General features: G+C 37.1%; 3 protein-coding genes and 2 pseudogenes across 11 annotated transcripts in view; 1 reads left to right on the forward strand and 4 right to left on the reverse strand.

Annotated features, from left to right (window-relative positions):
* Positions 1-19,281: 19,281 nt before the first annotated feature.
* On the reverse strand, positions 19,282-55,094 carry LOC104610170 (vacuolar cation/proton exchanger 5-like). 6 transcript variants are annotated; one of them, XM_088902666.1, is made up of 13 exons: positions 54,931-55,093; positions 51,731-51,822; positions 51,093-51,317; positions 50,931-50,998; positions 50,784-50,812; positions 36,325-36,521; positions 36,013-36,225; positions 35,302-35,439; positions 29,637-29,753; positions 29,497-29,550; positions 26,836-26,925; positions 23,300-23,396; positions 19,282-19,563 (listed from the first exon to the last, which is right to left on the reverse strand). In XM_088902666.1, the coding sequence occupies exons 3-13, from the start codon at positions 51,315-51,317 to the stop codon at positions 19,544-19,546; spliced, it is 1,248 nt and encodes a 415-aa protein (XP_088758792.1). In that variant the 5' UTR covers positions 51,731-51,822; positions 54,931-55,093; the 3' UTR covers positions 19,282-19,543. The 6 variants fall into 6 exon arrangements, with proteins under 6 accessions (XP_088758792.1, XP_088758791.1, XP_088758790.1 ...); XM_088902665.1 differs by having other exon boundaries at positions 19,282-19,566; XM_088902664.1 differs by having other exon boundaries at positions 26,809-26,925.
* On the reverse strand, positions 42,404-48,616 carry LOC109115673 (protein TUNICAMYCIN INDUCED 1-like; annotated as a pseudogene).
* A 24,187-nt stretch (positions 55,095-79,281) lies between the features above and the next one.
* LOC104591061 (putative pectate lyase 16) lies at positions 79,282-81,124 on the forward strand (annotated as a pseudogene). Its single transcript, XR_016068609.1, has 4 exons — positions 79,282-79,997; positions 80,120-80,475; positions 80,598-80,733; positions 80,908-81,124. The product of XR_016068609.1 is annotated as a putative pectate lyase 16 (transcript).
* Positions 81,125-81,216: 92 nt separating this feature from the next.
* On the reverse strand, positions 81,217-93,360 carry LOC104591008 (ankyrin repeat protein). 3 transcript variants are annotated; one of them, XM_088886524.1, is made up of 7 exons: positions 93,013-93,360; positions 92,550-92,620; positions 89,830-90,539; positions 82,621-82,708; positions 82,422-82,529; positions 81,749-81,830; positions 81,217-81,662 (listed from the first exon to the last, which is right to left on the reverse strand). In XM_088886524.1, exons 4-7 carry the CDS (start codon positions 82,667-82,669, stop codon positions 81,368-81,370), a joined length of 534 nt encoding a protein of 177 aa, XP_088742650.1. In that variant the 5' UTR covers positions 82,670-82,708; positions 89,830-90,539; positions 92,550-92,620; positions 93,013-93,360; the 3' UTR covers positions 81,217-81,367. The 3 variants fall into 3 exon arrangements, with proteins under 3 accessions (XP_088742650.1, XP_088742648.1, XP_088742649.1); XM_088886522.1 differs by lacking the exon at positions 89,830-90,539 and having other exon boundaries at positions 82,621-82,669; positions 93,013-93,359; XM_088886523.1 differs by lacking the exon at positions 89,830-90,539 and having other exon boundaries at positions 93,013-93,359.
* A 47,297-nt stretch (positions 93,361-140,657) lies between these two features.
* Positions 140,658-144,179, reverse strand: part of LOC104589910 (Cytochrome P450 superfamily protein) — a 7,337-nt gene continuing 3,815 nt past the window's right edge. The window contains exons 6-10 of the mRNA XM_010248382.2: positions 144,078-144,167; positions 142,870-142,948; positions 141,698-141,819; positions 141,109-141,236; positions 140,658-140,796 (exon numbers count right to left, since the gene is read on the reverse strand). Of these exons, the coding sequence (XP_010246684.1) occupies positions 140,682-140,796; positions 141,109-141,236; positions 141,698-141,819; positions 142,870-142,948; positions 144,078-144,167 (534 nt within the window). The 3' untranslated portion in view covers positions 140,658-140,681. The remainder of the gene's footprint in view (positions 140,797-141,108; positions 141,237-141,697; positions 141,820-142,869; positions 142,949-144,077; positions 144,168-144,179) is intronic.

Raw genomic sequence — 144,179 nt, forward strand, 5'->3', positions numbered from 1 at the left:
AGTGAGAGGTTGTGACTGTGAAAACTGAGAAGAGAGAATTGAGGTTTGGCGGCTAAGACTAAGAGAAAGAGATTATTGAGAAGAGAGGGGTTAGGATATTTAGGGCTAGGATTTTTGGTTTAACCTATAAGTCGGGTCGGGTTAGTCTTTTTTGACAAATCCCGAGCTCGGCCCGCAACATAGTCGGGCTCGAGCTTTTAGGCCCGAGGTCAAGCCTGCGGGCTCAAATGTGTGTTCAAGCCCGTCGGGCTACTCTGCCCATGAACAAGTCTAATTGGGAGGAGCCACACACTCTCCTTTTTCGTGAAGGTTTTGAGCATGGCTCCTTTTTTTGTAAGGCAAGAAGCCGCCTTCCTTTTTCGTGAGAGGAGGAACCACACACTCTCACGCCATTAGATTGGAATATATATTTAACTCCAATGGGCAATGGCCTTCCTTGTAGTGATCTTTTCCCGCCCTTTTCTTCTGTTGCGACCTACGAGTGATGACGGTCCTACTTCTCACTCTGTTTAATTGTTGGAGTGGAGACAAAGCAAGGTAGACGTAAGGCCAACTGGCTAGTAGCCATCCTACGGAGAGCTTGTAGTTTGGCGGTGAGGCCCCCACTGACCAACCCATGGAGAGGCTGCAATCTCGTGGGATGATTCCCCTACTTCCGCTACTCCAGGAGTGATGTGTCATGGATTGACCTTCCCAAATGGATGAGAAGGTTGGTGACTCTAGTTCTTAAGAAAAGGGAAATTGTCTAAAACTCACCATGATTTTTCAACATTTCTCTTAAAATCACAACTTTTCAAAATGTCTAAAATTCACCATGCCATTAAGTTTTTATTTTCCAAAACTCACTTTTTGTTAGTGCACCGTTAATGCTTCTTAACAGAGGTGTCCATGTCAGCATAAATAACAATTTTCATGACCAAATTACCCTTGAATGGTGAGTTAGAGAAAAAATGGTCTTTTTCAGTTTTCAATTTTCTTGTTTTCTTTGCATTTTTAATGTTTTGTTATAATTTCCAATGTTTTTTTTTTATATTTTTCTGTTTTCTACAATCTATAAATTTTTGGTGTTTTCTACAATTTTTACTTTCAGATTTTGTTTTTCAATTTCTATAGTTCCTATAATTTGAAAACAATTTTTTTATTTTGTTTGCAATTTCTATATTTTTTATATTTTTTGTAATTTCTATGTTTTTAAGTATTTTATATTTGAATTTTTTTTTTGAATTTTTTCTTTTTTTCATGTCTAAATATTAAAATGGTAATATATTAACACCCGTTAATTTATTTTGTATATATTTTATATTTTCTATGAAGATTAAAATGGTAATATATTAACACTCGTTAGTTTATTTAACATCAAGTTAGTGATATGGTGAGTTGATGACATTTTGAAAAGTTGTGGTGAGTTTAAGAGAAATGTTGAAAACTCATGGCAGAGTTTTAGACAATTTCCCTTAAGAAAATGAATAGTGTTTTGGAGGATATTTTAATATATACGGGTAAAATAGGCATTTTGAAAAAACAAATACATTAGGTAGGCTTTTTTGTCTAGGAAGGGAGGTAGTTGTATATTTTCTAAAATGTATAGGGGAGGTTTTTGTATTTTACCCTATTATTTATATATATTTATATATAATTATAATATATTATATAAATTATAATTATATAATAATATATAGTATATAATATATTAATAAAATAAACAATTGTTTTCAATTTTATTATACTAATTTACTTAATTATTGTATATATAAGCAATTGTATACATCAAAATTCATATAAAATTAAAATTCTAAGTTTTTTTTTTCAATTTTTTTTAAATAAATGGCTTTGGTCCAGTCCATGGCCTGGCCTGGCCCAAGGCTTGGCCTACAGACCAGCTCAATCCACGGCTCGACATAGGCCCAGACGGGCTTAGGTTGTGGGCCATCCCGGGCTAATCCCCCAAGTTATCCCAGGGGAGGGCGGCACAACCCATTTTACACCTTTACTACTGTTTTCTCCACTGTTGAAAGAACAAGATCACAATTTCAGCCACTAGCTTTTGGGTTTCTTTATTTTTATATGCTTTGTGGTTGTGTTTCATATGCTTTTTGATCTCTAAAGTATAGAATATCTCCTCTTTGATTGTGCTCAATAGATAGCTCTATTGAACAAGGCATTCAGGAAATCAGCATTAGCTCTAGCTTTTCTAACCAAGAACCTAAAAATCCATTATACTTTTTTGCCAAATTACCAAGCCATCTAATGTACATCTGTCAATGAGAGTTGGTGTATGGAGAAACTAAAAAAAAAGGTTGGTGTGTATATTGGAATCTAAATATTAATTCATATCTAGTGTTTTTTTTTTGAACAATAAACCATGGTTTTCGAATCGTCGTTGACCCAGACAATTGGACCATTTGGCCCGGGAACCATTTAGGCAACCGGTTCCATTTTACCCCAAACCTGGTTCTTGGCAAAAAACCATTAAATCAGTCAATGACCCGTTGACCTAGGCAGTCAAACCGTTGACCTATCAACCTGTTTAACGGTTTTTCGTTGTTTTTTATTTTTAATTATTTTTTATTTTTTTCTTAGAATAGACCGTCCATTCGAACCGGACGGTCGAATCATCAACCCGAAAACTGGTGGCCAGAATGGTTTCGCTTCCGGGTCATTTTTTAAAACCATGCAGTAAACAGAAAAGTTTAATGACATTGGAGTCATAGTAAACTCAAGGTCATCAAGAGCAATACTTTGGTTTTCTTAAAGAACAAATACCATTGTTCATTGTTAATCCCAATTCATCTCATGCCACAAGAATATTCAGTCAAGATTAGACGGGTGTTGATGATATATAAGCAGTAGAAGTTTGCAATTGACCATACCAAAATATAAACAATATATAACAAAAAGATTGTATAACTAATAAAACGCTAGTCCAAAATAGCTGGCTATTACACCAGAAAAAAGTTCGGCTTCTATCAGGGCAGGTCGGTGCTCGTACCCTTTGAGCAGCCCCTTGCAACCTTGCATTGGGAATATCGTCCATAAAATAAATCACATAACTACAGAAATATTTACAATACAAGGCTGTAAAGGTTGTTGGAACGGGCTTTCCCCTGACTGAAGCCGAACTCACCACCAGAAAATTGCATTGCTTGAAGAATTAGTACTCTGTACTTCATGCCAACATAGTTGTTGATCATTTTCTCATGGATTACTATACAATTGGGTTTTGACTGTTAATAAGGTCAATCTCCTGCTACTTTTTGCCTGATTTTGACTACCAAAGGGGTTGACATTACTTCTGATGAAACCAGCCCTTATGTATGTTAAACTTATGCTGATTTATTATTCTCCCTAGTTAACCACTATGGATTGTTAATTGCTATATATGGATATTAACTTCACAAGTTCCTTTACTAAGTCATCCTTTTAGAAATAACTACCAGGGACTTGTGTGATATACGGGCTTTATTAAGTGAAAGTGCAACAATAAAAACACACAAGAGTAGACAATTTTGTTTATATTTTAATTTTTAAATAATTTATAATAATTTATATTTTGTATACTACTTTTAATAATTTTTTATAATACGAAAATATTAATTAATTTTAGCTAAATTAATAGTCTAATCCCTAATAAATAACAATGGTTTAATCTCCAATAATTATTGAAAATTTATAGGGAAACACATAATTATTGAAAATAAATTTATAATGAAAATACAATAAGGGTCCATTTGGTTCATAAGAAAGGATGGAATCAGAATCACCTATTCTTGACGCCTATTTGATTCAGTTCAGAATAGGAATCAGATTCCAATTGTTGTTGTTTGATTCAAGTAGAAGTCATAATCAAAATCAACCAGAATATCCAATTTTGCCCCTATTAAAAGAACTTCAAAAAACAACAATCAAATAAAAATAACTTTTCATAGTTATAGATCATAAAAAAAAATATAAACATCTTTAGAGGGGAAAGGTGGTAACAAGAAGAGGGGCGAAGAAGAAGAAGAAGAAGAATGGTTGGCAGTGGTCTTAATTACCTCACTAGAGATGGGGTTGGTGGTAGTGGAAAGAAGAGGGGCAATTGAATTAGAAGGAGGAGGAGAGTGGTTGGTGGTGATCTTACCTTGTAAAAGATGGGGTTGGCGGCGATGGAAAGAATAGGAGTGGTTGATTAGGAAGAAGAAGAAGAAGATGATGAACGAGAAGGAGAGTGGTCGGGAATGGCCATTCCCCTATATGGGTAATCCCATTCTGCTTAGAATGGCACTCAACCAAATGGCAGGAATCAAAACGGGCCATTCCAATTCTTGATTCCATGCTTAAATTAATCAATAAATAGTGTTGTAGGCACCCCATTTTTGCACCCTTAAATCTCTCTATAGCACTTTAATCTTCAAGCTTCAACTAATCTCTTAGTCAAGCTAGGGGTATTTTAAGAATTTTTGCTTTGAACCACCAAATTAACCCAATGAAACCAATAGACATGTAGAGCTTGAAATTCTGAATTCAATGATACCAAAATTGCCTAAACCCAACACCTTTCACCCCTCTGTTTTATGACCCAGGGCCAGAATTGATCCTAACCCTCAATTTGAAATATTCTTTTATTGCAGGGTAGTTAATAGAGAATTTGATGTTGTTTATTTTGGTTTTAGTTAGTTAGCATCATTAGCCAATGAATTGATTTAGTTGTTTTCGTTTACTTTAATTTTCATTTGCATTGTGATACATGAGAGAGTGTTACATGCATTTTAGAAGTATGAAAGATTGTCAAGAGGAATCACAATAAATGTAGACGGTGTTGCATACATTTATCAAAATAAAATAATGTAGATGGTGGCCAAGGTCCAAATAGTTCTGGCTTGGACATTGTTTTGAGAAATCACAAAGGCGATTTGGTTTGTGCAAGAGCTGTAAGAACAAAGCCTTCAAATCCTAAGGTCACAGAAGCACATGCTTGTAGAGTAGGACTGCATGCAGTTTGCTTCGGATCTGAACCTGAACTATATTTGGCTTGAAGGAGATGCTCAAAAGGTTGATTACAATTATCGCTGATTGCAGGAACTTTTTGCAAAAAATTTTAAGTTGTCAATATCTTTGTACCACGTACAGGTAATAGAGTAGCACATACTCTCACTGGGAAAACCGGGAACCGGCTAGGTGAGCGGTTCTGTTTTTTCTCAAAACTGGATATTTGCAAAAAAAACATTGATTTGGTCAACAAACCGCTGACCCGAGCGGTTGAATCGTTTGAACCCTTCAGCTGTTTTGTCCATTTTTATTTTTTTTTAATTTTTAATTTTTTGTCAGAATGGGCTAAACCATTTGACCCGGGAACCGATCCCCTAACCGGTTCGTTCTCCAGGTTGGTTTTAAAAACCTTGGTTTGAACTTCTGTCAGGCCAAGAAATAAACTATGGAAGGTCTTTAGTGATGTTCATTAGGAATGTTCCTCACCATCACTAGGAAGTTTTTGTCTAATGTTCTTTGTAATAAAAATCCTCTATCAGGTTTTAAATATTTAGTGTCTAGGTTGGGCTCAAAGATGTAGTCAACACGTCCCACCAACCCTTAGTTGAAAAAAGTAAGCTCATGTATCAACTCATGGATTTCTAAACTCCTTTCTCAAGTGTGTGAATCCATCCCAATAAAGTCATCTCTTTAATTAATTCCAATGTATCCAATGTTAACCACAATTTCATCATCCCAAACACATAAAAAGATGGAGAAACTTGTAAGAGACTATTGGTGGCATGACAAGAATAGTGGCTCAAGGTACTCGACTGGATGGTCTAAGTTATGCTTGTCAAAGGACATGAGGGGGACTAGGATTCAGATATGGAACCCAAATGAATAAAGCAGTATTCAACAAATAGATTTGGAGACCGTTTACATGCAAGAGTTCATCATGGGTTTCAACGATTCAAGCTAAATACATTGCTAGAACCAGTGTATTTGGAGCTAGAAAAGGCTATAACAGTTCCTTATGGTGAAGATAGCTAGGTGCATGGGCTTCTACAAGAGCTAAAACCAAATGTGTTATGGCTAATGAAATATGGAACATCACTACAAGCTCCCCACAATCCATGGATGCCAACCATCTAGGGAGACTCACCCAAGTTAAACCCCTCAGCTAGCCTTCAAACCTTATTGGTGGTTGACCTCCTGACTAGTGATGACTCTTGGAACCTCCAAAAGTTACAACAACTGTTTGAACCAGTAATCAATCCAGAGCTTGACTCTAATCAATTAATTTGGAGACTATCACTGAGAGGCCAGTTAAAAGTTTCCTCAATTTAAAAATAGCTGATCAAGACTCTCAAAGAACCATTCAACCTAAAAGCTTAAGCTGTTAGGTGAGGTCCTCAAATAGGTTAATATTCTCTAACACGCCTCACCACACGAAAGTCCATTGGGCTTAAAACGTGAACAAGCACAAGCCCATCCATACCATGTGCTGAAACTTATTTAATTATAATGGAGAATCGAGGATCAAACACTAGGCCACTTGGTCAAAATCGCTCTGATACTATCTCAAAGAACCATTCAACCTAAAAGTTTAACCTGTTAGGTGAGGTCCTCGAATAGGTTAATATTCTCTAACAAAGACCTCCCCAACATCTTCAAACTCAAACTTTGACTAGAAACTTTTAAGGAAAACTAGTATTCCACCCAAATTTCAACTATTTGCATAAAAGCTTCTATGGGGAGGCATCCTTATGAAGGATAAATGCATAGCTTGGATCTCATAAGAAGATAAAAAATGTCGATTTTGTTATTCTGAGATGGAGACTGACAATCACTTATTCTTGTATGTTTTCTCGATGAATCTGGTGCTAGGACCAAGTAGGTTTTGACCTTGATAGGGTCACCTTGAAGCCTCTTCACACAATACTTACTGGCTGGTTAAATTCTTTGAAGGCCACAAGACGAAGATACATACCTTTTCTTGTTTGGAAAAGGCTGTGTTTTTACTTTATGTTATCTAGAAAGTGAGGAATAAACAAGTTTTTGAGCACATATCATTATTTCCCATGTCAATTCTGGAACAGGTAACACATTACACAAATTCAAGTCTCGAATCCAAGACACTCCACAAAGAGACACACCAACACGAACATGCATCATCTTTGCCTTTTAATACTTTAGAAATTAACTGATGTCTCTTTTGAACCCAATACAGGTCATGAAGGACGAGCATTCATCATCTAATGCATCACAGGAGAAACAATTGCTGAAGGAAAAGCTTGTTGGGTTGATTCCAGCTACAATGCAGAAATGAAGGTATTAAAGTCAATAATGACTCCATGAAGCTTGTAAATCTTCTAAATGGTGGTGATAAACTGAACGAGTGGGTGATATAGCTACATTGGAATCGACTTAACTCCTACTGTATAGTTATCTTTCTAAAGTAGTAATATGATGCTACTTCTTTATTTTGCAAAGAAAGAAAGAAAGTTATATGGGACCCACTAGAAATCGATTTGCCACATGGATAATGCATCTGGTCCTAGTTGTGTGGACTTTATTTAAGTCCATTAATAATTCTAATATTCATCTAATTTTTTTCCATCCACAAAGCTCATATCAATTGTTCTACATTTGAATGTATCCACCAAGTTATTAGGAATGAATATATACTCATAGTATACTCTCTATTCATAATTTCCATCACTGCAATATGGAAGGACTTGTTCCATAAACGTAGTCACAGTGACATGTCCTCTTTTAAGATGGGAATCCCTTGAAAACAAAGAAACATGAATTTTCAAAATAAATTATATTTTACATAATTCTTTCAAACAACATTTGAAACCATTAATTCTAGTCTCTTGCTTCTCATGATAAAGAACAACTACTAGGATGTTCTCTTTGTCTAATAAAGGAATAGATTCATCCACCCCTTAGATCCTTTCATTATTGTTCCAACACACCCAAGTATTGACTTTAAAAGGATCTCACTAGTTGGCATGTCAAAAGTAAATAATTTCAAAATCTAGTTAATTAAGTGCCAATCTCAGGTCTATATGCAAGAACTTAGATTCCCCACTGTCAATACCCAATTTTTGCTCGATTCCTTCACCTTACTTCTTTAACAGACCCTAAAGCTTAAAAGTATAACTAGATCAAACTAAAACTTGTTGAAACCCAAAATTTCCTCCTTTTGACGCAATCCACACATTAATAACCTTACTAATAAAATTAGCCTCTGATTGATGAGGACATTGAGATCAACATCTAACACTACATAGGATTTAGCACCCCGATTAGACATGACTCCTAGACTTAGGAAGCTATATCTTATCTACACATTAAATTTCATCACTAAACTCTAAAGATCCACTGTTCATCACATCAACTTCCTCTTTAATGGTCCCAATCTATGCAATGTTCAAACCTTGACTCCACAAAATCAAATCCGACACATTCATTGCTTCAAGGATACTAAGATACGATTAATTCCCAAATCCCACCTCAAATCTTCAATGATCAACCTAAAATATTCCAAGATTCTATTTTGGCGACCTTGGATGAATAGAGCTAGACAACTAAGATCAATAAATTCTTTATCAGATTTGAACTTTACACTTGACTCGACTCCTCATATCCATGCCATACGTTAAATTTCAATTTAAAATCCCCTTGTTTAATTGCCTGATCAACAAATATTTCAATTTAATATTTATTATTAAAGCGCATAAGATATCATAACCCAAACAACCAAGCACCTCTCATTAAGTCCAACATCCTCAAAATAATCCACTCATTCAATTTCAACCTTAAATTCCTCATTTTCCTTCCAAAATAAGCAAGATTTCATTTCAAGCCTTCTCATTGATTGATGAACCATATGCTAAAACCTTAATCTGAACCAAATCTTTTAATCCACATCTCTAATCACATATTCGTCTATTCCATCAAATTCAAGACGTCTAGAAATGCCTACCTACCAAATTTCATCCCAAAATTCCTCATTTAACCTATCATTGAGCCAAGATTCTATTTTAGCAAATTTATTAGTTAGAGATTTTTAGCCATAGATTTCCATTATCCAAGCTTTGTTTAACCAATTAGACCTCACCATAATCTTTAGAGGCCCAGAAACTTCAGTACGCCAAATTTCATGACTTAATTCTCCATTTAACCGTTAAAGAAGCAACATTCCATTTTAAGCCTCCTTATTGGTTAATAAACCATAAGCTAAAACCTTGATTTGAACCAAATTTTTCAAGTTACATCTCTGATCATAGATTCATCGACCGGATCATCATGGCATTAGCAAGTGCACTAGCCGTTCAAGTAATAAAGTAGTGAGTGAAGTATCGTTCCCACAAGGATTTAGGAAACAATTACCAATACTAAATTGGTCACTTCTTATCTGATCAACAACAAATCAAAACTTTATTCAAAAGCTAAAAATCCTAAACTAAAATCCATCTAAATTATTGCCCCAATTGCCTTCAATTCAGGTAAGAAGAGTAAGCAGTTAAAGTTAATCTCAGAATTCAGCAATCAATCAAATTGAATCATTCGAATAGATTGTGATTGAGACTTGGTTTGGTGAAACCCCAAGGTCATGAACAACCTCCTTCAAGTGCATGTTCATCCTATGCATGAGTTATGATCCCCATATCTCTATCAAGGATCTAATCCCATGCATGCATTTCTTCAAACACTTCTAAGGTATCAATTCAAATATAAATTGATCACCAACTGAATTGTGCAAGTTATCTCTAACATTGCATCCAATTCAATTCTTGAATAGTAGATCTGAATTCCTAGAGTCTTTCTCAAGCACTCTAAGAATTCCAAGCTTAGATCAATTTGGCCAATCTAAAAATTTAAAGATCTGAATTCTCTTTCAAGCAATTTAGATCTTGCAATCTTAGGTATGAGAATTCAGATATGAGTTTTGAAAGTTTAATTGGCTGAATTGATCTATAATTAACCCGTATTCAAGAAACTTCAAGAACAATTCACACCCATTCGAATAAAAGAATGGAAGAGGGAGGAGAAAAAAAATTACAACAAGGAAGCTGAATTCGAATCAAAGGAAAATGAAACTAGAATGAAATTATTACAATAGATATCTGAATAAAAAACCCCCAAATTTTGAACTCACCTTCTCTTCTTGCTAGCTTGACTTGAACTCCTTCAGCCCTTCTTCTTCTCCTCCTTGTGCCTAGCCCTTTTTCTCTTCTCTTCTCTTCAAGGTGTTCGAACCTCTAGGAGTGGGAGAGCTTTGATCTCAAGCAATTGAACACCTCTCCCCCCTTCTAGAGGTCTCCTTATATAGATTTTCAAGGGGGCTCTTGCCCATTCTTGAAGCCTCTAGAATGAGGTGTATTACACTCCCTTCTTGAACTTTTTAGAGTTCTCTCTTGAAAGCCTTCTAAGGGTTGTCACCCCTAGCTCTTTGGGCTGCTATTTGGGCTGCACTTTTGGGCTGAGAATGGGCCTTCTCTGCTAGGCCGAATTTTACTCTTTGCTAAGCTTTCTTTTCTTAGGTTTTCTCAAGGAATCAACTTGTACTTCTTGGGCCGAAGTGTGCTATCTTGCTTTCATAATCGGGCTGGGCTGAATTTGGTCTTTTGGGACCTTTTTTTCTTACCTTTTGCCTTATTTTTCTTGGATTAATTACCCCTAAAATCTTTTCTTAGCATTAAGCTAAATTAAGGCAAAATTAAATAAAACCGGCATAATAATTCATGCAAAGACCTCATAAATTATAGATAAATTGTATGTTCATCAAATACCCCCACACTTAAGCTTTTGCTTGTTCTCAAGCAAAGACATCAGCCATAAACTGAACATTCCCCCCTTCTATTCTCATCATTTACCTGGTAAACTTTTTTAAGAATGAAATGCATTGAGTGATTGGGGAATTTTTGTAAGTGTTCAGCTCCTATTTTTATAAATTACCATTTTAACACATGTATAAGATCTAGGGAAAGGAGAATATGAATTTCATCAAAGTCTAGCCTTCACTCCTAATCCATATATAAATTAGCTCCTTAATTGTCAAGGTTAACAATCAAATTTCACTAAGTTTCACATCTGTAACTATATCTCAATGAGAGTTCAACTTTAGTGTGTCCCTTTAAACCTCAGTTGTCACCACAATTACTTAATTCTAGGGGTGAGTGTATCTTATGCTCCATCTCACCCTTTTCTTCTCTTTCCGGTGTGAGTGCATTTTATGCTCCATCTCACACACTTTTCTTCTTCTCTCTCTCTTTCTCTCTCTTTTTTTTTTTTGGTGTGAGTGCATCTTATGCTCCATCTCACACTGGTCACATGCTTGAGGTAGATGACAAGACTCATGTTTTGAGCTGCTAGTTTTACTATTCAGCTCAAAATAACGGAGTCAATTTGGGCTCAATTATTGAACCTCATGTATTAGCACTTCAGATGTGCATTAGCTCTCTTGACCATTAACAATGAAATCCTGTGCTTTCATACATATGAAGGTAGTTAGGGCTAGTCATGCTGAAAGGCATATTTAGCTCCCATTTTCTCATGCATATATTAAATAGGGTCATTCACAAGAATAAGAACTTAACAAATACATCGGTCTCCCTCAACTCATTGAATTCCTCCTTAAAAATCACCAAATAGATAGCAATGAATCTTGAGGGATACCAGTCTTCTTGGTTATGTCATTGCTTGCATATGTGTGTTGGGGTGAATGAGGTGCATGGTTTCAACTCCCACACCCTAGCCTCAGGCTCACTCCCCCACGCTTAAGATGAACATTGTCCGCAATGTTCCTAGTGTTAGGGAATGACAATAAAACCAACAAAAGCAATAACAAGTAAAGAAAAGGGTGAATAGAGGACTCCCTAGATAATAAAATGGGCACTTTGGGGGGAAGCCTCTTCTGCTAAAAATGAATTGAAATTTTGAAAAAGAGATCTTTATTTTACTAACTAATATCCTAAAAAAATGAAGAAAAGATGCCTTAACCTGTTCATGAACAAGAAGATCATTGGTTGTCAAGATAAACAGTGGATGGAGGGGGTACAGTACCGCCCACTAAATATGGTTTCAGGTGCTGGCCATTTACTTTAAATGTGCCCTCAACCGGGTGGGTGATTTCTTTAGCCCCATGGGGAAAGATCTGAGTGATGGTGAAGGGTCTAGACCACCTAGATCTCAGCTTGCCTGGGAACCGGCGGAGACGGGAATTATATAACAATACCTGCTGCCCAACATAAAAGTCCCGCCTCAGCAAGTTCTTATCATGCCATCTTTTAATTCTTTCTTTATAGACCTTGGCATTTTCATAGGTGGCAAGTCTGAATTCATCAATCTCATTCAATTGCAGCCTCCTTTCAGCTCCTGTGGCCTCAATGTCAAAATTCAAGAATTTAAGAGCCCAATGGGCCTTGTGCTCTAATTCTACTGGTAAATCGCATGCTTTACCAAAGACCAACCTGTAGGGGGACATGCCAATGGGTATCTTATATGCAGTTCTGTATGCCAATAATGCATCATCTAACTTAATGGACCAATCTTTTCTAGCAGATGCTGCAGTCTTTTCCAGAATTCTTTTGAGCTCCCTGTTAGCCAACTCCACTTGGCCACTAGTTTGAGGGTGATAAGGGGTAGCCAATTTATGTGCAATTCCATATTTTTGCATTAACCGCTCAAATTGGCTATTGTAGAAGTGAGTTCCCCTATCACTAATTATAGCTCGCAGAGTGCTAAATCGGGAGAATAGCTTCTTCAAGAAGTGTACCACCCTCCTTGAGTCATTTGTGGGCAAAGCCATGGCTTCCACCCATTTAGATACATAATCAACAGCAACGAGGATGTACTTATTCCCAAAAGAATTCGGGAAGGGTCCCGTGAAGTCTATACCCCAAACATCAAAGATTTCGCAGATTAAAATATTGGAAATGGGCATTTCATTCTGTCGGGAAATGTTTCCCGACCTTTGACATTTGTCACATGAGGACACATACTTGTAGGCATCCTTGAATAATGTAGGCCAATAAAAACCTGATTGCAAAACCTTGGTTGCGGTGCGGCTAGGTCCAAAATGACATGCTTCTTTATCATGGCAAAATTGGAGTACCGACTCCATCTCCTCCTCAGGGATACATCTCCTTATGATTTGATCTACATACAATTTATACAAAAGGGTTCCTCCCACAAATAGTATTTTACATCAGAAAGGAATTTCTTCTTTTGTTGATATGATAGGTTAGGAGGAATGACTTGTGCAGCTAGATAATTTGTAAAATCAGCATACCAAGGAGATGAATATTCCTGAATTGAGTACAACTGTTCATCCGAAAATTCTTCTCGAATGTTGTTGGTTATTTCCTCTTTTGAGCTTACCTTGTCTAACTGGAAGAGATGATCAACAGCCAGGTTTGTAGCACCCTTCATGTCTCTAATCTCGATATCAAATTCTTGTAGTAGAAGGATCCACCTGATCAGTCTTGGTTTTGAATTTTTCTTGGTAAGCAAGTTCCTTAATGTCGAGTGATCTGTGTATTCAACAACTTTGGACAATATCAGATATGAACGAAAATTTTCAAGTGCAAAGATTACCGCTAGCAGCTCCTTTTCTGTGGTGGTGTAATTGAGTTGGGGTCCATTCAAGGTTCTGCTAGCATAGTAAATCGGCTGAAAATGTTTGTTCATTCTTTGTCCCAAAACAACTCTTACAACAGAATCACTCGCATCACACATTAATTCAAATGGGAGTGTCCAATCTGGTGCTACCATGATAGGTGCATGGATCAACTTTTCTTTCAAGGTGTTGAAAGCATGAAGGCATTCAGTTGAAAATTCAAAAGGTACTTCTTTCTGAAACAATGTAGATAGTGGCTTGGCAATTTTTGAGAAATCCTTAATGAACCTCCTATAGAATCCGACATGCCCTAAGAAACTTCTTACGGAACGGACAGATGATGGGGGTGGCAATTTTTCAATTGCCTCCACCTTGGCCTTGTCGACTTCTATACCTTTTTGAGAAATCTTGTGTCCAAGCACTATGCCTTCTTGCACCATAAAATGGCACTTTTCCCAATTCAACACAAGATGTGTTTCTTCGCATCTCCTAAGCACATGTTCTAGATTATTCAAGCATGCATCAAATGAAGAGCCGAAAACTGAAAAATCATCCATAAAGATCTCGATCAATTTTTCAACCATATCGGAAAATATAGACATCATACATCATTGAAAGGTTGTTGGGGCATTGCATAACCCAAAGGGCATCCTTCAGTATGCAAAGGTACCATATGGGCAAGTAAAAGTGCTCTTTTCTTAGTCTTCTGGTGCAATTGGGATCTGGCTATACCCTGAATATCCATCCAAGAAACAATAATACTCATGCCCGGCTAGCCTCTCTAACATTTGGTCCATAAATGGGAGAGGGAAATGGTCCTTCCAGGTGGCTTCATTTAATTTTCTATAGTCAATACATACACGCCATCCGGTGACAGTTCTAGTCGGGATGAGTTCATTTTTCTCATTTGGAACAACAGTCATACCCCCTTTCTTGGGCACGACTTGCACGGGGCTTGCCCAAGAACTGTCAGAAATAGGGTAAATGATCCCGACATCAAATAACTTAATTATTTCAGCCTTTACCACTTCTTTCATGTTAAGGTTCAGGCGTCTTTGGGGCTGAACGGAAGGCTTGCTGTCATCTTCTATCAAAATTCTGTGAGTGCAGATTGATGGATTAATGCCTTTGATATCCTCTACCTTCCAGGCTATAGAATTTTTGTGTTCCCGCAGCACTCTTAATAATTTTTCTTTTTGTAATGGATTCAGTGATGCGAAAATTATTATGGGGAGAGCTGATGGTTCCTTAAGGAAGGCATACTCTAAATGGGAAGGTAATTGCTTCAGTTCAAGGGTGGGGGGTTCTTGGGATGATGGCTTACCTGATGGTCCAGGAAATTTGCCTAAGTTCTCTAATTTGAGAAACCCATTTCCCTTGAATTGAGGCTTATCATTCAAATATGCTATCATGAGGTTTATATCTTCATTTTCTTCTTTTTCAAGTTCTCCATGTTGGAGGTAGAGTTCAAGAGGATCAACCATCCTACTTACTTGGAAGCATTCATCAATTGTCATATCAATGGCATCAATCATATAACAAGAATCATCACTAGAGGGTGCAAGTTTCATAGCATCAAACATTTTAAAAGTTATCTCCTCATCTTGTATCCTAAGGCTGAGTTGTCCTTGTTGGACATCAATCATCACTTTTCCGGTAGCCAGGAAGGGTCTCCCTAGGATAAGTGGGACCTCCACATCTTCTTGCATGTCTAACACAATGAAATCAACTGGAAAAATGAATTTGTCAACTTTAACTAACACATCTTCTATGATCCCCCTAGGATGTCTAATGGATCTATCAGCCAATTGTAATGCCACTCTAGTGGGTTGGGGTTCCCCCAATCCCAATTTCTTGAAGATAGAATATGCATTAAATTGATGCTAGCTCCCAGGTCACATAAAGCTTTTTCAATTTTTAAACTGCCTATGGTATAAGAAATAGTGAAACTAAATTGATCACCAACTGAATTGTGCAAGTTATCTCTAACATTGCATCCAATTCAGTTCTTAAATAGTAGATTTGAATTCCTAGAGTCTTTCTCAAGCACTCTAAGAATTCCAAGCTTAGATCAATTCGGTCAATTTGAAAATTTAAAGATCTGAATTCTCTTTCAAGCAATTTAGATCTTGCAATTTCAGATCTGAGTTTTGAAAGTTTAATTGGCTGAATTGATCTACAATTAACCCCTATTCAAGAAACTTCAAGAACAATTCACACCCATCCGAATGAATCAAAAAGAAATTGATTGCTGATATGAAATTTTACAAACTCAATTACATCAAGAAAGAATGGAAGAGGGAGGAGAAAAAAAATTACAACAAGGTAGCTGAATTCGAATCAAAGGAAAATGAAACTAGAATGGAATTATTACAATAGATCGCTGAATCAAAAACCCCCAAATTTCGAACTCACCTTCTCTTCTTGCTAGCTTGACTTGAACTCCTTTAGCCCTTCTTCTTCTCCTCCTTGCGCCTAGCCTTTCTTCTCTTCTCTTCTCTTTAAGGTGTTTAAACCTCTCGGAGTGGGAGAGCCTTGATCTCAAGAAATTGAACACCTCTCTCCCCTTCTAGAGGCCTCCTTATATAGATTTTCAAGGGGGCTCTTGCCCCTTCTTGAAGCCTCTAGAATGGGGTGTATTATACTCCCTTCTTGAACTTTTTAGAGTTCTCTCTTGAAAGCCTTCTAAGGGTTGCCGCCCCTAGCTCTTTGGGCTAAGAATGGGCTTTCTCTACTGGGCTGAATTTCACTCTTTGCTAGGCTTTCTTTTTTTTGGGTTTTCTCAAGGAATCAACTTGTACTTCTTGGACCGAAGTGTGCTCTCTTGCTTCCATAATCGGGCTGGGCTGAATTTGGTCTTTTTGGACCTTCTTTTTTTACCTTTTGCCTTCTTTTTCTTGGATTAATTATCCCTGAAATCTTTTCTTAGCATTAAGCTAAATTAGAGCAAAATTAAATAAAACTGGCATAATAATCCATATAAAGACCTCATAAATTATAGATAAATTGTATGTTCATCATTCATCTCTTCCATCATATTAAGGCTGCCCCAAAATGCCTATCCACCAAATTTCATACCAAAATTCTCCTGTTTGACCCACCATCAAACTAAGATTTTGTTTTAGTAAATCTTGTTAATTAAAGTATACCATCCTTAGATTTCCATCATCCAAACATCAATTGAACAATCAGACCTAACCACCATGCTTAAAGACCCAAAAAACCATTGTATGTCAAAATTCAAGACCTAATTCACCCGTTTGGCCATTAAACTAAAAAAAATTATTTTGATGCACTAGATTAAATTGCCTCTTCATCTATCCTAACATGAGACTTCAAGAGGGTGGGGGTAGACGTCAACCCTATGCTTGACATATTAAAACACATGGACAAATAAAATTGACTCTAATAGACTTAAAAAACCTAAAAACCCAAAAATACCCCCACTTAAAGTTAAGAAAAGGCAATATAACATTTATTGGTGAGTTAAATTTATATTTTATGCCATAGGGAGTCCCAAATACGAGACTACAATGACAAACACACCTTAGACTCTCATTGGATGCACAAAAGTTAATAAGTTTTAAACATGTTTTTCCTTCATTTTTCTATAAATTAAATACCAAACTCGAGCCTAGGGGGAAGGAGGAGAGTCCCTAAAAGCATTCATAGCCTTTATAAAAATCCCATTTGCCAATAATCTTTAAGTATTTGATCCTTAAACTTCAAATCCGCCCATTGTGTTTTAGATCGGAGATTTGTAAAAACTCTTCAAACTTTAATAGTTTTAGATTTTTCTTGACATTAATGGCAAACTAGAAGCACCCTCCAGATTAAAAGCTCACTCAAACATCATTTCAACCCATTTCAGCTGTTGAAAAATCCTTACCAAGGTTACACATGAGAGATAAGCCTCTCACTTTATTGTTTAGCTCAAGTTTGTAATTCCTGTTTTAGTTTAGTTTTGGGTTGCTTAATGTTATAAAGCTTTGGGAACTTACATTCTTAGCTTCGTCTAGACTAGGATAAAGAGGTAGAGAAGCAAGAGTCTTAGGGAAATTAGTACCTAAGGCCCAATAATGTCTCGTCAAACCAGTTTTAGGAGAAGTTGGAAGCATTTTTCATAAGATTTCAAAACTCTATGAAATAATTTTATTGGTTCAGCAACTTGGAGAGAGGGGTGCTTAATACCTTCCCTTTCCTAATCCATTTGAATCCCAAAATCTCTTTTATGAGTGCTTTTCCCATGGAAAAGTATATTCACTATTTTGAAAGTAAATCAAAATTTCAAAACTGAAATGAGGGTCAATTTCCTCTAAAAGATGGGTGGTGACTCCTATGAGCTGACCATGAGCTTCCTAGAGCTCACACCTACCAATCACAATGTCCAAGGTTTATCTAGAAATTGTCCAGTTTAGTGTTTCTTAAACACCCATACCTTGTACCTAGGATCTAATCCTGGCAATGGAGACACTCTTTGTCCCTTTTGGACAGCACAAGTATGTCAATCTTTTCAAAATAGAATGCCTATGTTTGGTTTGTATACTGAAGAAGGCGTCTCAGATCATAATCCTATATTTATAGAATAAGGGTTTTTTTTTCATGGAAACATATTCAATGATACAAGTAGCCAATATATAAACTATCATTTTATTCATAATAAAGCATTATACAACTCACGTTGCACATTGAAGAATTCAGATAGAAAGGATACTTAAAGTTGGGGGTTGACTATCTATAAGGCAAGAGTGATTCCCCATAAAATTAGAAGCTTCATTTGATTAGGTGATTCAAGGCTAGAAATAGTATATATATATATTATTAAGTATTTAAATATTTAAAACCATCCTTTTCTTTCTTATTCTATTAGGATACACAATGGGAATAGCCCATCCCCAAACGCATAACCCTCCACCATGAAAGTGAGATTCAATCCCAAGTCTCTTCAACCAACCAAAGACCCTACCAACTAAGTGAATCGGCACCTTTAAATATTTAGCCATAATTTGGTCCTTCATAGGTCTATCAGTTGTGAAGACCCTTTAGGCTATGTTTGGTTTGAAGGAAAAAGTAGGGAAACCTATACAAAGTACCAAACACAGCCTTAAATATAGCCCTCTTGAATGTATAGGGTCACGCTACCCCTTGTATTTATCCCTTTTCTTTCTTTTATATTCAAAAGCAATCAACTCTTTATTAATTAAATTTCAATAAAATTCTCTCTCTCAAAAAAAAAAAACTAATCAAATAAGTGATGCTTAAAAGTCTCTTTCCATGTTTACCCGATTAATGCTACTAATTGCTCTCTTACTAGTTAAGTATCCCAAAAACTTACTTTTTTCTTCATTTTTGACTAAAAAATAATCATAATTTGGAATGACATTGGCGTGGCATTTCGTAAATGTTCTTAAATCACCAATTTTTTTTTTTTTTGGTATTTGGTTCTTAAATTACCTTAAGCCATTGTACTATTTAAACAACAATCTTTCTTTCTGATTTACATCTTAAAATTTTTAAATCTCTGTGATAAACAAGAACTCATAATGCTGGGTGTCTAAGATTTGCATTTGCAATACCAAATAATTAATGTAAGGTATTGACATTAAAAATGTGTTAATTTTTATGGTTTAGTGTGAAAACATTGATTTGTTCAAAAGGAATACTCTTAAATAATCTATACATAAATGAAAGGAAAGGCATTATAAAGTAAAAACATGCTTTCACATTAATTTGTACTACAATAAATTTACATTTCCTCCCTCCCTATGGAAATAGAATATTTTCTAACCCTTTTCTATTTACCAATGAGCTTAAGGACCAAAAAACAAATAGGCTACATCTTAAGAAATAAACTAAAAACCAACAAAATTTAGAGAAAAGAGTCAATAGTAGACACATATACAACAAAATAATGGACCAAGACTTAGATCTTCAACTTGTGAATCCATTTCTTTTAATGTACTACGTTTTGGGAGAGTTCTCTGCTGCAACACAATTCAAGTTATTAGTTCAAAAAATATATTATTTAACATTAAAATAATGTATAAAACATATAGGAAATATTTTATCAAAATAATTTACAATGAAAGAAAAAGATCTTAAAGATATTTTCCACACAAAAAGGTTTATGGATTTTACATCATGTGCATATGTATTATATGTTTATGCACATGTGTAGTAATGTCAATCTAAATACATAACAAGTAAGCTTTATAAATTTATAAATCATTAAGTTACATTTAAATGATTTTTCCAATTCAAATTCATTTTAGTTGGAAGATGGAAACTAAAATGTCTATGTAACAATGGGGTTTAAATATCATTAAATTAATTATTTGCCTAAGAGGTATTATATAGGTAATTGATTCATTTGACTGATTTATAAGAACATGATGAATGTAACCTAGTATAAGTAACAACATTGTTTCATCCTTCTATAAGTTATAGAAAAATAATTGGAGAAATGTAGAGTAAAATATGGAAAATAAACCATTCATGTAGTCTTGCATAAGATAGTGAAATTAGAAATACCTAGGGCACTTGAATGGGACAAAAAACACCTTTTGTAGCAAATTGTTTGATATTATTTACAAAATAAACATAAAGTAATAGTGGTACGAAATGAATGAGAAATATGATTTTTCACCATCAATATTTTCATTAAGTTTAATTTATGACATCTTTATTAGTTCCATTCAAATAATATTTTAGACTAGGAAGATATCATATCAAAATGACTCAACTTGAAATTTTACATGGATTGGACTTAGCGTGATTGGGCTTAGAACTATATCATTTATTTTCTAATTTAGGCCCAAACCAAGCCCTTGGATAACCTAGGCTTGGACTAAGCTTGGACCAATTTATACCAAAACTTGACCCATTTAAAACTAACTAATAATTAATTAACCAAATATGTATGGCTTAGGTTACTTTTTTATAAATTCCTATGTAATGTTTTAAATTCTATATATCATCATAATCATCTAAACTTTGTCCTTTGTGGGTAGGGCTAAGTGAATCTTGGTTTGCCATCCTATATATATTTATTGCGGTTTAGATTCTATATGTAGGTTAATAATATGGAGCCCATATCAACTAGTTTTTTTAATGTATAGCCCTAAGGCTGCGTTTGGAAATAATGCGATTAAGTGTGGATGCAAATATGTAGAGTGTAAAGTGGTCCATATAAATTACAAAGTTGGGTTAGTTTTGCATTGACAAATTTACCTTCTTACCAAACAAACTTTTAGCTGTAATGGATGCAAACACGAATTCCAATAAAGCATATGTTTTTTTTTTTTTTTTATCAAAAGCTCACTTGAATGAAAATTTATTTCTTTTACATCTTATTATCAATGTAAATATGCATTGGTTTGTCATTTGTCAATGCATAAATGTAATGTTGCCAAAAACAAGCAAAAGTGAATCAGAGTGCAAATTTACCCTGAACCGGGATTTACACTCCATTTGCATCATTTTCAAACACAACCTAAATCACTAATTCCTAAATACAATTAACCTTACCATCATCGTTGAATGCTACTGGTACTTTGTATGAGGTATTTATTATTCTATTGTTTCTTTTCTTCCTCTTGTAAAACAAAGGGAAGTTAACTTGTGGATTGAGTCATTAGTTAAGAATAGAAGGAGAGCAACATATGAATGTGCGAATGTTGGTTGCTGAGTTGAGTTAAAAAGTTTGCATCTGTCTTTTTAATTACTACTTAAAATTTTGTTGCATTTGCATTGTTAAGTAGTTAAAGCTTTAAAACAAGTATATAAAAAAATATTGAGAATTAATATAATCATAATTGAGGCTAAGTTTATGTTACATGAAATCTTTTAAACCCTAAAATAACTACAAGTTAGTATGTTCATATATAAATTTTAACTATATATTCTTTGGGATGTGCTAAATTTATAGAATGTAATTGTATATTTGTATTAATAGGATAAATCTAAAAATCACTCAATTAATAAAATAGTACATAATCAAAATAATAAGCCCTTTTTATGGATTGATAGAGTTTAACTCCTTGTACACATTTTAAATTCCTTCACTTATATAACATATGTTATGAGGTTAAGTTTTAGTTTTATTTATTTATTTATTTTGGTAGATGAATGGACTACAGTACAAAGAGGGGTTGGCCCCTTCCTCCAACCCCATGAGGTGGGATCGAGGTTCGAAATATCGATACAATACAATCGATATGAGACATATCATATCATATCTTTGAGCCCCAATAAATCTTTTTATAGGTGTTTTTTTACAAAATCTTTTTAATGTAGAATAATATATTCAAAATTAAAATTTAAAAATAAAAAACTAAAAAAATACATGTATTGGTCAAAGTATCGATACACCTTCGAGGTTAAGGTAGTATTAAGAATATGAAGATAAATCACATAGAGTTAAAGGGTGTAATAATTTTCAAATTTATTTGCATTTCATAACAATAAAAAGCATAAACTTAGAAATTAAGGATGCAATAATTAATCCAATTACATAGTATATATTTTAAACCCAAATAGCTAATTAACATGATGCTAACATTTTTTGGGGGGTTTTTGATGATAAGCTAACTTTTAGATTAAGAGGTAAAGCACATAACAAGTAACTTGAATTATGAGATTTTCAAACCCACATTGCTAATGCAAAACTAAGTTATTTGCAGTAAATAAAGTTAACCACTAAAAATATAAATTATAAGTAGTAAAAATTAGTAACAAAAATAAAAGAATTTTACCTCATCTATTGTGTTTATATTAGTTAATTATTTGTTTGAAAGGTAAATGAAGATTTATAAGAAAAGGATATACAAACCCCCCCCCCCCCCCCCCCCCGCACGAGAAGAGGAAGCTCTATACATTCTTATAGAGGCTAAAACAACATAGAACAAAAACTAATTAAGCCAGCCCAACCAAATGACTCCTCCCCACCTATCATGGAAATCCCTCTTTCGAGATGCCTTCCCCTTCAACCCATAAAATCTATCTCACCAGAGAAGCCAACAACCACAAAATGTTGCCTCCCTTTTCTCAAATCAGCATTTGGCCACTGACATGAGGAACCAACCATTGAATTCCAAACAACTGAAGAATGGTTTAGAAGATAGTTCCCCAACTCATGGTCATTCTGGCATAAAAGGGCATTGATTGACTAACACCATTCCTTTTGAATTGAAACGGTCCATGTTTACATTTTGTCCTTAACAACAGTCTAGTAGAAGAAAATCACATTTGAATGTGCAGATGACCACCAAATCCATTTCCATGGTTACATCTCCAACTTCTGAAGGCATCAAGCACTTAAAAATGGAGCTAGGAAACAATCCTTCAAGAATTGCAACCCACAACACCTACCACCCCCCTAAATCTCATAACAATCTTTTACAACAAACGCTTAAAACAAGGAGAAATGTATATTAGTTAATTATTCAAGTTATACTTTTTAATTGTGAAGTCACTGAAAAAGGAATAACAGGAATATCGTTCACTTATAATTTTGCAAAATTAATCATTAAAGAAATATAAATTTTATGAATTTCATGTATAAAAATATTATAATAGAACACAAGAATAAAAATTAATATTTAAAAATAACAATATTGACATGTGTTCAAACATATAGAATTTAACTAAAGCCTATGTTATAAATAAAACATATACAGGGCCACTGATTTTTATAGTGGTAAGGTAGAATTAACTTACCAATTGATTTAGGATCTACATGTACAAAGAAACTTGCTGCAACTATCAGGTAGCAAAGGATGAGCATAAGTCCTTTAAAATAGTTAGAGGTTCCTTCCTGTAAATAATACACAATAGTCCCAATTCATCAATCTAATTAAGAGACATTATCTTCAGAAAAAGAATATACAAATGCATATGTTTAGACATTACATATCAAATCAGGGTTCGACTATGATGCTAGAGAGGCATGAAATTTGAGAAACTTATAAACAATCAACCAGTGTCATAAAAGTGGTTACTAATCAATTGGTAATCCCAAAATTCAAAAGAGAGGGTTTTGATTTGTCAACATTCTTCTAGAATCATATGTATTCGCATGATCCCATCAAATCAATCTGAATTAAAGCTTACAATATATTTTTCTTCTCAATTTGGCATTTTAAAAATAAGTTCTCTCATGTTTCTTGAACCTATTGGTTAAGTTATTTTTTTTCTTTTCCTAATTAGAGTATTACACCCTCTATGACTAGCTCAAAAATTTTTAGGGCAAACATCACATATCCCCCAATAGTTTGGGAGTCTTTAATTAACTCCCTAAAATAGTTGCATTACATTCCCTCCAGACTTTCACCTATTTATTGCATAAACCATCAGTATTTTAAAAGCCGACTTGTAGATTGAACTATTTTTGCCTTTGGGTCAAAAGTTAGTAGTTCAACTGTACATTTCAGATAGGTAAAACCATGATACATCATCAATATATGTATGTATGTATTATTTTATGCCTAATTTATATTTATATTTTGGTTTTTAGTTTTTTATTTATAAAGAAAGCTAAAAATTGGATCTTAGGTAGAAAAATAGCTATTTTGGAAAAGTTGTTGGGCAAAGTGCCTTAGAATGCATAGACCTCAGAAAGTTACCCATAGTTAAAGAAAAAAAGATCACTTCAATCGAACAATTGACCACAAAGTTATGGCATCCAAAAGTTTCAGTACATTTTAGTATGTAACCCATGAGTCAATGACCTGGTCAACATCTTTTAACCAATTTGCCAATTTTAAGAAAACTGGACTTGGAAAATGGGTTGGGTGAAAGTTCAGATGATTCAATCGTCCAGGTCAGTGCTATGCAAAGGTTTTAACTAATCTAGGCTAGGGAAATGCAATGGCAAATGAAACTAAATATATTGGTCCATCAATGTGGTGTCTTAATATCAATTAAGGTTATGTTCAGTTTGAATGAAAAGGTAGGGAAAGGAAGGGAAAGGTGGGGAAACCTATACAAGGTTTGTAAAGGTTTCCCCACCTTTCCCTTCTTTCCTCACCTTTTCCTTCAAACCAAACACAGCTTAAGTGATCCTTGTCCTTCAGGTCAAGGATGTACCAAATAAACCTAAGATCTAGGCTGTTATCAAAGTCATCTCTCAAGATCAGAGAGTTGATCTCAACCATCCAAGTGATGCACTAGGAATTGAATCAATCTGAGCCATCCAAATAAATCAACCCAAGAATCTATGCTATAAAAGTGGCCTCTTGAAAGTGATGAATCAATCATGGCCATCTAAGCATGTACTTACATCTCAACTGATCTTAGCCCTTCTTTTCTTTTATATTTTTCAGTTTTGCCATTTAATTAATGCATGAATTTATCTTAAAAACCAGGTTATGTAAATGATGTATAGGAAAAAGCATAAAATATATCATTAAAATCCAAATTATATGATACATTTGATAATGCATTTTACCAAAAAAACAAAAGCTCATGACTAAAACATAAGCACATCACTCGCATGATATTAATCTACTACTCTAGGAGATCACTTTAATGACCAGAATTTTTTGTGTTTATTTCATTCATTAATAGGCCCAAACCTGACCAAGCACCCTTGATCCAAAACCTATTATATTTTTCCTCACAATAACCCAAACTTGTTAAACCTGACTCACCTAATTATCATTTAATCAGGTGGGTTTAAGATAGGTCAGATAAGTACATGAAAAAATTCTTCAAAGTTCATAATCAACCAACAACATTCCACAATAACCTAGAGTTTTGGGTGAACAAATACCCATACATACACTTTTAGTCGGGGACAAGGTTATGGTCGGGTGGACAAATACCCATCCCCACCTCGTCCCCTGGTCACTAAAGTTTTGGGTTTCCCCAAAAGCCGTCCAAACCCGATCAATGGTCATAAACCCCACCCTGACTAGGGTGGGGCAGGTCAGAGCCCCACTGGGGACGAGTCAAATTTCCATCTCTACCCACATTTAAATACAATTAGGTTCAAGTATCAAGTACCCTAAGTTCGAAACCCAAATCTTTTAGGTTTTGATAAACGGGTCCCATTAGGGTCAAGACAATTTATGTACTAAAAATTTCTTGTGAAATTACTAGCTTCCAATAGGTAAAAAATGAGAAAAAGTAGACCAACATGGTTTGGTCACATGCATAGTAGACTATTGGTAACATTCATAAGAAGCAATCTTTTGTAAGTTGAAGGGGCTAAAAGGTCTAGGGGCAGAAAAATTTGTGATGATTGTATGAATTGTTTGGATGGGCCAAATTGGATGAAATCTTTATAAACTATTTGAATGGTTGAAATTAATAATTGAACCTAGGGTGCTATTTTGATGGGCTAGACTACTATTTTGTTGGAATTGGTCCCTCACACATATAAACATTAATTAAATGGTAAGTTTATAATTACCCACACATTGTTAACACCATTAGGGTGTGCAAAGTGTTGGGGGAGGGGGGAGAGGGGAGGTTAACACTCTAACATAAAAAATAGTTTAGGGAGTCAAGTGATAGGGCCCCATACTACAAAGGGCTATATGGAGTTCACTCATTTTTTTTTTAAATATTACATTGAGACTGGTAAAATTATAAAAATTCTTTTAACCTTATTTTATATTTTTATTAGTTTATTTTTTTTTGTAAATATATTTATTGACAATCAAGGTTCATTATTCATATTCTCTCATTACAAAAATAAAAAATTTACCATTATTATATAATAACCAAAGAACCAAATTTTCTTATTTTCTTTTGGACCAACCTAAAAGTTATATATGACATATACAATACTATCAAATGTTTTTGGGAATCTATGTATAAGAAATCTTAGAGATTCTAAATTTAAGTCTTAAAAAGAAATTTCACTTTATTAAAATTATTAAGAAATAGAAGGGACATCACTCAATGTTAGTCTTAATTATCTAGGTTCTTGAGAGTAGTGAAATAAATACAAACCAAACCTTTGGCACTTTTTACACAAATTAGCTACTTTTAGACTCAAAACATTCTCATCGTTGTTTGTTTGAAACTTTATCCCATTGCACTAAGCAATGGCTCCTAAAAATTATTGCAAATATGTAAAAACAAATATTAGTATAATAAAAATATATTAGCAAATAGTAGTTTTTAAGGTTTAATTATCCCTAAAGGAAATAAAAAACATTGTTGATGTTTTTCAAGAATAACAACTACGAATTTAAATAAACTTATTAAATAATACATACCTGTAACAAGAAAGCTACAACTATTACCGTAACAAAAAGAGTGGCAGTCTCAAAAAGTTGAAAGTTTAAGTCCATTGGTTGCCCCATAATCCATCCCACAACGACACAAAAGGGAATCTAGCCAGAAAAAATAGCAAATGATATTTTAAAAGGTAAGTAGATCTCAAAAGTAAAAAAACAAAAGTTTATACAATTGCATATGTTATATTAGGAGAATATGATGAAAATATAGTAAAATTAGCAACAATGAAATATTATTGATGAATAGAACAACTCATATTAATTATTTAGAAGAATATCAATTATTATAATGTAGACATGACATAAATATTACAACTTACATAATTGTTTTACTTACACCAATTCTAACAACAAAGCTAGAATTTTTTTGTGGTTATACATGACAATTTTCAAATTCGTATCTTATAGTTTCATGAATAAATTTTAATTAATAGATAATTTTTAAATAAAAGATTTGAATATAATACTACAAACATTTTTAATATTTTTCTCTTTATTATAATTTACATTTATAAAAGTTATAAATATTTTATATCTAATTTAACATGATCATTTATTCATTTTCAAGGATAATTTATTCAAAAATGTTTCGTCTATATGAAAAGTAGAATTTTTTATATTTTAAATTTAAAAATAAATTAAGACATAATATTTAGATGGAAACATATATTCACTTAAGAAATAATAGCAAAATATATATATATATATATATATATATATATATATATGTTATATTTATAATAACTTTAAACATGATTGTTAGTTAGAATATGGAAAAGATAAATGTTAAAAGGTTTTTCTTCTTCATTTCATGAAAGTAATAAGAAATAATATTAAATTATGAGAAAGATTCATGATATTCAAATTTGTCATAACTGCTATACTCATAAGAGTTATATTAACTTTATAAAAAGTTATTACTATCAATATAATATAAATTAGGATAAAAGACTTAAGCCTCCTTTGATGTTTTTCCTAAATACTAGAACTTCCCCTCTCTTTTTAAAATAAACTAAGACCTCTCTTGCTAGCTGATGTCATCAAATAAATAAAGATCTTGCTTCTAATAGTAATTCATTAAGATTTGTTTGTTTGTGGAAGATAAGCTTTCACTAGCCTCCCTCAATATTCTAACAACCCCATTAATGAAGCTTGCCTTTCACTTCCCATAAATTGCCATTTTAAGCTCTACTCCAACTTCTCTTTCTTTGGCAGCAGTAAAGACATTAGAAATCACAAACAAGTTGCACTTGATCCCATTGCAGCCAATACAAAAAGTTGGATCAATATTACAAATATGTTGGTGTTGGTGTATAGTCTGGTTTCAACCCAAACTATACACTAGTTATCCTATTATAGTCATAACAGAGACTTGGTCTCAATGTTTAACATTGAAGAGGAGGACCAGGTAACTAGTTGTAGTGGTAGAATTCTCCCAAACTCAAAACTAACCTCCTTACCTTTGTTACAAGATTACAAACAATTTACATGGACAACCTTTTCTCTTCATCATTTCTACAAGGATATATTAGATCTGTTCACTTTTTTGATAGATATAATGGCAAATGTATCTAAAAGGGGAGGTCTAAATCCATTTGGAAAAGATAAAGAAGGTTTTAATATTTAGGAGAAACATCAAGTTTATCCTATAAATTATTAATTATAATATCACTTTTATATTTAAATCAGGATGGATGACTATATTAGCTAAAAAAATTTTTGGGAAAATTCCTGAACAGTACCCTGAACTTTGGGGGTTGTATCAAGTCAGTCTCTAAACTACAAAACATGTCTTTGCAGTACCCTGAACTTTCAAATTGTGTCTAATAGGTCCCTACTGTTAGTTGAACATCAATCACCACTGTCCATGACATCAGGTGCGCATTAAATAATTTCAAAATGGAAAAGTTACTCTTTATGATATTTTTTTACCATTTTACCCATTTTGTCTGAGTGTTAAAAGAAGAAAAGGGGAAGAAGAGTTATGAAACCGGACAGGTGATCATCCGGTTGTAGTTGATTGTTGAATAGGGGATCTTGAAAAGGGGAGCAAGAGCTTCAACAATTTATTGATGTCCAGTTTCATAACCCTTCTTTCCTTTTCCTTCTTCTAACACTTGGACGAAAATGGGTAAAATGGTCAAAAAATATCATAAAGGGTAATTTTTCCATTTGAAATTATTTAATGCACACTTGATGTCACATGACGGCATTGACTAATGGTCAACTAATGGTAGGGACCTATTAGACACAATTTGAAAGTTCAAGCTACTGCAGAGACATGTCTTAAAGTTTGGGGACTGACTTGACACGACCCCCAAAGTTTAGGGTACTGTTCAGGATTTTTCCCTAAATTTTTAATAAATCAACTTCTCAATTAAAATTTTATGATGTATGGTGATAACAATTAAATAATAACCAGTGACAATGAAATTTGTTTTATAGTTTCTCAATGTTTTTAAATTATATTTAAGTTATAACATAAGTCTTCTTATAGAAATTGCAAAAAAAAAAAAAAACCTCTTGTTGTTATATATTTAATGTTAATTTGTTTATTGGTTTTAAGTGACATGATTATATATTTATCCTAAATAAAAAAGGAGAACAAGTTACCCAAATGATATTGACTTTTTTTGGTAGTATATCCAGATAATATTGATTACATACCCCAAACATGGATATCTGAGTTGATGACCCTATTGCAACTCCCAAAGAAATGTCCTATGAAGAAATTCGGAAAAATATATAATACCATAGCAATAAAAATAAAACAAAATCTTAATCATTCTAGTTTCATAAAAACTTACAAGTTTATCTTTCATGGCAAACATGATTGCACTTGCATGTTCTGCTGCATTGCCTACAATTGGAAGTAGTATAACACTAATAAAGGCAACTGGAATTTTCCACACAATTGAAGCCCCCTATAAAAGTAGTTCAATGATCATACAATAATAAATATAATATTAAGTTGGTAAATATAAAGTTGAAATAAAACATAAGTGTAACATTATTACTAATGTATATTCTTTATGTTAATAATATCATGAATATCCATAAGGAATATATTAATGCATACTTGGGTTTGTCTATACCAGATTTTTGTTGGTTAATTAACTCTTATAGTGAGGTCTCACCCTTTGATCATTTGAAATACATCTAAAACCTTTAACAAGACCTCTATAAACACTTTCAAAACATTTTCTAAAGATGTCCCTTCAGATAGACATTTTACACCCTAGAGCCAATAGAACTATATATTGCTTGGTTTAGTTGGGCCCAATTTAAAAATTTAGAGCATGATTAGGCCTTACAAATGGTTACGAACAACCCATTAAACACTTCCTCAACAAACAACACTCATTAAAAAACTCTTTTTTTCTTAGATCCATTTAACATTAGACTAAGTAACACAATCTAATCCCACTATAATAATTTTTGCCTTTAATAACCCCAAATTGATTAAATCAAAATTGTAACAAACCCCTTTGAACTACATCAAATGCAATTTGAGTTTGTTGACTTTTAATCTAATTTAACCTGGAAATAACTTTTGATGGTATTGGATGCAAAGCAACCTTGATCACATTATTCAACATCTCAAAGTTATGGGAGATACCAAAGTTACCCATCATATCATTAATGCCAATCATACTAGACATATAATAAGTGTACAAGATTACACTACAAAAACTTTACCCTTTTTGAAAACCCCCAAAGAATTAGAGAAATATAATATTTATCCCTAATTAAAAAAATTAAATTTCTTATTTATAATAAAATTACTTTAATAGCTCATAAATAAGACTTTTCCCCTCTTAAATCCTATCCATGTTCTACCTTTGAGACCTATCACTCTTCCTACCATTTCTCATTAATCTCTACTCTCTTGGACTTAATGCGTTTTCATCAATTTTTGTCATAATTCTCTCACATTTATATTAGATTTTTTAAGCACAATAGAATCCCATCATCTTCAAGTGGAATTTAAGTAGGAAGATTGCTACTTGAAGCTTCTTCACCAAACTCATCTCTTTAAATTGATTTCTCCTTTTATTTAAATATCTCTTTGGCATCAACACCTTAATGTCTCAAGCAACACCACATTGGAAGGTATGCACCTTACCCATCTTACAAATGAATCAACTGCCCAAACCTTTCAATTAGTAAACCTCAAATGGAGCCATTTCAACCCTTCTTAAGATTTGAACTTCCCCATTTCTCAATTCATTAAGACTTTCTTTCTTTTCTCCTTTGTCAATGTATGACAAAGGCTCAAGTTTATAACTCTAATCACTATATTGGGGATTGGGATGATTAAACCTTTATATTTTGAAAATTTTATAAGCTTCTAAATTCTTCACAAAGAAGCTTCGTTCTGTGGTTACTTCTTTCATTACCTCTTTGTATGTTTTAATTGTAAATTCCTTACTCATTACCAAGACTTTTGATTAACTTAGGATGCTTTCCATGTTTCCCAAATTGCTTTTCACATAAAATCACTATTTAGATTGAAAAACAAATAAATATATAAGTTTTCATATGTCATTCTAACCTCCAAGTTAAGCTATTCCTTACACCATATCCTTTGTCAAATACAACTATAATAATTTCCTCCTACTTTCTTATAAATCCCCTTAACCATAAGTTTTATGATTACCTATATAATATCAATAAACATTTAATATTGATCTGAAAAGCATGTAGTTTTATCCAATTTATTAATATCCCATGCAATGCAAAGAATTTTCTTCATTCCATTTCTTTCAATTCCTCCCTCTTTGTTATTGTATGCTAACTTTTTGATTCTTTATATTTCATGGATCTTCATTTGTCAAAGTAACTGTCAAATATATGAGATTAAAGGATTATTTATGAATAATCCAAATAGTCCTACCCATGTTAGAAAGAAGTCAATGTGGAGATTCATGGTTTTAAAATTTGTAATGAATCAATTACTATAACTTCTCTTCCCCTCCCCCTCCTTTGGTCTTGAAGTTTTAAGTAAATTAATAGAGCTTAGTCTTAAACCCCCCAAAAAGAAAAGGTCGGGGGTCATGAACCTTAGCCCTCAAAGAGAATATATATAATAAAGCAAGAACTCTTAAAACTTATACAATATATAATAAAAAGTACATTATGGTGTGTAAACTTTTGTTTGGTCTCGAGGGCTAATAAATTGAAAAAGAAAGTTCCACAATATTCATATTTTTAATAGTAGTGAAAATATACAATTATAGATGTATTCAATTTTTTCTTTTTCTTTTTTGTATTTCTGTGTGTAAAAATAATTTTGATACATCACACTTACTTTTTGCTTAATATGATAACTATATGATATTACATATGACTGATTTTTTTTGCAAAATTTATTATTTTTTCAATTTTTGTTTTATTAATTTTTAATATTTATTTATGAAATTAAATGTTAACACATTTGACCCGAAAGTTGAATTATTGATCTTTGTCAAACAGTAAAATAATTTCATTTTTGTTCAATTCTAAATTATGTATTTAATTTTCATTATTAATAAAAATAATTGTTGTTTATTACACTAATTTTATAATTTGATTAATAAAAATATCATAAATATGTCTATTTTTTTATATTTTTATAATTTTCTATTTTTATTTCTATTTTTTAAATTTTATTACCTAACTATGACTTCATAGGTTGATCAATTTGATTCGGATGGTTGAATTGCATAGCCACCACTTGGATAAAGAATGATTTTGTTTTGGAGTCAGTTTTGAAATATATGGGTTTATATTGTTAAAAATATTGACATAGATCTAATTAGTAGCATTTATTATTGAAAAATAACTTAAATATAGAATTTAATAAGAGAAAATAGGAGTTAATACCTTAGCTTTAAGACTTAACGAGAGGGGATTGAATGAGGTGGAAAGTAATAATTGAAGTTACATTTTCAACCCTTACAATTAGAGATGGAATAAATAAACAAATATGAGAATTTTAGTAGCCATTAAAGCTGGCATTAAAGTTGTCATAAATGACTTTTATACCCTTTCTCAAACAAAAAAATAGAGGGTAATTTTGGTCCAAAAAACTTTCACTTTGCATCCACACTTTTATATATAGTATAAATAGGTATAGCTTGATAAATGTTTATCTTTCTCTTTTTCTATTAAATATTGAGATCATATCTTTTATTTTGAAACATTTTAATTTTTTAGTAAATTTGACTTAAAACACAATTTGATAAGGTTTTCTCACTTCCACCACATAAGTTATAGTTGGCCTTTTAAAGGTTGGTCCATGTGGAGTTTGTAGGTGAAAACCACGCTACCTTACATTTAGTAGGATGTCCATACCAAGGCTGGTGATCCTTATAAAAGGACCCATTTTCATCCTTTCTCCTTGATACTCCAAACTTTCTCTACTTTGATTCCCATCCGTTTGCTACTTTTTTTTTGTTTCTTTTAATATATATATATATACTTACTTTTAACATAAGTTTTTCCTATGAATTTCATAATGTCAAATGCTTGTATGTTTAAGTATTTAAAATCCCCTTTTTAATTAATCCTAATTTAAGGATGGGTCATTGTGTTTAAACTTATCCCATAAATGAATAGCTTTCTCTAAACCTACTTTTTGATTATAAACATGCATGAATAAAATTTCTCTTGGAGTTAATCAATATCTCTACTACTATTAAAAGAACAAATGAGAGTGTGGTGCTTTTGTTTGATTAAAATACTTGTACTTTTGAATTTGGCCCCTCTTTGATTGTAAAGGCAAAAAAAGTGTAATTTAAACTATTGCTTTTTACCTTGTTTAATTTTCTCTCATTAAATTGGGTCAACCCATGATGTCATAGTTAATAATAAACTTTTAAAATAAAAATAAATATAATAATTACAAAAAGATAAAAAATTGTACAAAACATAAGGCACATTTCTAATATCTTATATTATTCATATTAAATAAAATTAAGTATGATAAATAAAAATTGTTTTATTGATGTTGGAAGAAATGAAAATTTTAAAAACTGACATTTGTTTTCCTATTTGGTGGTAGCAATAATTCAATATTCCTGATCAAATTTGTTAGCCTTTGATATCATAATTAAATAATAAAAAATAAAGAAAATAAAAGAAAAATAAAAAAATATAGAAATATTGCAAAAAACATTTGGGTGAATCTATAATATTTTATATTAGCCATGTTAAAGAAAAATAAATATGATAGACAAGAATTGTTTCTATTGACGATGTAAATGAAAGACAAATTTCAAAACTAACCTAAAAGTGTTGTTTTCCTATTTGGTGAAAAGTCAATAGTTCAACCTTTCAAGTCAGATGTATCAACCTTTGATGTCATAATTAAATAAAAAATTTAAAAGATAAAAATAAAAAATGTAAAGTTTTATCAAAAACATTTAGGCACTCTCTAATATCATATACTCATCATATTAAACAAAAATAAGTGTATTAACTAAGAATAATTTCTATATGCAAAGAAATACAAAAAAAATGAAGAAAATTTAGAAACATACTTTTACTATCATCATCATCATCGTCATCATCATCATCATCTTAAATTGGCATGTGCACATTTGCTAGTCTTACTAAATTTCATTTAAATCTCACTAAAGAAAATCATAAGATAGTATTTTGGGTAAATTATATCATTACCCTATACTTTGAGGATAATGGAAATTACCCCCTGAACTTTCAGATTACAACAAAGACACTCCTTTAATAGCACTTCGTTAGTTAACCATGAAAAAGCTTCTAATTTAATTGTTTAAACATTTCCAAATCCCCAAATTACCCTTTTTCCAACAATTTTCTACAAGTGATGGGATTTATTCCATTTGTTGTCAGTCTAGTTGATATTAACTACATATTGTGTTTGTTGAAATTCCTGGTCCTTATAGAAGTTTCTTGGTTTTTATTTTGTTGTAATTAACTTCCATTTTACAGAAGTTTCTTGAGTGGGTATTTTGGTAAATTAACTTCTTTTACTAAACTAAATGTCAATGGGGCATTTTTATAATCTGAAAGTTTGGGGAGGGAAGGGGGGGGGGGGGGGGGGTAATTGCCACTACTCCCAAAATATAGGATAGTAATGTGTCATTTCAAGTATGTTATATGAAAAACAAAGTAATTCAAAGTTATATTTTATTAGGAACTTCTTTCTTTAAAGTATATTATTTAAAAAATAGAACAAAATATATTTCATTAGATAATGGAGAAAAGGTATAATAGCTTAAAGTTATATGTTATTTTCTAAAACCATTTATATGACAAATTTGAGTTTAAAAGAAACATTACATCTATAGCAAATATCATGGTACATATTTTTAATTCTATTGGCTAAACAATGCAAAAATAATTGATTTTTCAATCAAGAGGCAATTGATTTTTAGTGTAGTAAAGATATTGATTCATGTTATAAGATCTATTTATTCAATGGTCTAAGAAGGTTAAGAAACAACTTACCTCTATGGCATCAACCAAGTACCCTGATAGAAATGAAATCCAAGCTGTTAAAACTAAAAGCCATATTATTGATTCCCATTTAGAGATCTCAGGAACTTCATCCTCATCTAAGACCTCCTCTTCGACTTTATTTTCATCCTAAGTTTAGAAAATGTATGCCTATTAATTCATCAAAAAGCTAAATAGATAGAGTTAATAAAAAAATAAAAGAAATGTTAGCAAATAATTACAATAAAACAAATGTATTATAGAATAGGACAATTTGTATAATATTAATATGGTTTAATTTATACACACACACATATACATACTAAGGATTTAAATTATTGCATTTAAATAAAATTTAGACTCAAAACACTTAGGATCACTTTTATTCTAGTTCTGGAATATTAATATTTATCTTTAATTGCTTTTATAAAGAATATGCATTGTATTATGTGTGAAATTAAAGAATATAAAAATGGGAAATAAAGAATAGTATACTATCCCAATAGTAGAACAAGATTCTATCAACATAAATGGGCTTTATAATTCCTTGTTAGAGTAATATGCTTTTTTTAAACTAAGTTAAAGGTTATAGAATCATTATATTTAAAATATTATTTTTATTTTATTTTGTTGACATATTTTTAAATTCAAACCTTTCTAAATAAAATCATATATGTCAAATAAAAAAATTATATTTCACTTTAAATCATTTGAGATACTAACCTCATTGATAGGAGTGTAAAGATTTTTTTGATTCTTCAATTGGAAAACAAGATAGGCACCATATGCTATAAGCATTATACAACTGCTAAACCTTGAAAGTGCCAATTCTGATTTTCCAAAATGCAATTCAGTGTGTGTGTAGTAGAGGACAGCTGGAAATGTTATACCCATAACTGCCATCAAGAGTAACCCTGAATTTACCATAGCAGTTGCCTATCCATAAAGACAATTATTTTTATAGTCATTAATGGCATTATGAAATATTTAAAAGAAAAAGTACTATTAATATAAAATAGAATATGATGTGTGTACCTTGTTAAACACTTGTTCTTTCTTGTGAAAAACAATTCCACCACTAAAAAATGCACAACCAAGTACCAATAACATGTTTGACAAAATTGAACCCAGTAATGATTGTTGAACAACACGAATCATTCCATTTTTAAGTGCATAAATTGATATTATCAATTCGGTTGCATTACCAAAAGTTGCATTTAAGAGACCTCCAACTGCAAATTCAAATTTTAATATAATGCAAATAAGTCTAGTTATAATTATAAATGTCATAGACAAATAATTAAAATATGATAACATTGAATACTATTTTTGGCTTATCAAATAAAATGAACCAAGAAAATAAATTATGATATGATTTTTTTAAAGCCTTAAGGTTGATTAAGTTCACTAATAATTTATATCTCCCTTAAAATAATATCTTTGATAAATGATGGGATAGAAGACCAAAAAAATAGTACGATTACAAGAAACAACAAATTTGGTGAAAAAGCTAACCTAACTATTACAATTTCTTGGAATATAATTGATTAAATAGGAACTGATGCCATGATAGAGATTTTTACAAGATACAATCAGTTTTTTGACGCACCAAGATTCAACACTCTCCATTGATAGAAGATTGACAATAATAAAACTTATAACTAAAAACTGAAAAGATAGAATAGGGAGAAGAGAGAAATACAACAATCCACTACATTATTATATCTTTACCATTACTTGAACACATATGTATACTTTTAGGCTTCTCTTTTAGATGTAAACAAAAAGTGGCTTTGGATGTTTTTCATTACATTTTTTATAGTGGTTTTGCTTTTTATATAAAGATATATAATAAATACAATAATTGCAACCACAACTTTGGAATTGTCGAATTTTAATTTGTATTTTATTATTATTTAATTTTTAATTTCTTTTCCAATGCTCATATCTATGCTAAAGATCATACAGAATCTATAATACAATATTGCAAATACTTCCCTTAGTTTTAGTGTAGGTTATAAAAGTTAAAACAGAGTATAATGTCATATAATGCTAACATCTATATCTTTGCACCTTCATCATTAGTTCGACACGTGCATAGCAATATCTTTTACACTAGTTTTATGTAAAAGAAGATGGATCCACTTGTTTTTTTTTTTTTTGATAGAAATACCTAGTTATGGAATATGCCATGTGACATGTACATATCAATATTAATTTTAGGGTGTTAAGATTGCTTGTTTGCTTAATGGAAATTTAAATAGTTTATGTTTTTTCATTGGTTAATATTTCAAGTTGATTCGAGTTAATTATCTTAAGATTAGTTTGTTATTTCTTGATATCTTTAAGTTATGTAGTTAATTGTATGCTTTATAGCTGTATCTATACTCAATCATTTTACCAATCACAATTTCATATTTTAGTTTATTAAGTCACCCTTCTTTTGTTTGACTATTGATTTAGTTATATTCTCAATTTTGTTGCTTATTTTTTTTCTGTAGTATAATGCTATTTTTTTTGAAAGTTCCCATACATTGAATCTCATTTAATCCCTTTAGGTTAAGAGTTACCTAAAATTTTCTTTTAGTTTAAAATCTATTGTTTTGTAAGTCTCATTTCTAAAACTTTTTTGTAGTAAAAAATTATAAAAGGAATAAAATAAGAAAGAATGAGAGAGGAGAATACAAGAGATGGGGTGGTCCAAGCAAAAGAAAAGTAGGCCACACTCCATGCAAATGCAATACCAAAGAACAAAGAAACTAATCATCAACTTAGGTGAGCTTTTGCATTGACTTCCTCTCCCCAACCTCTTAACACTCTTGACACCTCTACCTCTCGCTTGAACTAGGCTATTAACATAGAAGTCTCTATTCTACAAGTTTTCTTCTAGGTTTTAAAAACTGACCCAGAAATGGAACCGTTCTGGACACTCTTGACACCTCTACCTCTCGCTTGAACTAGACTATTAACATAGAAGTCTCTACTCTACAAGTTTTCTTCTAGGTTTTAAAAACTGACCCAGAAATGGAACCGTTCTGGCCACCGGTTTTTGGGTCAGCGGTTTGACCATTTGGGTCAAACAGTTCGAACAATTTAAATATTATAAATGGTGATATGTAGTCTTACCCATTAGATTGGAATATTAGGGTAAGATGCATATAAATCGAAGAGAAAAGGGTTTGACTATTTGAGAATGAGAGAGATGTGAGAAGTTGTCGATGACTGAAAGAGTTTAGAAGAGAGAGAAGAGAGAAGAGAGAAGGAGGAGGAGGAGGAGGAGGAGGAGGTCGGCTGCAATGGCGACGATGATGGCAACTTATAGTTGCAATAGTGACGACGACGGCAAACCGCAAATGAGATCCAAGAGATTTCTCTTTTCATTCTTGAATCTTGCTCTTATTTAATAAAATGCAAACCATTCTCTAGGTCGAACGACTCAATGGTCAAACTGTCCAAGTCAACAGTTCATTGACTAATTCAACGGTTTTTGGCCAAAGACCAGGTTTGGGGTAAAACGGAACCGGTCGCTTGGACAGTTTCCAGTCCAAATGGTCCGACTGTCCGAGTCAACGATGGTTCGAAAACATTGGTTTTCTTAACTTTTTGCCTCCTAGTAATCCTCTAAAACTATAACTCTCAACATCCTCCTCTTCACAAGATTTCTTCTCCAAACAACACCACAAGCTGTTGGATTTTCTTTCCATAGCTTCCTCCTGATCTACATGTTTTTTAAATGTTTCTAGGATCAATTCTTCAGCCCTTAGAATAGACCTATCTCCTCACCAACTTGGACATCCTCCTATGAGCTTCAATTAGCTAAATCCACTTCACCTTCTTTGCTAGCCAAAGGAGACTCATCTAAGGTGGATTCAATTAAACCACTAGCCAAAAATCTAGCCTCATTGACTCAACATGGATGCTCAACCTCTTCAATAGTTCTCCCTTTGATTTTCATGTTACCAGAGCTCTTTGGAGACTCATAGTCACCCTCAAGAATCAGCTTCTCACACTCAGTACCAAGGACAAAATTCACCACCTCCACCAAGGTTTCTTAATCCCATTAGGAGTAGGCTTGTAGACTACCTATCCATATTTGGTATTTTCCTTCTGAAAGCCTAGTTCCAATAAGAGACAACTCAAGGAATGGTGGAGTCCTATTAGAACTATATGTATTCACTCTCCTTGATGGGTACGAGTGTGAAGAACTTTATGTAGGGGGCTCTCAAGGTCCCTCCCATTACTTGTATGAATTGAGAGTGAGTTAATATCAATTCATCCATAAAGAGAGTAAGGAGAGGGGAGAAAAGCAGGGAGGAGAAATAATGCTCATAGGTAGCAGCCCAGGTTATCTTAAGTGGAGCAAAATTTACTAAATTGATATTGCTATGAGTATGTTTTAGTTTTTGTTCTTGTAAACCAGTACTGTTGTGCATAGTAAAGGGACTAAAGGCTTTTTAGGGTGTATTACATGTGATATCACAGCTGTGGTATATGGTTTGCAAGAAATTATAAAACTTCTTTTTAACACTCTTTGAAGTCTCAAAAGTTATCCTGAGAGTTAAAGTTGCTCCTCAAAAGCCTAGTTTATTTTTTGGGTTACCTAAACATTTAGACAATTTTAGCAATTTGCCTTTTGTTTTCGACCACTCTTATGCCACCAATTGGTGGCCCTTGGGATCAACGTGTATCCCAATACACACTCACATGGTAATCTAGAGTCTCACCCTAATGGTTGAGATCATACCTCTATTTTATGGAACTTATCAATATGCTAATCTTATGAGCAAGTTACTCTTACTCAAACTTACCCTTAGTTAGGGTCTTTTAGGCCTATAAGGAATTGAATCATTTTGATCTCCCATGATAAGTCTTACTTAAAATAAACAAATATAATTGTATTTGGATGCTCAACAATATTACAGGGGACATGACAATCATAAACAAATACAATTGTAGACAAAATGCCTCTAAAGGAAAAGTCTCATTTTATTATCCAAGACAATACAATATACATTTGACTTTGGCTGTACACACGGAAATTTCCACACCCAAACTGATGTAACTAGAACTACTACATGAGTAGATCCTCCTAAATGTGCCTAGACAAGGCCCAAGCCCATTAAACATTTTAGAAATCTAATATATATATATTAAAGGAAGGCTTTCAAGCTACAGCCCCCCACTATTCAGACATGTGGCTTTTCCAAATTTAGACACATGGCATTTTTTAAGAAGTTGCTATTAAAGCCCATAACCCACTACCACCATTCAAACAAATGGCCTTCTCATTTTCTATAAAGTTAAATATATGGCAACTTTTGAGAAATTCCTGCTAAAACCCACAACTCACTACCAGGCTACAACTCCCCATCATTCACACACATGTCCATCTCATTTTTCTAGAAAGCTAGACACGTGGCATTTTCTGAGAAGCTGCTGCTAAGGCCCACAACCCACTACCACAATTTTCAATCCATTCATAAAAAAATGCAAAAAATACAAAAGTGGTTATTCACAACCACTTCTGCCTACATTCTATCAATCATCTCAGTTAATCATTAATCTTCTACGTATCATAACAAAAGAAAACTATTCATATTCTAATAATTATTTTAAAAGCTATTTTTTGAAATAAATATTTCTTGAAATTTTAATAATTATTTAAAATATTAATAAATATAAATTTAATAGAATTGATTCCATAATATAAATTTAACATTACTGATTCCCCATACTTAGTACGGGGTCATTCACTAGTTTGGCTATTAGGAGAAGCGCTTGAGTTGAAAATTGAGTAGCAATTTGAATATAAATATAAATATAAATTTTGGAGTAGAGAAATAAATTATTGCCAAGAACTCCTCTTCCTAAGAAGCAGCCACCGGAATCACCGCTAGCTTACCACGAGGACCCACTATCACCATTGGAGATCTAGCAACCAGCTCATCTCCCTCATTCTCCTTTTCAAGGATGGGACAAAAGCAGTCAAGACTCATCCTATTTTTTATTCAACATCTCTGATTGGTCTCCTTCGGTGTCCCTCCTCTCCATGTGAAACAAGGACTCCGGTCCTTAAATTAGAACATGAACTTGGTATACCCTTCCTAGGGTCTAATTCACCATGTTACCAAGCAATCTAATTCATAGGTTTTGCCTCTTTTGAGCAATCTTATAATTCTCATTAGTGTTAATTCTCTTTTGTAATAAAGAAAAATAATTTTAAATAAAATGTCATTAACCATGTGGTTAATTGAAATAATGTAATAATTATAAAATTTAAGATATTATTGTACTAAACACATATGTATTTAATTTCCCTTAATAAAGAAAACTAAGTTATATTTATTGATAATCATATTATCTTAAAATGCATAATGCATCGCTTGTTCCAATATTAGCTATAATATAAACAAATTAGTTAGACAAAATTAAATGTTCATTAAATGTCTACATCCTATTAATTCATTATTTTGATGATTTAAATATTTAGAATTTGGTTGATTTGCAAGCAAGAAATTATTAAATGGAACCTTTGACATTTACAATCACAGTTTGATAATTTTCAACTTACTGCCAATTTGGCTACTTCTAATGATTCAATGGGTGAGAACTTCAACACTCATAATATTAAGACTAAGGTTGTGTTTGGTACCATTGCCACTTCTACCCTTATTGTTTTGTTAGTTGACTAACTCTACCTTTACTGTTTACATATTATTTAAGTTTTCTAACAATTGTCTAAAACATCTCTTACCATTAATTTTCCATCACATTCCGCCACATGTGAGACATCATGCAATTGATATATTTTCCAAAAATTCCTAAAATACCTTTCATCTAGTCCACCTCATCTCCATCTCCGTCTCCGTCTCCCTCACCAGCGAAGATCCCAGAATGACTTCATCTTGGAGTTGGTGTGGAGCACTATCTCCGTCACCGGTCTCCATGGATGATCCTCACAAAAGAAGGTAATTTCATCATCTACATTGCCACCCTAAACCAGAAAACATAAGCCAAAAAATAACTATTTTTTTAATAACGTTTCTTTATTTGCATTTTTTGGTTTTCTCCTTAAAAGCTAAAAGCTGAAACCTTAGACTCCAAGCAAAAGATCTCACAAGGTAAAGGGATTCAGAGAAGGGTGTAAGACATGGGTCTTCGACATGGTCATGTTACCAGTGAGGATGTGAGGCACAACGTTGTCTTCCATAATCACGGGATTAACCTGCACCACCCTCTCTAGCACAACTTTCTCTCCTTCCACCTTCACTAACACCTCGAAGTGCAATCCTCACCGATTCTGGCTTCCTCCTCCATTCAAGATACCCCTCCCAGTTCATCCCTTCGTCCCCTCCTTCCTTCAACGCCTTCTCCACTCTAAACCCTATCTTCAAGAACGTTTGTGCTGATGCCTCCATCTTCAACAACCTAAACGACCTCTCTTGATTTGCCTTCTCACCCAACATAGAGAATAGCAGTGCCTCAAACCCCACCAGGTTTTGGTTTGACCTATTCACCGATGCCAATGGCCACATTGTTGTGAATCGTTCAGGTGTCAAAAGCATCATCACCTCACCTGCTTCAACATCTTTGATTGTCTTGCCTCTGGATAGTGATGAAAACTCCATGAGTCCTGGTGCGGGGCATGTCAACTTGAGCTTGCCATCCGATTTGGACGATGAGGAGGAGGAAGTGAGGGATGATGGACCGACTATCCTCAAGGATACTAGCAGAACCCCTTCAGCTTGGGTGCGTGAAGCATCAAAAAGGGGCTCCACTAGTCTCCTTGAGGATAGCCAGTCCGTCATCCCTCACTTCCTCCTCCTCATCGACCAAATCGGATGGAAAGCTCAAGCTGACGTGCTTTGCACTAGGACTCATGGGCAAGACTTGTAAGAGCAGAAGCAAAGCTCCCAAGGGTTCCATTCAAGGGGAGTGGGAGATCGAGCGGATGGCACGGGCTGACGGGCCTGGCACCCTTAACCGTCACCACAATGCCTTTCGCTAGAATGACCTTCTTCAACACACCGGCGTCTATGTCACGCTGTAGAACAAGGAAAATTCAAAACAAATTCTACATGAACAAACAAAATCCGAATCAGGAACTGATCAAGAAAGTAAACGAAAGGAAGGGAAGCTCATAGGTAACGAAAGCCTCATGTCCTTGGCATCTTGGATCTAGAGCTCCATGGGGCCAGCCAACTGAAAGGGGGACAAAACAGGGGAAACATGATCCTACGACCTGCGAGTATTGACCAAGCTAGTCTTCTAAACAAAAACCAAGGGATCCTCGTTCCAAATGATAGGAAGATGCACGTGTTCCCATCGGTTGGCATCTTTGAGAAGCTTAAAAGGGAGAACTTTCTTGTCAATCTCAATGTCGAACTCATAAGCAACAAAATGCCCAACCAAGGCATCCTTGATGTCAAAACCAAAAGTCTTGAAGCCATCAGCTTGAAACCATAATCCCTATTCCCTTAACCCCTCTTGGTCTCCATGGGATCCCTCTGTCTCCTCACGATTGGGGTTGAAATCTAATCCCTTGACGATCGTGCTCCGGTCTCCATGCCTCTACCCTCCCCTGTTTCATCATTCACTAGTGATGGTTATGCCACTGGTACACACCCCCTCCCTCTCTCTCGATCTGTACTCTCTCTCTCTCTCTCCCCCCCCCCCCCCTTGTTCTTGTTTTATTTTGACAAATTGAAGAAGAATAATGGGTAAAATAGTCTTTTTCTTCTTTCCATTATCAGAATTTAATGGCAAGGAGGTTTTAGATAATTGGTAGAAAACTTAGTGGGTACTATTATAAGGGTATTAACTAAACCATAAGGGTAGTTTAAGAAATTTGCCCTATGTTTTTTTTTTCTATGACAAATGCTTTGAGTTATCAATACAACATTTGGTACCATTGTTGTTTCTTGAGGAAACACAAAATTTGGTGTTTCTAGTATAAATGCCAATACTTAATCTGATGCATATATTATTTGGTGGGAGTGGTTATTTGATGTGACGTGACAAGAAAATTTCTCAAAAATTTGTATTGACCAACATAAAACATTGCAAATAGAAGTAGCAATGGTATCAAATACAACCTAAGCCTTAGAAATTTGATAATAACAAAGGCAAAAAGCCTAACCAATCAGATTTGGAGAACCTCTAGCTCCTAACTATGAAGCACCTAACCAAATAACAATAAGTAATGGGACAAGTCTTCCCATAAAAAGAATTATTGTCTATTGCTAAATTCACTCAGGATAATAATTGCTACTTTGAGTTTAATTATTCTGAATTTCTTATGAAGGATGAATATTAGACAAACAAGTTGTTGTTATGGGGAGTGAATAATGAAGGATGATTCTATTAGTTTCACATTAGTGGCATGAAGAGACCAAGCACTACTTTATGGAGACAGTCAACTTTTTTTTTTGGTGAATGAACATCTACCAATAAATGGCATGAACGGTTGGGAACCCCACTCCCAAAATTGTTCATAGTATTATTTTTTTCTAATAATTTTCCATTACTTCTAGTAGGCATATGGATATTTTTAAGAGTTGTCCTTTGAGCAAGGCTCATAAATTACCATTTGGTTATAGTAATACAATTTATGGTTCTCCTTTGCAACTTGTTAGTTTTGATGTAGGGGGAACAACCTAAGTAATGACCTCCTCCAACGGTTTTCATTATTATAACATATGTTGATGCATATGGCATATTTTAGTGAATCGACACACCTTGAAACTCAAATCTGATGTATTAGTAAGTAGGGGTGGATTCGAGCCAGGTCGAGCTGAATATTTGGTTATTTGAGCTCAGCTCTTGCCAAAACAATGTTAGGCTCAAGCTTGAGTTGAAGCTCAATTCAAGCTAGAGACTTGAGCTCGAATTTGGTTCGGATCAAGAGCTTGCATGTTTGAGCTCAACTCGAATGTGAGCCAAGCTTCCAATAAAAATATTTTTTTTATTTTATATACAAAAATTATTTATTATCATACATATAAAAATAAAATTATTATATATAATATTTATTATTATACATATAATAAAAATTATATATATGTATGTATGTATCATGAATGTACTAGGCTCAATTAGGCTTGCAAGACTCATAAGCCAAGCTTCATTGGGCTTGAGCTTTGATCGATTAGTAATTAAGTCTATATATTTTGCTTGAGTTTGACTCATAGCTCAGTTTAAATTGAGCCAAATTAAGATTTTACAAACCAAGATCCAATATCTCATGAAAAGCTTAATTCATTTCCACCCCTATTAGTAAGTTTAAGTCTTACATTGAGAAAATTCTTTGTACAATTATCAAGTTCTTCTAATATGATGGTGTTAGTGAATTCAAAGCCTTCAAATCATAACTTTAATCTAATGGAATCACTCATAGATTTCATGTCATCACATACAAGAGCAAATTGTCAAGAAAATTCTCTACTAAAGCACTAGAAAGCTAAAGCCATAGCCATCTACTATGATAAGGATTTAAATACTCCAAAATTAGATGAACTACTAAGAACTATTCTTACACATGAGATGAAGTTGAAAGAAGATGAGGAAGAACCAATCAACAAAAGAAGGAATATTGCATTAAAATGTTTATCTAGAGTTGATCAAGTGAAGGAGACTGATGATAAATGTGAAACTGATAAAGACTTGACACTTTTATCAAGGAAACTTGTCAAATTTATGAGAAAATAAGTAGTTAGGAAAGAAGAAGTATACAAAAAGGATCAAATCACCTAATTTGAATACAACAAACTAGGCCATGTAAGAGCTAAGTGTCCCACTTTAGAGGAAATTGCGAGAACAACCAAAAAGCACCACAAGCCACATGGGAGGACTCAAGTACAAGTGAAGAAGAATTTTTAGACAATGAATATGCCATGTTGGCAGAAGATGGTGTAAGTTCAACCTTCAATAAAGAAAATGAATTTGAACTAAAATTTTCTTTTGATGAGATGTTGTGCGCATTCCAAGAATTAAACAAGGAAATTAATGATATGAAATTAAAGAATAAAAATATCAATACTAAAAATATGATCTTAATTAAACAAATTGAAAGCCTAAGAAGGAAGAATATTGCTCTTGTCTTATCAAACCAAGCGATTGGAGCATCTCTACAACAACTGGTTCAATTGAACCAATCTATATTCCCCACTTGTTTGAGAATGAGGATACAAAGTTTTAGTTACTCCTTAAACAACAACTAGAATAAAATGCTTGTGACCAATGATTGTTTATTGGTTGAATGTGTTTTGATTATTCTTTTTGGTGAGTGCTTAGTTTATATATGCATCAACAGGACCATGAAAAAATGAAAATTGTTATATTTTTTGCCTTGATTGTTGTTAGGACAGTTCTCTAACCCAACTCAATGGTCTAATTTAAAAAGGTTATAAAAAGGGAGAGAAAACCTAGTCATGGTTATTTTATAAATCACTCCTCTTCTTTAGAATAAAGGTATTATACAACATGAAGGACTATAATAAGTAAGACATATTTTCAAGGAAATTAAAAAAAAAAAGGAAGGAAACCTAAGTTTCCTAATTATGTAATTTGAAAGGTATCACAAAAAATTACAAAGGTCCATGTTGTGAATTTGCATGCTCTTAGTTAAATGATTTCCTTTGATATTATATGTTGTCAATGCATACTCTCAATAATTTTCTTTATGCTTAAGAGTTTATATGTTTATAAATTAGCATATATCCTTCTAGCTAGATACTTTTTTGTACGTTAATAAAAAGTTCATAATTGTAAATTTCTTCAACAAGAAAATGAAGGCATGGTTAAGGCAACAAAGGGAAAGAAATACATATTTTATGTTATTCATTAATTTGTAACTCATGAGGCATGAATCATCCCCTAGATTATTGCCAATACAAGTTGTGAGATGTTTTTCTTTCCTTTTCCTATTATGTCTTAGTTATGAAATTAAAAGGCTGAACCGGTCTCCCGTAAGGGAGAGAGAAACATGGTTGACTATTTGAAAAATTATTTCATTTCCCATCAATAAGAAAAATAAGTTATAACGGGGTATATATCAAATAGTGTGAATATGTGATTTAATTTGTGTTATTGATTATCAATCATATATGATGATTTAACTGTGCTTGACATATAGATGCTCTATAAATAATGTAATGTGAAAGATTATTTTTGAGAATATGAATGTGCCTAATATCTGATCAACTAAGTTAGAATATGAGCATAATTTTAAGGAGAAATTTGGTATCAATAAAATACTTATTTTATGAGTCATATCAAGTTGAGATGTGTTCAATCTTTGTAGTGGGTGTGACTTTTCTAAGTTAATATCTATCATGAGACTTGATGATAATCTTAATTAGGAGAAAATTTAGTGATTACGATTAAGGCTTGCAAAGGAAAAGTCATATTTGTTTATTCTCTCAAATATGCTTGTCATGGAAATATGCTTATCTTTAGGGGAAGTATAAATACGCTTCCCCTCCTCTGATTATGTCAAACGGGGAGAAGAGAACATATATTGCAAAAACAGTGTATAATAAAAGGGAAAACAACAAAAGTTTAAAAGTTTATACTTAAGATAAATTTTTGGAAAAATTATTCTTTGATCCATAGGGAGCAAAAGTAAAGTTTGCTGAAAATGAGTTTTGAAGGAATTATAAGGGGGAGTGTTTTCAATAATATGATTTTTTTGGTGAATCTTTACTCCACTTCTCATTTTTGCAATATGATGGTTTGCCATCATCAAAACTAGGGAGATTGTTTGCTGAAAGCCAAATGTGTTACAATGATAGCAAATGTTTGAGTCTTGTAGCCACAAATGTGCTTAAGTTAAAAGCTTACAAAAAGTTGTAAGCATGGTTTTATCTTTTCAATAGAGATTTTCAAGAGGAAATACGTTAAGAAGGTTGTGTAGCTCAAGCTTTAATTGTCATTAGTTCAAGAAATCAACCACTAGGAAAGAAGACAATAAGCTGCTTAAATTTTGGATTACATAAAAAATCAAAGTAGTTGGAGCCCGAAGAAAGTTGTGTTGTTCATATGCTGAAAAAATCAAATCTAGAAATGAAGCGTCCCATCTAAGTTGAGTTTAAAGTGTCATATCTGCTTTTTAGAATTTGTATGTAAATCAAGTTGATAAATAGTAAATCAGATATAAAATATTTTACATATAATGTTGGACCTTAGGAGGATGGATCAATCTTTTGCATTGAACTCCAAGACTTGATGGTTTAGGAATCCTTCTTAAAATCCTTTTTGGTAAAAACAAATATGCATGAATTTCTTCTAGGTATTGGGAGTCAACCCTTACCTTGGAAAGATGGCTCATGGTTTAAATCAAGTAGAAATGGATGCTCAAAGTTGACCCATGGATATTAGAAGTCGACCTATGAGATAAGGAATCATCCCCAAGTTTGAATTTTTCAAGGTAATAAGGAGTGGACCCCAATTCATCAAGAGATGACTCTTGAGTGGAACTCTATTATTTAATTATTGTCCCACATTTAATGCTCTAAGTTGAAAGAGTAAAATGGGCATTTAACTCTCGACCCATTGAGTAATGATAAAGCACCCATTATGTACTTAAACTTCAGAACTCTACTTGAATCAATGATGAAAAAGAAAATGTGAAAATCACAATTTTGAAATGAGCTAATTAAAAAGGGGAAACTTTGAGCTAATTGATATACTAATTAATGAGTTGAAGAAAAAGGGAAATTTGTTTAAAGCTCATTTTATGTATCTAGTAAGCTGAGTAATTTCAAAGTGTAAAGGTGCAATCAACTCTTAGGAGAGTTGAACCACTATAAATCTTGCATTGACTTGTTTTTTTATCTTTTTGCACTCTTCATTCTCAAATTCATCATCAACATTCAAGTCATGCCATTAAGGAGGCTTAAAGTTAGCAATAGTTTTATCAACAACATTCTTTAAGCAACATGTCTATTAGCTTCAATAAACACATTCAATAACAATTACAACTCAGTAACAAAACTAACTATTTATACTTCTATAAATTGAAGCTAAGCATGTTCATTTATTGTCCAAAGATACTTTTCATTTATAATATATTTTGTTTGATTATGTTGAATAATTAAGTTAGACTGTAGCTATTTAATAATATAATAAAAATGAAAAGAAGTTAGGGGTGAAGGAAAATTTTTATTGCAACCCAATTCGCCCCCTCCCTCTTAGGGTAGCCACCTAGGAAACTACCACCCATTATAAGGTTCCTAGGCCACTTCTAATAGTAATAAGTTAACAAAACTCAAGCACTACTACTGGGAAACACTAAACTAGGTATAACCAAAGGTGTTTACACACGAAACGTAAATAGGTTAAATTGAAATTAGGTTAATAATACATCCTCGCTAAAACCACTAATTTAGATATATTATTTAGGTTCTCATGATCTTGAAAAGGAAGATTCTCAAGAAATATATTTAGCAGCACTACTATCAATCTCCTTAAACCATCCACAACTTATCTTCCAAACAAATCACTAGCTTGGTCACACAACGAGAAAAGAATAAAAAGGGATCTCTTCTATGTGTGATCAATCCTAAAATGCTCCACTTACCATCTTTGATCAATGAAATCTTATCTTGAGAAAGGAAAAAAAGAAATAAATGTGAACAGAAAGATTGATTCTAAGGCAAAATATGCTTTGATACCATGATATTTACCATAGGATCAAGAGAGAAGATAGAGATGAATGAAAAAGAATTTAGGGTGCCAAATCAATTGGTGGCTTCCCTATTCTATTATTATTTATAGGGTACCAATTGTAATGGTATAAAATTACACTTATACCCCTATTTTAACAATATCTTAAAATTTCTATAGTTTCCTCTAATACTTTGTATTTTCGATTTCTCCTCATTAAGCTGGGCATCTCACTTAATGAACCATTTATAATATGGTATGATAATTTGTCACCTATCTCGCTATTACAAGTTCTCAAGAAAACTTAGGTTTAATTTAGTAAGACCGAACTGATTGTTGGTATCGTACCCACTAGTTTGTGGGGGTTGTTCAAGATAAGGTGGTTATCCTACCATTAAGCACATTAGTGAATTGTATATATCTCTTAAATTATACATACAATTTTTTTTTGGGAAAAATTATACGTACATGCAAATTCTAGAGTGAAAGTATGCATACCTACATATAATATAAATATATATCTTCTTTCTTTCCTCACTTCTTCATTGAACAGGACTTGAACTTGCTTTCTTATACTAATATTTAGGGATTATATTATTTATAATCTAAACCTAAAATCACTTTTTTAGAACATCTATATTTCTTCTTAAAGAAACATCACTAATTTAAAAGAGCATGAAATGTAAAATGTAGAGTTTATCACATTAAGAAAAATGAAAATAATGATAACAATTATAATGATGATAACAACAAAGGGTCATTGGCTTCAAAGAAAGAAAAAAATTTTATTATTCAAAAGAAACCTATAGATATAGTACTCAAAAATTTACCCGTTTCTCCAGTATAAAAAGCCAATTGCCTATAATAAAAAGAAAGTAAATTATTATTATTAAGTGTTAATAAAATTGATCGTACAATTACAAAATAATACTAATGAAAAATGCTGAATCACACAGGGGAACTATATGAATTCTTACTCTGTGGCATAACCTAAACGTTCAGCCAAGGGTGCAATACCCAATAAGCTAAAAATGAAGACCCAACCCTACAAGCCACTTTAAGAAATCAATAAACTTAAAACGATGAGTCTTTTGATATATATATATATATATATATATATATAGGTGTATATAACTTACATGATGGCCTGACAAATTATTGACCAAGATTGCGAGAGGACCAAACGGCATAAGTAAATTAATTTTGGTTGTAAAGATTACAACCTTTATGCTTTTAATCAAATTATTCTTCATATAGGTACGTTGAGATGCATCCAAAGTCAGTGGCTTTCTAAAAAATGGAATTGGAGTATTAAAGCTCTGTTCTTCAAGATCAAGAATAGTCCTTTCATTGAATGATTTCATCTGTGCATCAACATCCTTTTTGTTAATAAATATTATGAAAGAATAGTAGATCTATTTCGTATATGTTTAAAATAAAAATCCTATTTATACTTTATTAATATCTATTATAAGTGGAATTAAAGGATAAAGTTTAAAATATTTAAATATATAATAAAAAATTATGTGAAGCTTATTAGTGAGTTTACATAATAATACAATATTCTAAAATATTTAAAGGAATGATTCACCCCACATTTGGCTTTCCTCGTAATTATATTTTCTATAATAAATGTATAAATTCTAACCACCTAAAATACGAGCCCACAAAATAAAAAATATATATAGTTTTGAGATGATTATTCTAATTTATATTATATGAATGAAGCTACCATAGGCTTACATCAAAATGAAATATAAATAAAATAGAAACTTACTTCAAGATGACAATCGATTCCATCCAATTTGGATTGATTATGTATCTTCTATACAATAATAATAAGTAATCCATCGTTAACCACAAGCATCACTGCAAAACACATTTAAATATTTTATAAAAAAAATGAAAGATCTCCAATAAATAATTATCATTTTTTATAATTATTTAAGAGAAAGAAAAGTTTAAATAATGTAAGTATTTACCTTATGGTTCTTGTCTTAAAATGTTAAAACCTACAAGTATAGTTATTATTTTATACTTGTAAGACTACATGCTATGCATGTGCATAAGTATTAACCATATATATGATATATGGTATTTGGATTTAACTTTTGTGACCTTTGTTTAAGCTTACTTTCCTTTATGTTAATTAGACAAACAAAAGGAAAAGAATATTAAGAATATGATCATTAAGAATTTATTTTTTATTTATCCATGAGATTTTAGTAGTTGGTGTTTTATTAAGACTAGCTTAATCAAATAGGTCTATTAGGCCTCTTAAAAAATTCTTTAAATAGACCCATTAGAATTTAAATCTATTCAAATTGGTATCCTCGCAAACTCATTGGGCAAAAGAGATGTGGAGACTTCCTCTAACTTCATTATACCTTCTCTATACAAAAATGTTCTTACCAAATTTTCATATGAATTAAGAAGTGTGATAAGAAGCAAAAGGCATTATCTTCTTTCTCTATATTGACATAAACTTCTCCTAGTTGATCCAAGGTACGGTTAAACATGTTTAGGTGTTCTAGGAGATTTCTACCTTCTTACGTTTCAACCCTATATAATCATCATTTTAGATATAATTTTATGATCAAGTTTATCCCTAAATAATGATTTTTTATATCTTTTCCCACAATTTTCGCATAGAATGTTCCTTTGTAATATTAAATTTAATATCATTATTTAAGAGTAATTGAATCATACTATTACACCTCAACTCCATGTCCTCTCAATTAGCATTCTTTATGGCTTCTAGTTTCACATTTTTTGTTTCCATTTTCTTTATCATAAAACATTTCAATTTGGAATTAAGAAATCATACCTTTTGTTTCCATTTTCCCTCATGAAATTTCAAAAATACCTTACATACACCAACCTAGAAACTCTTATAAGACTATTGGAATCATAACAACCACATGAAACTATAAAGTATTTGAAATGAAACAACAACTAAGAAAATTCAATAGCAACAAAAAAATAAAGAAATCTAAATGGAGAAATATAACCACATATGTAGTTTGGCTTTACCATCTACTCTATGAGCGAGATGAAACCATTCCTCACTATGAGAGAAAGGCAAAAAAAATACACAATACATTGTAATTCACAATCCAAATCAATTCTTAACCCTTATACACCCATTCTCCCTTTCCACTCTTAAACCCAAAGAACTTGTTTAGAGAGAAAAACCTACTCTTATACCAAAAGCACCCTTTTTCTCTCAACCTTTTATTACTTCCATAAAAGATATCTCTTCTTCTCTTACCCCACCACATAAAAAAGAAAATTATTATATGTAAACCCCTTCTTAACATAAAAAGGGACCATACCTACTATGAGATTACAACATTAATCCAATGGGTAAAAAAATAAGACACAAACCCAACATTTTTCAAATTCAATTTGCTCAATGGATTTTAATATTTAACAATCTCTCCTATATAATTTTCAAAATGTTAATGAATAATTATTAAATGTTAGTGGACTTCTCATTTACACTCCTTTGAAAAGCATAGATGTAACTTTAAATATATTTAGGACTTTTGTAATCAAAGTACACAAATTTGTAAGGGATAAATCATAATTGGAAGGATTTTCTCTTTACCTTTAATGAAACAAGAAGAGGTTCCTAGTTTGATCATGTATTTTTTATGCACTATAAGTAATAATTAATATGAAATGTGTTGACAATATTTTAGTTGTTTATGTTATAGAGTTAATCCTATTTGGTAATTTATCCTCATTATATGGTAAGAGAAAAATCTTAATTAGCCTAGGTTTCATTGAAGGAAATTATCTTATCTTTCTTTATAGATCTCTGTTGGTTTGATTTTCAATTTTGACCAAAATGACTAAACTTTCTATTATTTAAAACATATTTTTTTAACAAGTTACTTATTAAATAGGTTACAATACCTATTGGCCTCTCAAACTTCTATATATGGATATTCTTCAAGTGGCATTAAACCATTGAAATTCAAGGCTAAAAGAAGAACATTGCTAGATCCACCAATTTAAGTCATTGAGAATAACCAATGTAAGCCAGTCTATATATTCCAATCTTTTTAACTTTTTGAAAAGCCTTACTGCAAATACTTTTTAATTGATGTAACTTTTAATAGGATTGTTTAATAATGTGTCTTTTAAACTAAATTTGTGTAAAGAATTTTAATTATTCTATTTATATTTTCCCAATTTGATTTGTCTCTTTACATATAACATTAAAATCTAAACAATCATGATGAAACCTCTTTAGTTAACAAGAACATTTACATTTGCTAATAATTTTGTGTTAGAACTACTCACATTAATGTAAAAGCTAATGTAGTGAAAAAGAAATTGGTTTTAGTTTTAGTAGTTTCTTAGTGCCACAAATGATCTGGATTAGATTCTAGATGGGTCATTATGGAATAAAACAAATAAAATGTTATCCTTCAAAAGACCACATTTTTCTAGTTATTAAATCATTTTTGTCATTGTTGTTTTTGTTATTTTGAAATAGTGACATGCAATGCATGCATATGACCTTTTACTAGTTTCTTAAATGTTGTTCACTTGAAATAATTTTAGAAAACAATACTTTGTACAACTCTCCTTTTCTATGTCTCGCAAATATAGACATGGAAATGCCATGAAAAAGGCTAAAACACAAAAGTAAAAAAAGAAAAAAAAGTTGCACATATCTTTCTACAGGTCCCATCTTGGCTATGTTTGAGGTGTATTGCTGGTTAACAATGCGTCATCATAATTGATGAATACATATTCAACTCAAAAGGAAAAAAAGAGAAGAAGTCATGTAAAATCCAAAATTTAGACTACCATTTAAACATTGAAAATTAAGAACCAACTTAATATTATTCTTCTATGGTTGGATGATAAGTAAACTTCTCTCCTACTTCCTCAATGATTGAGGAAAGTAATAAAGCTTAGAGAAATTTAAGGTTTTCTTCTTAAAAAGGGAAAAGAAGGTACCTTGCAAACACAAAACAAAAATATAATCAATGTTGTTCTTCAATGGCTAACTGATCCATAATAGATTCGGTTCTCCGCTTCCCCATTCAAATAAAGTTCATTGCAAGGTTAAAAACATGAAGGGAGGGAAGCAGAAAATGGAGATAAAGTGAGATGAAAAGTTTAGATAGAATGTTTAGGTAAAGGTATATACAAAGAGGGGAGAGAGAGACAGAGAGGAGAGAGTGAGTGGTCAAGAGAGATGTACTCAAAAATTAAGGCTAATATTTCATTTGAGTAATCAAGACAGAGAATAAAGGGGAGAAAATATAGAAAGGGGAGAGAGAGAAACTTGAAAAAGAGACTTTTGACAAGCATCTAATAATAATAGTGATAATGGAAACAATTTACTAACAAATAGACTTAGTCAAAAGCCTCCCATGATGCCATCTACAAAATCATTTTACCGTACAAATGTACTGATAGCTATGGGACCCACCTACACCAATAATAGTTAATTTTGTGACCCACTTTAAACGACTTAATGTTTCAAATGTAGATTGTGCGATAATTTGTAAGATGTAACATATAAGGAGTTAATGAAAGAAAAAAATAAACAATAGATTTTGCAAGCTTTCAAGGTTATGTTTGGTTTGAAAGAAAATGTAGGTAAAGGAAGGGAAACTTATACAAACCTTGTACAAGTTTTCATACCTTTTCTTTCAAACCAAACATAGCCTAAAGGAGAGTTTAACAAAATTCAAAATATATTACTCTTAATTTAAACATTGAAATTTTACCAGATGATAAGTTCATTTGGAATTGCAACTATGGAGAGCTCTCTTTCATTGGCTTGGAATTTTATAAAAAATTATGATGCTAAAATTGAACGGAAGAACCAGTTTTGTATATTCAATCTTCCCACAATTCTTACTTGGAAGTAGTTAAATGGTACTTTACCTATTGTTAATATGATAAGCAAATGTGGAGTTCAATTAGATTCTAAGTGCAATTGGTGTTGTCAGCATTGCATTGAGACTTTAATCATGTCTTTGTGAATGGTGCCATCACTAATAAAATTTGGTCTCATTTCAGTATATCTTATTCGATTTTCCTATCATTTTGGTATGGAATGTGGTAAATAGTGTTAGACAGTGTATGTCCTTACCTCCAATTAGATTGATGTACATATATATTTATTGTAAATGAATAAAAGTATATTATTGTTTCATGTTGATATTGGTATGTTTTTGTATTATTACCCCTTAAAATGGATAGTTATAAGACTTGTATTAGTTTAGAATGTTATCAGCCATTGATAGACTTTGGGAGTTTCTCCTGCCAAAGCTAACACTGATGTGCTACCAAAGAAGTTGGGGCAACTTGTCTCAATTGCTAGGGTTAGACCCAAAGCACATGTAAATGTGTGTTTGGATGAAACACTGAACCTAGACCATTTTCTAGTTATGCCCTGGATCTTGGAGATTGATGGAAAAAACAGGAAAATTACACATAACCCCTAGACTTGATTATGGTACTATACTAGGTGTTGGATTGCTTTGTCTTTGATATTCCAATCAATAAGATTCATCAAGTGTCAAAACCTGGGTATGTTAGGACAATCTAAGAATTCAATTGAGTGGCTAATCATAGTGATAGGATCGTCTCCTTTGTCAGACAAAGTGAATGATATGGCTTACACTCTCTCTGATGGAAACTTGAACTGCTAGTAGTGTATTTCAATTGTGTTTGAGATTTGGTTTTGAAAAATATATTAATGTTTTATGAAAAATGTTTGCAAAAGGTTTTAATTCCTATGATCCATCCGAGCAGAGAGTGTGACATTGTATCTTCTAACCAAGGGAGAGGTCCTTCCCTGTCAGATAGTGTTGTGATCATTATGGGCCAAGAGGTTAAGTGTAAGAGACCATTACATAGTTGATTACCTGATGGGTTTTATCTTACTTAAGTCCATTATCCTTGGGTCTTCATATGATGACTGAATTCAATAATCATTTAGGTGTAAATGTTGGGCCCATATTGAGCCCATAGTGATGTGCTTAGGGGTTCGTTGTGCTTAGTAGTAAATTCAACTAAGCCTTTTCATAGAGGCTAGGCCGAACCCATGTGGATTTATGTGAGGTCATTATGGGGTCCCATGCCATACAAATCAGGCTTAAGTTGGCCATGCAACGTCTTGGGTCATGAGCCTTTGAAAGAAATGGGCTTAAAGCCCATAATTAATAAGATTAAGTAAATTGTCACATGACAACTTAATATAGGTCAAATTTGGGTTTGGAAATGGGTATGGAGCACCCATCCTCTTAAGAGGCTATGGCTTATCTCTTAATAGAGTCCAGATTCAAATTAAATTTGAATAATCTATTAATTTGATTAAGAAGTGCTCCATAAGGAGATGAAAGAAGAAGAGGGCGAACTAGACTAGAAGATCACTCTCTCTTGTTCTCTCTTCTTCTCTTTTGCCTTCCAAGAAACCCTATCACGACCTAGGATTTCAAGGATTAATAAAGATCAGTTTTCTTATGATTTTTGCAAGAAAAATTCAGAGGAATTTTAAGCTCACCTTCCTCAATTTGATCAAAGCAGTTGGGTTGTAGTTTTGCTGAAAATTATACTATTGAATCAATTTCACCTATACACTGCACCATCTTTAGTGGAGGCTGGTTTTAGGACTGATTTGGGCATGGATTTCCACATTGGATCTGTTTTTGTGGTATCCATATCAGGTGTAAATCTCCCTCTTTGTTTGATTTCAAATCTGGTCTAGTTTAGTGCAAGACCAATCCTAAAAAATGCAGTTTTTCAAAACATAGGGAATTTGATTCTCAAAAGGATTAGGAAATTTTTGAAATTCCACCCAACCATCTAGCATGTTTGGCCATCCATATGATGGATCTTAACTCTTCCAACAGTGGTATCAGAGCACTAAGTTCATCCCTTTGACTAAACCAAACCGGATTTGAGGTCTTGTCAATTTGAGTAGTTTGTAGAAACCTTTGAGAATTCGGTTCTTAGAGTGGGCCAATGACCTGAAATATATATATATATATATATATATATATTAATTTGATTATATTTACTTTTTCTTTTCTAGAAAGAATGTATTAGGTTTTTTTATGTAAGCAATAGAATTAGGGTTTTCTATTTTTTGTACATCAGGGAAATAGCTAGAGCTTGTAGAGAAGACAAAGATTACAGATGGAAAAAAATGGACTAAATTGATAAAGATGCACCATAAAATTGGGTTATCCATTTCACTAAGATAGTAAGTGGGGTTGCTTCATGAGATGATAGGGGCGTCATAGACTAGTGGGAGGGGCCTATCCTAAAATGGAAGACTCTTCCATGGTGCCTTAGGGCTCCTGATATGATACTGCATTTACCAGTTAAAAAGGTTTAACCTGAAATGAAAATGAACCTTTTATGATGGAGGCCAAAGGGATAGCTCATTGAATGGGTAGATATGTGATCCTTCACAGAAAGTGATGGGGCTATGCAGCTGAAAACAGTTGGCCCCATGCACCTATGTGATTTCCCACATTTCCAGGGACATGAACTATGCCCTCATCACTAAAATAGGAGAGAAATCTCATAGATGAACAAATGGAGATGGAACATAGATAAAAATTCATTTTATGAAAGATAACATGAAACAATATTAAGGTCATGGACTAATTAATCGTATCTTTTATCAGAAATGGCATACGAACAGATCGCTAAATTGTTAGACGACAACAAATTGAAAGGAGCCAACTATGCAAACTGGTTTTGTAACTTAAACCTGGTGCTCACATCCGAGAATGTGGACAAGGTTGCCAAAAACCCAGCACTAGAACGTCTGGGTGATAGGGCTTCTGAAGCAAGGAGGGAATATCAAGAATAGGAAGAGAAAAATTCTCTTGCTCGGTGTTATGTCATAGCCTCCTTGGATAATTCTATCCAAAGACAGTTTGATAAAATTGAAAACTACAAAGATATCCTAGATAGTTTAAAAACCATGTATGAGAAGCAGAATCGTTCTACAAGACAAAAGGTCCTCAAATTGTTGATGACGACAAGGATGACCGAGAGCCAACCAGTTCATGACCATGTCATGCGGATGATAGGTTATATAAATGAATTTGAGGTTCTTGACTCCCAACTTGATGATAACACCATGATTGATGTTATCCTAAAGTCTCTACCATCATCCTCCAATCAGTTTGTCATCATGAATTACAACATAAATAAGTTAGTAGTTAGCTTGCAGGAGCTCAGTAATATGTTTTAAAGAGCTAAAGAATTGATTAAGAAGGATAAGCCAGTAACCATGTTTGTTCAAGGTGACAAATTTGGCAGGAAGAAAAGAAAGGGTAAGAGAAAGCCTCAGAAAAAGGAGGCAAACCAAAGCAGAAGAAGTACAAGTCATCTAATGAATGTCACTTCTACAAGCAAACTATGAACTAAAAGAGGAATTGTCCTTAGTATCTGGAATCTTGCAAGAACAAAGAAGGTAATTTCAAATCTCTTGTCATAAAGACCAATATGTTGGTCACTTCTACGTCCTGGTGTATTGACTTTAGGGCTTCCACTCATGTATGTAATACATTGTAGGGGTTCAAGGAAAGTAGAAGGCTAATTGATGACAATATTGTGCTTTACTTGGAAACGACTATAACTACTGTAGTTATTTTTATTAGAACACATCCCCAAGAAAAGAACACATGATACAATTAATCCCATATGCTTGTGGCATTACCGGCTTAGCCATATTGATATAAAACATATCACAAGATTGGTAAAGGATAGTCCTCAAGATTTTCTCACTATGGAAGATCTACCAACTTGTGAGCCTTGCCTCTAAGGCAAGATGGCAAAAAGGCAATTTATAGGTAAGCCTAAAAGAACTACAGGCACACTTGACCTTATACATATTGATGCATGTGGTCTAATGAATGTTAGGACATAGAACCAATACTATTATTTCAGAACTTTCACTGATGATTATTCTCAGTATAGTTACGTTTACCTAATGATACATAAGTCTGAATTCTTTGAAAAGTTCTAAGAGTTTGGACAAGAAGTGAAGAAACAGTTGGGGAGACAGATCAAAGCACTTCGATCAGATTAATGAGATCAATATCTCTCTGACAAATTCAATGACTACTTAAAGGACAATGGGATTATATCACAATTGTCTCCTCCTTTTATACCACAATTAAACGGTGTATCAGAGAGAAGAAATCAGACTCTATTAGATATGGTTCGATTGCTCCTCGTCCATTCAGAGTTACCCATATCCTTTTGGGGGCATGCATTGGAGACTACAATTTATGTGTTGAACTAGGTTCCAACCAAGTCAATTCCTAAGACTCCTTTCAAGTTATGGGCCAGAAGGAAACTAAGTGTAAGACACTTAAAAATATGGGGTTGTCCAACACACGTCAAAAAGACAAGTGTGGACAAATTGGAATCCAAAACTAGCCATTTCCTATTTGTAGGCTACCCTAAGGATTTCATAGGGTATCTCTTGAATGACCCACGAGAACAAAAAGTGCTTCTTAGTCGACATGCCTACTTGTTTGAGGATGACTACATCTTGAACAACCGCCATCAAGAAGTTGATGAAGAGAGCTCAGGAGTAGTGGGGGATAACTCACAGATTTTAGATAATAATATCCAAATTAGAAGATCTACCTAGGTTTCTAGACATCCAATACGTTACGACTATGATAAAAAAAAGTTACTTGATGAAAGCTACAAACAATGAAGAAGATTCCATGAATTATATGGAAACTATGTTGGACATAGACTCCCTGAAGTGGGTAGATGCCATGAAAGTCAAGATGGACTCGATAAAAACCAATAGAGTCTAAACTCTCGTTGGCCTACCCCTAGGGTGAAAGCAATCGGTTACAAATGGATCTACAAGAGGAAAAAGGGCCCTGATGGAAAATTTGAAACATATAAAGCTCAATTTGTAGCAAAAGGGTACACTCATAAAAAAGGAGTCGATTATGAGGAGACCTTTTAACAAGTGGTCATGCTTAAATCCATAAGGATATTATTAGCTATAACTACACACTACTACTAAGATATTTGGCATATGGATGTCAAAACCACGTTCCTGAATGGAGATCTTACTGAAAATATTTATATACAGTAGCCACAAGGCTTTGTTGCTAAGGGAAAGGAACATATGGTGTGTAAGCTTAATAGATCCATTTATGGGTTAAAGCAAGCTTCCAGAAGCTGGAACATCCAATTTGACTCAATAATCAAATAGTTTGGTTTTGAGCAGAATTTGGATGAACCCTATGTTTACAAAAAGACAGTGTGAGATAAAGTTGCATTTATGATTTTGTACGTAAACGACATTTTCCACATTGGGAATGATGTAGGAATGTTAACTACGGTGAAGGTATGGCTTTTGTAGCAATTCTCCATGAAAGATCTTGGAGAAGCCTCTTATATCTTGGGATTTTGACTAGATAGATCGAAGAAGATAATTAGATTATCCCAATCTATTTATGTTTATAAAATCATCAACAAATATAGCATGCAGAACTCCAAGAAGGGATCCATTCCTTTCAGGCATCGAATCACTCTCTCTGAAGGAATGTCACCTAAGACATGTGAGGAGATTGAGGGCATGAGAGAGGTTCCCTATGCCGTAGCCATAGGGAGCACCATGTATGCTACGTTGTGTACTTAGCCAGACATTGCTCAGGTCGTTAGTGTTGTAAGTAGATATCAATCATACCCAAGACAAGAGAATTGGATTGTTGTGAAAAACATACTAAAGTACCTATGGAGGACTAAAGAATATTTTCTTCTCTTCAATGGTAGTTCACTATAGATGGTCGGTTATACTGATGTCGACTTCTAGCCTGACCTAGATGATAGAAAGTTTATATTTGGATACTTTGGGACCCTGTATAATAAGAAAAATAGTCCATGACCAAAGCCAAGCACATTGCTATAAGTGAGGCTACCTAATAAGTAGTATGGATGAAGAAATACATCATAAATTTGGAATCCTACCATATCACCCATTCCACTACTGTGTGACAACACTGGAGCTACGAAAATTGTTAGTTTATGGAGGATGATTTGACCCGACCTACTGAGACGATGACACGTGGATCTGACTCAGCACGAGCAACAGCTCAGCGTCATGGCCTGACTCCAGCTAAGTAATGAGACTGTAGAGCAGCTCGCTACGTCATAGCTCGCTATAGCGGGAGCTTGCTACAACGCGAGCTCCAGGTCCCCCGAGCTACTGAGAAGAAGGGAATACTCCAAGACTATTTCAACTCGCGAGCTAGGGAAACTAGCTCGCTCCAGCAAGAACTGCCCCAAAGACCAACCTTGATGAGGATCACCTTGAAATACTCCTAAGAGCTTGCCACAAAGTAGTTCGCTGCGCGACAGGGTAGCTCGCTATAAAGTAACTCGCGACTAAGCAATGCGACGCTCTCAAGAAGCTTCTATTTGACAAGACCGTACTCGTCAGACTGCACCATGTCTCTCGACTGACGGCGCAGTCCCTGCCCATTTGACAGTCAGCACCCACGTCTTTCGACAGATGGTGGTGTGCCTGTCCCTTTAAAACGTGTCACTCATCCAAGCGGGTAGTACATTGTAACGATCACCTGCGCAGCCTTGGCAGGTAACGATTGCGGCAGGAGCCCAGTGGCGGTTACGCCCGATTTGACAAGAACGCCCCTATAAAAGCCCTTTTATCGAAGAGGAGAACTCTCTCTCGGATTAGATCGGAACTTGGACTCTTGCTTGCTCACAAACTAATCTTGAAACATAGTGATCTAGCGCGACCTACACTCTTAACCTTTTACACTCTTTTCTTCCTCCCCAGCGTTCTAACTTAAGCTTCGGAGTATTCCCACCAGTCAAATCCCCCGGGGATCCTTCATCTTCCTCTTCTTAGGTGTCATTTGTTGCCAACAAGGAGCCAGTCAGCAGCCAGCTAGGAGTGCCCGAATCGTGCTGCATCATTTGGCGTCGTCTGTGGGAAACGCTTCTAAAAGCCCTCCTCTAAGCTTTTGCGGTTTCTCTTCCAAAAAATTCAACATTCATGGCTTCTTCCAGCAATGCCAAAAGTGGCACCAGCCAGATCGCTTCTGGGGAGCATCCCCAGCTTCCTACTGTCTGTATTGGACAGTTCACTGTCCCCCTCTCCGTGAACGGAGTCCCCAATTTGAGCGTGCCTCTTACAGTGGCACCTGCGGTCGCTCCACTCCCTTCCATAGTTGGAGCAACCTTTGTTGAACCCTCAGTTGTACCCCTAGCGACCACCCCGAACCAGTTGAAGGACTTAATGCAATGCATGCAGACCATGCAGGCTCAAATGCAACAATTTCAACAATTCCAACTCTACCAACAACAAGTGTTGCACCAGGTCTCCCAGTACCAATACCAGCAGCAGTTCCCCTCTCTGCTTCAGGCCCAACCGTCGCTTCCCCCTCGGCATCCGGCCACAAAGCAGACCAAGCCTTCCCGCCGGAGTGAGCGACCTCCTCATCGGGGAGAGGTCTCCCAGGCCCAGGATCCTACCAAGAGCCAAGCCTCCTCCCATAGCAAGGAGAGGCTAGCCACCCCCGCCTCACAGCCTGTAGGCAGGTCGGGGGCTACCCAGCCAACCAAGCCCATCTCACCCCGGCCTTCGCAGCTTGAGCTCCTGCTTGTGGAGAATCCATTTGAAGTCCTGGCCGCAGACTATAGGCAGGGCCCCTCGGTCTGGAGTCACCACCGACAGTCTGAGCCTATCGAGCTCGGCGATACTGAAGTGTCAAGCACCAACGCTGAGCCAACAAAGCAGCAGCGAAGACGTCGGTGAGTTCGCCAAACTACTACTCAAGTCTCTCATGAGCTCAAAGGAAAAGAGGAGGTATGCTCAGGTGAAGTGGAAGCTACCCCTCTCCTCTCAGTCTCTTCCCTGTTATCTCCAGAACTCCTCGTTGTCCCCATGCCAAGGGATTTCAAGCTCCCTCCTCTGGATAAGTACGATGGGTCTCTCGATCCAAATGACCACGTAGATGCTTTTCAGTCCCAGATGCACCTGGCAAGAGCCAGCGAGTCCTGCATGTGCATGGCCTTCTCCACCACTTTCAAAGGAGTAGCCATGGAAGTCGGCACCTGGCGTAGCATAGTGTGGCTCAACCATGATTTCCTAGTGGTCGCAACCCCCTCCCCATATAATGCCATAGTAGGTCGGTCGATTACCCATGCCTTACGGGCTGTGGTGTCCACCTACAACTTGGCCATGAAGTTCCCCACAAACTACGGCATCGGGGTAGCGTGAGGTGACCAGCTTGAGTCTCACAAATGCTACGTCGCCACCCTTAAGGGAAAAACCAAGGTGGCCAATGACCTCGAGTTGGAGTGACCTACGGAGCAAAGCGAGTAGCGAGCTACGCCCACAGAAGAAACTGTCTCCATCCCGGCCTCAGCGGAAGACCCAGCTCGGACTCTTCAGATTGATGCTTCCATTAAGGAGCCCCTGCAATCTAAACTGGTACACTTTTTACTTAAAAATTTAGATGTTTTTGCATAGTCTGCGGTAGAAATGACCGGCATAGACCCTAGCATCATAACTCATAAACTTAATACTGATCCTATAGTTAGGCCCGTTAGACAGAAGAAACGCAACCTAGCCCCAAAGCGATGGAGGGCAATCAACGAGGAGGTCAGGAAGCTCCTTGCAACCAATTTTATCAGGGAAGTCCATTATCCGAGCTGGGTGGCCAACCCCGTCCTGGTGAAAAAGGCTAACGGTAAATGGTGCATGTGCGTCGACTACACCGACCTGAATCGAGCTTGCCCAAAGGACTGCTTCCCACTCCCCAGAATCGACCGTCTGGTGGACGTGACCTCGGAGCACGAGTTGCTGAGTTTTCTAGACGCCTACTCGGGCTACAATCAGATCAGGATGGATCCGACAGACAAAGAAAATACTGTCTTCATAACCGAGTTTGGTCTGTACTGCTACAAGGACATGCCCTTTGGGCTAAAAAATGCCGAGGCGACCTTTCAAAGGCTTGTGAACAAACTGTTTGAGCCATTGATTGGCCAAAAGATAGAATGTTATGTAGACGACATGGTTGTCAAAACCCAGCTCTCATACAATTTAATACAAGACTTGAATTTAGTTTTTGAAATCCTACGTAGATTCGATATGAAGCTAAGCCCGAATAAGTGTGTCTTTGGTGTCACCTTAGGTAAATTTCTGGGATACATCATAAACCGACGTGGCATTGAAGCCAACCCGGACAAAATAAAGGCTATCTTAGATATGAGACCACCCTGAAAAATGAAGGAGGTTCAGAGGCTAAATGGCCAGATACCTGCCCTGAGCCGCTTCATGTCCAAGTCGGTAGATCGCTGCCTACCTTTTTTTAAAGCAATTAAAAGCAAAGGGTTTGAATGGACCCAAGATTGTCAGCTCGCGTTTGATGAGCTTACAAAGTACCTCACCAGTATACCGGTCTTCACCCGGCCCGAGGAGGGCGATGCTTTAGAGTTGTACCTCTTGGAAAGTGACGAAGTGGTCAGATCGGTACTAATAAAAGAAGTAGATCGGGTCCAACAACCTATCTACTTTGTTAGTAAAGTGTTATAGGGAGCATAAACGAGATATCCCGAGATAGGAAAGCTAGCGTATGGCGTATGCACTGGTCATTGCAGCCCAAATGTTCCGCCCATACTTTCAGGCTCATACCATTGTCGTCCTCACCAACAAGCCTCTAAGGCAAGTCTTACTTAAGCCCGAGGTCTCTGGTCGACTAACGAAGTGGGTCGTTGAGCTCAGCGAGTACGACCTCCAATATAAGTGACGAACTGCTATTAAGGCCCAAGCCTTAGCAGATTTTGTTGTGGAGTGCACTTTCATCTCCGAAGTCCCCAGACCGGTTAAGAACGAGGCCCCCAGCTCGGGCAAGCCCGGAGCTCCCAGGCCGGTTGAGTCTGAGCACCGTGAGGTAGCAGCCTGTGCGGAATCTCTCCTAGTTAGGCCAAGAGGGAACTGGGATGAGGAGCCCTGGATCCTTCACGTAGATGGCTTCTCAAACCAGCAGGGCAGAGGAGCCGGAATAGTTCTGCACGGCCCAAGTGGCACGAAACTGGAGTACGCACTACGCTTTGAGTTCGTCACATCTAACAATGAAGCAGAGTATGAAGTGTTGATAGACGGGCTAGCTCTAGCCAAAGAAATGAAAGTCAAGCACATTATCATCTGTAGCGACTCCCAGCTCATGGTCAATCAGGTAACAGGAGAATACGAAGCTCGCGAATCGACTATGATTGCCTACTGGCCAAAGTAAGAGAGGCTCTACCCAACTTGCAGTCACATTTCATTAGGCAAGTCCCGAGGTCCGAGAACACTGAGGCCGACACCCTGTCTCGGTTAGCCAGCACCAGTGATAATACCATGAGAACCGTGTACATAGAGAACCTGCCTCGGCCTAGAATTCTCGGGGGGCAGAGGAGGTTGCTCCTATCGTTCAAGCAGAGCCGAGCTGGATTGACCCGCTCGCGAGCTTCTTGCTACATGGAACCCTCCTTGCAGATCGCAATGCTGCCACAAGGGTAGAGCGTCAGCGGCCAAATATGTCATGATAGACGAACGGCTGTACTGAAGATCCTACACGCTCCCCTACCTGCGCTGCTTGCGACCCTCCGAAGCCGAGTTCATACTCTGCGACACTCATGAGGGCCTATGCGGCAGACACTTGGGGGGCAGGGCCCTCGCCCAAAAAGCACTATGGCAGGGATACTACTGGCCAACAATGAAAGCAGACGCTATTGAGTTCGTCAGAAAGTGTGACATGTGCCAGAGACATGCCAACATCCACCATCAGCCCGCTGCCGATCTCAAGTATCTCACCAGCCCGTGGCCTTTCGCACAATGGGGCATTGATATACTTGGACCATTTCCACTAGCAACCGGCCAGAGGAAGATTCTAGTGGTCGCAGTGGATTATTTCACCAAGTGGGTAGAAGTCGAGCCCCTTGTAACAATCACAGCCTGAAACGATCATAACTTCTTTTGGAAGAACATAATATGCCACTTCGGGTTACCTCAGGTACTGATTTCTGATAACGGTGAGCAGTTCGAGGATATCAAATTCCAGAACTAGTGCCAAGACATGGGAATCCGGCAGAACTTCAGTTCGGTCGCACACCCTCAAGCAAATGGCCAAGCAGAAGTCACAAGCAGAGCTATACTCCGTGTACTGAAGGCACGGTTAGACCGAGCTAAAGGATTATAGGCGGACGAGCTGCCCAGTGTTTTATGGGCATACCGAACTACAGAGAAGACCGCCACAGGAGAGACTCCCTTCAATCTCACCTACGGCACCGAGGCAGTCATCCCAGCTGAAATCGAAGTTCCCTCGCTACGACTGGAAGCATATGACGATAAGGCAAATGAGGACGATCTACGTACCAACCTCGACTTACTCGACGAAGTAAGGGACCTCGCATATATCAGGACCGCAGCCTACCAGCAAAGAGTAGCTCGGTACTATAATGCCAGGGTCAAGAAGCGGAACCTCTGCATCGACGACCTTGTCCTTCGTAAAGTTATGGTACCTGAGCCCGGAGTTGGCAAGATCGGACCAAATTGGAAAGGATCCTACCAAGTGAAACGGGTACTCGGGGAAGGAACATACGAGCTCGAAACCCTCGAAGGGAAACAAGTACCTCGGGCATGGAATATTGTCAACTTAAGGCAATATTACTTGTAACTACTGAGTAGACCGAGTCACTCTCGGAGCCTAAGGGCCAGAATGTTGAGCTAACACGACATTGGCACAATAAGACCTACTTGCCTCCATGGCACGGGCAAACTCCAAGGGCAGACTATAAGTCACTCCCTTAGCCTAAGGGCTAAAAAATCGAGCTAACTAAGATCTCAGGATCAAGAAAGACTTAGCCACTTCGATGGTGAGGGCAGAGCATGAAATATCAAAGGCGTAAGCAACCCGGGTTTAAACCCCACGAAGCATAGCTCGTCTCAGTATGTTGGTTGGATTAAGGAATCACCAACAAGCGTATAGTTCGGGCTTACATGGTAACCACTCCACGGTATACCAGTATACCATAGAGATACCTTAAACGGTAAGGGACAGCTCGGGATAACGACTACCGAAAAGTCCTACTTCGAGTTTGCAATGCTAATAGCTCAGGTGATGAGATCGCTTTGGCAAAAAATAAAGGGAGCGTGCCATACTTTGAACAAAAAAAGAAATTTCATTACCATTCAAAAAAAAAAAGGATAATTGAGCTAAACAGCTCGAGAAAGTTTAACAGAAGGTAAAAGGGCACAACCGCTCAACAAGATCTTTTCAAGACCGGGTTTATAGCACCCAGAAGCCACCAGAAATCAGAGTAGAAAACCAACGCCGCCAGCCTTAGGGGTTCACCTCCTCCACCTCGTCCTCATCCTCTGGGGAGTCAGGCTCTTCCTCTTCCACTTGGTCCGCTGTCTCAGAAGACAGGCCCTTCATGGTGATGCCGTCAAGATTGAGCCCGGAAAATTTCTTTCAGACCAACCAGCAGCAGAGCTTGAATCCAGAGCGGTACGAGCTTGAGCCATACTCCACTTGGAGGTCATGATACTCCTGGGAGTCCTTGAATTCCCAGACCGCCCTCTCCCGCTTGGCCTCCACCATGTTGTCGAAATTTCGAGTTCGGTCCAGAAGAGCGAACTCCAAGTCCCAGACCTATTGACGAAGGAGCTCCCTCTCCGCGGCCACCCTTGATGACTCCTCCCTATAGCACGCACTCTCCTCGGAAAGCCTGGCGATTTGTGCCTCCTGGTCCCGGACGAGCTGCTCCTGGGACTCGCTCCCCTTACGAGTGTGATGGAGCTCGCCCCAGGTCCGGTCGAGCTCGCCTTGGAGCTTTTGAACAATTTCCCTCTGGTTGCGAGCGCCACCAAAGTGGATGTTCATCTAGAGGGTCATGGCGTGGATGGCGGAGTTCACCTGCCAACAGGAAACTAAGGTCAGAAGGCAGCAAAAGGAAGCAAAAACAAGAAGAGGGGAAGGACCACTTACCACCATACGGTGAGCAGAGGCGAGCCCGACGAAGTCCCCGGGTCCATCTCCCCCCACTTAGCGATCTCCTCATGGTAGATCGCCCTTCGGCTCTTCCGCCTGGCCACTATATAGTCATTAATACCCTCCCAGTTCCCCACAGGGAGCCGTGGGTAGGGGAACGACTAAGAAGGACCAGGAGGAATCACCCCTTGTTGCGGGAGCTCGCCCTCCTCGAGGCCAACTCCGCTTGCACCTCCTTCAGATGGAGGCAGCGGAACTTCAGGCGGCGGGGAAGTGAAGTCTGGCTCCGTAGACCCGAACTCATTACCCCCAGAGGTGGGAGTCCGGTCAAGACACGATCTCTTCACTTTGCACTTCTGGTTGCTTGAGAGGAGGCGGTGCGCGTCAACACCAAACATGATGGCTACCAAAAAGTTCACAAGATATTAGTTCGGTAAGAAACAAAATGTATGTATACACAATATTGTTACAAGGCACTACGTGACCTAAAAAGGCAACCTACCCGGGCTCAAACCGGCCTACGCGAACTTCTCCTCGGTCAAGTAGTCCGAACAGAGGAAGCCTACCGATGCCCAGGACAACATCGTTTTCTGAGTTTCAGGGTCCAGCTCGGCCCCAGGGTCCTGGATGGCGCCCCTCCAAGAAGTTGGGAATGGCGACCCCTCGGGGTTACGGACCACAAAATAATCTCGCTTCCACATGGGAATCTTATTCGGTAGCTCGTATAAGAGCTTGTAGCCGTGGCGGGGAGAGAGGTAGTAAAAATGCCTTTCCGGAGGAACTCCAAGAGTAGCATTTTTAATACAAAGAATAGAAGCAAAAATGTCAAGGTTCAAGGGGAGGCAATACTCATAACACAAAGAATTGGTCCCAACCATGTTCCGGATAACGTTGGGATGAAGGTGATCGATGGTAACATTAAAGTGGTTTAGCACCTCCACTATAAGGGGGTGCAGGGGAAGACACAGGCCAGCCTCGAGCTGTTCCTGGTAAATAAATATGTCATTAGGACCATGCTCCCAAGGAAAGTCACCAGTGGGGAGACTGTAGACGAGGTCACCAGGAAGGTGAAAATAGCGGATTAGAGACCTGAGTCTCTCTGCCGTCATAGAAGAAGGACCGAAGGTGTCAGGCTCCCTCCCCCGAGAAGTAGAGGCCACATCACCGGAGGTCTCCCGAACCTCCGGGACCTGCTCCCAAGCTCCCCCCGAGCTAGAGGGAGCGTCATCGTCTTGGCTACCGTCCCGGTAATAAGTATGGTACGGATACCCAGACATGATTGACAGTGATTGAGACTCACCGAAAAAGACGAAACGAAGTGGATGGAAGAGCTTGGGTAAACTAGATGGATGCACGACCTCAGAATCTGAAGACAGCAAGATGGCATGAAAGGAAATGAGGCCCAGGGGGCACTCCTATTTATAGCCACTACGCCCCCAAATCAACGGCCCAGATTAAGGCAGATCTGACAGTTCGTAGTCAAGCTGACTGCACACCTTATGAAACCGAAATGTGACTGGCTGCACGACTCCCATGATTGAGGTAATGGCGGTTGCACGACATCCAAAGTTAAGAGCCGCTTCAGCACATTTTTGGTATTCAAAAAGTCAGAAATCCGTTGATTCCCGTGCGCGCATTTAATATGAGCAGTCAATCAAGTTTGAATTTCGGTCAAATCAACCCGTCACACTAAGGCAGCTCTCTTAGCCCATGGAGTGGGGGGTAATTGATGGAGGATGATTTGACCCGACCTACTGAGACGATGACACATGGATCTGACTCAGCACGAGCAACAGCTCAGCGTCATGGCCTGACCCCAACTAAGTAACGAGCCTGTAGAGCAGCTTGCTACGTCATAGCTCGCTATAGGGGGAGCTCGCTACAATGCGAGCTCCAGGTCCTCCGAGCTACCGAGAAGAAGGGAATACTCCAAGACTATTTCAACTCACAAGCTAGGGAAACCAGCTCGCTCCAGCAAGAACTGCCCCAAAGACCAACCTTGATGAGGGTCACCTCGAAATACTCCTAAGAGCTTGCCACAAAGTAGTTCACTGTGCAACAGGGTAGCTCGCTACAAAGTAACTCGCGACTAAGCAACGCGACGCTCTCAGGAAGCTTCTATCTGACAAGACCATACTCGTCAGACTACACTACGTCTCTCAACTGACGGCACAGTCCCTGCCCATTTGACAGTCCACACCCACGTCTTTCGACAGATGGTGGCGTGCCTATCCCTTTAAAACGTGTCACTCATCCAAGCGGATAGTACATTGTAATGATCACCTATGCAGCCCTGGCAGATAACGATTGTAGCAGGAGCCCAGTGGCGGTTACGCCCGATTTGACAAGAACACCCCTATAAAAGCTCTTTTATCGAAGAGGAGAACTCTCTCTCGGATTAGATCGGAACTTGGACTCTTACTTGCTTACAAGCTAATCTTGAAACATAGTGATCTAGCGCGACCTACACTCTTAGCCTTTTACACTCTTTTCTTCCTCTCCAACGTTCTAACTTATGCTTCAGAGTATTCCCGCCGAGCAAATCCCCTGGGGATCCTTCATCTTCCTCTTCTCAAGTGCCATTCGTTGCCAACAAGGAGCCAATTAGTAGCCAGCTAGGAGTGCCCGGATCGTGCCGCATCATTAGTAGAGGGAACATCCAGATTCCGAAGGTAGCATCAACGAAGAATGTTGCAGACTCATTGACTAAGCCATTGATACATAAAGTGTTTGAGAAATACGTAGTTGTTCAAGTTAAGTTTCAGTCAGTATTTTCGCAATACCTTAAACATTTCGGTCAAGTTGGCAATATGCGAGCTAGAAGTCCTACTCTTAGCTACCATGTCATCAAGATAAACTTTAATATTCTTCCAATTAAATTCTTAAAAATAAAGTTTAGAAGAGATTGGTAGGTTGCCCTGACATTCTTTAAGGCCAAAGGTCATGACTTTATAGCAATACAACCTGGTCTTAGTGACAAAAGTGGTATTTTCCTGATCCAAGGAATCCATCTAGATTTGGTTGTAGCCTGAATAGGAATCTATGAAGTTCAGTAGCTTAAATACCAAAGTGGCGTTTACTAGCCAATCTATTCTTGGGAGTGGGAAGGTATCCTTTGGGTAGGTTCTATTCAAGTCAGTGTAATCCACGCATGAAATCGGCATTTAGGATGTAACATGCACATCTAATATGAAATCATTTACCATTTAAACATGGTTTTAATTGAGATTTTAAAATATTTATTGTTGAATCATTATTACTAGCATTATCAAAACTAATAGAAAAAATTTATTTTAAATTCCATAATTATGTAAAGTATTTAATATACTTATAGCAATTGTTGGGCTAGTATGCAGTCATTCAAGCCTAGCAAAACTTAAAATTTTCTTTTGTAAAAGCCAATTTTCATCAATAAAATGACCAGTAACACAAATATAGTTTATATTATATTTAAAAGTCCAAATGTCAAGAGTAATTATAACTTTAGAAGAAATATTTGACACAGTAGAAATTAATTTTTGTTTATATGAATAAAAAATTTTCAAAGTATCTGATCTAATAGTATTTCTAGAAACTTTTTTAAAAAATTGGAATTATAAAATGTTGTAAAAATCTTTCAAGCTTAGTATCTTCAGTTAATAAAAATAGTTGTTCAGTATGCACAATATATTTTGCTAATTCCTACCTCATTTTTTATTGAGAATATTTAAAAGTACCAAAAACCCATGTCTAGTTTGTGTTTGTGATGTTTGTTTCCCTTCTTCTTCTTCATTTTTCTAATGACTTAGAATATGTTTGCCTAAGTGACCAGTACCACCCTTGCTACTATAACTAAAATCACTCATACATTTAGTGCAAACAACTCTTTTTCCCTTGCCCTTAACCTCTTCTATGGTTAATACTTCCTAGACTAGGCTAGTCAACTTACTTCCCTTCTTTTTCTTTCCTCTAGTAGTACTATGGGTTAGAACCCCGACAATATCAGTAGCATCCATATCGGTGCTGACACTATCATATTGCAACTAAACATCATCAACATTGAACATGTAAGGAAATTGGTTTTGGGAGGAGCCAACCTTTTTTAATTCTAAAAAATAAAAACTAATTTAATTGCAACTTACCCAAACTGCTAGTTTGGAATCTCACCTTGACTTCAATGGTTGAAGCCTCCAAGCCTCCCAAATTGTTAACTTGAGAAACTTAAGTAAGCCTTCTTCTTGTTGAAAATTAAATAAATTTGAGAATTGGAGAGTAGAGAAAGTATGAGACTATGTATAAGAGAGTATATGCGAGTATGAGAACTGGTGTGATGAAAATGGTGGAGGATAGAGGTATTTATAAGAATTGAAAATAATTCAATTGTTCAAAATACCTTGAAAAACTAGTCATATTTTAGTTGTTATGAGGAGTATTTTGGTCATTATAAAGCCAATTATCACTTTTACTCAAATTCCTCCACATTAGTTGTTATATAGTTGTTGGAGGCATTATTGTCAATTTTGTCTCTCCCAAAGCCAAAATACATAAATACCCCCCTAATTTGCTATTTATAGTTGTTGGGGGTATTTATGTAAACCCCCCAAAAAGCAAAACCTAGCCATTGGGGGAGGTCCAAACGAATAGTTTCCTACAGGTCAAGCGAAGCTATGGGAACACAGGCCAGGCCGTGTCGCATGCTGGGCCATTCTAGCATGCAGGCCATGGCCGACACAACCCACTCGGTTGTGCCATGCCATGTTGGCCCATGGGCCTAGAAACCCAAGCTTGGCACGACCCGTCCCATTGTGTCGTGCCTGACATGGTCTACGTGTCGTCATTTTGGGCCAGACCAAAATCGTGTTGGGTCATGCCAACCCACAAGCGGCATGGCCTGGTTTACAACTCTACCACTGGCGCATCATCATGAGGCAAGCAAACATCCTTTAGGTTGTCTTCCCAGAATGGGATCATTTCATTAATCTTTGAATGCTTTGAAGGTGGGTTGTCTTCTCAAGACTGTAGCTCCCAAACTAATGCTTTTCGGGTGGCCTGGCTACACTCAACCACTATTGATCTACCAGTTATCACTGCAATCACATCGGAAAGTGATTCTTCCTCAACCTCCTTTTCCTAGTCCTTCGGCTACTTGACAGGTCAGGCATCCTTCTTCACGAATTGCTTGAGGTAACCGCACTGAATCAGCTTCTCAATCACATTCTTTAGGTCTCGGCAATATTATGTGTCATGCTTGTTGGTCCGGTGAAACTTATAGTACCGATCTTGGTTTCTCTTTGCTAGCTTACCTCTCATGTTTGGGGCCACTTTAGGTAGTCCACCTACTTTATCTACATTAAGATTTCTCCCCTCTTGATATTAGGTGTGGTATCTTCTGGGTGAGAATTCCTATTCAGTGATCGAGATCATCTAGACGAACTTCCTTCGCCATAACTTCTCTTACTGCCGCTTTCACCTAGGTCACCATCCCAATCCTTTCTCTTCTTCCTCTTTCCTTAATCTCCTTGTGTGTGGATGGCCCCTTTGGCGTTCATGTACTTCTTGTCACAAGCGAGGAAGTTTGTCATGTTTAGTGGAAACTTCTTGGCTAAGGAGAACTGTAGATGACCGTCTTTAACCCCATGGGTGACGGTTGCTATAGCTACTGCTAGGTCGAGGTCATGGACCTAGAGGGCCTCCAACTTGAACCTTTGGATGTACTCCCAAAGGGTCTCTTCAAGTCATTGTTGGATGTTCATTAAACTTGTAATGTTTTTTGGATATCGGTAGCTTATTGCGAAGTTCTCACGAACTGCTCGAAGAATTGCTCCCAGCTTTTAATGGAGCTCGGTGCAAGTTCCAAGTACCACATCTGAGTCATTTGCTAGAGTATGGTCAGGAAGGCTAGGCACAGGCTTCCCTCTAAGGCCCTGTGCAGCAACATGTTAGACAGCGTATGCCCTTAGCTCCAATCAGAATGATGTACATTATGACATTTAATGTAAATGAATAAAGTACATATTTGATTTATGTTATCAAGGTGTGTTTTTGTGTAATACCTTTAAATTGGACACATATGAGACTCGTGTTAGTTTAGAATCTTCACAGCCGTTGGATAGATCTGGAGAGATTTATCCTACCAAGGCTGACACTGATGTGCCGCCAAGTTGGTTAGGGTGGCTTGTCTCACCTGCCAGGGTGAGACCTAAGGTACATGTAGTGTGGGTTTTCTTGAAACCCTGAACCGGACCAAAATTTCAGTATTGCCCTGGACCTTGGAGATAGATGGGCAAAACTGGAATGTTACACCTGACCCCTAGACTCGATTATGATACTACACTAGGTATCGGATTGGGCTGTCTTTGATATGCCAATCAGTGAGATCCTTAGAGAGGTCAAAACCTAGGTATGTTGGGACAGTCCGAGAATTCATCTGAGTGGGTGATCATAGTGACAGGATCAACCCCTTTGTCGGACGAAGTGAATGATCGGTTGTGCACTCTCTCTGATGGAAACCAAAACTGTCGGCGATCAATTTCAACCGTTGAAATTTGTTTTGCAAAATATAAATATATATATATTATGGTTTCAAAATGTTTGCAAAAGGTTTTAATTCTCGGGATCCATGTGAGTAGAGAGTGCAGCACTGTACCTTGCAGTCAAGGGAGAGGTCCTCTCTTGTCCGGCAGTGTTTGATCATTATGGGCCGAGAGGTTAAGTGTAAGACCATTGAGGGAAATACTTGATGGGCTAATCTTGTATCTGCCCACAGTCCTTGGGTTTTTATAAGGTGTCTTGACCCAAGGACCATTTAGTGTAAATGTTGGGTCCTTTAAGAGCCCATGGTGATGGGCTCAAGGGTTCATTGTTTCCTACAGTGAATTCAGCTAGGCCTTGTAACAGAGGCTGGGCAGAACCCATGTGGCTGATGTGTAGATCAATGTTTGGGTCCCATGCCATACTAGGATAGCCAACTGGGCAGTAGTTAGGAGGTTAAGTTAGCACATAGACTTAATGGGCCTAAAGCCCAATTCGAACTGACTTAATAAGGCTTATTAATTAGGGGCAGTTCTGGGATTTAGATCAGCAGATAGGAAAAGGGATTATCCCTATCCACTCAGAGAGTCCAGATCCAAATAAAGATTTGGATCAAGAAACTCCTAATTTGATTAGGAAGGCTGATCTTTATCAACAGATAAGATAAGGGATTATCCTTATCTCTTAAAGAGAGTCCAGATCCAAATACAAGATTTGGATTAGGAAACTCCTAATAGGATTAGGAGATGCTCTCTTTAAAGGCTATAAATAGAGGAGCAAGGCGAACCTCCAAAACACAATACTCAGTTCACGATTACAAAGAGAGAAGAATCTATTGTTTGACTTCTCCTGTCTCCTACTCTTTCTTGCTCTTGCCGCCCCTGTCAATTCGATCTCCACCTATGGTAGTGATCAAAAAAGGTTCTTGATATTACCTTTTGGTAGAAAAGGTAATCTGTAGTCGTGCTCACAAGCCCTCCATCACATTCTTGCTGAAGAATTCGGTTCTTGTTGAAGAGCCATCCTGTTGATTCTGCTCCACCTCACACTGTGTCATCTTTGGTGGGAGCAGTCTTTGGTTTTCTCCTTGGGCGTGAACACCTTCATTGGGAGTTATTGTTACTCCGTATCAGGTATATCCCTCTCCTACCTTTTGGTTTCAGATCTGGTCTGGTTTGGTTTCAAGATTGATCCTTGAAAATGCAATTTTCTAAAATAGGGAATGTGATTCCCACATGGGAGAGAGAGAAATTTTTGAAATTTTGCCCAACCTTCCTGCAGGGTTCGGCCATCCATATGATGGATCTCTCATCCCTTCACAGCATATGTTCTTGGAAGCTTTCGACATGGTCCAATGGGTTGGTGGTCCCGTCATAGGTCTCAAGTTCAGTGCTTTGAATTCTTTGGGGCATAGTTCTGAGAGTATCTTAGGTGCTAAAGGCGAAGCCCTAGTGAGCTTTGGGATACTCTAGGTATCGGACTGGCTTGGTTCACAATCTCTAGACAAACCTACGTAGTGGTCATCTCGGGGGCCAAGTCAGTTCTTAACCAATTCATGTCGATGACATCTTTTGTACCTATCCCGCCTCAAGGTTCTTGTAGAGTGTGAGTTATCCAATTTGTAGGAATTGTTTGCCCTACTCCCTTCCTCAAGTACATAAGTTCGGTTTCACTGCTTCGAGGTGTGGGTTCTAGCGAGGGTCTAATCTCCTTTCCAAGGGGCTAGAGAAAATAATAGGACTACTTGAGATGCAGGTAATCGAACATTCTGATTCTGGATAGAAGTTGACCTTCCAATGGTATGACAAGCTATTGCTGAAGTGGTAACAATTTTCTTGCTACAGCCCAGGCTCAAAGACGGAGGATGTCCATGCTCCTGACCAAATGCACCAAATCCTTGAATTGCTCTCCAATAACTCCCCTTGGTGTCATAGAGGGCTCAACATTCTAGGGTTTTCCCCTGGAGGAAGATCCACCAGTGGTTTGGGTTTCCTTGTTCTTTGGAGAAGACATTGAGTAAGAGTGAGAGGGAACAACCTTTATGTTCGGTGGTTCCCACAGTTGGTGCCAATTAATGATGGTGAAATGTGCTAGTCCCTACTGGCGATGATAGCTCGAATCTAGATAGAGTGATTAGCCGCTAGATCTGCAAGATAGATAATGTTAGAGGGCTTAGAGAGATGACCTAGGAAACAGACTCCAATGGTCAAGTGAGCACTGAGCTAACAAGGTGGTAGAGAGCAATCGAGCAAGAAATCAAAGCAAGAGAATGCTTGAGTAATAGTGAGCATACCACTTAAGAGTGAAGAGTCACCCTTATATAGTCCTCGAGGCTAGACGGTGATGTATCCAACACATTCGAGCTGTTAGTATTTGTGCATCCATAGCTTCCCGATGCGCCCACATGACATCACTGGCATGCTTATCTACTTCCTCCTGAAGCAAAGGGAAGCAAGCTTTTCACTGCCAAGTGGGCATTGTAGCCTCATACATAGGTCGAAGGCATGCTGAGGTCGATGAGGTCCCTCAGGTCGTGGGTTTCCCAGGCTAGACAAACAGGTTGGGAGTGCGGAGCAATCAAAGCGGTTGTGTGCTCCAACCCTGTAACCGATCTGCCGATGTGCTCTTAAATGAGGTCAAAGATCGTTTGGGCCACATAAGTCAATCTGCCGAGGAGAGTTCAAGTAAAGTCCATCCACGTGTAATGTTGAGGTGTCATAGAAACAAATTCAAAGCACCACGTGGCAGAATATGACTAGCTAGAGGGGTAGGCCGACCCTCCTCAGAAGGTATTTTAATAAATTTCCATATAAATTGATAGATATAAGAGTAAAATGGGTACTTTTGAAAACTAATGGACTTAGCCAATGATGATGCGTGATCTGAAAGCTCCTAGCTGGAGGGTTGCCTAGACATATTTGAGTGGTGAGTTGGAGCAAACTGCAAAACAGTGATCAGAGTGACCGGGGTGGATGACCCGAGGAGGTTGCTCCGATGCTTAAGTTAGTATCCTGTTGTGGTTGCGAGCTAGAATTTGAGTGCTAGAGAGCTTGGATGCAAGTATTCGCGCACATACCTGGACCATGGAGGGATTGATGCCTTTACACGGGTTTCCCGAAACAATTTCGAAATTTGTGGACTAAATGGACGAGATCCGTTTCCTCTTTAATCAGAGAGTAACGTATCAATCAATGAACCTTATTGTCGTCATCCAATCTGAGTACGGAGAAGATAAGGCTTGCCGTTATGCGGTATGATCCCGTAATATTCAGAGTTTGTTGGGAACCTACAAGAATTGATTACATGTCACTTCGATTCCTGGGCCCCGAACTCGATTAGGCGTTGAGGTGGCTTTATGCCGGGGTGACTTTATGTCGAGGTGACTTTATGCCGAGGTGGCCAAACGTCCAAACTTCGCATACTGCTAACTAGACTCCCCTTTCTGAGTTGTCATCCTACAAGTAGATCACGTCCACGTGACATTTATTTACTAGGTCGTGCCAAATTACCCCTCATCAGCCAACATTTTTCATTCCCGAAAATAATAAAAAGTAGGTAACTGCAGACTTTTTTCAATACCATAGGGGAGGTTTTTATGTAAATGAAACCTTTTTTTTTTTGAATTGGGTGTAAATATAAATGAAACTTAAGGGGATGTTTTTATGATTATCGGAAACCTAAAGGGAGGTTTTTTTGTTGAAATCAATGGTTGAAATATATATACCGGCGTTTAAGCGTTTCTGTAATTGCAATTTAACACATTTATGCCTCAATGAATGGCGTTTCTAACTAATAGATGTTTAAGCGGCAATTTAATATCTGCCGGTTAAAATACAAATATTGAGCAACAGCGTTTAAATTTCGTGTACTATCGAATTACCATCCAATTAAGATACAACTGCAACTCCACAGTCCACACGTTACTCTTTCACTTCTCTTTATGTAAATTTCAACCAACAAATTCAATTGGCCCCTTAACTAGTTAAAAGACTTACCATTTGCATCTAAATTCTCGACTACAGTAGTCGGTAGTCAGTCAAATAATCATGGTTGCCTCCACCAAAACGACCAGCTGGTGCCGTGTCGCCCTCCCGCTGCTTCTCCTCCTCTCTCTAGCAAGTAGAAGTTTTGCCGGGAGGAGAGTTTCAACTTCAAGCATGAACGTGATCGACCGGTGCTGGCGGTGGAATCCCAATTGGCAGAGAAACCGGCAACAACTGGCGACGTGCTCAGTTGGGTTTGCAGGAAAGATGATAAATAACATGGGTAGAGGTGTGACTCACTACACAGTGCGACCCAGGCGACAACCCACTGAACCCCAAGGTCGGAACACTGAGGTATGGAGTGACGAGGATGAGAGGGAAGGTGTGGATAACCTTCCAGAGGGACATGCAGATCAAGCTCCAGAAGCCACTTCTTGTGAGCAACTTCACCACCATCGACGGTCGGGGTGCCAACGTTTACATAGCTGGAGGTGCATGCTTCTTGCTCTATGGGGTGAGTGAGAGAGAGCTCACAGATCATCTGAGAAATTTCAAATATGTTTTCACTTTTGCAGTAATGAAGAATTCGATTTGTGTTTCTTATTCTTATGCATGGTTATGGTGACAACAAAGCAGGTGACCAACGTAATCATCCACAGCCTGCGGTTTCACCATTGCCGATCTCAGGCTCCTGGACCAGTTCTGGGCCCAGGCTCGAAGATCATAGAGCTGGGACAGCTTGAGGGTGATGCAATCCGACTGGTTGGCTCCTCCAAGATTTGGATCGATCACAACACGCTCTATGAGTGTGAGGACGGCCTCCTGGATGTCACACGCGGATCTACTGACATCACTGTTTCCAACAATTGGTTCCGGAACCATGACAAGGTGATGCTTCTGGGCCATGACGATGGTTTTGTTCGGGACAAGAACATGAGGGTGACCGTAATCTTCAATCATTTTGGCCCCAACTGCAATCAACGAATGCCAAGGTGATGATGATTAACTTGTATTCTATAAACTCAAAAATGCTTTTGGACCATCTTTTACTTCTGGGGGAGAGATCAACGCATTCAAACTGTTGAAGCTGAAATTCAAATTTACGTATGTGCAGGATCCGCCATGGATATGCACATGTAGCGAACAATCTATACCAAGGATGGACACAGTACGCCATCGGTGGAAGCATGAACCCGAGCATCAGAAGTGAATCTAATCTGTTTATAGCACCCAAGTTCGGAAACAAGGCGGTAAATTCAGATTTCCTCCCTCGACTCCAATCCATACTGATATTTCAATTGTTATGATCAGTATATCTTCATTTGTTTTATTATGAAAATTGTTTAAAAATTTTGACGCTGATATCAGGTTTCAGAAATCTTTAAACCAGTTGGGTTTTCCTGGTCTCACTGAATTATTTTCAGGTAACATGGAAGGACAACAAAGATGGAGGAAGGTCATGGAATTGGCAGTCTGTTAAGGATGTCTTTGTCAATGGAGCTTATTTCAGTCAAACAGGGAATAGAGGGGCAGCACCGCGCTATAGCCATCAACAAAGGTTCCCCGTTGCAGATGCCAGATCTGTAAGTGCATTAACAGGATCATCAGGTGCCCTACGATGCTCTAGAAGATGTTGATTCTAGAATGCAGAGGGAAGGAGTTTGTCTACACTCTACACAGAATAATCAGACAACTGCTGTTCTGATGTTCCCTAATATCCTATGGTTATCTTGTTTCCCTTTGTCCCAATAAAATTGCACTACTATGAAACTCAGATGCGTAGTTACATTTTCTGAGAAACAAAAATTATTATAAGACTAAATGCTAAAAAAAAAAAAAGGACAAACACACTGTTGCTCTAGTTTATATCAATTCATTCCACAATCAAGCTTCTTCATCATCAGAACTTTCATAAGCAAGTCCTAGTAAGCTTTTAACAGTGTCCACTGGCTTGGTCTCAGCTTCCTCTCTTGTTGGCTTTGTCGGAAGAGGCTCTTTCTCTGGGACAGGCTTGGTTTTCTCACTTGTTGATGCAACAGAACTTGAGATTGGGGCCTGATGATTTCCTTTGGATGGGCTGGAACCTGAATTTGGGCTCTGTTGGTTTCCATTTGATGGGCTAGACACTCTTTGTCGTTTAGGTCTGATCTCAACGATGTTCTTTAGGAGATCTTGCTGTCTTTAATTCCAAAATAACTAATATTAGCCACAAAGCAGGAACATAGACATGCAAACAGTTCCGATATGAGAGAGAGAGAGAGAGACCTGATTCCACTTTTCGGCTTGGGCTCTACACGGAGTGGCAATGGAACCGACGCAGGTGAAGAATCTGCCAAACTTGCAGCTTTGTTTCTATTGGTTAGGGAACAAAAATAAACACAAATATGTGCAAATTTTACAACAGGTAGACGGAGTGCATTTACTAGGGAAATTAGGATTCAAGAATTATTGCACAAGATCTCTAAAACCATAATTGAATTGAATTAATCATCCTAATGCATAATCATATTGAACAGTGAAAACAACTATAATATATTAGAGGGAGAAAAGAAGAAAAGGTGAGCAGTTAAGACCATCCTGTTTGGTTGATATATTGCCTTAATCTCCAATTTGACACTTATTTAATAGGTTAGAATTACACTATATGTTTCCGAGCATGTTGAAACAAGGAGTGAAACCTACTCCATCCTGAAGCAACCATTCTCTCATCCATGGAAATGACCTGGGTTTCTCGATGTGTCAAGAAGGATATTTTAAGACCATCCGGTTTCGTTGAATCATTGCCTTGATCTTTATATTGAGAATTATTAAATGAGGACTGAATTACACAGTATGTATTCAGTGCATATTAAATATGAGGTCGATTTATTGCCCTGAAGCAAGTATTTGTTTTCATCCAAAGAAAAGCTTTGGTTTTTATGATATCTCAAGAAGGATATTTTAAAGGCAGCAAATGCCCGTTTCTCGGTGCGCCTTAGAAGGCGTTCAGCATCTTCTTCAGCTTCCATTTGTTCCTTGAGGTAAAGTAGGTCATCACTATCCAAAGCTGCATTCAAAAACTTAATAAAATTTCAGGTGAACATAAAGAAAGAAGCATCATTTTATATTTCTTTTTTGGTGGAAAAAGAGGTAAATACCGCCTCGCCCATGAAGGTAACCTCCACGTTCTCCTGCAACCTCCTGCATCTGCTTGCATCAACCGCCCGGGAAGAGAAGCCAAGATCCCTGCCAGGGCATGTTATCAGAACACTCTTTCAAAACTACTACAATATAAAAAGACACACAGAACTCTAAAGAAACAAGCATGCGCCAGAAAAATGCAAAGCATCACACACTTGAACAAATGGATCCTAAAGCAATCAACCAGAAAAGAAAGTCTTTGGATCCAAAATCCCATGGAGCCTTTGTGGCACACTAAATACCTATGTCAAAGAAGGTGCAAAGAAAATGTCTTGTAAAAGTGTTGGACTATTAACCTGATGTACAAAAAACAGATACAGTTCAAGCGCACACCAAAAAAGGTAAGCATCACACTCTATGACCATTTACCAAATAGATCCTAAAGCAATCATCCAGAAAAGAAATTCTTTGGATTCCATGGAGCCTGGGAATCTTCAGCCATAATTTTTACCTTTGAAGCAACTTTAAATACCTAGTTACAGAAGCAATGAAGAAAATGACCTTGTAAAAATGGACTATTGGCCTGATGTTGTACAAAAAACACCTATTGCTCAGTATCTTACCCAAGCTAATTGAATCTCAACCAAGCATAGGTGGTGAAAATCCCAAGTTGGTTACCCTACTTTGGCCTAAATAGTGCACATAAAACATGCCCAAAACACATTGATTCTACTAACCCTTAGAAGGCCAATTCAATTAATTACTCAAAAAGACCAAGATTGTATAATTTAGTTCTAATCAAAAAAGTTATTACCCAAAAATGAGATGGTGAGAAGGGTCTAATGAATGGTAATAATATTTAAAGGCTATTGAGCTTAACAGTCTTAACATTGTTTAACAATTTCTTTTGGGGAAATAAATGGTTCTTCTCTCCATTTAAAGGGCTCTTTTCTTGTTTTTCTTCTTTTAAAATCCTTTTGTACCAGTGCAATCCTTCCCATTTGCTTCCCCTTTAATGTGATTCAGAAAACCCCTGTTCCTCTTCCTCCCATTTTTTTGGTCTGTTCCTCCCAAAATAAGAACCCTATTGTTGAGAAACAAATAAGATGGATAATAACTGGGCAAGTAATAAGATGCTTAGTGTAACAAGGATCTTAATTGGGATTTGGGAAAGGTGTGGTTGCTCAATATATCAAAATCAGAACCTTACGAGGTGTTTTGATCTGTTTTCGTTTCCAAATCTATGACTACCCTATTTATAGCCAACCGCTATATGCTTTATCTTTTCCATGTGTTTTCCTGAACCAACTTGTGAACTGATTAGAGATGAATCAAATGAGGCAACAAGGATTTAGGTAAATGTGCTCTGACAGATGGTATCACATTAGAATCCCTAGCTTTGTAACAGTAACATCAGCAGATTAATTTATTCAATTGTGCTCCAAAATTTCTGTTTACTACCAGTGTTAATTGGAAAGATTATAAATTCCATAATTGCTAAGTAACCTTCTACCCTTCCTCGTTGATTTTAGCATCTAAAGATAAGGAAATGGTGAATAGGACAATCAGGTGGATTTTATTTTATTTTATTTTTTATTCTTTTTGTCACTGTATGATGATCAGGTGGTCAGGTGGAGAATCCACAATGTCCAATTACATGATGCCCTGTGAAGAAGTATATCTTCTCATCAATTGCATTTTCTCATTAGCACATGCTTCACTTAAAAAGGAAAAAAAATGTTGTCTCATCTTTGGCATCTACAATCTACAATTGTTGGATTGTGAAGCCTGCAAGTCTATTAAAACATCAAGAGATCCTTTTTCTTTTGCTGGTATGTCCCTTCTACATTACTTCATTGGGTTGTCTAGGCTTTATTTAGTGAAAGATCATGCTAAAGGGTTATCAGATTTCTATATTTAAGTAAAAACAAGTTTGATTTGTAGGCACATATCACAATGAAATGATGCAAAGAATACTCGTTACATTGATACAACTACAACAAAATGGAGTCTGAGAACTAGTGAAGCAATGCAATTCTCACTTGTTATTTCATTAAGAAAACACTTTCTCATTCTAAATGGTCAATCTCTTAATTATTTATCTTTCCTGGTTGTCTTTCCTTTTGGCTAGTTAATTTTTTGGACATATTTGTTCTGTAACACCTATGGATCTGGTATTAGATGTAAATACCTTGGTTACTTTTAAGCTCAACAAGGTGATTGGTTATTAGTTTGCTCATATCAGAATTGCATTAAAGATGATATGGAAAGCAGAAAATTTCTTTTAATCATTTGCAGAATCAGAGAAAGAAGACTGAAACAGCAATGTTATCTGACCCCACTCACCTAGAGCTAAAGTGCATTACTATCATGACATTTGAATTCCTAATACAAGCATACCTTTCCAAAATGCTTCATTTGCCATGATATTACTCTCTTATAAAACCTATATTTCTTTTTTTTTTTTTTTTGAAAAGGTAAAGTAAAAGGATTTATTGATGATGGAAAACTACAGTACAACAGCAGCCTGGTGAGAAAACACCAGGAGAATTACTACATTACAAATCCCAAATGGAGTGCAAATCCAGGAGCTGAAAGACATTCTGATCTTTAAAAACTGAAATTACAGATAGCCAAGAAGCAAGCATATTAACTGCCATCTTGAGCATATCTTCAGGAGCTCTAGATCTGTTGCAGAAGACATGCCTGTTCCTTTCAGACCAGACCGTGACCATGCAGGAATTGTTTTCCAGACAAACTTCCCTTTCTTGCTAAGACCAGGAAGCTTCCAACTACGCAACATTGCCTTTATAGATCGAGGCATAACCCAGCTGATGCCTGCTGATTTGAAGAAATGCTCCCATAACTTAGCAGAAAGAGGAAAATGAATGCATAGATGGTCACTAGTTTTAGGAACCAGTCAACAGATGCCACAATTCAGGTCAGGGATCTGAACTCCACGCTTGCACAAATTAGGTCTAGACAAACATTTATCAAGGGCCAGAACCCAAACCAGAAAAATTGCCTTAGAAGGACTGGTAGAGACCCAGATCTGCTTGCTAGGGAACACCATATTAGCTCCTTGACTCAGCTTCTCAGCCATAGATTTGACTATGAACACCCATCACCACTCCGTTTCCACTTCCACTCATCATCCACTTCAACAGAAACTTGCTGATTCTGCAATAGATTTAGTAGCTCCAACAGTTGCTCCAGTTCCCAATCATAGAGATTCCTTCTAAAGAGGGAGCACCAAACCACATTCCCCTCCTCCCACTCAAGGGAGTCAAATACTGATGCATCAGGGGATAAGGCACAAAGACAGAGGTTAGGGAAGACCTCAGCCAAAGGGAAGTTTAGGCACCAGGGGTCCTTCCAGAATTTCAGCCTCTTTCCATCCCCTACCTTATATTCCAAACCTTCTGAAAAGGAGGGGAATTTTCTCATAATACCTTTCCACAAGGAACACCCCCATGTATGAAAAGGGTCCAAAGACCTCCAGTTACCCCAATTGACACCATATTTAGCAGCAATCAGAGACCTCCACCATGCATCTCTTTCAGAGCCGAATCTCCAAATCCACTTATGAGGGCAGAATTAAAGATCTTAAGTTTTCTCACTCCCAGCCCACCTTCTTTGACAAGCAAGCAGACCTGATCCCAATTAACTAAATGAATTTTCTTCTCATCTCCCCACCCCCTCCACAAGAAATTCCTTTGGAGGGATTCTAACTTTTTAGATATCTTGGATGGGATGGGAAAGAGAGAGAAAATAAGTCGGGAGATTGGAAAGGGTGCTCTTTATTAGGGTCACTCTACCTCCTACAAATCAGTGTTTTAAAAGCACAAGGCACAGGGGTCAATTTGCGCCTGAGGCGCAAGGCGCGCGCCTTTTTGAAGCAAGGCGAGGCACGCACCTTTTTGAAGTAAGGATCAAAAATACAAAAAAAAAATGCTAAAGAATAAAAAAAAATGTCAAAAATTTCAAAAAAAAATGCCAAAATATTCAAAAAAATAAAAAAAAATATTAAACATAATATTAATAAAAAAATATAAACTTAAATTTGAAAATAATATTTTAAAAAACCTATTGTCTAAAATTAAAATACATAAACATAAGATGTAAAGCATATTCAAATGAGAATTTAAAAATAAAATCAAACATATAAAACATTTTCAAGCATGTAAAACCTCTAATCTCTTTTTTCACTCAATTGCATTACTTCAAGTAGCTAATGTAATGTAAAACATATTACATTCCTAATTCTACGAGCCACCTTTGTGCCACGCCCCTCGAGGCAAGTCCAAACAAGTCCACGTTAGGTCTTAAATTCTTAGTTTTCACACAAAAAATAATGATTTTATAGTTTTAATTGCTTTTTAAGAACCCCCAATTTGGTAATGTTGTTCATTCATTCATCCTAATAAAATGTCTTATTAAAAAGCAATTAAAACTATAAAATCATTATTTTTTGTGTGAAAACTAAGAATTTAAGACCTAATGTGGACTTGTTTGGGCTTTCATCAAGGGGCGTGGCATGGGGGTCCGGGGGTTCCGCCCCCGGCCCAGCCACTATGTTCAAAAAAAGCAAAAAAGAGACATTTTCAAAAGGCACACGCCTGGGCTGAGGCGCAAGGTGCACCAGTGCGCCTTTTGAAGGGGCTACGCCTAGGACCTAGGCAAGGTAAATACCCTGAAATGTGCCTCGCCTATGCACCTAGGCACGCCTTTTAAATCACTACTACAGAGAGATATTTGGCCTTCCAAGAAGCCCATTTCTTTTCCATTCTCTCAATCACAGGATCCCAAATAGAAGAGGAGGTGCATTTGGCCCCCAGATGACATAGTTTTCAAGGCGAGGCTAGGCAACAGGGGGGCACCTTGACGCCGAGTCACCTAGGCGATGGATTTTTTTATGTAGAAAACATAGATCCTAGGGTAGTCCCCTAGGTACCATACCCATATTCCCTTAATAATTATTCATAATTTTCACAAGAAAAGTATAGAGTTCATGTTAAAGTAGAGAAAATCAACATATTCATGAGAAGAAAAAGAAGGAAGAGAAAATTCAAAATATATAAAGGCCGAACCCTTATTTTTGTTATAGGAAAAGAAGAAAAGAAAACGTGTTAATTAGAAAATGTGTAGTAGTAGTAGTAGTAGTAGTAGAAAATGCGTTGACTAGACAAAATTTTAAGTTCTTCCTTACTTATTGCCTTATTGGTTCAGGTTTTAAAGTCTTTGGGGGTTCAATACAGCATTTAGCAATGTTTATATTAATTAAACCCTAACAAATAAGAAAATAATAAAAAGAAATTAGTATATAAACATACAAAATGAATATTTTAGTTTAATAGTGCCTATTTTATAATTATAATGTCAAAAATAAAGAATAAAAAAGTATTTTATAATACATAGTACAAAACTGTTTGGCGATTAGGCTAGGTGTCGCCTTGACAACTATGCCAGAGGAAGACCCAAAAATTTCCCTGGAAGGTGATTTACCTAATAGGCCAAAATCTCAGCTAACTCCTCCAGACTCTCCACATGACCAACGGGAAAAATGACACTCTTACCAAGGTTAACCTTGAGCCCAGTCACAACCTCAAACCAGCAAAGAATCCCCAACATAGACTAAAGCTACTCAGCTGAAGAGTCAATAAAACATGAAGTGTCATCTGCAAATTGGTGAAGATGAACCTTCTCCCCTCCTGGAGAGATCTCAAAGCCATCCCACATGCCTCCTTCCACAGCCTTTTACTGAATTGAGTAAATACCTCCATAAGGCAGATGAAAAGAAAAGGGGAGAGAGGATCCCCTTGCCTAATCCCCCTAGAACTCTCAAGGAATTCCAACACTTGACTATTGAATAAGACTGAAAATTTAGGAGAAGATACACACTTGATGAGACTAAAAAGTACCATATTTCTATCCCCAAATATTCACTCTTTTTCATTAATTTAGCACTTAATTGGACTCATTACTCTTGTATTTCGATTCAGGGCAAGCAAGAAGGCAATTGGAAGAAAACAAAGCAAATCGGATGATTTTGCACAATTTCGGCACCATTCAGTAATCTGGGCATAACTCTCAATTCTGGACTCCAATTTAGATAATTCAAGAGGCATCAGAAAGATGAAAGAAAGGCCCACAACTTTTATGTTTTGGGTTTTGATAGATTCGGTCCGCATCGAAGACGAAACCGGGCCCGAAGTCAGAGCAAGTTCGCAGCAAAGTCCATTTCATAGCTGAAGCCCAATTCGCAGAAGAGCCTTGTAGCAGCCCAAGATATTAAAGCAACCCAGCTCGAATTCAAGAGCCTAGAGTCCCAATTTCAAATGCAACCTCCAGAAAGAGAGTCTTATTAGATTCAAATTTTGAATGTAATCCTATAAAGATAAGAAGATTGGATTAGATCACTAGATAAGAGATAGGATAGGATTAGTTCAAAACAGATCAGGACTTTCTAACTTGAGGTTAATTTCCTAGAAGGAGTTGGAGAGAGCCGCCCCTCCTCTTAAAGCTATATAAAGGGGGGGCGGACCAGCTTTAGGCATCAATCCATCTATCCAGCAATCCAGCAATCAAGCATCAAGCAACTCAAGCTATCAAGATCAGTTCGGCCTACTGAGAAGCAAAGCCTGGAGGGTTCGAAAATCATGAGCAGCTAAGCCTTTTCTTTTTTGATTCAAGGGTTCGGGTTAGTCAATTGGTCATTGATCATAGATAGACTTCGGCAGTCTTACAATTCAAGCATTTAACCTTAGATTTATTAGGATAGCCATAATAAACCTTGTGTTTTCCTAAATCAGCTGACCAAACCCAGCATTCGATCAACACTTATCACTAATCAACTGAGTACGATAGCGTTCCATATTAACTAGTGATAGCATTAAGCTTTGTGAAAACAGTTAAACCAAAATAGCAATAATTGAGGTAGCTGCAATTATCGAATCTTGTCCCATTGATTCCCTTTAGGTTAAAACATGTCAATACATTGGTCAAAGACTGTCACGAACAATTGACCCAGAAAGATATTAACCTAATTGCTACTTGTACCACTATTCGTGACAATTACAAATCACCGAACCATGGATAGCAGTAGGAAAATCAACATTAATTAATTTGTCAGACTAATTAACATTAACATCCATTGAGAATATGCACAAGAACCAACGAATACTTGAATTAAAAAGCAAGAACTTGAGTTAAATACAGAAACTCACGATGACACAATCAAACCTCCCCCTTGAACCAGAAAAGAAAAGGCTTAACTGCTCATGATTTTCGAACCCTCCAGGCTTTGCTTCTCAGTAGGCCGAACTGATCTTCTTGGTAGCTTGAGTTGCTTGATGCTTGATTGCTAGATTGTTGGATAGATGGATTGATGCCTAAACCTGGTCCGCCCCCCCTTTATATAGCTTTAGGAGGAGGGCGGCTCTCTCCAACTCCTAGGAGATTAACCTCAAGTTAGAAAGTCCTGATCTGTTTTGAACTAATCCTATCCTATCTCTTATCTAGTGATCTAATCCAATCTTCTTATCTTTATAAGATTACATTCAAAATTTGAATCTAATAAGACTCTTTCTGGAGGTTACATTCAAAATTGGGACTCTAGGCTCTTGAATTCGAGTTGGGCTGCTTTAATATCTTGGGCTGCTACAAGGCTCTTCTGCGAATTGGGCTTCAGCTGTGAAATAGGCTTTGCTGCGAACTTGCTCCAACTTCGGGCCCGGTTTCGTCTTCGATGCGGACCGAATCTGTCAAAACCCAAAACATAAAAGTTGTGGGCATTTCTTTCATCTTTCTGATGCCTCTTGAATTATCCAAATCGGAGTCCAAAATTGAGAGTTATGCCCAGATTACTGAATGGTGCCGAAATTGTGCAAAATCATTCGATTTGCCTTGTTTTCTTCCAATTGCCTTCTTGCTTGCCCTGAATCGAAATACAAGAGTAATGAGTCCAATTAAGTGCTAAATTAATGAAAAAGAGTGAATATTTGGGGATAAAAATAAGGTACGTTTTAGTCTCATCAACGCTATTATCTAGTTCCTCCATTTACGACCAAAATTCATTTTCCCACGGATGAAGTCTAGAAATTTCCAATTCACATGGTCATAAGCTTTCTCAATATCCAGTTTATACACCAAACTAGGCTTACCCATCCTCTTTCTAGTATCAACTAACTCATTCGCAATCAAGACATTGACCAACATCTGCCTCCCAGGAACAAAGGCACCTTGGTTCACAGAAATCACAAACGGCAAAACCTTTTTCAACTTCTCTGCCAACACTTTTGCCAGTATTTTATAGAAGCTATTGAGGAGGCTAATAGGCCTGAAATCTTTTATGCCAACAGCCCCAGCTATTTTAGGGATGAGAGTAATGAAAGTGGAGTTTAGGCTTCTTTGTAATGATGCACTATTGTGAAAGAACTGAAACACCTCCATGATATCCTGCTTTATAAAGTCCTAGCATTTTACATAAAACAGATTTGTCCACCCATATGGACCAGGAGAATTTTCATTTTCCAACTAACTGATCGCCTCCTTCACTTCCTCCTCAATAAAAGGAATCTCAAGAAGTGCTTTCTGATCTTCAATAAGTCTTCTAAAGGGGGTGTGGAGGGGGAGGAGTCTGTTAGCCCAAGGCTCTTCATAGAGCTGTTTGTAAAAAAAGAAGAGGAGAAACACATTTAATATTTTTACCAGAACCAATATTGTGGTATTCTCCACCATTTACTGTTCTCCTTTTTTTTGATAATTAATTATTGTTCTCTTTCTCATTTAATCTTTTGTCTCTTTGAATATTGACCTAGATATACATCAGCCACTTTTTCAACACCATGCCAAAAATAAAAGGAGGATAACCAAAGCACCAATAGACTTCAAACATCAAAGATCAAAATCTACCTACTGCTTTTTAGTTCATATATCCAGACTCAAAACCTGTTTCATACAAACACTTGTTCAGCCTTTCAAAAGTTTGCTTTATCTATTAGGTCTTTATTAAGGTGTATTCATTAAAGTGACCAGAAATACTGGAAACCTCCAAAAGAGATAAACAATGAGAGAGTGCATATAAAACACAATGGGTTCTGCACTCCAAACACAAAAAACAAGTATATGACTGCACAAACTACACCATCAGGCTATCTAAAGATAAAAAACCATAGTTGTCAAGGTGACGCCTAGGCGACAGGGCGCCCTTGGAGTTGGAGTCTCGCCTCGCCTAATCGCCAAGGATGATCTAGAAACTCAAGTCGTTATTTTTCTTTATTTAGTAAAGGTAAAATTCATTAAAAGAAAATTGAAATTACAAGAGAAAGGTGAAAACAATCACCCAAGAGAACAAAGAGCAAAGAAACCACCCAACGACAGTAGACACCCAATACAATCACTCCCGGTTACAAATTACAGAACCAAAATCAATAAAGAAAAGAAAACAATGCATCCGTCCCTCCCCTGTAAAAGGTCTCTTTCTTTACACAACCCATCCAACATAAAACCATTTTTAGAATACAATGACAACCTATTGAACTCAAGGTGTTATGTGCTACAAAAATGCTTGTTATATGCTTATTTTGCTCAAATAATCAACTGCAACAGGGAACCAACAGGCACTTGTAATTAAACCAAAAGGCTAAACTGAAAATATTCAACTGTCTTCAACAAAAATGCCATCCTCTCTTGTTGAGAGAGACAATGCCATAAAAGAGTGACCAGAACAGCACCGCTATGCAATATGCTATTTAGTATCCATTTGTAAATCAATTACAGTAACCGCTAACCAATTAACTAATAACGAACATGTTAACTCTGCTTCAATCAAACAATAGTCCTCCTTAATTTTTTTTTATTCAAAATAGGAAAATAGAAGAGAAAAAGGAGAGAATCCAATTAATGAAACAAAAAGAGGAACAAATAGCAGGGCCGATCCGCTAACCTTTGCCACCATTCGTTGGAAGGTAATGTCTTCATCGTCAATTCTATCTTTTCCCTTACCCCATTTTCTATCTGCAATCCAAGGTATTCAACAATAAAAACATTTTACAAAAAAAAAAATTGATGAAAAAAGATCAAAGCTTTCATTTCCCAATTTCTTATCTAAAAACAGACGAGACCCGAAACCCCAAATCGAAGAACATTTTTTTCTCCAAAAAATAAAGAAAAACAAAATCAATGAACAGCTGGGAACCAAGAAAAGAGTAAAGCATAGAACAAACTGCCAAACCAGAGAAGAAAGAAAGAGATGCCAATTAGAGGAAAGGTTCGACCATATCCCACCATGTGGAATTAAACCAGCACAGAAGAATATTCACTGTGCGGAGCCAAACCCAGAAGAAAAGGCAACGAAACCCCAAGAAAAAACCGTCAAAAGTGGCATTGGGAAAAGACATGAAGCATACCTTTAGGGTCGCTAAGATTGGTGTATTCTCGAACTTCTCTTCCGGCCATTGATGAATCTTCGACAGCGTCGTAGAAAATCTATTCAGAAAGGAAGGTTAGACAAAACCCCAGATCAAACTTCACTTTTCTTCAAATCAGATAACTTCCCGTCTGATCAATTGAACTGTTTCATAGAACTGTTGGTGTGTTGCTCTTCTTCTTGTAACGGAACCAGGACAAGCAGGGATGGGCTTGAAAACCAGAACTTTTTCCTTCTCGACCTGTTGTATTTCAATCTTCGGATCTTTCTAGAGCCCCGTCGCGCAAGAAATCAGATCGGGTTTGAGCATGAACCGCGCCTTTCTGCGGCTGTTAGGATTTAGGACAGGAATGCCCCATAAGCGGTCAGAGGGAGAAGGGATTGGTAGGGCTGTCAATAGGTCGGATCTGCCCGACCAGCCGGTCGAACCAAACCGTACCGAACCTATTATGTCAGGTCATGTGATTTTGTTCCTATTAATGATGGGGTCGATTCTGGTTCTTGCTTGTTCCGAACCAATTCAGACCCGAATCGGTTAATTTCTTAAGGTTTCCTTTTTCTTGCAATTATTGTCTAAAATGATAAATTCGATAGATCATATATATAAGACAATCTTAGTTAAAACACTTGATTTATTTAAAATTAATAATATTTTATTTTATTATCATTTTTCTTAAGATTATATTATCAAAAATCAAAAATTCAAGATATTATTTATATAAATAATTATAGCTGTTAATAGAATTAGTCTATCTCGGGTCAGACCCAGTTCGGTTATCCCAATTATTAATCAGGACAGTTTTGGGTTTATGATTTTGTTTTGATTAATAATCAATTTGAGACTGTAACGCCCTATCTTAACCCAAATCCGACCAATTAACAACGTAAAGGATTGGCCATGTTTGCCACCTCGACCTATTATGTAGTGATAATTTTGGACTTGGCTGTAGAATTGCAAGGCTAGACTAGACCTAGAAATCCATTACATTTTAGCACTGATAAGAGCCATCCTATGAAATTTTGAAAGTTTGAAAGTGAATAATTGAATAAAGATTACAAATTGAAATAAGTATATCTACACTACTTTAAAAAGAATCAATGGCTTCAAGAATATTTCTGGAATTTTCTAAGGATAAAATTTACCCTTCTATATTTAAATATATTGATAAAAATGAGGGCAAATAGGATAATCAGTTATTGATATTAAATGAGTTTAAAAAAGGTAATTTTAAGATATTCATTGCATTCAATTCTATCTCATTAAATCCAACTTGCATTCATGTTAATTGAATCATATATTTAAGTCATTTTTATTTCTTCTCATCATTAACTTTTATTAATTAAACTCATACTTAATAAATTAATAATTCTAATAACATAAAAGTTTATACTTTTAAAGTCTACCTAACAAAAATAGTGTTTTCATCTAGGTGATGGTGTGAACGTCGGAAAAAAACAGCAGTTCACTTCCTAGCTGATTGTTTAGAGTCGCCACCCACCAAAATCACGAAATAAGGAGTGATGGGTCTCTCGAATATGCAATTAAACCAAAAAAAAGGGGCTCCAGGCCTTGTTACCGAAGATGTAGGTAAGCTAAGAGAGAGAGAGAGGGAAGGGGTTAGGCATCCCTCTCTCTGATCAGTGCAAATATTAATTCCATTCCTTGAAATCACATAAGAAGAAGGCAATAGAAGAAGAATTTGTCATCCACCTGCAATGGAAGGGAGCTCCTGTAGCCGGTTATCTCTTCCTCCCCCATTTAATCTCCTTTTAGGTACAGGAGCCTGAGCAAAGGGGTGAGAATACATTCCCACCCCTTTTCTATCAGGACTCCCACAATCTTACTCGGTCGATTAGCTAGAAGGAGGAGAGAGCCCTTAAATTTCTTCCTTCAATTGCAAGAAGATGCAGACAACCTCTGGCTTTTAAGAAAACCCAAAAATAAAAGCAATAAAAAAGTATGAAACTACAAGGGAGATGATGTATGAATCTCACCTCTTGTAACCTTCGAGGGAAGAAATCGATGCCACTAGATTCGAATGCACAAGTTTAGAATAACTTGATGAAGTTGGGGAAACTCTGGCTCGGAGGTGACAGAGGAAGCAAATCATGGGCACTTGTGGTGACACTGAAATCTAGCGATGATGGTAGGAGCTGATGGATTAGTTTGTGTCTCCTCCCTTTGTCTCTCTAATCTCTCTCTTTCATTTCTCTATTTCTCTTAGCTCTCCCTCTATCGTTTTTTTTTTTTCTCTGGCGCTCTCAACTCTCGGAGGAACTTCTCCCTCTTCTCCTCTCTTTCTCCTTCAGTCTCCCTCACTCCCGAAACTCTTTGTTCTCAGCTCGGCATCTCCTCCAAGAGGAAGGCATCGAGAGCCTCTCCCTTTTAGTTCCTTTACCTCCATGCCTGTTCTTTTCAAAAACTAAGAAAGAGGAGTGTTATAATAGGTAAGGTAGGGTTGGGGGTATCAACTTGGTATTTTTTGGAAACTTGGGGTAATCTGGGAATTGGGTCAAGGGGAATTCACGTAACTTGGTCAAGGGTATTTTGGTTATTTTGGTAGGAGGGGTATTCTAGTAATTTTGGTCAAAAAGGGTAGTTCAAGTAATTTTGGTCTAGGGCATTTTGGTAATTTTGGAAGGAGGGGTATTTTGGTAATTTTGGTAGAAAGGGTATTTTGGTAATTTGGCAGTAGGGGGTATTAAGTCATAGGGTATTTTGGGAATAAGATTAAAGGGGTAGTTCGGATAATTATGGTTGAGGGGATTTTGGTGATTTTGGGAGGGGTATTTTGGTAATTTTAGTCAAAGGGGTAGGGGTTTAAATGGAGCGAATTTGTATCGAATCAGGCTTTATTCGAATTCGAAACCGATTAAATATATGCATATTCAAATTCGATTCGATATCCGGTGGTTTCTTAAAGCAATACATCGAATTCAAATTCGTCTAAATAATCAAATATTCGAATTTGATTTGAATTTGAAATGCATCTTTAATACCAACTTCTTCACAAGGGGAAGAAGAAGAAACCTAGTTTAAAGTTTTTTCATTCTTGACAATCTAATATTCAAGTTGCAATGGATCACAAGAGAAGAAGTTGCGAAGAAAAAATGTTGGAGAGTAAGAACCAATGAGGCGAGGAAGAAGAAAGATGAATAGTAAATTAAGAGTGATTGAAATGAAATACAGAATAATTAATGAGATTCGGCATCGGTTTAATTGTTTTATTATTAAATTATAACAAGTATTAAAATATTATTTTATTTGACCGAAAATCATCATAGCGTCTCTGCCTTCAATCAATTCTTTATTATAAAAATAATATTATAATATATTATTGTACGTATTCCATATAGATATTATATCAATATATCATCTCTGTCTTCATTCATCATAGCATCTCTGTCTTCATTCAATTCTACGTACTCCAACAAAATAATATATTAATATATATCGATATAAATGTATAATAGATATTATCGAATTGAATCAATTCATATTCGAATTCGATTTGATTATGTTGAATCTTGAATTTTCGAATACCATTTACACCCCTATAAAGGGGTACTTTGGGTAATTTTGGGTTTAGAGGGTATTTTGGGGATTTAAGGAATGAGGGGTATCTTGAGAATTTGGACACAATGAAGGTATTTTGGGAATTTGAAGTGAAGGAGTAATTTTGGAATTTTAGGGTAGGAGAGGCATTTGGTCAAGAGGTATTTTGGTAATTTGGAAGGAGGAAACTTTGGTAATCTTATTCAAAGGATATTCTGGTAATTCGGAATGGGGACATTTTGGTGGTTTGGTCTGAGGGGTATTTTGGTAATTTTGGTAGGGGATATTTTGGTAAACTTTGGTTAAGGGCATTACAGTAATTTGATAAGAGGGGTATTTTTGTAATTTTGGAATAATGGGTTAAACCGGATTTAAGGGGGTCAGGCCGGGTTTCTAGTTCAATGGTGGGGATTTTTGGGTCAGAAAATAGAGGGTTGAGATATGTCTAACTACAGAGGGGGTTTTGTGTCTATGGGCTAACGAGATTGACCTAAATGGAATCTTTTTAGATGGAAGGGTAAATGTTGGTATTTTTCGCTAAAATTTGGTAAGGTTGGGTTTTTGGGAATTTTGGGTTGATTAGTGGGGTCAGATTGGCCCAACTGAGCCCAGATCAAGCAGATCTGGAAAGGGCTTGATTCGGCTAATATAGAGCCTTGGAATGGAATCTATGCTCGATGAAGGGGTAAGCGAAGGTAGTTTTGGGTGAAATTTCATAGGGTAGGATTTTTGGCAGTCTGATGTGATTGGTAAGGTTAAATTGGGCCAACTGGGCTCGGATCGAGCAGATTTGGAATCTGGCCAATCTGAAGCCTTAAAAAGTGGAATCTTAGTGCGATGGAGGGGTAAACAAAGGTGTTTTAGGATGAAATTTTACAAGTGGGTGTTTTGGGAGGTCCTGGGTCTGATGGTGGGGTCAGATATAGTGGTTGAGGTGTAAGTAGGGGTCGATTAGGGCCATTAGATTGGTATCAGATAGGTTTAACGGTGGATTTGAGGGCTCTTGGGTTGAAATTTGGCTTTTCTCGGTTTTTGGGTGTTTCGGAGAGATCAGAAGGGTTTGATCGGGTGTTTGGGGTGAATTAGAGGTTCAGGCAGTAGACAGAGCAAAAATCAAGTGTTGATAGATGGTAAGAAATTAAATCATTTTGGGTTAAATGGGTCAATGTTGCCATAATTAAATAATAAAAGGAAAAAAATAGATAAAATGAAAAAATAGAAATTAAAAAAATTGGGAACATTTTTAACATACATATTAAACAACAATAAGTATGATAAATAAGAATTTTTTTATTAATGATGAAAATGGAATGTATAATTTAAAACCAATTAGAAATAAAACTATTTTCCTATTATACTCATTAAATCCTATATTTAAGATATATTTTTCTCATCATTAAATTCTTGTAATTAAATCCATAATATTAATTTTAATAGTATAAAAATAAATAATTTGAAAACAAAACCATTTTCTTCCCTCCCGGTGGGGGCAAGCAATTTGTCTATTTAGGGTCAAATGGATAAATAAATAATATCATAATTAAATAATAAAAAATAAAATAAATAACTATAAAATGTAAGAAGTATTTTTATTAATGATGAAAATGGAATGCTAAATTTAAAATCTAACTAGAAATGAAATGATGCCATAGTCAAATAATAACTTTTTAATAATAGAAAATACAAAGAATCACAAAAATTAAAAAAAAAAATTGAGCACATATCTAATGTTATATATTTATAAAAAATAAAATATTGGCTACATCTCTAATATTATGCATTCATTATATTGAACAAAAATAAGTTTTATACATAAGAAATAATTTTATCAATGATGGAAATGTAATACAAAATTTAATGTTAATCTAGAAATCAAACTATTTTTCTTTTTAGATGGTGGGTTAGTGTATTGAGTCAAATGATGGCACAGACAAACAAAAATTAAGTGCGATAATAAAAAATCTTTTATATAATGTAAATGAAGTATATAATTTAAAGGTAAAATTATAGTTAAAGTCGGTTGTACATTTAAAATTAGGTTGCAGGATGCTGCAGAAACTAACAAAACTCTGGCAACCGACTCTTAATTTCAAATTATAAAAAACCCTGCCATGTCATCGAAGGCTTATGTGGTTATTGCCAACATGGGACTCTTAGTCTATGTTGGACATAGCAAAAAGCTTATACCGAAAATAGGTTTTCAATTTTTCCCCCACTCCATCAGTCCCTTGATCTCCCTCTCTTCTCTCTCACTCTCATCTCTCGATCTTTCACTCCCTCTATCTCTCACTCTTTCAGCTTTGGTCTATAGCCAAATCAAAACCTCTCTCTCTCTCTCTCTCTCTCTCTCGTTCTCCCTCAATCTCTATCATTCGCCAATTTGCATAAAATCCATAGCCAAGAGTTTCTTGTGAATTTTTATCAAATTAGTATAATGATTTTTTAACCATGCCAAGTTGGTCTCATGTTCTTTTATACAATCTAATTAATATCATATAAGTGTGTAAGAAATAAAGAAAGAATGAGAGAGGGAGTGAGAGAGAAACTGAGGGAGAACGATAAAAATTAAGGAAGAAGGAGAGATCGATTGAAAAAGAGAATGAGAGAGTTGAGGGAGAACAATAGGTAAAGAGAGAGAGTGTGAGAGAAATTGATATAGAGAACATAAAATACATAAACCAAAAATCATTTTTATTTATTTTCAAATCACACAGTCGTTGAGCAGATAAAGATGATTGTGAGAGTGAGAGAGTGTGAGGAAGATTGAGAGAGAGAGAGAGAAACTAAAAAACCCTTTTTTATTTTTCCAATCACCCAACTTTAAAGGGAAATTTCGGTATAAGCTTTTTGTTGTGCCCAATATGGATTAAGAGTCCTATGTTGGCAATAACCACATAAGCCTCCGATGACATGGCAAGGGTTTTATAACTTGAAATGTAGAGCTGGTTGTCAGAGTTTTGTTGGTTTATGGACCTAACTTGTAGCCTAATTTTAAATGTGCAGGTGACTCTAACTATATTTTTCCCTAATTTAAAACTAATCCAAAAGCAAATCTATTTTCTTATCTAGATGGTGGGTTAATGATCCAACTTTTAAATGTCATAATTGAATAATAAATATTTAAAAAAGTATCGAACACTAAAAATGAAAATGTACAAAATTTTGTCAAAAACATTTGAGAACATTTATGATGTTATATATTCATCATATTAAATAAAAATAATTGTTAAAATAAAAGTTATTTTTATTTATGATAAAAATGCAATACAAAATTTAATAATAACAATAATAATAATAATAATAATAGTAATAATAATAATAATAATAATAATAATAATAATAATTGTTATTTGCTATAAGCATTAATTTAAGTTTGTTTTTTAATCATATTGTTACTTTTATTAATTTTCAATTTCTATCTTAAATATGATATATCTAAAATTCAAGTAATTAATAACGCATGTGCTTAATTACTAGTTTCTTATAAAAGTGTGAATAAGGTATTGGTTTCTTAAATTTTCATTGGATATAAATTACCCCTTAATCACTTAGATCTCTTGGGGATAAATTTCTATTTTGATAAAGAAATTAATTAAGATAGTCGATATTGTAGTAATGTATAATTATAGAAATCATGTGGATGGACGCCACATCATCCTTCCAATAAGTTTGCGTAACAAGAAAAATGTACTCACCTTTACATACACCATTAAAAATATACATTCTCCTCCCATTCAAAGAAAAAGGACAAAATTTACAAATAGAAAAATTATTTATAATATATGATGGGAAATAATGATTAAAGGAAAAAAAAAACCAATTTGATCAATTATATAACATATATAGCATTTATTTAGTCTTGATGCTAAGTTGATTGTTGCTAAAATAGTACAAAAAACAAAAATGGGTGGACTTGTTAATACAATTATTTTATAAAACCATTGATAAATGATACCTGTAGCAACGGTTCATCATGAAAATTGTTGCTAAATGATACTCGTAACAACGGTTCACTATGAAAACCATTGCTACAATACACTCGTAGTAATAGTACTTATTATGGAACTATTGCTAAAAGCTATTGATGATGCGTGATCTGGTGCTCCCTGCTGGTAGATAGTTCTGACATTGGGCTAAGTAGGTCACCTGGTTGAGCTGCAAGAGAGAGAGAGATCAGAGTGTCCGAGTTGCTTTACTTGGGGTAGGCACTCTGATGCTTAAGTTAGTGAAGTGGAGATGTGATTGCAAGAATGCAAGAGAGCTAGAGTGCTTGAGAGCTAAATCATGCATACCTTTTGAGGTTGGAGGTGAGGCCCTAGTATAGGCGGCTATCATGAGCCTCATGAAACACGTCTGAGATCTCCGACCCGTTTAATTCGGAGGTGGTTTCACGCTTGGAGGTGGACTTCGTGTACACGGATAGGACTTATCTATTCGGGCCCGAAGAGGACAGGGTGATAACTAGCTCTTCCGACGTGGCATTGTGATCCTAGGGAAGTCGGAGACGATAACCTGCTTAAGGAGGAGGTTGCCTGGTAGGTTGCCAGCTAAACTCAAGTTAGGTCGGCAGAAGTAGGTCGCCTCTTACACCATCTTGAGGTCATGCCTAGCTGTTCGCAGTTCAGTCTATCGGGGTGGTGCCGAGGTCACTGACGCAATTGTGAAATGTCCGAAGTGGTCTGCTTACGTGGTGTTAAGGTGACACCCAACTGTTTTGTGATGCCATGTGTCATGATGTCATTATAGGACCAAATTACCCCTCATCAGTTGCCCCCCCACTCCCAAGTTTGGGGTGGTCAATTTGGCAAGGGAGTAGTTATAACTTGAGGTGATTTGGTCCGTTCTCCATCCTTGTTCGTGGTCCGATCAATGGTTCGGGATCGGGTCAGTTCAGTCGGTCTAGCCTAGGCGCAAGGTAGCATACCAGAGATGCGCAGACGCCATACAACTATTCGGTCACACGAACATCAAAAATATGCTAAATTGATTTCACCTCGGAATATGAACCGTTACACCCTTGTGAACCGTTGGATCTAATTGATCTCAACCGTCCATAGTTCAGCCCATCCGTCTATAAATAGGAACCTTGGGGGCCCATTTTTCTCGTCCTTGTCTTTGGAGTTCCTAGTGAGGTCATAGAGCTCAGCGTTATCAGAGTGCTCGGTGTTGCCAACGAGGTTAGTCTATTCATCTTAGGTGAGTCATTTCCCTTAGCTCCATTTCATCACAATGTCTAGCAGTGAGTCCGAGGAAGAGGGTGGTTCGTCCTACCGGGTCGAGGATGGTTGTTCCTTCAAGGTATTGGCCTGGAAGAGGAAGTACTCCTTCCTTGACCTAAGTGGCAGATGGCTGTTCCTAACAACCTGGAGAGAGTGAGTGAGGGAGTCCGGGGAGGAAACTCTGAGTGAGCGGCTGCAAGCAAGGGTGCAGGTCCTGGTGAACTGGAAATTTATGCTAAGTGATTACTTGGATGAGGAGAAGGTGATCCAGGCTAGGCTGAGTCCTCCGGGTAGGTCGTCACCTTAGGCTTGGGTATTTTCTTTTTCTTCTTACAATTTGGCTCACTCTTGAATTTCTTATGCAGGAGGCATGTTGGGCATGCCAACTTCTGAGCTATTCCAAGCCATGAAGAGGAAGGTGGTTTATCAAGAGGCACCTCAGGTCGCTACTCCCGAGACTTCCGTGCGAATTACTGAGACCGTACCAGTTGTCGACCTAGTTGAGGAAGACTTGCCATAAAGGACCTTGTTAGAGCCCAAGGCCACCCGTGTATTCGAGGAGCCCCTTCCACCACCCAAGGCCGGGGCGTCCAGAGGCTCGAATGTCGAAACCGATCCCAAGGAGAGGTGCACCATCATGGACTTTCGAACTACCATGGTGAGGAACAAGGAGGTCGTCTTTCTTGAAGAGGTTGCGAGGCTTCACAAGTCACATCCCAGTGAGCTCGGGGGAAATCTTATGCGTTGCCTCATGGTGGTATGTTCCCAACCTTTTCGTTGTATTCTTTCTGACCTTCATTCTGTACTCATTTGTCTATCTTTTTTGTAGGCAAACACTTTGGTACACTCTTTGCCAGGGAAAGCTAAGGGTAGTTCGACAAGGGCCCAGGCTGCCAAGGAGGAAGTGGTGGAGTACAAGTCCTGAGTTGAGTGGGTTGTCTGTCTCATTGACGACCTAAAGGATGAGCTTGTGGTGAAGAGGGGTCGTAATGCGAACCTGATGAGGGAGGTCGAGAAGCTAATCGAGGAGCTCATACACAAGAACCAACAATTACAGGAGAGCCGAGCAATAATCCAAGTTTCTGGATGACATCCATGTTGTTGAGGTTCGAGTAGTTGAAGAGTTAAAGATTTCTCCTGACTTCTTGAAAGAGAGGGAGGAGTTCGGATCCTGTGCCTTTCATCAAGGATTCAAGCTGTGGCAGATGCTGGTAGCATCGATGTACTTGGAGTTTGACCTCAGCAAGTTAAAGTCCTTAGCATGCACCGACAAGATGATGGGTTAGGTCGATCAAGAGCCTGACTCCAAGGAGGAGGACGACGACGAGGTCGATGGCGGTGCGAACGGTGGACAGATGCCGGTGTGGAAGATGTGGGGGAAGACGAGCCCTGGAATATCTGACTTTTTTGCTTCATTTTTTGAGATGTACTCTTTCCTTTTAATGGAATCGATTTTTTGCATATATTGTGCCCCTCGTTCTCGCCTTGTATTTTCAATTGCTAGAAAATAAGCTAAGAGTCAAAATAACATCCGGTGTTGCTGAGGTGACGAGGTGCACGAGTTACCTAGGTGCCAAAGCAACTAGACTCGTAATTTTGGCTAAGTTGAAACAATACTAAGTTGTCAAATTGTCGATGTGTCTTAAGATTGGCATAGGGGGGCTTAGAGCTAAAATTTTGGCTTCCCCTTGTGTCAACTTAGCCAAAATTCTCATAGTGTAAATCGACTAAACCGGGTCGCCAGGGCAAGTGGTTTCATTTTCACATAGTGAAATTTTATAGTTATAGCGGACGTGGCCCAAACCTTTCGAACTCTTCATAAATAATATCTCCTTAAGTTATCAATGTTCCATGCATGGGGTACCTGCCTCCCTTCCAACATTTCAAGCTCGTACGCACCCTCACCAATTACCTTGAGAACTTTGTAGGGGCCTTCCCAGTTTGGACCTAGCTTTCCTACGCCAGGCTTAGGTACCATAACCTTCTTGAGTACCGAGTCGCCAACTCGAAATTGGTGTCTCTTAACTCAAGCGTTATAATACCGAGGTACTTCTTTTACTAGGTCAAGGTTGGTCCACATCTCATCCTCGTTAGCCTCCTCATCGTATGTCTCAGACCAAAAGGTTGGCACCTCGATCTCGGTTGGATTGACAACCTCCGTCTCGTACGTTAGGTTGAAAGAAGTCTCCCCGGTCGTCGTCTTAATAGTAGTTTAGTAGGCCCATAGGACACTAGGCAGCTCATCCACCCACAAACCTTTAGCGTAGGAGAGACGAGCTTTGAGTATGCGGAGTATCACCTTGTTCGTCACTTCGACTTGACCGTTTGCTTGAGGATGGGCCACCGAGGTGAAGTTCTGTTGGATTCCCATCTTGGCGCATCAGTTATGGAACTTGATGTCTTCAAACTTCTTCCCGTTGTCTGAGATTAGTACCTTGGTGAGTCCGAATTTGTAGACGATGCTTTTCTAGAAGAAGTTATACACGTTTCGAGCTATGATGGATACTAGTGATTCGGCTTCCACCCACTTCATAAAGTAGTCAACGACAACGACCAAGACCCTCATCAGCTTCCACCCACTTCGTAAAGTTGGTGGGTGGATTGTTTCTAAGTTTTGAATTTAGAAATTGTTTCATAATTTCACTTATATGAATTCATAATTTTCATTAGAGAACTAATAATTTCGTAAACAATAATGATCTTATAATAAAGGTAAATGTCTAATGGAAGCTATATGAACAATAACAAAATCAAAGTAGTTAAGAAAGAAGAAAAATTGTCATATAATGTGAAATAAAATAAACATATTTTGTAGGTCCCTTTTTCTTTCACCAAATATTGTTATGCTCTTATGAACTTGTTTTCTTTTAAGTGCTTTAAAAATGCTATTGACATTTTCTTCCATTCACAACCTTGACATAACGTTCAAACGTTCGGGGTTTCCAAATTTTGGTTGTCTCCATTAACTTAATAATAATCGATATATAATTATATTATATATTAATAATTTATATAAAAAATTATAAGTAATATCAATAACATGTAATATCTTACCACATAATCTAATCTTGAACAATATTTTTTTTCTTGAAGGACTTTCACTTGTATTTGTTAATTCAGTAATTGAAGATTCATTTGTACTATGTTTTATGTCAACTCTATTATCAACTACAAAAACTTTGGACACTCTAAAGTCTGAATATTGATATTGAAAATCATATGAAGAAATTTTGATTTGAAATACAATAGTCAATCCAATTACTCCATCAAAAAGTGCAGTAAATAATTTGTCCTCATTCTCCTATGATAAAATGATAATTTTATATATTCCTTATCATATAAATATATTTTGCAAAATCAAATTTTAAACATAGTTGAAATCCACTGTCGACAATTTAGGTTTCCATCAGAGAGAGTGTAAACCCTATCATTCACTTTGTTCGACAAAGAGGCCGGTCCTATTACTATGATCACCCACTTAAGTGAATTCTCATACTGCCCCAACATACCCAGGTTTTGATCTTCAATGGATCTCGCTGGTTGGCATATCAAAGATAGCCTAACATGACACCTAGTGCAATACCATAATCAAGTCTAGGGGTCATGTGTAGCTTTCTAGTTTTGCCTATCAATTTCCATGTGCTTTGGGTCTAACCCTAGAAGATGAGACAAGTTGCCCCAACTTCTTTGGTAGCACATCAATATTAGCTTTGGAAGGATAAACTCCCCAACTCTATCTAATGACTGAGAACATTTTAAACTAACACGAGTCTCATAAGTGTCTAGTTTAAGGGGTAATTTCACAGAAACATACTAATTTCAACATGGAATAATAATGTACTTTTATTTATTTATAATAAATGTATCTGTACATTAATATGATTGGAGATAAGGGCATACACTGTCTAACAATATATTTTATTAATAAATAAGTAAATAAATATTTATAACTTCTAGTTCATTAATGTTAAACATTCATGCAAACCTTAGATGTCTTATTTGTCTTTAATTCAAATAATTTAGAAATTGTCCTCCTGTTTTTTAATATTCTTCCTCCAACGATAAAGAATAATTTTCAACTATATCCATTTCTCCAGTTGTTGACAATGAATTTGATCCAAAATTATCAAAAAGTTCAGAAAATTTTCAAATAAATTAGATAATTTGAACAATAACAATAATAGAAATATTTTACAATATATACAATTCATGCCTTGCTAAGAAATTATTGGCACATTTATTTGGCAAATTTAAGTATAACTTTGTTGCAGTTGTTGATAAGAGATATGTAACACCTACACAAATATTTAACATTCAATATTATAATATAATAGAAAAAATTTAAGAGAGAATGGTTAAACTTACCTTGATATTTCCTTAATAATTTAATTCAATATTAATATTTATATCAACAGCAGATAAAGAGTTAAAGATTACTTGTGGTTTTCCAAAACAATACTTTTCTACTTCACTATTTGCCCATTTTGTTTATGAATACATTCCTCACCGGATATGGCATTTACTTTCCTAATGACATCTACAATATCGACAAACATAAAGTAAATATATATATATATGTATATATTTGTTTAAATCTTTATGTTTGTTGATATATATATGTATATATATATGTATATGTGTGTATATATATGTATATAAATTTACTGACTAATAAGATATGTATTATCTTCATTTATGGTGATGTTATCAAAATCAATCAATTCAATCAGAATAGTCCACTTAAAATATATGACAAATGCATATTTTAAAGCTTTATAAGACCCTTTACTTTGAACAACATTAAAAGTTTTGAAAAAATATAAAGTATTCTCGCATAATAATTTTTCAAATTTATAATACCAATTCTTCCATATAACATGTATTTGTTTTTCCTACAAAAAATTTAAACAAATAATATTTTATTAATAAATTTAAAATTCCTAAAAATATAGCAATGGTAATATGTATATTTACATTTTCATCAATTAATGACATATCCAAATTTCATGGCTCATTGTTATTTTTAAAATCCAATGACTTCCATAAGCGTGACACCCGTACTTTAATCTTCTAAAAATTTGAATCCAATTTTATTTATTGAGATAATGATAATCTCTTGAAGACATATCTTCACTCATCTATTCATTATTTTGAAAACATATTAGACATAAAATTTATATAAATTTTAATAAAGAACTCTTGATAACCAATATACCTGAATACAAATTATTGAAAATTTCATGGTAGACAATGTTTTGTGTATAACCTTCTAACTCATTGTCCTTTTTTTTTTCAATCAAAATCTTTAAACCATCATTTGAAGTTACATGAGAGGTTGCTATATATAATTGTCCATGATTAAAAATAGGTAGTGACAAATAAATTTCATCATAATTTAAAGTTTGTTATTGACTTTTATTTATTATCATTTCAAAATAGACCTTCATTGAAAATTGCCTCCATCTAAAGGGAAATAGTCAATTTAAATATGTTGGAGTCATCACTATACTTAAATTGAAAACCTTTGTTCCCAAATTACTTCCTATAATTATCTAAGCTTCTTTTATTCTTCTTGCTAACTAAGTAGCGGTTAGCTTTATTTTATTGCATAACCCATCACTTTGATTTAAATTTTGAAGGAGAATAATTAAAATTCCAACTTTTAACTTAAATTCATAATTTGGAATCCCATAAAACTTTAATGTATTTAAGAACTTCATGGGAAATAAAACATCTTAATTCTCAATTGATTCAAGGATAAGACTTATTGTGTCTACACTTAAATATATAGTTGAATTACTAGGTAAAGTAGATATAGAAATTCACTTTATCCACATTTTCATTCGTAGGTACTAAAATTGCTTTTTTAGTCAAATAAATGTGGTATGTGTATCTACATTTTAAATCAAGATATACTACTAACACAATATTCTTAACAGGATTATTCCCTAGTAGTATAAAAAATTCTTCTAATAATTTTTATCCAACTTGGTTCGTATTGATCATCCAAAGACATTATAAGCAATTTACCATCTCCAAGATTTAATATGCACTTACAAAATTCATTGAAGGGATTTGCAATTGGATTATTTGGGTGTCTAACTTGAAGCATCATATTTATTGTTATGTGAAAAACAACACATTGATGCCACATATTTGATTTATTAATCGCAGATGAGACAATTACTTTCTGAGTTTCCTTATTAACAACCAATAAAATTTGTCTGAAATCTAATCTAAGTAGAACAAGTTTCCCTCCAAAAACCATTTCAATATAACATTGGTCATTTACATGCATAAGATCTTTGAAAGTTTTATCTATAACCTCAAATTCATTTCTATGAGTCATTGGAGATTCATCTCAAATTATTAAATCAACAACTTAGATCAATTCGGTGAGATGTGATCTTTGTGTTATTGGACAACATGTGTTGCTCATCTGATAACTCAATTGAGTTATCTTCTAATATTCTTCTTTGACGATGTAATGTATCATCTGAAAGTAATTCCCAATGTTTATTCCACAATTCTAAAGGATCTAAAACCTCACAAAATAATATGATTGTAACAAAAATTTGACGCAATTATGGACTTGTAGATGATAACCCAAATTATTCAATAACTTCATGCCACTCATAACCATCATCTAATAATCTAAGCGTTGAATATGCCAATTTAAAGGTAGGATAGACGATTCCATTCACAGTTCTGATTTTCTCAAAACTCTTTGAACCTCTTCCAATATTTAAAAGCATTTGAAGATAAAATCGTTCACATGAAGTTGGGTGCACATAGTATATTCTCCCAATTGGTTTACCCAATTTTCTTCTTGTCCAAATTTTATTTTTTATTCTAGACTCACTTTGTAGGAAAATCAACATATATCAATTCCGACTTCACAACCGAAATGATCCCCTCCACAGGGACTATTGCTAGGACCCCTTGGTCAACTGCAGGCCCACCCGCATTAGTTGAGGCCAGAGACCCTTGACCACCCTCACGAACTTGCAATGGAGCCACACCCGAGGGCTCTGGTACCCTATCAGGATAGAAGGAGCAGGGTACCCTCGCAAACCTAGCCCTTTCATTGGAGAAGCACGATTACACTCCCCCTCATTGACAGTAGGCCGCGTTTCGGCACTCTTTGACTACTACCTCTTCGGCAGACTGGGGCGAACAGAAATTACACCCCCCTCTGGCTAGTAGCATGGCCTTCGGGAGGAGCTGACACATGGCGCGGGTGGGGGTTCGTCCACAACAATTCCTGGAACACCCCGAATAATGTGCAGAGGTATGAAAAATGGAGAGATCTACACACCTGCACCCTATCGTACCCAGCCACTGGAAATTGAGCGCATCCTAGGAAAGCACGATTGTGGTTCCGGACCCAAAAGACATCCTCGCCAGAAGTCCTCAAAAATTGGGCGCCTATGTTGTCGTACCCGAATTTCCAGAGCACCCGATCCGGATGGTAGATGGAGAGTTGCGCCTCACCTAAGCGGTCCAGATAACCAATGACACTAGGCCATAGAATTAACCGTGCCATACTCGTGGTAGCACTTCCCATGTCAAGAGCACACTGATTATCCCCACTCTCGGGGACAGGCACGCCAATGTAGAACGACACAGTTCCACACTATTGGTGAATACGGCCTCCACACGTAATCGTCCAAGGAGGCCAACTTCAGGCTAATCTCATTTGTTTTGAAGCTTTTGTGCCTTTCCACTTGGAGCCATCATTTTCCCCCTACAAACCTCAAAGACCTTTACCTCCGACTCATCACCATTTAGAGTAGCAATATGTAGACGGAAAGGACGTAGAGACTGTGGCTTCACATTGAGCACAAACCGCTCACAGATGAACATCCAAATAAAGGGTGTGGAAATATAGCTTACGTGCCTCTTGCAGTTGGGGTCATTAAGTTGTTGTATAGTGTCGTCTAGCTGCAAGTATAAATACCCAAGGAACATAGACGCCAATGGAAGTTGATGCCCATTGGCAGTAAGGACGGCTAGGGGGATCAGGACAGTGCAGAGACCATAATCAGGTATCCCTGGTAACAGGAAACGTGAGGCCACATAGAGGATGTACGCAACAAGATGATATTGTGAGCCTCCACTGATCCAATGGCATTTTACCTCGAGAGGTGGATTGGTCCACCAATGCCTTGTAAGGGGGAACTTCCCCAAGAAGTTCTTCACACAACTCTCTCAACTTTGCAGGGACGAATTTGACATGCTATAAGTGCGGCGCGGACACCACATCTCCAACTGGCAATGCTAACAATGCCACCACATCCTCCACTGTGATAGTGAATTCACCAAATGCACCCACGAAGGTATGCGCACGAGAACACCAATGACTCAGGAGGTGCTTTACATACTTCACACCTTCCCAACCTCAGAGAGAGGTGTAGAAATCCACAAACCTAAGGAGCCTGGCATCTTGCAGCATCCGACAATACATGGGATTCTCGAGAATATATCATGTTCAAGCAGTATAGTTAGTGGGAGACCTCAAAGCATCGGTTTGAGGCTCCTAACACTTGTAGGACATAGAAACCTCTGTAGTGTTGCAGAGGCACATTAACTCTGTGCCGGTGATGACATCAAAAGAGCCACCTTCACCCCGAGACATAGACACAGGAGGCCAGAACCCCTCCCACCATCAATGGCCATGACTGCCTCCCTCTCTATCAATAACGATGCAGTGTTGACTTACCTAACGAAGTCAATAAAGAAGGAATCGGGACTTCCCTAACGAGTGGCCATGGAAACAGACGGAGCAAACACCAAAAACGGGAAGCGAGAAGGAAGGAAAAGAGCCTTTCAAGTGAACCTCAAGATTAAAAGCACAGACAACAACAAGAGTTGAAGAAGAAACAAAGTGGTCGCTCTTTCACGCTTTATAGTGACCTCCCACTTCTGCACGCGTAGGAGAGCAAACGGCGCCGGAGAAGACGATGAGATGTTTGCGAAGTACCCGAAATGATGCTTAGAGGATAGGAAAGCAAATAAAATTACCCAAATATCCTTCCCATAGCGGGACAACGATGCACATTTAACTTAAACAAATCGCCACATCAGTAACCGTCACCGAATCGTATCAAATATCGAATTCGCCCACATGTGCGATTGAACTGCAATGATTTTGGGACGACACTTGATAGATCACCACTAGCGAGCACCACGTGGATGTCCCAGCAACAAATCCCTTGTTCTAATCGAATACCAAATGCCTCATTCAACCAAATCATGTACTCTCGATATCAAAGTAAACACAGTACCGATTTGGCTGCCCAACACAAAAGGCCCTTGCCCACATGCTATGTCTGCCTTGATACATTAATAGTCAGACAAGGACTAACGACGTAATAACCATATATAGACTGGTTAGTGAAGCCAAGACCATAGAAATCAATCAAACCCATACTAAAGCCGCTCACCAACCACACACAATACAAAGACAGTAGATTAAACATATTGGACTACGTAACAAACTCTCTGATTTCATTCCAAAATTGCTTTACATCATTACAAAATACATTATTCACGGAGCAGCCCACTCGTTTCACATTGCTTCTATGTCCCTGACCAAAGGTCCCCAAGCTGCATACGCTGTGAGCTCACTTATCTCCTTCACTCCACAACCATTTGGCGTTGACAAGTACACTGCACCTCAAGGGCCGCATGGCTTCTTGTAGCTTCGGACAACCTTGCTTCTGTTGCCTCCACACAATGTTACACGTCCACTAGAGATCGTCCGTAAACCAACAGAGAGTCCCCAACCTCGATCCTCCAGAATATGTGCCAATAGAATGACACATTCCTCAATCTCTGCGACATAAAAATTGATCTAGATAAACTCTCACAAGTCCTCAGCCACTGCGCAAGGACCAGCCATGACATTTGGTCGTGAGGGAGGTTTATAATCTCTGACATCATTGTTGCGATCATATTCAATGCCGGACCGATGATTACGAAGGGCAACCCGAGTAGAGGCAGCCAGCCAAATCGAATAGCTGCCTCTTTAAAACTTGCCACTACTCCTGTCACTACAAACATATCACCCGGACGAATGCCCCGGACAAGAACCCCGTTGACAGCTTCATACCCCAAGGGGGCGATGGCATTCTCCTCACAGTGCCGCCTAAGCAGCTGGCAAACCATGGCATACTCCAGAGACAACGCCGACCCCGCCGGAGACGACGAATTAGAACCTAGAGATTCATTAACGGCCATCTGTGCATCGTTTTGATTAAGAGCCATCTCCAACCGTAAATAGCAAAATAAAAGATACACCAAAATAGGAAAGACAGATTGCATAGACAGTGATACGAAATAGGACACATTGCACCCTTTTATACACACCCTACGGCCCGGTAGCAGGAGATTCGAAAAGACTCATCTAGTCGAACCATCACCGAAAGCATCTTAGGATAGGTAATTAATTCTATCTCCTAAAAAGATGGGTCATTAACAAGTAAATATCAAGATATAATGATGTAGTTCAAGCCGTCACTACAATACTAATCACCCAGGGCCGCATAGGGTATCTATCACATTAGATATGTGAAACAATGATCACGACTACATAACTTCGCCATCGGCCCAGTGCCCACACGAACACCCGTTACTTGCAAACGATAGCAGCAACCACCCAATGCTGAAATGCCACACCCACATACCAAAGCATATACTGTCTTTGGCGATCTCCTACCCACCATCAGTCAGGAGGGGGGGGGGCTATAACATAACGAACAACACTGACTACTGCCAGAAAACAAATCACCAAAAGACAGGGGGGCTAAGCCTTAGAGCATAATGAGGCACCAAACACGAACACAAGGTACATGCGATTTGTACAAAACCACAAAGCGGAAAGAAACCCCAGACCCAATGCACAAAGGCAAAATTACGGCAAAACTCAAAAACAACAGGGGCAATATGCTTATTGATAAGCTCCCCCTTACCGATAAGAAGGAGGGCTAATGTAGGTAAGTACAACTCACTCAGACCCCTAAAGAACACCCAGATATTAAGAGTAACACAACAAAAGCACTTATGAGCAGCTTACAATTAACCCCCACGCTACGATGAACCCACGGTTCATCACCATCTCTGCGGTGAACCCGCAACATGTTAAGCAAAGCTGTGATAAACCCGTGGCCTACTGATAACTCTGCATTTTGATGCCTTAAGGGCATCAATTCAGGGGTATTTTTGGCCTTAGAATAGTCAAGATGTGCCATTTTCCTATTTAAATGCAACGTTGTGGTCTCTAAGGGTCTTTGTGCAAATTCTGGGAAAAACTATGAAGTTTTCATGGCTGAAATGAAGATTTTGGGAAGTTGGTGCGAAGTCTAGCTTAGAGAGGGGGTGTTTTTGTGAAAAACAGAAAGCAGGAGGGTGCCTCCTAGCTGCTAAACCAAGTTTGGCACCCCTCCTACTGTATTAGCATGCTCCCCACGCCTTAGCAAACCCTAGGACGCCTTTTAACCCATTCTTTTCACTCTTAACAAACCCTAGCCGCCCCTAACTGCTAAATCCTCACATTCCATCCCTTCTAATCTCCACCATTCATTCTAGGGCACTCTCTTTTTAGCATTCTAACCCTAGGAGCCACCTAACTTCTAAGCCTTTAGCCATTAAATCTCAGCCTTATATAATATTGGGTGCCTTCTCATTTTCTTCTCAGCCTTAGGATCACCCAAGAACCATCCTAACCCTTCATTCTAAACACTAGGGCACCCATATTTCTGCAAAAACCCAACTACTGCCCCTCTCTATCTCTTTAATTCCAGTTATATCCACCCTTCTCTATAAAAAGGACCCTAGGGGCCCTAGAGAAGAGGGTGGTCAATTCATCCAGTTAACAAGGCTAAGGTTTCTTGAGGAGTTCAAGGGTTGTAGAAGGGGAGGACGCCTAGATCTTGTCAGGAGGGTTTCCTGTAAGCTATTCAACCATTCTGCAACTATCACCACTGGATTTGACCAACCATTCTTTTCTTTTCTTTATTTTCTTTTCTGTTATTTTTATTTCTACAATCTATTAGATTTAATTATTGTTTGTTTCTCTGTTTTGTATATCTAAATTCGTTTGGTTCAAGGCTAAGGTGTCTCGAGGGGTTTGAGGGTTGTAGAAAGGATGGACGCCCAGTTCTTGTCAGGAGGGGTTTCTGCAAGCTGTTTGGCCGATCTGCAGCTACCGCCACTGGATCCGGATTCTGGATCTTTTTTTTTATTTATTTCTTTTATTTCCTTTGTTAATTCCCATACTTTATTAAATTCCGATTTTTATTTATTGTCTTGTTTAAATTCGAAACATTTAATTTCAGCAATAATATATTTTATTTTTGTATTTTTTGCCATTCCCGATTGCATTCTCTTGCCCAGGTCTAAGTATATATTAATTTTTCACTTGCTTCCAAGTGGATACAACCCGTTCTCACCCATTTACTATGTTAGTAGTTGTTTGAGAAATGGTAAAAATTATAAATGTTTAAACTGGTGTTCCGGAGTGTTTAATGACGCGCTTCCGGACACACCAAGTTTTTGGCACCATTGTCATATCCACAGGGAAGCAAGTGAAAAATTAATTTGTACTTAGATCCAGAAAAGAGAATGCAATCGGGAATGACAGAAAATACGAAAATAAAATCTATTATTGCTGAAATTAAATGTTTCGAATTTAAACCAAACAATAAATAAAAATAAAAATTTAATAATGTATGGGAATCAACAAAGGAAGTAAAAGAAATAAATAAAAAAAACGATCCAGAATCCGGATCTGGTGGCAGTAGTTGTAGATCGGCCAGACAACTTGTAGAAACCCCTCTTGACAAGAACCGGGCGTCCGTCCTTTCTACAACCCTCGAACCCCTTGAGACACCTTAGCCTTGAACCGAATGAATTCAGATCTGCAAAACAGAGAAATGAACAATAATTAAATCTAAAAGATTGCAGAAATAAAAATTTCAGAAAAGAAAATAAAGAAAAGAAAAGAATGGTTGATCAGATCCAGTGGTGGTAGTTGCAGAATGGTTGAACAACTTGCAGGAACCCCTCCTGACAAGATCTGGACGTCCTCCCCTTCTACAACCCTTGAACTTCTCAAGAAACCTTAGCCTTGTTAACTTGGTGAATTGACCAACCACTTCTCTAGGGCCCCTGGGGTCTTTTTTATAGAGAAAGGTGGATATAACTGGAATTAGAGAGAAAAAGAGGGGCAACAGTTGGGTTTTTGCAGAAATATGGGTGCCCTAGGGTTTAGAATGAAGGGTTAGGATGGTTCTAGGATAATCTAAGGTTGAGAAGAAAAGGAGAAGGCACCCAATATTATGTAAGGCTGAGATTTAATGGCCAAAGGCTGAATGGTGAAGATTAGAATTTAGGTGGCTCCTAGGGTTAGAATGCTAAAAAGAGAGTGCCCTAGAATGGATGGTGGAGATTAGAAGGGATTGAAGGTGAGGATTTAGCAGTTAGGGGCGGTTAGGATTTGTTAAGAGTGAAAAGAATGGGTTAAAAGGCGCCCTAGGGTTTGTGAAGGTGTGTGGAGCATGCTAATATAGTAGGAGGGGTACGAAATTGGGTTTAGCAGCTAGGAGGCGCCCTCTTGCTTTCAGTTTTTCACATAAACACCCCATCTCTTAGTTGGACTTCACACCAGCTTCCCAAAATCTGTAGTTCAGCCATGAAAACTTCCCAGTTTTCCCCATAATTTGCATTGAGACCCTCAGAGGCCACAACATTGCATTTAATTGGGAAAATGGCACATCTTGACTATTGTATGGCCAGAAATACCCCTGAATTGATGCCCTTAAGGCATCAAAATGCAGAGTTATCACACCCTTCAACTTAAACATTGTTAGTCCCTTAGCAATGCTGCCTTAAAATTACACTGAGCATAGAAATCTTTCCCATCTCAAGATCCTCCCTGACAGAATTAGTCAAGCATCCTAATTCCAGCATTCTTAAACTTTGTATAAATTGGTATTGGGCTTAAGGGGTAAAACTATCCTATTTTGAATATTACAAAAACTTGGCTTAAAAATCTTATATACCCTTCCATTTGCAGACTGTCTTGATAAGCTGAGATTGAGATTTTATAGTGGATTTCTACCCATGAACTTGATATGCATACTTATTTTTTTTGTTACCTTCCACCGTTTGACACGAATCTCGACACTTGACTTAGGTGAAAAGACTCGGTTACTAACTGTTAGGTGACTGTCTTTGGCATTCTCTTTTCTGTTTGACACGAATCTCAACACTTGATTTAGGTGTAGAGACCCGGTTACTAAGTCTAGGGTGTCCATTGACCTTTTATTTATTTTTTCTTTTTTCTTTCCTTTTCTTTGCAAGCACTATTCAGGGTAGTCCAATGTCTCTAGCAATTTGAAGAATTTTTGTCTAATTTCTCAATCTTTCTCTTCTTATCTTGCTAGGGGCAAACTTGAGAGTATTTTCCAATTTCTAAACAGTTTCGACAATATTCAAATAAGGCCAATTTTCACTCCTATCACTTGCAACCAATTTCTACAAAATTCAATATTCTTTTATCAGTTTCCTCAACTTTTTCTATTTGGAAATCTCTTTTAATGGAAAAATTTAAAAATTTCCCAGTAAAATTTTAATTCTACACATTTAAAGGCTTAGCTTTTCAAAATTTTTTATGCAAATTTTCAATTTTTTTCTCTTTCCTCACCCCCAACTTAAATGCCATTGTCCCTAATGGCATGACTAGAATCATGCAAAAAGGATATGGGCCAAAGGGAGCAATGAATAGGGTTTTCCTGAGGGGTTCAAGGTCTGCCACCTAGTCTCAAATCAAGAAAAGAAAAACAAATCCTAAAAGGAAAAACACTAAAAATTATGCTGGGTTGCCTCCCAACCAGCGCTAAGTTTAATGTCTTCAGCTGGACAGATTAACACACTTCCTTCATCTAAACTCTCCGACTCACTTTCATCTTCTGATAGACATGGTTCAGATTGGGCTAACCAAGGGGTAGGTAGGGCATCTAAAAGATCATCCACTATATTTGCATTGCACTCATCTTTCCCTAGGTTTGGATACTTAGAGGCACTAAAAATGTTTAACCGGACTTTCTGCTCCCCAAATGAAATATCCATTTCTCCCGATTTACAGTTAGTGTTTGCATTGGTCGTTGCTAGAAACGGACATCTTAAGATTATCGGGTTGTGGTTCAAATCCTCAGTTGGGTCATGTCTGGGACGACAAAATCCATTGGGAAGTGACAACCATATACCCTAACAATGACGTCCTCAATAACACTTCGAGGAGACTTGACTGACCAATCAGCGAGTTGCAGAATTACCGGGGTAGGTTCTAATTCGCCAATCCTGAACTTGTCATGAATGGACGGAAGCATATTTATACTGACCCCTAGATCCAATAAGGCTTGATCAAAAGTGATTCCAAAGATGACACAGCTTATGAGAGGAGCACTAAGGTCTTTCATTTTTCGGGGAAAGTGGTTTAGGAGAGCTATACTAACATCTGCTAAGAGCATTATTCTTTGTGGGGCCAATCGTGGCTCCATCATTTGAGTACACAACTCTTTTAAAAACTTGGCATAGGCCGGGACATATTGGATCGCGTCGAGGAGAGGAAAGTTAATATGGACTTCCTTGCTCTCCTCGTTGCGAGTCTCTTTCTTCTTTCACACCGGCCCGACTGTGAGTGCAGTTGGAAAGGGAACTACGGGTTGGTTCACTAAAGGTTCTTCTTCTAAAGTTTCCTTTCCTTCTTCTTCTCCCCCCAACTTAGGGTCTTCCTGCTCCTTTTCTTCTTCATTAACTTTTTTTTTCTCACACAAGTCCTCTAACATCCTCCCACTCCTTAAGATTGTAATAGCTTTGGCATTTGTAGGCTGAGGGTTCTTAGGAGGTGGTTGAATTTGTTGTGGAGGAAAACCCAGTGGATGAATTCTAGGAGTCGCAACCTGTTGGCTCGGTATTTTCCCTACTTCTTTCCTCGCCTTGGCTTCGTCTAGCCGTCCTATTTGGCTCTCTAATCTATCGATGGACTGCTGCTGATTTAGGATCAGCTACTGAAGCTACATGAATTGGTCATCTACTGTACGTGTCTACGGAGGTTGAGGGTAAGCCTGATACAGTTGGGTCGGTTGGTTCCTTAGATACATATGTTGGAATTGGGTCTGCCCTTGTGGCCTCTGAAATTGCTAGACCATGGAGTTAGATGAATGGTACTGCTGGGACTATGTGTAGGTTTGACATGGTTGAGCTGGTTGAGTCCCAAGGTAATCATTGTACTCCTAGTGGGTCTGGCCTTCAGACCATTGAGAGTGCACATCTAGTAGGGGGTTTCTTGGGCTTGGGCCCTGTAAGTGAAGTTGGGCTGATTTTTCCATCCAAGGTTATATGGACTAAAGAGTGGGTTAGCATTGGGTTGGAAAAATCTATTGGCCGCATGTACTTGGTTTGGACTGACTGGTTAACATGGGCCTGCCGCAGGGCACTGGCTAACATGATGCCCGGGTTTGCATAGATGGAACATGATGGATAGGCAAACAAGGTTGGGTATGGGCCACTTTATTGACGATATGCAAGGACTTGGTCAATTCTGTGGGTCATCCCATTAATCTTATCCAGTTGTCCAGACACATGGTTCCAATCTATTTGTGGCTCAGGTTGGAAGTAGTTTCTCATTCCACAAACTCCGGCCGTTGAATTCATTTTATTTTAACCCCCCCTTTTTTTGAAAATTGAAATTGAAATTTTGAATTTTAATTTCAAATTTAAATTCTACAATTTAAACAAATTTGATTTTTTTTATTTTTTTCTTCTTCTTTTTTTTTTAATTTTTTTATTTGAAGTTTGAAATTTAAATTAAAATTAAAATTTTGAAATTTAAATTCCTGAAATTTAAATTCAAAATTGATTTTTTTTATTTCTTTTATTTTTTTGCTTTTTTTTTAATTTGAAATTTAAATTTAAATTTAGATTTTGAAATTTAAATTCAACTTCAGATTTTGAAATTTAAATTCAAAGTTGAATTTTTAAATTTAAAAAATGCAAGCTAATCAACCACACGACCTAGGGGCTGACTTAGGGTTTCCTAAACTAGTGGTTCAACCAATGTGAATCGTCTTAGGTTCACTTGGAATTACACCATTTCCTTTGGTTAGCCAGGTAAGAGGTGGGGATGTGGGAGGCTCCCCTAGCTCTCGCAAGGACCTAATTAAGTAACCACAAAACCCTTGGCGTAGCCATTTAACCTCTTTCCTTAGACACCAACCACCGGTTATGGAAAGTAATTACAAGCTTTCCTAAAATTTAGCACACCTTTGAACCAAGTGTGAGGCTTCCCTAAAGGATCTTGATATCCAAATTTTAAATTAGGGTTTAAGGTAAACCGCACGTGAAGGGTGGTGATTTTTGGGTGAAGTAAGGGTGATGAAATCCCCAACTTATCTTATTTAAGTTGGATGCTCTTAAATGGATTAACGAAAAAGAAACACAATAAACAAAATGAATGCAACTAATTACAATGCATGAACAATTATTTCTAAAATGCAATTCAGCAATATAACATAAAAGATAAAATAAACTAAGCACAAGAAGCAATTAAAATAAAAAGAAAACCTAGCACATTTACAACTAACAAAATAATTTCAGCGATTAAATAATCCTATATGATGAATGCTCTAAAACATATCAAATCCTAGATGTTGGAATGCAAATGCAATACTTTTAAAATATTAATTATTTTTTTATATTTTTTTGAAATTTGAAATTTGAAATTTAAGTTTCGAAATTTGAAATTCAAATTAAGATTTGAATTAAAATTAAAATTAAAATTGAAATTCAAAATTTAAACTCAAATTCAAAAATTTAAACAATTTCCTATTTAATGATTAATTATTCAATTAAATAACTAAAAAGAAATACATAAATAAGGCAACAAATAATTATAACAAATAGAAAATAAAAGAATTAATTATGCTAAAAGGATTAACAATTTCCAAAATAAATTCTAACAAGAAAATTGCTATTCTAAAAATTAATCTGAAAATAAAATAAACAAAAGAAAATTATGCAGCAATAAATAAAATAAAATAAAATAAAATAAACGATTTTTTTGAAATAAAAGAAAAACACTAACCTAATAAGATAGAAATTCAAACAAGAAATTAAAATAAAGAAAGAAAAATAGATCTAGAAACAAAACTGAAGAGAAAAAATAATAACACTAAAAAAATAAATCAAATCTAGGAAAAAAAATAATTAAAGATTCAAAAATTACTATTCAACTAAAAAAAAGTTTGAAAATAAAAATAAAAAAAATCAAAAGTAAAATGGAACGATTGCACCTGAAACGGAATCCAATTTTTCTTCTCTTCTCTTCCGTCCCGCAATGCTTCGGTACCTACTTTTCGCTATTCCGTCCTATAGAATCAAAGAGAAACAAGAATTAAACTGAGATAATGGATCAAGTAATAAAACGAAAAAGAAAAAATAATGAAACAGATCCGGATAAAGCAAATAAAAAATTTTCTCCGTGCTTCCCCGACAACGGCGCCAAAAACTTGGTGTGTCCGGAAGCGCGTCATTAAACACTCCGGAATACCAGTTTAAACATTTATAATTTTTACCATTTCTCAAGCAACTACTAACGTAGTAAATGGGTGAGAACGGGTCGTATCCACAGGGAAGCAATTGAAAAATTAATATATACTTAAATCCGGACAAGATAATGCAATCAGGAATGACAGAAAATACGAAAATAAAATCTATTATTGCTGAAATTAAAAGTTTCAAATTTAAACAAGGCAATAAATAAAAGTCAGAATTTAATAAAGTATGAGAATGAACAAAGGAAATAAAAGAAATAAAAAAAATGATCCAGAATCTAGATCTGGTGGCGGTAGCTGCAAATCGGCCAGACGACTTGTAGAAACCCCTCTTGACAAGAACCGGGCATCTATCCTTTCTACAACCCTCGAACCCCTTGAGACACCTTAGCCTTGAACCGAATGAATTTAGATATGCAAAATAGAGAAACAAACAAGAATTAAATCTAAAAGATTGCAGAAATAAAAATAACAGAAAAGAAAATAAAGAAAAGAAAAGAATGGTTGATCAAATCCAGTGGTGGTAGTTGCAAAATGGTTGAACAGCTTGCAGGAACCCCTACTGACAAGATCTGGGCATCCTCCCCTTCTACAACCCTTGAGCTCCTCAAGAAACTTAAGCCTTGTTAACTGGGTAAATTGACCAACCCCTTCTCTAGGGCCCCTGGGGTCCTTTTTATAGAGAAGGGTGGATATAACTAGAATTAGAGAGAAAGAGAGGGGCGGTAGTTAGGTTTTTGCAAAAATATGGATGCCCTAGGGTTTAGAATGAAGGGTTAGGATGGTTCTAGGGTGATCCTAAGGCTAGGAAGAAAAGGAGAAGGCACCCAATATTATGAAAGGCTGAGATTTAATGGCTAAAGGATGAATGGTGAAAATTAGAAGTTAGGTGGCTCCTAGGGTTAGAATGCTAAAAAGAGAGTGCCCTAGAATGGATGGTGGAGATTAGAAGGGATGGAAGGTGAGGATTTAGCAGTTAGGGGCGGATAGGGTTTGTTAAGTGTGAAAAGAATGGGTTAAAAGGCGCCCTAGGGGTTGCTAAGGCGTGGGGAGAATGCTAATACAATAAGAGAGACACCAAACTGGGTTTAGCAGCTAGGAGGCGCCCTCCTGTTTTCAGTTTTTCACAAAAACACCAATCTCTCAATTGGATTTCATACCAACTTCCCAAAATATGCATTTCAGCCATGAAAAGTTCTCAGTTTTCCCCAGAATTTGCACAGAGACCCTCAAAGGCCACAACATTGCATTTAATTGGGAAAAGTGCAAATCTTGACTATTCTAAGGCAAAAAATACCCATGAATTGATGCCCTTAAGGCATCAAAATGTAGAGTTATCACCTACCAAATCCAATCAACGCCCAACCCTAAACAAACCTCAGAAAGACTCATCCAAAAGACCCAAGCACTCTTGAGTGCGTAGTAAATCCACTCCCACTATGATGTGCGATGAACTCACTGCCTGCAAACCCGTTCCAGGTAGTGAGTCAGGGAGGACAGTAGGCCGAGTCCATAGCGAGGCCCGCGTGTGCCTAGACACACGCTGGCCCACAGTAGCAAAGCACTTTATGAACCACAATGATTTATTGACAAAATACTGGCCTTCGGATGATGACATCATCGTCACCATGTAGGATTAGTCATGGCACGCAAAAGGGTAGTAGTACACGTGAGTAATGAAGGATGTTGAGGATAAGGAAAGCCGATCCTTGAGAATATCTTCATGGGACACGTGGCGATACCCTAGTAGCGCATCCAATGATTGCCAACAACCCATACATTCCCTTCCCCGATACGGAGCAAATATCCTCATCTCTTACCTTTTAGGATCTTGGGACCTTCTCCATAAATGGAGGGTCCTTCTCATATTAGACATCATTGGACCCCAAGCATTTGTTACTGATACTCTCAAGTTCCCATGACTCTCTCACCTCTTCACCCCTTTACCAAAAGACCTTCACTCCTTTCGGAGGCTTCTTGTTTGTCTTTCAAAGAGACCACCTCTCAACCGAGCCTTACCCCCATCCTACACCAAGCCTATTCTTGTAAATTTATTGAAAAAATACTTTATTAGTTTCAGTCGTATAAGAAATATATAAAAAGTATTGATATTCAATGTGAACAGTGAAGCAATATATCACTAATGTTATGATTAGAAGCACATAGTCTACGACTGGAAGTAGCTCAATCATCCAACAATTCTCTTCTATTTCTATGTTGGGTCAAAATAAATCTTCTTAATTTTTGAGTATAATAATTTCCACGTTGGATCAAAAATAAACCTTCTTCTTAATTTCTATGTTAGATCAAATAAGTTGAACAATTAAGGTAACTATTATATTTTTTCCTATAGTATAATAATTTCTATTCGTATATCATCGAGATTCTTTTTGGAATAAGCTGAATGAAACATTAAATTTAAATATTATTTTAATATTTCATACTTAAAATGAGTTAATTAATTATTATTTGTTCTTTAAACAATAATTACATTAATTAATTAATATTAAAGTTATTCCAATTAGAATATTTCATTGATATATAAATATTTAATACTCATATTAATTAATTATCATTAATCAATATGAATATTAAATAATTATTATTAAATTCGATATTAATTATCGGTAATTAATTAAATCTGGTTTGGGTTTAAATGCATTAAATCGAGGTTGATGTAAAATGAATCAACTTAAATATATAAAACATTTAAACATTTAAATGTAATATTAAAATTTATGATTTTGATATCAATAATATTAAATTTACTGATATGAGTAATTTTAACATTAGTATTAATTATGATAAAATCATTAATTTTAATTATTAACTGATAATAATAATTAAATTTAAAGAAAATAATTTTTAGTAATGAAATATTATAAAATTAATAATGCTAATAATATATTATTAAATATTAACGTTGACTAAATGAAATTTCCAAAAGCATTATTTTTTATTAATTTTTAGTAATTGTCAGTAATATTATTTTATAAGTATAATATTAAAATTACTGATATTGATATCACTAATATTAAAAATACTTATATACATTCTCAGAAATTAAATTTTTTAATGAAATTTTCCTATTTACAAGTTTTAATGTTAATATTAATGAATGCAAAATCAGTAATGTTAAATTTATATTTTAAATTCAGTAATGTTAAAATCAGCAATGTTAAATTTATATTTATTAATATTTTAATTAATTATTAAAATTTCATGAAATACTTATTTCAAAAAATATTTTTCAATAATTATTTACCAAAATCATTAATTTCAACAAGTTATTTATACTAATTAAAATTTTCATATATACAAATTGTAATCTTAATATTAATGATTGTAAAATCAATAACGCTAATAATGTATTAATAATCATTTACTGATAACAATAATTAAATTTTTATTAATTAAATTTTCAACAAATAATTTATAGTAATTACATTTTCCTATTTACAAATTCAATATTAATGCTAATGATTATAAACTCAATAATGTGAAATTTATATTTTCAAATCAGTATTGTTAAATTCAGTAATTTTGATTATATATGATTAATTATTAACTTTCCGTAAATTAAATTACCAAAAGCAGTTAATGTTTAGTAGTATTATATTATAATTATAATATTAATATTACTGATTTTAATATCAGCATTGGTAATAATAATATTTATATGTTATTTGTAATATTAAAATTACTGATATAAGTAATTAATACTACTGACATAAAAAATTTTAATGTCACTATTACTGATTATAAAATCAGTATAATCAGTAAATTAATAGTATATTATTAATTATTAATAATTAACATGAGTGATATAATTATCAATTAATTGTCATTAATTATTATGAATATTAAATAATTATTATTAGCTTAGATATTAATTATATCAGGTTTGGGTTTAAATGCATTAAACTGGGGTTGATGCAAAATGGATCGGGTTAAATATATAAAACATTTAAACCAGATCGAACCGATTATAAGTGGTGAACAAATTCGGATTCTGGACTAACCCGACCCGACGACCCACATTATAATATCATGTTCTTAACCCAACAAAACCTGCCATTCGCTCGATAGGTCAACAATTTCAAAGATATAGCGGCCGTCGGCAGGCCAAGGATAATCACCCATCTCAATAAAAATATATCTTAAATATGCGAAATAACAATGGAAGAAGAAAAAGTCAAGATAAAAAAAACATGAAAACATACTGGGTTCTATTACAGCAGGCGGAGAATGTAGTTTTCCGGTGGTCGGCGATGTATTCTAAACAATACTAAACTTGAAATAGCAATGGACTACTATAAACTTGATTTTACTAACTCAAACTGTTGAACAAAAATTGAACAGAGCTAACGGATTGAACATTAAATAACTACTAAAACACTAATAAAAAATAGAGAATCAGCCGGCGGAGAATGCAGTAGACCGGTGGTCAACGATGTATTCTAAACAATATTAAACTTGAAACAGAGCAATAAACTACTATAAACTTGATTTTACTGATATTACTAACTCCAAACTGTTGAACAGAGCTACCCGATTGAACATTAGATAACTACTAAAACACTAATAAATATAGAGCATGATAGTACACTAACCGATTGAAAGTTTGCTGAACCGAACACCTTGAAGTTACTGTTTCACAAACCGGACACCTTGAGAGTTTGCTGAACCGATTGAATGTGCATAAATCTTTGAAATTGCAGTTTCATGAATCGGACACCTTGATTGCAACATGAAGATTGAATGGAGTTTGAAGTCAGACGTTCTCTTACTCTATTGCATGTTGTAGGTTGCATGAACATGGAGAGATGAAAGGTTGATAGTTCGGTTAGATGAAGGTTGCATGTTTTACATTTTTAAGGAAAAGATTGGGAATGGGAGCTTCCCACTTCTCACATCTTTGTATAAAAGACTTACAATGCTATACATCTTTGAAATTTTGAGCAGCAACTTCTCATAAGCTTGCCATGATTCTGCTTTCTCCAGAGAAGTGAGTAGGCCACGTGTATGCATGGTTGTGGGTTTTGTGGCCTTGAACAACCACTTCTTAGAAACTTGCCACATATCTAGCTTTTTCAGAAATTTGAGAAGGCCAAGTGTTTGAATGGTGGGGGGCTATAGACTGAAGACCTTTCTTTAATATATATATGTAAGTATGATAAATAAGAAATATTTTTATTAATGATGGAAATGGAATACAAATCTAAAATCAACATAGATGCTATAGATAAATAATAATTTAAAAATTAGAAAATACAAAAGACACAAAAATGCAAAAGATTGGGGCACTTATTCAATGTTATATATTTATGAAAAATAAGAAATTCAATATATATTCATTAAATTAAACAAAAATAAGTATACTACATAATAAGTGAAGGGGCATGATCTGGTTGCTCCTACTTGGAGGGCAGCTCAGACGTCGGTCCACTTAGTTAGCTGGTCAAACTACAAAAAAGCAAACTCAAAGGACTCGGGATGGCTTACCCAGTATGGGTGTTCCGATGCTTAAATTAGTATTTGTATGTGAGCTGAAGGTTTGTAAGTTAGAGGGCTAGTGAGCAATAATTGCGCGTACCTTATAGCGTTGGGATTGATGCCCTTATATAAGTGAGCTACCGTAGGTCTTATGAAACACCTCCGAGATCCCTGACCCGTGCAACTAGGAATCTGTTCCACACTTGGAGGTGGACTTCGTGTGAGCTGATAAGGCTTATCGAGTCCGTCCGATCCAGACGGGATAAGGATAAGGCTTGCGGACGTGCAACGTGATTCCGAAGAGGTCGGAGACAGCTAGCTAGCTTTTAGAAGTTGGTTACATGTCACCTCGACAGGTCGGGCCATCACAAGCTGCTCGGACCTCGATCTTAGCCGAGGTGCCCGAGGTACCCGAGGTACCCGAGCTAACCTGGCCTATTGAGGTGGTAAGAAATGTTGAGTTGTCATCCATGTCTTTAGGTCGATCCACGTGTCCGCGTGTTGACAGGTCAGACCAAATTACCCCTCATCAATTGCCCCCACTCCCGTGCCAGAAGTGGTCAACTCGATGCGGGAATTCATGACGAGCCTGGGTGAATTTGGCCCGGTCTCTAAATTGGCCGAGGTCCAGTCAATGGGTCAAACTTGACCGACCCAATTGGCTTGACCTTTGGGTTAGATCGCGTCTCAGGAATGCACGAACATCATGCGGGCATAAAAGTCCACAGACTTCAAATATGCACTCAACCGAATTCGACTTCGAGGGCCGTGCAATTACCCCTCCTAGGAGACATTGGATCTGATCGATCTGAGTTGTCCATCATCGGTGATACCAGCTATAAATAGGGGTCTTGGGGTCCCATTTCCTTTGTCCTGTTTTGAGCTCTCGCGTTCTGGAGGTTGCACGCTAACTTCGGTGTCTCCAAGTCGGTCATCCGTTCTTGAGGTTGATCTTCTTCCTTTTAGGTAAGTCGTCTTCCCTTCTCTTTAGTTTTTCCCTTGCCTTTGTTCTCGTCATGCCTAGTAGTAGTAGCTTGATTGGGGAAGAGAGTGTGGGGTCTAATTGGGCTGAGGAGGGCACCTTGGCTCAAGATTTGGAGTCTAGTCCGGCCAAGGTGGGCACTTTGGTTTTGGATCAAAGAGCTGCTCATAAGAAGGTTTCATCTTCATGCTGTGCATGTCAACTTAGAGAACTAGACCACTTCGGTCCTTCCACGATGTCTGCCGAGCAGATCAGTGCTCTAGCTGCTCGGTACAAATTCCCTGACCATTATGGCTACTACCTTCCCTTGGAGGGATTTCCCTGGGACCACAAGCATGAGGAGATCTTCGTAGAGTACCTAAATGCTGGGCTTTGCTTTCCACTTCACCCCTCCACATTGAAGTTTTGAAAAATTTTGACGTCACCATCTATCTTCTTCACCTGAACTTGGTTCACACCCAGGTCCGTACCATCTCTTTTTTTCATAACTTCGACCTTCCTATAGACTTGGGTGCCTTCAACTCACTATGCTCCACAAAACAGAATCCAACTGGTCCTAAGGCCGTGAACAAATTTAGTTATTATATATCATACCGGCCTAGATATAAACTCCTTCACGAGTATCCCGACCTAGAAGAGGAGACACTTCACTCTTGCTATCAATGGGGGGTGGCCTTTCCCAACACACTGGAGAAAAGTCATCAAGGACCCCAAGGATCGATTGGATAGGAAGATGAAGAAAAGGATGCACGAACTGGCAGGGTTTGACCTGAAATTAAAGGACTATTTAGATGAGGAGAAGCTTATTAAGGTTGGGTTGGGTCCCTCGAATAGGTCGTCACTTCATATTTTCATACTACTTTATTTTATATTTCTTTGACTAATGCTAATATTTTGCAGGCATAATGTCTGACCTTTCAATGACCCAGCTCTTCTCCGGCCTGAAGAAGAGAAAGAGGAAGACATCCCGAGGTGGTTCTTCCCAAGAACCAGCAGCTGAGCCCGCTGCCCCTGCTAAAGCCGAGGAAGTCCCTATTATCAACTTGGTCGAGGAGGACCAAGAGGGGAGGTCACTACCCCGTCAGCCCGAGGTGGTCCAGTCTTTCGAGCTTTGGTCCAGTCATCCCGGGGCTGGCTCTTCAGGTGAGGGCCCCGAGGAGAACCGAAGTATCATGGACTTCCGAGTCAGCCTCAAAAAGAGCATGGAGGCCATTTCCCCGAGGAGATCTCCCAGCTTGCCGAGTAGCAGACTCCTAAGTTGGCTTCCAAAACACTGCGCTATCTCATGGTGGTATGTCCCAATCTCATTACTATGTTGTTGCTTAGGACGTTCTTTGATAGTTAGTGAAAATTTTCTTTCGTAGGCCAACTCCATGGTTCATGCTCTCTTGAAGTAGTTCGAGCAGTAGGGGTGGTGGCAAAAGACAAGGAGCAGAATATCGGGCCAGGGTAGAGAAGGCTGTCAATAAGTTGGAGGCCGAGCTGGCGGCAAAGGATGAGCAACTGTAGAAGGAGGTCGAGAGGTTGATGAAAGAATCCGAGGAGCAGAAGGTCGTTGCTGCTAAGCATAAGCTATTATTACGAAGGGGATCAAAGAAGCCTAGGTCCTTGCTATCAAAAAATATAAGGCTATGATAGAATTCGACAAGATGTGAGAGGACCTTGGTACTGCAGCCTTCTGTAAGGGCTTCAAGATTTGCCACTGGATGATGAGACAAGCGTTCCCAAAGCTTGACCTCGGAGCTATCACCACTACAAGCATCATTATGGAGATGTTGGGTAAAGCTGAAGAAGGCCCAGACTCCAAGGAGGAGGGTGATAGCGACCTCAACGAAGGAGCCGTGGGGAAGGATGGCTAGGACGCTGTTGTTGAGGAAGCCATGGACACCAACGAAGCTAAGGAAGCCATGGTCACCACTAAGGAGGATGGGGGCAAGGAGCCCCTTGATGAATGATTTCCTTTGCCTCTTTTCTTGGACCCTCATTGTACAAACATCAATCGCTGAGCCTTCAAGCTTGGTCCAGTTACTTTTTCTTTTTTTTTTGTACAAATTCACATTTTGCGGTAATGAAAGTATAATTGCTCTTTTGACCACCTCACGTTTAATACTCAGCTTCACAAAAATCTTCTAAGTGTAGGTTCTCCCGAGGTGCCTAACCTCTAGAATGGTTAGGCATGGTATGGGGTAACCCAAAGTAACTTTGAGCCGAGGTGAATAGGAATAGTAAGGTATATAACTGAATTGCCTATGCGCTAATAAGGCATAAATAAGATGTACCTGAACTGCACATATGCTTAAAAGCGACTGGGTATTATTTCATCATGGTGCCAAGGTCGTTACCAATTCGGCACTATGGCCCTTAGGCTTAGAGTGACTCATCGTCCACTCTTTGATATATCGTTTAGCCGACCTACGGCTTCACCAGGTCACCAAAGCGGGCGGTCAATCATAATTGGAAAAATTTTTGATGTGGCGGATGCTTGATTCCCGAGCTCATAAGTAGTACTTTCTTAGATTGTCGATGTTCCAGGTGTGGGGCACTTGCCTCCCTTCCAATGTCTCGAGCTCGTATGTCCCTTCATTGAAAACCCGTCGTACTCTGTAGGGACCCTCCCAGTTCGGTTCAAGCTTACACCGGGCTTAGGTATCATAAATTTTCGAAGTACCAGGTCGCCGACTCGGAAGTGGCATTGCTTAACTCGGGCATTGTAGTACTGAGCTACTTGCTATTGGTAGGTTGTAGTCTGGATATATGCCTGGTCGCGTACTTCTTTAATCATGTTTAGGTTGGTCCGCATCTTATCGTCATTGGCCTCCTTGTCGTACGCCTCTAATCATAGGATCTGTACTTCGATCTAAGTTAGGATGATGGCCTCCATACCATTCGTCAGATTGAATGGGGTTTCTCCAGTTGCAATCTTGATGGTGGTTCTATAGGTCCATAGGACACTGGGTAGCTCATCGACCCACAAACCCTTAGCTCATGAAATCTGAGCTTTGAGTTCGCGAAGGATTACCCTATTTGTCACCTCAGCCAGACCGTTTGCCTACAGATGTGCTACTGAAGTAAAGTTCTGTTGGATACCCATCTAGGCACACAAATTTTTGAACTTAATGTCTTCGAACTGCTTCCCATTGTCGGATATTAGCACCTTTGGGAGTCTGAATCTGCACACTATATTCTTCCAAAAGAGGTTATGTACATTCCAAGATAGGATGGTCACCAATGGCTCGGCTTCCACCCACTTCGTGAAATAGTCAACTGCCACGACCAGGAATCTTCTTTGCCCGGTTGCAGGTGGGAATGGACCGAGTATGTCTATCCCCCACTAGATGAAGGGCCACGGGCTGGTCAGATACTTCAGGTCGGCAGTGGGCTGGTAAAGTATATTGGCGTGCCTTTAGCAGTTATCACACTTCCGAATGAGCTCGAGTGCATCCGCCTTCATCATCGACCAATAGTATCCTTGCCTTAGCGCTTTTTGGGTGAGTGCCCTACCCCCTAAGTGCCCTTCACATAGACCTTCATGGATCTCATGTAGCACTTGGTTTGCCTCGGAAGGTCGCAAGCAGCACAAGTAGAGGAACATAAAGGATATCCTATATAGCTGCTCGCTAATAAGGACGTAGCGAGCTGACTGACGCCCTACCCTCTAAGCTGGATTACGATCTACTGCTAGGGTCCCATGGAGCAGATAATCAACAAGCGGGTTGGTCCAACTCGGTTCTGTAGTCATCACGGTGCAACCTCTTCTGCCGCTCTCAGGACGCTAGGTCACAACAGGTCTTCGATATACACCATCCTCAAGGTGATATTGCTTGTGTTGGCTAGCTTAGAAAGCACATCGACCTCAGCATTTTCTGATCTTGGTACTTGCCAGACGAACCAAGAGTGGAAGTAGGGTAGGAGTTCCCTCACTTTGGCTAGATAAGCCATCATGGCGGGTTCTCGAGCCTCATACTCACCATTCACCTGGTTCACGACCAACTGAGAGTCGCTACATACCATGACATGATCTGCTCTGACCTCCTTTACCAGCGTCAGCCTGGCTATCAGTACCTCATGCTCTGCTTTGTTGTTTGATCCTTCGAATACAAATCAGAGAGCGTACTCTAGCTTCACCTCACTTGGTCCATATTGTATGAGTCCAACTCCGCTTCCTCTGAAAGGATGAGAGATCCGTCATATGGATGGCCGAACCCTACAAGAAGGTTGGGCAAAATTACGAAAATTTCTCTCTCTCCCATTTGGGAATCACATTCCCTATTTTAAAAAATTATATTTTCAAGGATCAATCTTGAACCAAACCGGACCAAATCTGCAACCAAAAGGGAGGAGAGGGATATACCTGATACGGAATAACAATAACTCCCAATGAAGGTGTTCATGTCCAAGGAGAAGACCAAAAACTGCTCCCACTGAAGATGACATAGTGTGAGGTAAAGCATAATCAATTAGATGGCTCTTCAGTAATAACCAAATTCTTCAACAAGAATGTAGTGGAGGGCTGGTGAGCACAATTTCAGATTGTCTCTTCTAGCAGGAAGCAATATCAAGAACGGTTCTTGATCACTCCCACAAGTGGAGATCAAACTGAGTAGGGGCGGCAAGAGCAGGGGAGAAAAGAGCAGAAGACAAAAGTAGTCAAACTGTGTAGTATTCTTTCTGTATTCAGCGAATTGTGTGTTTGGAGGTCCGCCCAGCTCTTCTATTTATAGCCTTAAAGAGAGAATCTCCTAATCCCATTAGGAGTTTCCTAATCCAAATCATTTATTTAGATCTTGACTCTCTTTAACAGATACAGATAAGCCCTTATGTTATCTGCAGACAAAGATCAACCTTCCTAATCAAATTAGGAGTTCCTTTGATCCAAATCTTTATTTGGATCTAGACTCTTTAAGTGGATAAGGATAACTCCTTATCTTATCTGTTGTTCCAAATCCCAGATCCACCCCTATTTAATCAATCTTATTAACCCAGTTCGAATTGGGCTTTAGGCCCAAACATTGATATTCACATTAGCCACATGGGTTCAGCCCAGCCTTTGTTATAAGGCTGGCCGACTTCACTATAAGAGACAGTGAACCCCTGAGCCCTTCACCATGGGCTCTTAATGGGCCCAACATTTACACTAAATGGTCTTTGGGTCTAGCCACCTTATGAAAACCCAAGGACTGTGGGCAGATGCAAGATTAGCCCATCAGGTATTACCCTCAATGGTCTTACACTTAACCTCTCAGCCCATGAGGATCAAACACTACCCGACAAGGGAGGACCTCTCCCTCGGCTGCAAGGTGCAGTGCTGCACTCTCTACTCACATGGATCCTGAGAATTATAACCTTTTACAAAAATTTTGAAACCATAATATATATGTATATCTTTATATAAATATATTTTGCAAAAACAAATTTCAACGGTTAAAATCAACTGCTGGCAATTTAGGTTTCCATCAGAGAGACTGCATCCCCGATCATTCACTTTGTCCGACAAAGGGGCTGATCCTGTCACTATGATCACCCACTCAGATGAATTCTCAAACTGTCCCAACATACCCAGGTTTTGACCCCCTCTAAGGATCTCACTGATTGACATATCAAAAACAGCCCAATCTGACACCCAGTGCAGTACCATAATTGAGTCTAGGGGACAGGTGTAACATTCCAGATTTTCCCATTTATCTCCAAGGTGTAGGGCAATACTGAAATTTTGGTCCGGTTTAGGGTTTCAAGAAAACCCACACTGCATGTATCTCAGGTCTCACCCTGGAAACTGAGACAAGCCACCCCAACCAACTTGACAGTACATCAGTGTCAGCTTTGGTAGGATAAATCTCCCCAAATCTATCCAATGACTGTGAAGATTCTAAACTAACACGAGTCTCATAAGTGTCCAGTTTAAGGGTATTACACAGAAACACACTACGATGACATGAATCAATTATGTACTTTATTCATTTATAATAAATGTTAAAAGGTACATCAATCTGATTGGAGCTAAGGGCATAACTGTCTAACACCTCACTGATTAGACGAGCCATCGACGTGGAGGATCCAGGGCTCCTCATCCCAGGTTGGGGTTTCCCTGGCCATAATGGGTGCCATACTGGTTGATGCCTTTAATGTGTTGGTCGGCTCAGCCACCTTATGGGTCGGTGTGCTGAACGTACATTCGGCGACGAAGTCAACTAAAACCTATGCTTTAATTGTTGGGGGTGACTCGAACTGGATATCGTATTCGCTTAACTCAATGGCCCACTTTGTCAACTGCCCTAAGACCTCGGGCTTCTGAAGGATGTGCCTCAGAGGTCTATTAGTTAGAACGATGATAGTGTGGGCTTGGAAGTAGGGACGTTTCTTCCGAGCTACAATGACTAGTGCGAAGGCTAGCTTCTCGATGTCGGTGTATCTGGTCTCAGCTGCTTGCAAAACCTTTCTAATATAGTATACGAACCTTTGGACCCGATCTATTTCTCTTATTAGCATCAAGCTTACTACTTCGTCACTCGCAGAGAGGTAGAGTTTTAGCTCGTCCCCAGGTTCAAGTCGGGTCAATACTGGTGGTGAACTTAAGTACTTCTTGAGCTTGTCAAATATGAGCTAACACTCCTCGGACAACTCAAAGTGCTCGTTCTATTTTATGGCCTTAGGAAAAGGTAAACACCGACCAGTTGACTTAGACATAAATCGATTGAGGGCAGCAATTCGGCTAGTTAACTATTGCACTTCTTTTATTGTTTGGGGTAGTCTTATATCTAAGATAGCATGGATTTTGTTCGATTTGGCTTCAATGCCATGTCAGTTCACTATATAACTCAGGAATTTGCTCGACGTGACCCTGAAGACACACTTGTTCGGGTTAAGCTTCATGTTATACTTTCTTAGAATTTGAAAACACAGTTTAAATCATCAATAAGAGAATTTGAAAACTGGGTCATCACGACCATGTCGTCTACATAACATTCAACTTTATTGCCTATTAAAGGCTCAAAAACTTTGTTTGCAAGTCGCTAGAAGGTAGCTCCAGCATTTTTTAGTCCAAAGGGCATGACTTTATAATAGTACAACCCTAGTTCAGTTACAAAAGCAATTTTTTCTTGCTCGACTAAGTCCATGAAGCTCAGTAACTCATGCCCTGATGTCACATCTATTAGGTAGTCTATTTTAGGAAGGGGGAAGCTATCCTTTGGGTAGGATCTGTTGAAGTTGGTGTAGTCGACGCACATGCGCCACTTGCCGTTGGCTTTCTTCACGAGCACAAGATTTGCTACCCAACTCAGGTATTGGACCTCTCTAACAAAGTATGTTGCGAGGAACTTCCCGATCTTCTCATCTACTATCCTCCACCTCTCTAGGGCGAGGATTCTTTTCCTTTTTCTGACTATCCTGACTAAAGGGTCCACATTAAGCTTGTGAGTAATTATTCTAGGGTCTATGTCGGGAATTTCTGCTGCCAACCATGCAAAAACATCTAGATTTTTAAGTAAAAAACTTACCAAAGTATACCGAAGTGGTTCATTCAGGCGAGCACTAATCTGGAGAGTCTTTGTGAGCCGGGTATCAGAGACCGGGACCTAGACCTTATCCCCCATCAGTGCAGCTAGCTTGTCGGTATGTTCAGGGGCGGCTTCAGCTCGACGTCGTCTGCTAGCTTCACTTTTCCCTTCAGCGTTGCAACATAGGACTTCCGAGATTCCAACTGGTTGCCCCATATGTTAGCACCCAATTTTTGCTCGGTCTCTTCTTTGACCCATCTTCTATATTCTGAATGCCCGACCGGACCATGCCAATCGCTTTAAAACATGCCAAAACTCTAAAAAACCAAAGATTAGCCTAAATGCCCATAAATCCATCATTAAATCTACATGATTCCCTTTCGAGGGTCTTGATTATGCCACATGACCATACTTGATCCCCGATCAAACCCCATCACGTGAAACAAAATTCTCAAACAACCAGTCATACGAAATTTCAACCCTAAGATCCTGGATTTAGCTAATCATCCATCAAAGATTCCATTTCAATATGTATAACACTACAACGCTCCTCAAACCTAAAACCCGTGATCTGCACATACGTAACACGATCAAACCCTTCCAACAGCCTCATAAGACCAATCCATACCCAACCACCAAATTTTATCCCAAAATTCCCTTGTTTGACCCATCATCAAACCTTAATTCTCTTTTGACGAATCTTATTAGTTAAAAGCTCACCTGTCATGAATCTCCATCATCCAAGCCTTATTTGTCCGATCAGACCTCGCCACTGCATTCAAAGACCCAAAAAACCCTAGCATGCCGAATTTCAAGACCAGATGCATCTGTTTGACCATTAAACTAGTGAGATACCTTTTTGATGCACCAGATTAAACCACCACATCAGCTGTCCAACCTATGACCTTAAGTGGGTGGGGACTGACGTCAGCTCCTTACTTAACCCCTTTAAAATACCTGGACCAATGAATTTGAGCCTAATAGGCTTAAAAAGCCTAAAATACCAAACAACCCCCCCTCTCCTTAAAACCAAGAAAGGAAAAAACCTCATTTAAAAGTTCATTAAATTTACACTTTTTTCAATGTTTGGCATGCTCCAATCCCTCATTGGGCACACAAAATCAATAAGAAGCCACCCAAAATGAAGAAAATTTCCAACTTCTATAACACCCCATTCTGCTTGAAATCCCCAAATCCCTGAAGCCAAGCTCAAGCCTCATCCCCTGCTTTCCAAACATAACGCTATAAGCGCTCAGCCTAACTCTTGTCTTGCTCAAGTTTCATTTGAAGTCCTTTCAGTTGCTGGAAAGTTGGTTTCAAGGTTGTACACGAGAGGTAAGCTTCTCATTCCACTCTCTCTGCTTTTAATTTAATTTTAGATTGCTTAAAGTCCTAAAATCCTAGGAAACTTGCATTCCCAGCTTCCTCTAGATTGAGAAGAAGAGGTAGAGAGGCGAGGGTCTTAAGGAAACCAATACCTAAGACCCGATAATATCACATCAAATCAATTCTGGGCGAAGTTGGGAACATTTTTACTGGATCTAAGGAGCTTTGAGCAATCTTGTTAATGTGTGTTTTTTCTAGAATTTGAGCTTGAACTTCTCCCATTTTGGGTTTCTACAGTAGCTTGGAGAGAGGGGTTCCTAACACCTTCCCTCTCCCAATCCTTTGAATCCAAAATCTCTCGATTAAGTGCTTTCCTTGGTTAAGGATGAAATCACTATCAAAGGCTTAATTTGAATCTTTCCAAGCCAAAAAATGAGGGCTCATTTCCTCTAAAAAAATGGGTGGCGACTACAATTCTTTGAACCAGCCATGAGATTCCCAGAGCTGACACCGTACTACCCCCACTCCATACCTCATTAGAAATTTCATCGAGAGGTAGTAGGTCAACACTACTGAATGAAGGGCATGCAAGATGAGCCGACCTAAGATGGCATTGTAGGGGGACGGGGTGGAAACCACTAGGAAGGTGTGCTCGAACTGGACAATGTTAGGCGATCATTCTGTTGCTACCGACACTTTAATCTTGCTGAGGAGCTTCACCACGCTTCTACTGAAACCGACCAGGGGCATGTTTGATTTCTGAAGATCCTTCTAGTCCAACTTCATCTTCTCGAATGCCTCTAGGAATAGGATGTCCGTCGGATTGCTTGAGTCCACCAGAATCTGCTTTACCTCGAAGTTGTTGATGACCATCTTGACAATGAGGGCGTCGTCATGTGGATACTGGATACTACGAGCGTCATCCTCGGTGAAATATAAGACTTCCTCCATTCGAGGGTCCTTTGATGGGTTCTTGTCTTCGTGCTCCAGCTCCTAGCCTGCATTCTTACTCGCTGCCATGCTGCAACCTGCTACTACCGATCCACTGGTGATCATGTTAATCACCCCGCGAATCGGTCTTTCTGGTGTTGGTGGATCCCGGGGTGGTTGATCTTTGTTGTTCCACCTTCTTGTCTCTGGTGCATCTCTACAATGCTCGGGAGGTTGATGATCCCTATCATCATGTTTGATGAACTACCTGAGGTAACCACGATGGATTAGTTCCTCGACCTCGTCCTTCAGGTTTTGGCAGCTCTTTGTGTCATGCCCAACGTCACGGTGGAGGTGATAGTATCGGTTAGGGTTGCGGTTGGTGAGGTCTCCTATCATCCTGGACGGCCACTTGACGTAGCTAGCTTCCTTTATTTACATAAATCTTGCCCTGTTTTGCATTCAGGGCAATGTAGTTTTGGTTCTGGACTAGGGGGTTCTGAATCACCGAATCTGATGTAGAATCCCGAGGTGGTGACCGACTCTTTTTGGGTGATCTGCTTTGCCTCCTACACGGTGACCTGATTCTCTTGGCGATTTACTCCTTCGCTGCTGGTGCTTATTGCTACTTCTTTCTTCTTCTATTCTCTTCCTTTTCCTGGCCTGTTATAGCTCTAATCGGGATCCTAGAGCCTCCTCCACCTTGATGAACTTGTCGGCTTCTGTGAGGAACACCTCCATGAAAGTTGGGGGGTTCAACTCAAGTTGCCAACGAAGGTCGGGGTGGTAGACTCCCTTTATTGCCACGGTGAGCTGTACAACTAGGTTATGGTTTGGTACCTGGAGTCTTTCAAGGTTGAACCTTCTGATGTAGAAAACCTTAGAGACTCATTTTCCTGCTGGACCACATTCAATAGGCTCGTCACTGATTTTGGGCACTTCTTGCTCGTAGCGAAGTGTGTGGTGAAGAGTTCCACGAACTATCTCCAATTATTTATTGAACTAGGAGGCAGTCCTTGGTACCATAGTTTTTCCATATCTCTGAAGGTCATAGAGAAGGCCATACAAAGGCGGGCGTCATCTGCCCCATGGAGTAGAATCAAAGACTAGAATCTTTCACTGTGATCATTGGGATCATTTGTTCCATCGTAGGTCTCCAAGGCGGGCGCTTTAAATTTCTTTGGTCACGGGGCCGCGAGGATCTTTGGTGCCAGGGGGAAGAGCGACTCCATGGAATCGGGATTAGCTGGACAACAACCGAGCTGACTTTTTCTTTCTTTTCTTTCTCGGCCTCCACAGTAGGGGCAACACTGCTCTTTGCAGTGGTGGGGCGTGCACGTCTGCGGCGTTGCTTCTCTATCACTTCATTGGTGTTATTGGCCTTTGTGTGTGCTAGAGTTGCGACCTTGGTGTTTTCTCGGGCAGAGGCCAGGTCCCGATTGTCTAGGTGGTAGGATGGGTCCGGGGCCGGGTCCCTACTCCTCACACTAGGTTGTTGGTTGCTAGGCTGCCGATCATTCTATTGGTGGCGATTCTGGTCATTCTCCGGATGGTGATGTTGGTCATTCTAATGATTGTTCTCTTGCTGGTTGTTCCATTGGTCGATCGCAAGAGCTTGGGGTGGCGACGGATGTCGGGGAGGTGTTGGACCCCGAGGTGGTGTTGGGCTCCAAGGTGGTGTTGGGCCCCAAGGCAGTGATGGAAGCTGGGGTTGCCAGTGCTGTTGGGGCTGCTGCTGCAGCATAAATGCTCTGAACCTCTCCTCCCATGCGCGTATCTAAAGGTTCATACTTCTCACATACTACACCATCTCATAGAATTGCCGTGCGTCTATCCCAGCGGGAACCATAGAAGGCTCTACCGCTTGGAGAGGGGCATTGACATGAGGTAGTGGCGCATTTACCTGCTGCAGTAGGAACACTAGATTTGGCATAACTGGTACTCCTGGAAGAGTCAAGGGCACAGTGATTTACCTGATCGTCATGGAGGGGATCTCTGGGTTCATCGTGGGCTGGTCTTGCCCCTAGTGGCTGGTACTTCAATGTTCTTGTTGTTGGTGTTGATGGAAGATGCCATTGAATGTATGAGCGTAAAAGACTAAAAGTAGGAACTTAATTTTTTGTTGCGTTTCCCATAGACGATGCCAATTGATGGGGCACGATCTGGTTGCTCCTAGTTGGAGGGCAGTTCGGACGTCGGTCCGCTTAGTTAGCCAATCGAACTACAAAAAAGCAAACTTAGAGGACTCGGGGTGGCTTACCCGGTGTGGGTGCTCCAATGCTTAAGTTAGTAATTGTATGTAATTTGAAGGTTTGTAAGTTAGAGGGCTAGTGAGCAATATTCATGCATACCTTATGGCATTGGGATTGGTGCCCTTATATAGGTAAGCTGCCGTAGGTCTTACAAAACACCTCCAAGATCCCCTGACTTGTGCTACTAGGAATCTGTTCTGCACTTGGAGGTGGACTTTGTGTGAGCTAATAAAGTTTATTGAGTCTTTCCGATCCGGGCATCATGATCCTAGAGAGGTTGGAGATAGCTGGCTAGCTTCTAGAAGTTGGCTATGTGTCACCTCGGCAGGTTGGGCCATCATAAGCTGCTCAGACCTCGTCTTAGCCAAGGTGCCCGAGGTACCCGAGCTGACCTGGCCTACCAAGGTGGCAAGAAATGCTGAGTCATCATCCATGTCATCAGATCGATCTACGTGTTCGTGTGTTGACAGATAGGGCCAAATTACCCCTCATCAATAAGTAATTTTATTAATGATGACGATGGAATATAAAATTTAAAATCAACCTAGAAATAAAACCATTTTACTATTTGGGTGGTGGTTTAGTAGTTTGAGTCAAATGGATCAACCCATGATTTGATTGTTAAATAATAAAACTTTTAAAAATATAAAATCATAAAAATGTAAAAGATAGAAAATTTTGGACATATCTCTAATATTAAATATTAATTATATCAAATAAAAATTAAGTGTGATAGGCAAAAACTATTTTTATAAAAGTAAGTGAAATATAATTTAAAACTGATACGGAAACAAAGTTGTTTTCTTATCTAAAAACAAAAATTTGGGTCAATGGTCGGACTTTTCATGTCAAACTATGATGCCATAATTAAATATTAAATATTTAAAAAGATACGACACAAAACTGAATAAGTGTAGAATTTTATAGAAAATATTAGACACATCTCTAATGTTATATATTTATCATATTAAACAAAAATAGTTGTGAAAATAAATATTATTTTTATTAATGATGAAATAGAATACAAAATTTTAATATCATCCCAAATTCAAAATGGTTTTTCCATCCCGATGGTGGATGAATAATTCAATCATATAAGTCAAATGGGTCAACCTACAATGTCATAATTCCAACAATAAAGCTTAAAAATAAATAGAAAAACAGAAGGTTTGCAATAATAGAAAATTTGTAGAATATGTGGGTACACTATCATAAAACAGATATTGGCGTTAGTTTTGGTGGAAATCATAAAAGTTAATTTGGTTATATAGCGTTAGCTTATATCTTTACCATTTATTTGCATACGTGCATAACATGTGCCCTGACACTAGTGGTTATCATTTTTATAATGCCGGTTGATTGGTTATAAATTTTGTCTGTATCCTATCTCGAAAATCATTAGATATTTTGGACGGAGCCCTGACTGTCAAACTGGGACAATATTGACCCAAACTCAGTCTGAGGACAACCTTTGGCTCATATTTTGGCCCTAGTCCAACCATGGTTCTCTTAGGCCAGACCTGGGCTGGGTTGGTCCAGCCGAGCTATCTAGGCCCAATTCCCAACTCCAGCAAAATTCCAAAATAATCACATGGAATAGAATCTGTAACTAACTTCCTTCTGATGTAATTATAACTCATGTTGGTTCTATAAACATTGCATTTCACTCTTTTATGACTATATTGAAATATATAATACAAATCACATTGAATACACACATGTGAGAAGGTACAAAGAAATGAAAAGTGGGTGAGAGTAGGGGAAATGCAATATTTTCAGTGCATTGAAACGGAAACCTCATCTGCTCGCTTGTTTATGCGGATTTGAAAGCCATTCACTAATCTAGCAGAAGGAAAGAATGACATCCGGTCCTCCTTAATCTGGGTCCACCTGATCAAACCATCAAATGCAAAATTAGTTGAAAGAGAGAGAGAGTATGATTTTCAAAATCGGACTGAACCGAATAGTTGGACCGGAAAAACTGAGAACCGGTCAGTTGATTTAGTTAGCAAACCGCTGACTCAGGCGGGCGAACTATTCGAACAGTTTGACCAGTTTTTATTTTTTAATTTTTTTTGTCAGAACAAGCCATCAGTTTGATTCAAATGGTCGGACTGTTCGACCTGAGAACCAGACCCCTGACTAATTCAATGTCCGATTCAATTTTAAAAACCTTGAGTGAGAGAGAGATTTAGATTTTACCTGTATTGGGTGACGAAGTAATGGAGAAAAAGAGCAATTTGAAGTCTAGCCAACTCAGATCCAGGACAAAATCGAGCACCACCCCCAAATGGAGTATAGAAGGGGCTACTTCTCCAATTTCTCTTTTCCTTCACTCAACATGAGCCACTAACATTAGATGGGAAACAACTCTTGTTTTCTTTCTATGTATGCAATGGATGAATTAAATGTCTATGTATTTGCATTGCATGCATGCATGCATGTATGTGAGTGTTTGTATTTGTGTGCACTGCAATTCCATTTTCATTTGTACTAATACAAATGTATGAGTGTGTAAATGACAAGAATGCAAATGTTGGCTCACTTTTACTTTGGATTTTACTTTTCCCTTTTCCGGTTTTATTTTATCTTATCTGGACTGCAAATAAACAAATTAAAGCAAAATTTGAAAAATTTGTGAACAATCATTTATATATTCCCATACTTTTGCACCAATGCAAATGAAATTGCACTGCAAATAAACCTGACTTAGAAGAATGATTAATGGCAAACCAAAATTATGGAATGAGATCCAATCAAAAAGGTCGATCAAGGGGTTTTCAGAGCTAACCTGGTTTTCAGGGTCCATCCATCTCCAAGGATTGAAATTGAGAGCTCCTTTGTACAAGGTTTCATCCAAGTGGACTGCTGAAAGAAATGGAACTACAAAGCACCCTTTTGGAATGATAAAATCTGCCCAATAGACAGTAAATTAACCCGGGTTTTAACTTTTCATTATGAGATTATAAAAGAAAATCCTTATTAATATTAAGGCTGTATTTGGTTGCAGTGCAAATGCATAAGAGTACAAATGAAAAAAAATACAAATTCTTGTTTAACTGTGTTTTGAGTTTACTTTATTCTAATTTTTGTCGTAATTTACTTCATTTGTATTGTAATCAAACAAAATAAACTAAAATTTGAAAATCACGATTTACACTAATCATTTTCACTGCCATGATTTTGCCTAAATGAAAATTTATTTGAATTGCAATCAAACATTACCTATATTGAACCACATTGGTTGATAGCTATTGTATCAGTGAGTCACGGATATGTCAAATCTGCATCTTTTCAGAGTTTGACCTATTTCAGGGGGAAGAGTGTAGTACAAATACTGATACACCCCTTCCACTGTATCTCGGTGTGTCGATACTTCTAACCTTGATTAATACTAAGGGGGTGTGCTCCGGTGTAATTACATATATCTTTGTTATATATGTAACACATAAACAGAACCGTTGAGATTTAACTAAATTAAAGGTCAATACAAGCATGGCCCAATTGATTGAATAGTTGAGCCCAACCATCCATCTGCTATTGGGCTAAATTTGGGGACTCTTTACTTGTACTGGGGTCCTGGCCCATTATAGTTAATTAAGTATACATACCCAAGGTTCAGAATATTGTATCGTATTGGAAGCTGTCCGAAGACCCAAATAAGGGGTATTTCGAACTTTGACCATTTTCAGGGGTAGACATGCTTAAAACCGACCCCTGATACAATATGAAAAAAAAAAAAACTAAAAATGAGTTATTAAGTGTAAGGTGTCAACCAATTGGTTGGTAAGACCTCCTGCTAGTCCTAGCGGAGGTTTGGGATTGAATCTCTCTTGCACCTGAATTGGGGGGTGAATTACCTGATTGTGTAGCCCTTCAAAAGATATATATAAAAGAAAAAAAGAAGAATTATTATACATATCGGGTGTATCGATACTTTTAAAGTTTAAACCATACACATACCTTCATATTGAACTTCCACTTTTGCTTCTCTCATCAACCAAATTGCAATCCCCCCAAGTCGAAGAGTTTCATCAATGACCTGCATGCATGGGTTGCACAAGTTACAAATGGGTCATAAGGCTGTAGGAAACCAGACCCATCCAGATGACTGGACCGGGCCAACCTCAGGATATCAAATTCCGTTTCAAGCCGCAGGTGAAGGCGGGAATATTGGATCAATCCTTGGAAATTCATCCCAACAACTTAATTACCAGCTGTCTAGCTGGCACCATCTGCTCTGGATAAATTAAAAAATGGGTGACTTACTTGGACACTTATAGTTTTATAATATTTACTGAAACCTACCCTCTAGTTTGTGTACAATATTAAAACACTTTCTATAATTTACAAATTACAACTACTTTAATGGAATATTTATATGATTTCTCTTAAAATGAGTGAAAAGCGTGAAAGGGCATGGATCGAGAGTTTTTTATTCCAAAAATACCCTTAAAAGTTCTTATATTATATGCACTCCGTGACTTCTCTAGACTGAGTTATAGTGTGGAAGTGGGAGATTATTTGTTTAGAACTGAAAAATCAAACTGAAAATTTTGGTTTTAGATTTTTCAGATTTTGATTAATTAAATTTCAGTCTCAGTTTTCAGAATTAGAAATTTAGTTAACTGAAGAAACCAAATTTTGTTATGTGATATATTATAATGAAATTTGGTTTTAACCGAAACAATCAAAGACTGAACTGAAAATTTTGTTTTTGGTAGTTTCAGTTTTCCTATAATTCAAATATGTCAATCCGATTTTCACTTTTTAATTTTCATTTATTTAGTTTGATTTTTAACCGATATGCTTACTCTAGTTTTGCTCCCTAAAGGTTGATAGGAGAACTATTGAAGTTTTACCAAAATTTTGATATGAGAACTATTGGAGTTTTACCAAAAAAAAAGTGAATTACTAGAGGTATTTTTGAAATAAAAAGCCCCTGGACAGTTTCTTATGAAAGGTGGATTAGGTAAAGTGGTTGCAAATTATAGGGACATTTTAGTAATATACAAATTTAAATTTAATTAGAGGGTAGGTTTTAGTCAAATATAAGAATTAATGCTCATGTAAATAACCCTTAAATAATTAAATGTATTGATCAAAAGCTGGACCAGCACTTTTCTTGAAAATTGGGTTAGAGCTCTCTGAAGTCTGATCTGATGACTTACACACTGGGTGAACGCCATTGATTTGTAATCTTCCCATGTAAGCATGACTGGATCATCTGAAGTAGCACTTCTTAGCTTATCTTGTTCTTCCTATTGAAACAA

The sequence above is a fragment of the Nelumbo nucifera genome, chromosome 4 (genome assembly GCF_055504915.1).
Source record: "Nelumbo nucifera cultivar China Antique chromosome 4, China Antique-T2T, whole genome shotgun sequence".
NCBI lineage: Eukaryota > Viridiplantae > Streptophyta > Magnoliopsida > Proteales > Nelumbonaceae > Nelumbo > Nelumbo nucifera.

Bases quoted from the DNA above. Each gene is read 5' to 3' on its own strand.
- LOC104610170 (XM_088902669.1), bottom strand. From the start codon at position 51,317: ATGAAATCATTCAATGAAAGGACTATTCTTGATCTTGAAGAACAGAGC. The intron at 36,522-50,783 runs GTAAATTTTTGA...TTGAATTTGCAG, and splicing joins TTTTTATACTGGAGAAACGG to TTGGAGGTCTCTTAAATGCA. The intron at 29,754-35,301 runs GTAAGTTGTTTC...CTACTTTTATAG, and splicing joins ACTTGGTTGATGCCATAGAG to GGGGCTTCAATTGTGTGGAA.
- LOC104591008 (XM_088886522.1), bottom strand. From the start codon at position 93,061: ATGGCCGGAAGAGAAGTTCGAGAATACACCAATCTTAGCGACCCTAAA. The intron at 82,530-82,620 runs GTATTTACCTCT...TTTTGAATGCAG, and splicing joins TTACCTTCATGGGCGAGGCG to CTTTGGATAGTGATGACCTA. The intron at 81,831-82,421 runs TATCCTTCTTGA...CCAATAGAAACA, and splicing joins GGCATTTGCTGCCTTTAAAA to AAGCTGCAAGTTTGGCAGAT.